Source organism: Lissotriton vulgaris, chromosome 3_1 (assembly GCF_964263255.1).
Source record: "Lissotriton vulgaris chromosome 3_1, aLisVul1.2, whole genome shotgun sequence".
In the NCBI taxonomy this organism is placed as follows: Eukaryota; Metazoa; Chordata; class Amphibia; order Caudata; family Salamandridae; genus Lissotriton; species Lissotriton vulgaris.
The window spans coordinates 1,080,504,955-1,080,649,133 of record NC_141689.1 but is presented as its reverse complement, the minus strand read 5'-3'; the positions used below and the strand labels follow the sequence as shown (position 1 = coordinate 1,080,649,133).

Below are 144,179 nucleotides of genomic sequence, written 5' to 3'. Positions count from 1 at the left end.
GCTGGCGCTGCCGCGGCTCATCTTCGTGAACCATCCTTGAAGGCCTGCTGGCGCTGCCGCGGCCCCTACTTGAGAACCCTCCAGCTCGAGGATTGAGAGCTATACGCCTGTACCGGACCGGTACCGAGACTGTCCCGCTACCCCTTTTCCCCCCAGAGACTAGAATTGAAGGAATCACCGTATCCTGGTCCTACTGTATCGTCCAGTATAACCTGCTTAAGAATACCGATAAAAGTGTGCAGAACCTATCTTTGTGTGGCGTCTATCTGTGGGAGGGTAGTTGCTCGTCCGTACGATATAAGGAGAGGGCCCTCGCCAGGAGGCCTCTCCCCCTTGCTCGGCCGACCCTCAGGGTCCCCGTCTAACAAATATTACTTGTTTATATTTCTTCATTACATCTTCTGAGGGGGCGCCTGTCTTTGGGTGTCTAGGGTACTCATCACTTGGCCAATCAACAGCATTTTTACATTCTGTCCACAAATCTACAGGAATCACATTGTCAAATAACCCATCTAAATCTTTTAAAAGACATTTTGAAACCTTCACAAATTTCTCGACTTGTCTGTACCATTCTACAGGCTTCTCTCGAAGTTTTGGGAAATCATTTGTGAATGACAAAATATCCTGTCGGGACCATGGGACATGTACATAACCTCCACCTGGTACCTCTCTCATGGGACACAACCTTTCCACTTTTTCTGCTTCTTTTAATACATATTCAGATGTAGTTTGTTTTAATCGAGCCTCTTCTTTTTTCTTTGCCCATCTAGTTTTCTATTTTTCTAGGTCACCCCATTTCTGCAATAATTATATAAGCTCCCTAATTTGTACTTTTCTACCCGACACATTCATATTTTCCAAGTCTTTGTCAGAAAATTCAGCTCGATATGGTTTCTGTAACACTTTAGATTTGCCAATGTCAATTCCCATAGTAGCTGCCCTATCCATTAATTTTTCATGAAACACTCTTGTATTTCTAGTAATGCTTTTGCATATGAACAACAACTCGTCCTCACTGAATGTATTTAACCTGTCTAATCCCACATTTCCAGACATCATTTCCTCTAATTCGACTCTTAATTTGAATATGTCCAATACCTTTGGCTGTGACTTTGGTTTCTCTATTTCTCGTGTCCATCTCTCTATTTCCTCTGGGGTTACTACTGTGGCACTTCTTGTACCTGAGGATGTCTCCATCTGTACTTCTCTAGAACTTATAGGAGTGGTTTTCCTGACTGAGTCACTCACTGGTTCTCTTATTGGTTAATCCATCAGGGAAATCACTGACTCACATTCACTTGCTTGATCATCAATTATGAAGGTTTTTTTTCTAGGCTGTACTACTGGTGTAGTTATTACGGTATTTTTAGGACTAGGTAGTTTATCTCCATACAGAGGAACAACTGGGCCAATGGTTACCAGAATTGTCAGGGCTTCAGGACTCGTATTCAATTGAGGAATTTTCTGAATTAACTCACTTCTTTGTTTATTTAATGCTTCTCGTTCCCTTTCCTGAAGTACCTTTTCTATTGAAGTCTCATGTACCACTTTTGGAATCAGAGGTGGTTTCAGGAATGGAGCACTTCGATTAACTGTGCTTGGCTCCTCATTATAAGGTGGTGGATTTTTCATTAATAAATCCTCCAAATAATCATCTTCCAATTCACCACTAGTCATTAAATGTTTTGTTTTCTCAGTCTTTTTACTTCCTGTAGGATCTTCTAAAGTAAATACAGGATATAATCCTTCCACTAACATGGACTGTCTCCATTGTTTCATTTGTTTGTCTCTTGTCTCTTTTGGAAATCCGGGTTAAAACTTACTCCAATTCCTGTCACTTTTGGGTCTATCTCATTCAAAAGCCTCAGTTTCCCATTCCTCTGATGCCTCATATTGTGTTAATCTAGGTCTGGGATCTAATTCATTCATACGAGTTCTCAAATTGTACAGTACTCTGCCATTAGACGTACCATTTTCTGGAAATGCTAAAACACCATAATCTTTTTTGTACTCCATCCAATGTTCTAACCACACACAAGTGTGATAGCCCCTTTCAACCATCATGTATAATGCAGGCGTATTTGGTGGTGGAATAATAATCCCTTCTCTTGTTTTAATTGCTTTATCTTTTTTGAAAAAATTCTTAATTCTTTTAATGCATGACATTTTTCTTTTCTCTCAGTACATGATATAAAGTCTTCCTCTTATACATTGTTCTTGTGCAAACCCTAAATATTTTCTATTGGGTCTACCTCCTATAATCGAACCTATATGCCACATATATTTTAAGCACAAATCATTAGGATACTCTCAATTTGTTTACTAACATACTTCCAATACCAGCGCGTCTTTTATTTTTCAGTGACCATTCAAAATTTTGAATTCAAAATAAATCCAACCAATAGTTGCGCGTCTTTTCTTGTGAGACTAGTTCTCACGCTCCTGTACTCCCCCTCCTTTACAATTACTATCTCAGCTACACACCCGCTGTCTCAACCAATACCAGCGCAGCTCTGAATGACGTCAGTGCAGCTCCGCGACTGACTCCCTCCTTTGCACAGTAATACAAAACTTAATTTATTTCACTTTTAATGCAGATTTTATTATTCAACAACGTAAAAACATTTGCCACTGTGCCCGAGTGACTAATTCAAAGAAAAGATCATTTCATTCACAGTGAGTAAATCCCTTCCGCTTACTCTTCACACACTACAAGTAGATCCCTTCCGTCTACCCTTCACGCAAGCATTAGGGAACCTGCTACTCTTCTGGACTTATCCTCTCTAGGATATTTTAAGGCCAGAGTTCCACCAGCGAACCCCTTTGCTATCAATCAAGCTCAGAAGAACCTGCTACTCCTTCAGTGTGACCCTTTCTAGGTGATATCACACAAAAAGTTTTGCTAGCGAACTCTTTGCTATCAATTATTCACACATTTATACCGAAAATTCCCTAAAATAGTGCTTCCGGTTCTACCTAACCATGCACTTACTTCCTACAGGCAAGTGACCTCACTGCAGTGTGGCTTCCATTTACCACCGCTATTCTGCCCCCGGGGCTTCCAGACAAAACATAAAATAGGTACAAACAAGTCTTGGTTAATACATAAATTCAATACAAGTCAATATTCATCAATACAGTCAATAGTCAAACTTAACTAACTACCTATCTTAACTAATCCCTAACCTTTCCTATGCTACAAAAATGAACTGACGGAGCACGTGGGTTAACCTGACCAGTTTACCATACTCACCTGGGCCCATAAACTCATGTTAACACCTTTGTTGAACAGGTTAACCTTTCAAGCACTCTACCAAGTTGTGTGTTTACCTACAAGGTCCTATACCATTGACTTACCAATTCTTGTCACCGGTACCTAGAGACCTATTGGATCAGGAAGTTAGCAAGAAAATAGGTAGCAAATAACATTTCCTGCATAAATTGACCACAAAATTGGGAAAAGTTTTAAACTCTTTATCTATTGAAATTTCATAAATGTCATAATCCTAGCTTTTGCAATGAGAAATCTTTCAATTAGTAAGATAATGATTAGAATAAAATGTTGCAGAGATTTCATAAGGCTGTTTAAACATTAAACAATAGGGAAGGTAAAGAGAAAGGAAACAATACAATAACAAACCCACATTCAATATTTACCTACAACGGTGTGTGAAGACCAACCCTGGCCATGGGCTGATTAAAGGACTGAAAGCCCAAAAAGGCAGGTGTCAGCAAGGTAAACAGGTGCAGGTCAGAATCAGGACAGATACAGCGAAATTGGATCAGGACAGGACCACCAACGGCTAAGACCAGCACCCGCAGTTAAAGTTGAAACGCCTGCATTACTCCCTCTCTGCAGCTAACAGCCAGAACCCGGTAAGAGTTATCAATCTCTCCGACAAAGTGCTTCGCCAGTACTTCAGCTCCCCAACCCCGATCTGGGTTTTGAACCTTCTGACAGAGGGCTCCGCCAGCACCTCTGCTCCCGATCACCTATTGAGTGTGTTGGGTCAGTGACAGATCAGCTATTTGGACAAGTCGGACAAATTAGCTAACTAAGCCTACCCTAGTTATACTATTTTCCAGGTCAGTGTACCACCCCCCAAGGTTGCAATTGTAAGAATCACCAATTTTGATTGGAGAAGAAGAGAGAGGTCATCACACCATACCAAAAATTAAACTTTTCTTGATGATATTAAAATTAACGTTCCCGCCCATAACTTTATTTTCCCATGCACTTATATTCCACCCGGCAACGAATGTATCAATCAGTAACAATAGCGTTCAGTATTCTAAAGTCCAGCTTCCTCTCCTGGGTTGAAAGTTCATGCTCCCAGGCACATCTTTTCGCAAGTTTGGACTTGGTTTCCATTCAATGCCAATGACTCTTGAGCTTTTGGAGTCTTGTGCGCATGTTCAAAATGGGTGCAGTGGGGTTTCATCAGGCCTGAAATGCTACATGTAAAAAAAGAAAGACAAACAGTTTTAGAACAAAGAATAAATAAATGTTATGTATACCACTTATCACTACTCTATTTCCATTATTCTATTTTAACTATTGCATTAGAAATTAGGCAGAACGAACAGCTTAGCAAAAGCAGCTATGCAAGCTTCTTGCACGTTAATAACACATAGCAGCCATCTTAGTTTTGGTGCGCAGAAGCAAAATAATTCCCTCCAAGCGAAAGATACGTCATGTCACGTGAGTATGACAGATGCATGCGCAGTAGAAAATCCCACGTAGCAGCAACCATCTTAGTGCAAGCAGATTATAGTTAGTAAAAGCACATTGACAAGCTTCCCCTGGATACTAATAACATTATGTGGTGCAATTACTAGCACACAAAACATGTTTATTATTACGTTATGAGTTATTAGAGAGGGTTGAGTACAAGCAAGTCGCTCTACGTGCAAATCCTTGCTTCATCACCATGATTGCTTTCACATGATAACTCATCACTGTGTTCACTCTCTGCGTGTTCCTGGGATGTCGCCTGAACATTATGTGCAAGGTCGAACAACAATGCCCCTTGCTATCTTTTTTCTGGCCAGACCTTAGCCCTTAGACAAAACATACCAATGCAGCTGTTGTTTTGACAGCATACTTGGTTTTTTAGTGGGAGACACGAATAGGTGATACACACTTGGAGAGGGACCTTTCCAGGGAAAAGAGCGACACATCACCTGTGATGTAGATCTTCCATCTATAGGCTGTGGTATGGGGTCGGCTGACAACGCCCAGAGATCTTCTGTTATATATAATAATACTTATTCTTAGCAAGGGAAGGGAGGTTAGGCACTATAGTCTCCATGTGTTTCTATGATGACATGTCCCTTCGGGATGTATGGACTAGCTGCTATGCTGACAATATTTGTACTATGCATTTTCCTGCTTGTGGTGGCACATCTACTGCATGTTAGGGCATGTTAGTTAAAATAAATATTTCATGTCTGTCAAATCTTATTGTGGACAAGTTCAAGAGAGAGAGTGAAAGGGTGACTCTTGCTACCACCTGAGAGATCTGGGAGTGTTTTGTTCTGGGGTGTCTAATTATTTTCTTCTCTGTGAGTGAGTAGGAGAGCAAGTGAGACACTATAGCTCGTCGGTCCTGGGTTCATGGGTACTAAGGTGATAGTCCCTATACACTTAGGTCCCATAATCCTGCGCATAGTTCTGTGTTTGTGCAGAATCCCTGCAACAACAGTAAGCCTAACAGTTAATGCTGAATACTCTCTGCCTGCCTTGGAAATCCCAGAAAAGGTTTGTCAACTGCAACATTAAAAATAGACATCTCTTGAACAGTGTGGTGATAAAGTCCTGATTACTTAGCGTACTCTTCATCACACTGAGTCCTGCTTTTCCTCATCTTAGTCCTAATGTAAGATGGTGACCCACCCACTGGCGTAACAAAACTTCCTGTGGCTTTCCTGCAAGGTACGTGGAGGGGCCCCCTCCGGGCTCAATCAAGAGCTCTCGGTCCAAAGTGCAGTGCTGAGGGGGCGCACTGGAGCTTGCCACCCCCACACTGCGGGGGCTGTGGGGGCCTGTGTTACGCCCCTGGATCCACCCAGGGAGACTGGCAGCTCAGAGCCCTAAATCATCCCAAATATTTATTAAGCTTCTCCTATTACTCTCAAAACATAAGGGGGCCAGCTTCCCCCAAGAATAGGTAACTTGATAACCTGCAGTTCGACTATGGGTTATATTTTGTTTTCTGTCATTCCTGAACATAACTGGTGGATATCAGTGGTTTTGCAAGTTTGAGCGTCAAATTTCACTTACTTTTTAACTTATGTTTCCAATGTATGTATATATAAATATTGCACTTCCAATGAGTCATCCTATCCTCATCGTCAAAATGTTCTGAAGGAAATAAGGGGGACACCTTCCAATGTCAACATAGATTTATTGTCAACAGCCCGGAGAGACGTGATCCCCTCCATTTACTCAAGCACCAACTGTCATAAGTGGAATACCGGTCTCCCCAGAGTACAACAGATCAGGTTCTAAATTCCACAAGCTTAATTTAAATGCCACAACCTTGAAGAACCACATTACTACGCATACATACTCTTAGAAGTCACTACATTATCGCTGTAAAAAAACTCACAAATTAGTTTTCTGCAGAGGCTTCGATGTTATATATATCAGAACTGTCTAGCAAAATCCTCATGAGCTACATTGGCATATAAAAAGCATATTGATGAATTTGTCAGGAGTCAAAAGGGTTACAAATGCTGTACATAAGAGTGTACCTTGTGTTGAAGCGATTTGTAAAATACGCACTCTTTTTTGATTCTCCATCCTTAAAGGATAAATTGTGGTATGTCCTTAGTAAGGTTGTCTGAAAATAAGTGTAGGGTCCAAAACTTGTTGATGATTTTTTTTAGTTCAGTTAATTCTCACAACCCCTGTTTTGTAATCACTTTTTAAAAAGTAAATGTGTAGTTCTTTATTGTCTAGTTAATAAAAACCATTACACAAACATATCAGTTTAAAAGTACAATGAACAGATTACATTGATGTTTAAGTCCAAGGGTGGCTCTAGTGTGCACTTGCAGTGCTTTCTTTCAGACAGCATACGGCTAACGTGGTCCTGAATTTAATACACTTGCAGTTCAAAAGCATATCATTGCCGTTCAGACTTTGTATTAAATCTTGACACAGCTCAAGTACAGAGACTATGTGTTGGACATTTATCTGCAAAGTCTACCATTTTGAAATTCCCAGATACTTCTGGGGTTAGGATGTTGGTGGGGAAGCAACTCAGACTGTATGCAATAAGTTTCAATTTAAGATGGAACAAAAAATTGGTTTTCTGATACAGTTGGGACCTTGGTCAGTCATAAGACGGTATCACTGACAAGCATGGTGTTTCTTATGCAAGGTTAGGTTGTCTTGTCAAAATGATAACAGTTTAACAAATATGTCCACTAATTAATTTTTACCCCGCCTGGAGTGTTGAAATTTGCCAGTAGTCCCATGCTCAGTGCTTTGTTAAAAAAAAACTTGCTAATGTTTACTTTTTTCTTTTCTGTTTCTGTTCAGATAAGGCTATTTAAGTTTTTTTGAGCTTATCGCAAATTCATGCTTAATTTTATAAAAGCACTCTTTTTAGTGAGTCAAAATTCTAACCATATCTGGGCCTGAAAAGTACTTTCTGTAGAACAAAATAGCTGCATATCTAGGCTACCTAGTATGAAATTAATCATCTTGGCATCTCTCCCACGAACAGGTTTATTTTATTTATTTATTTTACAGATTTGTAAAGCGCATGGCTGCCCGTAAGCGTCCTAGCGCTAGTGATAGAGTAACAAAGATGAGAGAGGGAAGCATTATGGGAACAGCCAGGTCTTGAGTGCCTTACGAAATGAGAGAAGATTGGGCTGGGCCCTAATGTCTGGGGGCAATGAGTTCCACAACTTGGAAGCATTATAAGCAAAGAGTCGACCTCCAGAGCTGGCCTTCTTTATTCTGGGTACAGATGCTAAATTGCAGTGTGAGGAACAGAGATTTCTATTGGTATTGTAGGGAGTGATAAGATCTTTAAAAATAGGTGGAGCCTTTCCCTGAAGAATTTCGTGTGTCGTGCATAGAGCCTTAAATTGTACTCTCTCCTGGATGGGCAGCCAGTGCAAGGCGTTCAGGGCTGGTTTGGCTGAACAGCGACGACGAGTTCCTGTGAGAAGGCGGGCGGCAGTATTTTGTACTGTCTGAAGTTTTGCTAGTACTTTTTGGGGGGCCCCCAGGTAGAGAGCGTTGCCGTAGTCTAGGCGGGACATCACGAGGCCCTGAATCAGGAGTTTTTGGGATTGTGCTGGGAGTAAGGGCAGGATTTTTCTGGTGGTCCGTAAAAGGCCGTGGCACACGCCGGCCGTTTTCCTTGCTTGGGTGGAGAAGGTGAGACCTTCGTCCAACCAGATTCCTAGACTCTTGTTTTCCTGTTTAGGGTTAGGTGGTGTGCCCATACAGGGGGGCCACAGGGACTCGGGTTGGAAGTGTGACTGATTGCCTAGAACCATTATCTCTGTCTTGTCACTATTGAGTTTAGGATATGAGATGTTCATCCATTTAGTGATGTCACTAAGACATTTATAGAGATTGGTGTAAGATTGGTCTTGCTGACTTAGGGAAACCACCAATTGGGTATCGTCAGCGAAGGTCAAAAGCTTGATCCCGAATGGGGTGATGATTTTTTCAAAGAGGGACATGTATACGTTAAAAAGGGTCGGGCTCAGGGATGACCCCTGAGGGACCCCGCAATGAATGGCAGTGGGATTGGAGATGAAATTACCATCTGCTACCTGGAAGGATCTATCGTTCAGAAAGGATTCCAGCCAGGATAGGGCCGTCCCTGTGATTCCAAGGTCCCTAAGCCTGTGGACCAATATCGAGTGGTTGACGGTGTCGAAGGCTGCGCTCAGGTCCAGGAGGATCACTGCCACTGATCCTCCTGAGTCGATGATCTTTCTTGCCTCTTCAACAACCGCCAACATCGCGGTCTCTGTGCTCTGGCCAGGCCTAAATCCCGTCTGAGAGGGATCCAGAAGGCCATTGGTTTCGAGGTATTCAGAGAGTTGGTGGTTGACACATTTTTCGGCTATCTTACTGATACCTGGGACCAGGGAAATCGGCCGAAAATTGCTTAGCTCTAGTGGATCTAAATGCGGTTTCTTAATTAGGGCTTTGACAATTGCTTTTTTCCAGCTAGGTGGAACGACACCATGGAGAAGCGAGGTGTTAATCAGGGTTGCCAAATAAGGAAGAATGGTAGGAGCAATTGATTTTAAGATGTCAAAGGGTGCGGGGTCAGCTGGAGATCCACTTTTGATTGAGTGTAATATTGGGGAGAGAGTGTCTATTGTCATGGGGACGAAATGAGTCAATTGATGTACTGCTGTTTGGGGAATGGAACTAGGCGGGTTACCAAGGGGGAGAACGTCGGATGTTTGTGACGGGAGGGAGTTGAGAATGTTTTTAATCTTAGAATCAAGTTCGTTACACCGGTTAGCCGAGGGCTCCACCGGAGGGGGAGGGTCCGGTGCTTTAAGAAGTTTTTTAGCGATTTGAAAAGTCTCCCTGGATGAGTTGGCAGATGATTTGATTTTTTCTTCGAAATAGTTGGCTTGGGCGATTTTGAGTGCCTTTTTATAATTAAGAATAGTATGTTTATATTCTATCTTTTTGATGGGATCGAAGTTTTTTCTCCAGTCTCTTTCCGATTTTTTACAGATTTTTTTCGGAAGACGCATTTCCTGGGTGAACCATGGGGAGGTAATTTTACCTCGGGGTTTACAGGTAGATCTTTTAGGTAGGGTTTTATCCAATGTCTCTCCGATCCATTTAGAGAACTTGGAGTCAGCTTGAACGGGGTTGGAGACAAGTATAGGAGGGGAACACTCTAGATTTAGCTTCCATTTTTCTCGGTCTAGTGTGGCCCAGGGGCGAGTGGACTTGTTAGGTAGAGGTTTAGGGTGTGTAGTGTTGTATAGCCCCCAGTTCAGTGATATTAGAAAATGGTCAGACCATGGTAACGGGATGTGATCTAAGTTTGTGAGATCATCAATGTTGGAAAAAATAGGATCCAACAGGTGACCCAATGAGTGGGTGGGTTGTCTACTTTGTAGCTTAAGCTGGAGGGTTTCCAGGTCTGCTATTAAATCAGAGGCTAGTTTGTCTTCACCTTTGTCGAAATGGATATTGAGATCCCCCAGGATCATAAAAGTGGAGTGGGTGGCAGCCAGTGTGCAGGTGTGTTCCATGAGTGATTCACTGAACTGTCCTATGGGTCCTGGCGGGCGGTAGATAAGAAGTCCTGACAAAGATCTACATGGGGAGATTTGAATAGAAAATAGGAAATTTTCACAGTCTAGGAGGGGGCTGCCTTGTAAACGGCAGGATAGATGGTCTTTATAAATTATGGCGATTCCTCCTCCCTTCCCTTTAGATCGGTCTACATGTTTGATTAAGAAGCCAGGAGGAAGGGACTTAACGATGTCCGGGTCGGAGTCTGGTCCCAGCCATGTTTCTGTTAGAAAAAGAACATCTAGCTGAAGATTTTCAAGAGTGTGATAAATTTCTATTGAATGTTTGGGGAGTGATCTGCAGTTAACCTGGGCCATGCGCATTAAGATGGGAGTAGTTTGTGGAGGCTCAGTTGGCGTAAATTTGTACGGGCAGTAAAGGCAGTGATTGGAGGAATTATCCCCAAGCACGGAGTGTAAACAAGGGCCCGTTATGTCTCTTTTCAAGTGTAGCAGTGCATCTCTCGAGTATCTGTGTGTGGGGTGAAGAGCATTCTCTACAGTGTCTGGCTCTGAGCTCTGCCTAGCGCCGACGAGCTCAGACGGGCTTACCTCTGGCGCACCTCCGGCGCGCCATCGTCGCGCCATCGTCGCGCCCGCTGCGCTCGTCCACTGCGCAGCCGAGATGGGAGGTGCATTTTGTAGTGGAGGGCCTAATCGCCCTAAACACTAGCCCGCTGATCTTACGGTACGCCCAATATGGCATCTAAAGTGAATTTGGTCCTGCCTAGTCCCGCGTTCCAGGGGCCCTCACTCGGCCGCTGAGAACAGCGCGGACTCTGTGGGTGAACAAGGAGAAAGGTAGAGCAAGGCGCTATGTTTAAAAATACAAATGCAAATACAGAAACTGCGATTTTTAAAATTTACACACAGATTTAGATTCACGATCTACTGGCGGTGCTAGCTAACACACACAATAGATTTATGATCAACTAAAATGGTGCAAAATGAAATAAAGGACATAAGGCCAATAGGTGGCGCTGGACGGTGATGGCCGCCTTCGTGTAGAGTTCCTGCCGAGCCAGGAGTAAAGTCATACAACATCCTCATCCTGCCTGGCACGATCGGCCGTAAAACGCCACAAATGCATGCCTGAAGACGCGCTGCTGCCGTGGGCGACCTTCGAGCCCCTAAGGTGCCACGCCGCGCCAAAAATCGTCAGAGAAGCCCTCCGTACGGCAGGGACAGGTTAGAGGGCGGAGCACCAGGACGGCCGGCTGATCTACGTGAGGCCTGGGAGGAGTAGGCCGGCCGACCGGAGGAAACACCGTGAGCCTGCTCTGCTTGAAAAAAGCCGACAGTAACCTCTACTGGGCTCTGCATGTCACCTGCCCTCTGAAGCCTTGGAATTAATCAGTGCGAGGCCAGCGCTGCCTAACCAACGTGCAAAACCATCGCCGGAGGCCCTGCTGGGGAGGGGGAACTGCGACTGGGCCAGACAAGATTCCCTGCCCGTAAACTAGGCCTGGAGCACCACCGACAGCCGGTGCTGGCAGCGGGAGGACGGAACGAGGTGAGGGGCCGCAATTTTCACCCGCAGGCCGAGTGAGCATAAATCGTGTGGAATGACAGTTTGCCCAAGTGTTCGAAACACATTCAACTTTATGCCAGAACCCATGTACGTGACATTTTACCTTTAATTGAAGTGAATCACGTTTCAGCATCAAATCTTCCACAACACTGCCACCTTGTGGAGGTTTACTTTATTTCCAAATTTAAAAGTGTATATGAGCTCGTTTAAGAAGCAATTATTCTGTGTTTCTACATGTTAGCAGTTTGAGGAACTGTCTGTTTCAGAAATAAAAAGGGACGGTACAGTGGTGGCTCAAAGACAAATGTCATGTAACAGGAAGAGGATTGTTTATTCCACTTACAGTACCTAGAACCCAGAACAAAGGAGGCATAATATCCTTGAAATAAAACTACGATCAGGTTAACAGTTCTTGGAGAGTCTGCGGAATAAAAGAAGAAATTAACTTTGAGTCTATATTTTAAAAAATATTACATTATCGGAAGTCCAGAAGCAGTATTGAGCTAGTGACTGCTTGTTTCAATTATTTGACAGCGGGCCCAGGAGAAGTTTTGTCAACATATCCGGAGGAGCACACGCCATAAGCGCTACTTGCCCTGGATTAATAAGGCACAGTGGCGATAGAGACTGCGAGGGACTTGCTCCATATCACCATTGTAAGTAGTGGCGTCGCTACACTCTCTTAAGGCGCAATACTACTCTGCTGGAAACTGTGAGCCCCTTCAAGTGGAAACACTTCGCAGTGGGGAGGAGATAGGCGACGCTCCGGAAGGTGGCACAGTTGCGCCGTCTGCTATTTCCGCACATATCCCTGCCATCCTTTAACATTGAACACACGCTTATGCGGATAGGAGGACGCTGGTAAAGCTACACGCTGCTGGAGGGGTAGGAAACACCCGGGTATGCTTAGTGGGAAGCCTCAGCTACTCTGATCCTGCCATCCGGTCTCCAGAGGCTGGATTGTGATCCCTCACCTTCCCCTTGCTTGCAATCGCTTGCTATCGCCGTCTTCGCTCGCCAGCCGATCTAGGTGCTGGGGCGATTGACGGCCGCCATCTTGAGGTAGGCAGGTCAGCGCTCTAGTCGCTGGCTGCCTCCTACCCTCCTCACTACCTATAAATGTGTATTCCCTACAGACGGCGCAGCGGGCTGGCGCAGCGGGCGCGCCGAAAGCGCGCCGAAGTCGAGCCAAAGTCCAGCCCGTCTGCGCCCGTCCGCGCTGGGCCCGTGCTGAGTGCCAAAACCCCTGGTTCAGCGACCAGATTGGTCTACTCGTCCTCATCCCTCTCTTTACTTCGGTCACCAAGCAGTGATTGCTGTGTTACTTATGACCCACTTTCAATCACCGATGTATCCTGCCAATTATCTTGTTCACACTGCTCATTTCGGACACACATTGTCAACTCCAAAATTAAGGCCCTGACTACTCCGCCCCCTCCTACCACCACTTTTCACTTAGCACTTATCAATGCCCGTTCCATGTGCAAACATAGGCAAGAAATTGCAGACCTAATAACAGATGCCCACTTGGACGTCCTGTTTATCACCGAAACCTGGACGGATGGTGCCTCGGACCCCGATTTGGTTATAGCAGTCCCTAGTGGGTTCACCATACATAGACAGGACAGAGTAGGCCAGCGGGGAGGTGGGGTAGCAATTATTGTCAGGGACTACCTCCCAATCAGGACCACACCGATACCATCCACATGTTGCGAAGCCCTACTATTTAGTATTTAGCTCACACCCCTCTTCAATTTTAAAGGCGTACTGGTATACCGCCCACCTGGAGCACGTGCCCCATTTTTATTCAGCCTAGGGTCTATATTGGAATCCATAGCCCTTGAAGATCACTTTGCAGTGTTAGGCGATTTTAATTTCCACCTTGAATCAAGTAGTGACACAGACACTGCATGCCTCTTAGCGGACATGGAAACACTAGGTCTGTATCAACGTATTTCTGCCCCTACCCATGACGCTGGTCACACTCTTGACGGCATTTTTACTAATCTTGAGTCGCTACATATTGCAGATGTCCTCCCCCTGGCATGGACCGATCACCACGCCATTTTAAGTCATTTAGCTATCCCCGATGCCTCTAAGAGGAGGGCTGTTAACAATAGCCCCAAACAGGTGAGAGCATGGAAGGACATAAAGGCGGGGACATTGAACTCATTCCTGGCTAGAACATCGCCATTGCTGTCAGATGACCCCACCGTTGCCATAAATCAGTTCAATACCTGGATCAATCAGGCCACACTTGAGCTAGCGCCCGTAAAATCTATCTCCCAGAATCGAGCCTCCACCAGTGCTCCCTGGTTCTCGGATGAACTCAAAAAACAGAAACAATTAAATAAACAAAGAGAAAGACTTTGGCGGAAGCGCTATGACCCAGAAAGTAAATCATTATATAAAGACTCACTTGCCCGGTACAAACAGATGATCGCAGAGGCGAAAAGAGCCTATTATGCCGCACAAATTGAGACTGCCAAAAACTCGTGCAAAGAGTTATTCGACATCACTAAACGCTTGTCGGGTGGCACGCACGACCTCACACCACCTCCCTCACAACATCTTTGCGACGCCTTATCTGATTTTTTCTTCAAAAAAGTTAACGACATCTATCAGGCTTTTTCTCTAAACACGGACTCTACACCACTATCCTTGTCCTCCACCTCACGGGATAACACACTGACCGCTTTGTCGAGCTCACTATGGATCAGACAAGGAGTATTATTTCAAGAATCAAATCAGGTTCTGCATTAGACCCGTGTCCGCTCAAAGTTCTTATGCCAGTTATGGACACGTTGATACCGGTTATTACTCATGTTTGCAAGACTATGTTTAGCTCCGGAATTTTCCCGGCTTCTCTGAAACATACGTTGGTCAAACCCCTCTTAAAGAAAGCTAATTTGAATAAAGATGACCTGAAAAACTATCGTCAGATAGCCAGTCTTCCTTTCCTGGCTAAGGTAATAGAAAAAGCCATGAATCAGCAACTGTCGGAATTTGTGGAGCAGCACCAGTTGCTCGACAACACCCAGTTCGGATTCCGCAAATGTCATGGCACGGAAACTACCCTTCTAAAGGCTGCGGATGACATCAGAGCCATACGAGACCAGGGGGGGACAGCACTCCTGGTACTGCTGGATCTTTCGGCGGCCTTCGACACGGTCGACCACAAGATCTTAGTCGACCGTGTCGAACGACTGGGGGTCCAGAAAACTGCTCTGGACCTGCTTGTATCGTTTCTGGCCAATAGATCACAAGCAGTATCTCTAGGAGGTCGATGAAGAGAAAGAATATATCTATCTCGGAAGGGTTCTTTCCAAAAATCTAACAAATACTATGCATATAGAAAAGTTAACGAAAAAATCTGACTTGCACGCAGGAGCACTAACGAGACTATACAACGCCACGGGGAGCAGGCATTTTTCCTCACTATTAAAAATATACAGGGCTAAAATACCAGCGGTTCTGTCTTACGCCACAGAACACATTCCAATTCAACAATGGGGCTTCATGGACCGTCAGGAAGGAAAAATCCTGAAAAAAATAATGAAGGTCCCGAAAGCTACTCCAGTTCAGGTCCTAAGGCTGGAATTTGGAATTACTAGCGCTTTTGCCACTGCTGTGGCAAACATAATTAGATGGGCCTACCAGCTACTCCATGCCGCGGAGGGAACTCTACGTTTTTTGATACAAAAAGAGACTTTCGGCACAGATATGGTTAAACAAACTTTCTCAGCGAACATGTCAGTGGCATTTCAAATGGCTGAAATCTCAACAGAAATCCTGCAGACTTGGTCCGCGTCACAACTAAAACTCTTTCTTAAATGTTTTACACCTAGGGTTAGTTATGATTTGGACTCCGCTCATATCTGCAGGCTAAAAACATTCAAGCCTTTTACTACCATCATAGAGTATAAACGTTTACAGCCATATATCTCCTTTTGTCTCTCACATAATGCAAGGAGGGTAATTTTTATGCATCGGGCTGGGATCTTACCTGTACAAGTTTATAAATCAAAATGGTTACCCGGAGATCAATCCAACTTGTGTTTGCTATGTCTAGGGGGTGAGCAGACTGTGGAGCACTTACTGTTTGTTTGCCCTAACTCTAAAGTGGTAGCAGCTCGCGCTCAGTATTTATCATCGATTTACAGATCCTGCAGGTTAACAAAGGAAAAAGAAATTTTAGCAACGGTTATAAATCCCCCAAATGAATTTGTATGTTATAATTTGTATAAATTTTTTAAATCCATGTTAACTTTATATTAGTTTTCTATGTACGTATCGTATGTATAGTTTACTTTTATCTATGTTATATTTGTGGTCCTCGGTAGAGTACCAACACAAATAAAATCTTTTTGACTTTGACTTTGACTCAGTATCTCTAGGACCCTACCAATCATCGAAGGTGTCTCTGCCGTGTGGGGTCCCTCAAGGCTCATCCCTGAGTCCGACACTATTTAATATCTACGTGTCGGACCTTGCAAATGTCATCAAAGCATTTGGGATGAGCCTGACCTCCTACGCCGATGACACCCAATTGGTACTGGCTATCAAAGGGGACGGGGAGGAAGTGGCCAATCGATTCACGAGAGGAATGATGGCAATAGGTGACTGGATGGCCACAAATTGTCCGAAACTCAATTCAGAAAAAACTGAAGTGGTCATCTTCGGTCACCTCTCCCCGGGCTGGTCACCTGTCTGGTGGCCACCATCTTTCGGTCCCCCGCCGAGTCCAGCTAGCAAAGTGAGAAATCTAGGCGTCATCTTCGATGCTGGCCTCAATTTTATGGCACATGCGAATAAAACTGCGGCTTCAGCTCATATGAAATTGAGAATGATTAGGAAAATACTACCTTTCCTACCGAACACGGCCGGGAAAACACTGGTCAGCTCACAAGTCCTGTCCTCCTTGGACTATTGTAACGCTCTATTCTTAAATGCCCAAGTCCGAGTGACAAATAAGATGCAGTCAATCCAAAATGCAGCCGCACGAATGCTGGCTGGGATCCCCAAGTTCGCACCAGTTACAAACATCATTAGGGATCTCCATTGGCTCCCGATACGCAGCCGTATCAAATTCAAATTGCTGTGTATTGTTTACAAGTCACTCAATAATCAAGGTCCCCACTTTCTCAAACAGAATCTTCTCCATCATGTCCCAACCCGATCTCTTCGTTCCTCTATTCAGAACCTCTTGGCTGTGCCTCGCACTAGAACAGTCACCTGGGGCGACAGGCGTTTCCTGGTTGCCGCCCCTAGACTCTGGAACACCCTTCCTGCACATATCCGAGCAAGTCCCTCCCTGTTCACATTCCGCAAACAGCTAAAGACGTGGTTATTTGACCAATAGCCTTGTATATCTTCTTTACCCCAGTTGCTGATCCATCCCTTAATTAGCGCCGAGACGCCCACGGGTATTCGCCGCGCTCTACAAATGTCAATAAATAAATAAATAAATAAGGTACAAAATGCTTCCTGACTTCCGGCTTCTGCCTCAGGAGTGTATGACTATCACAGTTGTGAGAGGATTTGGGGCTCTATATGTAGTGGAGGGCCTAATCGCCCTAAACACTAACCCGCTGATCCTACGGTACGCCCAATATGGCGTCTAAAGTGAATTCGGTCCTGCCTAGTCCCGCGATCCAGGGGCCCTCACTCGGCTGCAGAGAACAGCGCGGACTCTGTGGGCGAACAAGGAGAAAGGTAGGGCAAGGCGCTATGTTTAAAAATACAAATGCAAATACAGAAACCACGATTTTTAAAATTTACACACAGATTTAGATTCAGGATCTACTGGCGGTGCTAGCTAACACACACACTAGATTTATGATCAACTAAAATGGTGCAAAATGAAATAAAGGACATAAGGTACAAAATGCTTCCTGACTCCCGGCTTCCGCCTCAGGAGTGTATGACTATCATGTTGAGATCCTTATGTTATGGTGAGGAACATTTTCCCATTCAGGACTTTTTGGATAGGTTCTAATCATATATTGTTTTGTTTTCTATGCAAGACCCAAAGGCAAAGGTGAGGCTTCTTACCTTGTTCTCAATGATTGAAAGTGGGCTTTAAATTACAATGTCTGTAAAAAATGACACAATCAATCAATCAAGTAATTTGTAAAGCTCACTACATACCTATGAGGGTTTCAAGGCGCTGGTGGGGGGGGGGGGGTTGCTGCTGCTATTGGTCGAAGAGCCAGGCCTTTAGTTGTCTCTTGAAGGTCACCAGGTCTTCGGTTTGTCGTAGGTAGAGGGGGAGGGTGTTCCAGGTCCTGGCGGCAAGATGGGAGAAGGATCGGCGTCCGGAAGTAGTTCTACAGATGCGCTGGGACGTGGCCAGGGCGTGGTCAGCAGAGCGGAGTTTCCTGTTGAGTACGTAGAAGGAGAGCCGATTGTTGAGGTAGGCTGGACCGGTCTTGTGTAGTGCCTAGTGTGCGTGGATCAGGAGCTTGAAGGAGATTCTCCTGTCGACGGGAGCCAGTGCAGGTTCATCAGGTGGGGGTGATGTGGTTGCGGTGTGGTACATCGAGGATCAGGTGTCCAGAGGCGTTCTGGATTATCTGCAGTCTGTTGATGAGCTTGGACGAGGCTCCAGTGTAGAGGGCGTTTCCGTAGTCGAGTCTGCTGCTGACTAGGGCCTGGGTGACTGTTTTCCTTGTGTTTGTCAGGAGCCACCTGTAGATCTTGCGGAGCATGCGGAGGGTGTTGAAGCAGGTGGAGGAGACTGCGTTGACTTGTTTGGTCATGGTGAGTTTCGAGTCGAGGATGACTCCCAGGTTGCGTGCGTGGTCGGAGGGCCGGGGGGTCCCCAGAGACATGGGCCACCATGAGTCTTCCCATGCTTAGGGGTTGGACCAGAGGATGAAGATCTCCGTCTTGTTTGTGTTCAGTTTAAGGCAGCTATCCTCTATCCAGTCTGCGACGGTCTCATTCCCTGGTGGAGGTTGGATTTGGCGGTGAGAGGGTCCTTGGTGAGGGAGAGGATCAGCTGAGTATCGTCAGCGTAGGAGATTATGTTGAGGTGGTGTTGTCGAGCGATGCGTGCTAGTGGTGCCATGTAGACGTTGAACAGTGTCGTGCTGAGGGAAGATCCTTGAGGGACGCCGCAGATGATCTCGGCATCGGACCTGAACGGGGGGAGGCGGACTCTCTGAGTTCTGCTGGAGAGGAAGGAGGTGGTCCAGTCCAAGGCTTTCTCCCGGATCCCTGCGTCTTGTAGTCGCGTACATAGTGTGTGGTGGCAGACGGTGTTGAAGGCAGCGGAAAGATTCAGGAGGATGAGGACCGCCGTCTCGCCGTTGTCTAGAAGGATTCTGATGTCGTCTGTAGGGGCGATAAGGGTGGTCTCGGTGCTGTGGTTGCTGCGGAATCCTGATTGGGATGGGTCCAGGATGCTGTGGTCTTCGAGGTGAAGGGTGAGCTGGGTTTTAACTATCTTCTCGATGACCTTTGCTGGGAACGGAAGCAGGGAGATGGTTTGTAAGTTCTTGGGGTCACTCAGATCCGCCTTGGGTTTCTTGATTAGGGCGTTGATCTCTGCGTGCTTCCAGTTCTCAGGGAAGGTGGCGGTCTCGAAGAATAGGTTGATGATTTTTTGTTGGTGGAGTGCGATGGGGTTTCTGGCTTTGTTGAAGATGTGGTGCGGGAGAGGGTCGGACGAGGATCCGGAGTGGATTGTTCCCATGGTCTTGATTGTGTCCTCGATGCTCACGTTGGCCCAGGTTGTCAGGGTGTCGTGGGCGGTGGGGTGCGGTGGGTCCGGTGCGGCGAGGTTTGCAGGGGTCCTCCGGGGTTTGAAACTGTCATGGATGTCGGTGATTTTCCGGTGAAAGAAGGTGGCGAGGGAGTCGCACAGGGCTTGCGATGGTGGGATGTTGTAGGCACTGGAGCTGGGGTTGGAGAGTTCCTTCACGATGGTGAAGAGCTCCTTGCTGTTGTGTGCATTGTTGTCAAGGTGGTCTGTGAGGGAGGTTCTTTTGGCGGTCCTGATGAGGTGGTGGTGGTTATGGATGGCGTCTTTGTGGGCAGCGCGGCTGTCTGGCGTCTTGTCGCTGTGCCATATGTTCTCCAGTTTTCGGCAGGTACGTTTTGAGTCGAGGAGTTCCGGGGTGAACCTGCCGACTCTTTTGCTGGTGTCTCTGCTGGTGTTTTTTTTAATAGCGGGACTACGGTGTTGGCCCAGTCGTTCATCCAGCGTTCGAGGGTGAGTGCACCCTTATCGGGATTGGTGGGGTTAGTCGGAGGGTTGAGTGCGAGGCTTGTCTGTAGTTGTTCTTGGGTGACTTTGCCCCAGCAGCGGCGGGGGGTCTGTAGTGTGCTTCGTGTGTGAGGGGTTTTCGGAAGGAGAAGTGGATGCAGTGGTGGTCTGTCCAGGTGAGTTTGGAGGCATGGCTGAAGGTGACGTGGGGGCTTGAGGAGAAGATGTCATCTAGCGTGTGTCTGGCGATGTGGGTCCGTGTCGTGACGAGCTGTTTCAGTCCGAGGTTGGTGAGGTTGTCAATCAGGGTGGAGGAGTTGTTGTTGTTGTTGTTCTCCAGGTGATAGTTCAGGTCTCCGAGGAGGATGTAGTCGGTGGAGATCAGTGATGGAGTCGCAGAATTGAGGCCGGGGTCCTGGCGGTCTGTAGATGAGGGTGCCTCTTAGGGTGGTCTTGGGGTCCGTGCGGATCTGGAAGTGCATGTGTTCGGCGGTGCTGAGGGTGTCGTTGGTGTTAGTTGAGACCCTGATGGTGTTCTTGTGGACGTTGGTGCGGTCTCTGCGGGTGATCTTGTACCCATCTGGGATGGCTATGGCGATGTTTGGCGAGGAGGCTTCGTTCATCCAGGTCTCTGTCAGGAAGGCGACGTCCGGTGATGCGGTGTCAAGTAGGTCCCAGAGTTCGACGGCGTGTTTGTGTGCGGAACGGGTGTTGATCAGGATGCATCTAAGCTGGTTGGGTTCCGTCGTGGCAGGCGTCTTGGCCCTTTCGCGGCAGGAGAAGCTGCAGTTCTGGCAGGTGAAGGGACCGTGGGTGTGCTCCGGGCAGCCTTGCAGCAGATGTGGGTCCTTCTTGGGTTTCGAGCGATGAGGGTGTTGGCATTGTAGCGGAGGTGGCGGTCCTTGTGGCTGCTGTGGGGGCCAGGGGTTCTGGTGCTGGGCGTGGTCCAGGCACGGACGGGCGCAGACGGGCTTGCCTTAGGCGCGCCCTTGGCCGCCATATATGGGGAGGTGGGGAGGAAGGAGCAGCTGGGAGGCGGGAGGCGAGGGACGGGTGGAGCGAATGGGCACAGAGGGGGCGGGGCCGCAGAGGAGGCAGCGGCGGGGACGGGGAAAGGATACCGGCGTGGGGCATGGACTCGAGGAGGGTGCACAGAAGTACAAAAAAAGAACAAAATCAGAGGGGCACAGAGGCACAGAAGTCAGTGGTACAGAATATAAAGGGCCACAGAGGTTGGCGAGGGGTACAGAAATCAGAAGGGGTACAGAAGCAAGGCAGCAAGCGGGCTGGCAGGGGGGCACAGAAAAGGAGCGGGCAGACAGGCAACGCAAGCAACAGGCACAGCGGAAACAAACCTTAGTCCACCACTGGCCACCAGGGATGAGGCGCAGGTGGAAGCCTGCAGGTGGTGGAGGGCCTCGATATTACCGGCGGCAGCAGAGACAGCGGAGGTGCAGGCGGAGCTGCAGCGGGGGGGCCACCTATATATGTCTTAGACTGGGCAATATTTTCCTCTAAATACCACCTGCCAGCTTCTTTTTTTTGGGTGTAAAGCAAAATACATCACTGCCATCTTTTTGAGATTTAGTTCTAAATCATTTTTCTTAATATAAGTGGCTTGGGCTGTTAATAACCTCTGAAGACCAATTGGAGTGTGTGACTCAATAGTACAAGATCATTCTCTTATAGGAGGTTGGTTAGTGTTTGCTTGGCTAATTGGAGGGTGGAATACAACTTAATTAAGTGCATGGTTTATGTCAGACCTGTATATTATTTTATATTTATTTCTAAAGCACGACATTCATCCGTAAGGATATCACGGCGCTAAGGCTAGCACATCCAAAATGAAGGGGTTCCAGGGAGGGGTTTGTCGAATTCTAAATGAAAGCACAGGATGCAGGCGAAGGTTGTAGCAGTGACCAGGTTTATTTGACAAAGTCACAAACATAAGCGGCCCCAGCGACCCCAGCCACGCTCACCTTAGAATCTTCACCGCTGTGACATTCTAAGTTATGTCACTAGCGGTGCGTTCCAATGCAAGCGCAGGGGTGAAGGTAGAAGGTATGACATGGCTTCCCCGGAACAGAAGATACCACACATCCCCCTCCTTTACACAACACAAGAACACGACATGTATAAAAAACCAAATGAACACTACTGTACATTACTTAGTAACATATTGCTCCAGGTATTTTGGGCGACAAACCACCCTGTGGCTAGCCCTGCAGAAAGAGTTGGATTCACTATGGCCCCCTGGGTGACTACGCACACCTTCTCCGTTTGCATCACATCGTTGTCTTCATCATCCTCCTCGCCTACATCCACTTCCTTCTTCATTTTCCCTTACGAGGCATGAGAGACAGTCGGCTGCAAGGTTCCTTGCTCCCGGTACATATTCGACGTCGAAGGTGTACTCCTGAAGATTTACGACCCAGCACCTGATTCTACTCAAAATCGCGTCGAGTCCCTTCCTGTTGAATACTTCGACCGACGGCTTGTGGTCTGTTCTCACATTGAACTTTGTTCCCCAGACAAAATCTCGGAATTTGTTTATTGCCCAATGTACTGCTAGGGCCTCCTTCTCTATCACCGAGTAGTTGACCTGAGGCTTTCGAAGGGATCGTGACGCGAAAGCTATCGTTTCTTCTCCTCTCTCCACCACCTGCGTGAGAACTGCTCCCAGTCCTTTTGAAATCGCATCCATGGTCAACACCGTCTTCCTCCTCGGTATGAATGATCTGAGACTTGGGGCTTCAGCTAGTGCTTTTTTTACGTCTTCAAATTCTTTCTGACATTCTTCGCTCCAACTGAATATCACGCCTTTCTTGAGTAACAGGCGTATGGCATAAGTTCTACCAGCAAAATTCCGCACAAACTTGCTGTAGAACTCCAGCATTCCCATAAATGATTTTATCTCTTCTTTGTTCTTTGGTGGAACCAGACTGATTATGGTGTTTTGGAGTTCGGCCTTAGGACGAATTCCGACTGTTGTTACTTTGTGCCCCAAGAAGCCTATCTCTTCACAGCCAATCTTGCACTTCTCTTTCTTCACCGTGAGACCCTGCTCTCTGAATCTCTCCAACACCTCAACCTGATTTCGTGTTGCCTACTGTCTACGCCAAAAATCAGCACATCGTCTTGGTAGCACAAGACACTCGGAATGCCTCTAAGTATACTGCTCATGATCCTCTGAAATACTGCTTCCGCCGAGACCAGTCCGAACGGCATTCACTTAAACTTGTAGGCTCCCATGGGTGTGACGAACGCCGTTAGTTCTTGCGAGTCTTCATGAAGCTTGACTTGAAAGTAGGCTGAGGTTAAATCCAGCGTAGAAAATACTTTTGCTCCCTCCAACATGCTCATCATTTGCGAGATATTCAGGAGTGGGAACTTGTCGACTATGACCTCTCTGTTCAAAGCCCTGAGATCGATGCATAATCGAACTGATCCATCCCTTTTCCTTGCTGCGACAATCGGCACAAGCCACTCTGTTGCCTCCACTGGTTCGATGACCCTTAAGTTGCACAACTTCTCCAATTCCTCCCTCACGGCCTCTTGAATAGCTACTGGAAGGTTTCTGACTTTTGCTAGCACTGGCACTTCATTCTCCCTCAGTCTTATCTTGTGGGAATAATTTTTTAGGCATCCTAGTTCCCCACTAAATACTTCCTTGAAGTCTTCTTCTATCTTCCCCAGCGTCTCTCCTACTTCTTGCACTAGTATCTGTGGACTTTTGTTGGGGTCGAGATATATGCCTAGTTCTTTTTGAGCTTGCACCCCAGTATGTTGTCCCCCTCTTTAGATACGTAAATCTTTACGACCGTCAGTCTGTCTTTGTAGCCTACAGTGCCCCAAAAGTACCCTTTCATGTTTATAGGTTGCCCTCCATAACCTCCCGGTCTTACATCCATTTTCTTCAACGTCAACTTCAGTTTTTCCACCTTCTCAAACTCTTTTGCATTTATTATCGTTATCTTGGAACATGCGTCAAACATTGCCTCTACTCCTGTCTCTTCCACCCTTATCGTGTCTTTGGGATTGCTAACTTGTTCGCCTTGTACTTGCAACACAATTTGGTTGCACACCCGTGTGGTACTGTATTTGCCCAGGGGCGGTGGGTGACATTTGAAAGTGGTGGGGCGCAAAGTGATTTGCATACAGCACCGTAGCGAGCGAGCGAGCCCGAACCCCAAAAGGGGGGTTTGGGGGGGAAATTTTTGAAAAAAAAGAAAAATCATGCATTTTCAAGCAAATTTGAGAAAGCAGGAAGGTTAATAAAGCAATTGTGAAAGTGCAGTTATTACATTAATAGATGGCATAACATAGGTAGCTGCTTATTCAGTATAACCACAGAGCTTCATACATTCTGTCCGACCTATTATGCTCAGGTGCTGAATTCAGACTATAAGACTTTAAATAAATACCAGCTTGAAATACCATGTTTTATGCCGTCCTGAACAGTCCCGTCCTGCCGTCCTTAGCAGTGCCCACCATATATAGTGCCCAGTAACCACCTAATGTCCCAGGTCCAAAAGAAAAGGTCTCACTATCTACTACCGCCGTGTTCGAGTTGTATTGAAATATGTAGGCAGCTTCAAAATCAATATTGGTAGCATGCGCTATTAAAAAAATAAAACACTTTCACAAAATACCTAAGAAGGTGTACAATTCACAGGGACTGGGCAGACACAATCACTATGCGTGGCAATTTGGGTATATTTTTGTTGTCACTATTGTACAGTTATAAAATATGTTAGTGGGTCAGTGGGACTTTCTGTGAACAAAAGTAGCACTCATACAGAAAAACTTGGAGACCCTTCATCTAGAAGCTCTCATATCATGGGAATAGCTGTGTATAAAGGTAAGATTCAGAAGGCAAGGAAAGTTTACTTCTCTGAATGTGCTCCCTCTGACCCCAGTCCATCGAAAGAACTGTTAGATATTATCACAGAACTAGCCCCATTGATCCATGCACCTCGATTCCACCTTGTCGCCAGTCAATTTTAAGGGAAAGATCATAACAATTTGCAACAACTTTTTAAAGGAAAAAATCTCATTATCCATAAAATGGCAGTTTAGATCCATGAAAATGATTTAACAGCCTTGACCCTTTGACCAAATTACGAAAACTCAGGTAATAGACATCTTTTTAACAAAGTTGTCCCTCTGGTTCCTCTTATGACCTATGACCTGCAGGCTGCATGAAACTGCTTTGGTGTTACATGAAAGAAGAGCTATTGTCTCTTTCTAATCGTGCACTCGGTCAGGTTTGTCTCAGATGCCTGGGAACAGGCCCTGGTGAAAGCCTGCCTTGCCCCAAGGGTTTCAGTAATGTTCAACCATGCGCCTCTCTTTTACCGTAATTAGGTAAAGACTTTACCGTAAAGTGCTAGAAAAAGTTAGTAACCGAGATTTACAACCAGGACTCACTCGTCAAACTCACACGTGGTTGTGGAAAGGTCACACACCACAAGGCCCTACAGCCCACTGCCCCCTGTACTGTAACAAGTGTCAACGAGGAAACAGGAGACAGCCTATTGGTAAACTCATCTGTGACAATTGCATGTGGCGAATGCGGTGTTACACAAACCAAATAATATGCCTCCTAAAAAACAATTTAGCTTCAATGGTTGAGTGACCAAGATCTATCTCTCTCACATAGGCCACTGTATGGGTTTGCCGTGCCTAATACAAAAGTCCGTTTCCCACCCACACACTTGCACGCTCCACATGTTTGGGGATATCGGCGTCTTTTTGAAGTCTCAGTTCCGCGTTGCTGGAAAGTCACACACACCGCATGAAGCCTAAACGCTGTGCAGACTCCACCAGAGAGCGAAAAACAGGTTAGTAAGAGGCTTCCTAGTGACACTGTTTGTGCATATTTTTCTCGAGTCTCTAGCAGGCAAACTGCATTGCAATGCCTGACGATTTAACAGAAAACACTTCCTGCTGGCAGAGAGCGCACAGTGCACATGACAGCAGGCTCGGCGAAGCTCCATGACATGAGGCGAGGGCAGAGCAGCTACAGCGTCCTCAAACATGCTAAAACAATCAGAAATGTGGAAAAAACCCTTCCACGGCTCCCGATTCTCAAGATGGAGACGGCAAATATAAGTGGGGCACGCGCGAGGGAATACCTCCTGAAGGAGTTTGTTCAACATCTTTTACCGTCATCATTAAAATCACAGAGGAGAGGGTTACCTTGGGAAACAGGACAGCATCAGCAACAGCACGGTAAGTGCTAGTGTGTGTGGCCCCGACACCGGGGCTCTTGCCGGGGTCTGCTTGCTAGTTGCTTCTCCTCCTGCCCGGGGTCTCGCGCCACTGTGCCCCCTCCCACCCACCCACGCGCGGCAGCCAATCCTGGCGCAGCATGCAGCACCAGGATGGGCTAGGGGGCACACTCTGTACTCGCCCTGGGCAGCCTTTCAAACCCGGCCGGCTGAAGCCGCACTCCTGGCTCCTTCTCTATGTCTCAAGTGTTTTGCTGGCATCGGCGCATGCGCGGGCAAGTCTCAGCCCGGCAATCTCATGCGTACAGTGCTGGCCTGCTGCAGACTGTCACTCAAGCAGCTGCAGCAGACCAGCAGCCCCGCCCCCCCCACCTCCTGCGCACTCCGACCGTCCGCACCTTTACCATTGACGTCGCATGATGATCCGTGTCACTCCCGCTGTTGAATAGAATTACTGAATTAGTGGTAGCTTTAACTTAAGCTTAGCTGCTGTGCCACGGTGCGTCCAGGGCTTAGTGGGGCTACGCCCCTACGCCCCAATGGACGCACCGCGGCTGTATTTGCCTTGCCTCCTGTAAGTGTGACTGCTCCTGTAGCATTGCCTGAAATGTCCTTTCTTTCCACACTTGTTACATGTCGATCTCAAAGCAGGACAATCTTTGTCGCTTGCCATGTGCCCTTGCTTACCACACCTGTAACAGTTTCCTTTGAAACTCCAACTCCCTTTTGTCTCCTTCTGCTCTTTTTTCTGTTCCTTTACTGCCAACACACAGTCATTTTCCGCTGTCACCTCACTCACTTTAACCTTGCTTTAACTGTCTTGCTTTATTTCACTTACACATTGCATCATATGCTCTACTTGTTTAGCCACGATGAGCACCTCCCCTAAAGGCAGGTCATCTTTTAACCACAACTCTTCTCCACCCGCTCAATTTTGCATGTCAACACAAACTGGTCCCTGATCCTCTCCTCACACGCTCCCCAAAACTTGCAGGTGGCCGCCAGCTTGCGCAACTCTGAGACAAATTTCTCTATAATTTCCCCTTCTGTTTGCCCTCTCTTGGCGAAGTGGTATCGCTCCATAATGGTGCTTGTTTTGGGAAGGTAATGTAAGTCTAATTTCTTAAGACTTATTTCATATTCATTTAACCCCCTCGCCTCATTAGCATTCAACTCTGGAAGGTGTTCCAACACTTCCTGTCCTACCGCCACCATGTAGTGCATCAACAAGGATACCTTTCCTTCTAGGCCTAAGTTTGGTCCACACACAACAGCATAGTTCTGGAAGACCTTCTTTCATTTGTTCCACTTAAGGGCTGGCTCCCCTGGACTGGATAAGAAGAACGGAGGGGGTGTGACATCCTGCATGGCCCACCTTTGACTTATAGGATACCCCTTGTACAACCACCAACAAATTGCAGATAGAATTCCACCTGAATAGTATTTTCCCCTAGGGGTATAGTGCACTAAAATCACACAGGTACTATCCTAAGGAAACTGCACCAGATCGGAAACCCCAGACAATCAAGCTTAGTCCTGAGCCCCCCTTCTCTGGAAACCAGTTCATCACATGTAATGGCAGATATGAACCATTTCTCCCTGGAGCCTACTAGATGGCAGTAAATATTGCCTGACAGAGTCTTCCTCTCGTCAAATTTGTTACTTCCACTCTTTCACCACAGTTCCTCTTCCCTTTGGATGACAGGAACTGCCAGCAGTCAGTGAAACCACGTCCCCAGCTTCCTCGGGCTGCCTTTACTGAGTGTGTTTTTTTTCTTCGCTTCACACCGCCTCACCACGCGCACTGGAGCCGCACAATCACCGTTCCCTATGCTGGCTTCCTGAGCGAGGCTTCACACAGGCTCCGGTCGGGCACCTTGTACTGCCGAGATTTACTTGAGGAGTTGCCTATGGAGCCAAACAGTCTCTGCTCAATCCGGACGCAGCGTCCGATGACAGCCCCCACCGTCTGCTCCTCACTCGCGCTTCATATCAGACGCTGCCAATGCCCTTACTTCAATCTGCGCGGCGGCACAGATTACCTCAGCAGCAGGAGCGCTGTCGTCCGCTCAGGCTTCAACAAACACCCCAAGAGTACACCCACCAGGAGCTTGCCGGTGTACTCCCTGCGACCCATAGGCGATGGCTGTCCCGAGTCAAGGTCCCGATCCGCGGCAGTGGCTATTTGCTTGGGTGTTAGCCTTAAGTTCTGCACCTGCCCACAACTCCACAGATCAAGCGGAGGAGAGTCTGAACCTCCTACAGCCAGCAATGACAGTCCCAGGTACTGATAACAGCGTTTCTCCTCCAGGTAGTTTTTTTTCCGCTACTTAGCTTCTGGTGGGTTCAGGAAGATGCTGCTGAATTCTATGGCCGCCTATTCAGCCTCGGGGCTACCTCTCAGCATGTTGAGGACGCTCCTGCCATTCCTCTGTGCCAGTATCCCGTCCTCATCGCCAGTGTCAAATTCTAAATGAAAGCACAGGACGCAGGCGCAGATTGTAGCAGTGACCAGGTTTATTTGACAAAGTCACAAACATAAGCGACCCCAGCCACAGATGTCTCTCTCGCTCACTCTAGCGTTTTCCTGCCAGGGTGCTCACCTTAGAATCTTCACCACTCTGACATTCTAAGATATGTCACTAGCTGTGCGTTCCAATGCAAGCGCAGGGGTGAAGGTAGAAGGTATGACATGGCTTCCCCAGGAACGGAAGATACCACAGGGTTCCTAGGTGAAGAGTCAGTCTTTGGGAAAAGATGCTTTTTTAGATTCTTCCTAAATGCCATGTAGTTGTCTGTAGGTTGAAGATCAAGAGGAAGTTTGTTCCAAAGTGTTGCAGCAAGATGAGAGAAGGAACAGCCCCTCACTCTGGATTTCCTGATACATTTGACTACTGCCCGCACCTTATGGCGTGGTCTCAGATTTCAAGTGGGTGTATAGAATTCAACTCTGTCTTGGAGAGTTCTGGGTGCAAGATGATGTAAGACCTTATATGCATGACTCAGCAGCTTAAATTTGGCCCTTTGTCTGACTGGGAGCCAATGGAGAATCCTCATACACTCAGATGCTGAGCTGTACTTGCTCTTGTTGCATACCAATTTTGCAGCCAGCTGTAGTCGGGAGAAAAGATAGTCCGCCATGCCAACAAAAAGAGTGTTCCCATAGTCCATCCTACTCATTGGACAAGGGTTCTCCTACACTCTCTAGGGATCCATTGGAAGAATCTTTTCAACAAATTAAGTGTCGCAAAGCTCTTCCCACAGAGTTGACTTACATGATCCTGCTTGGTAAGTGCACTGTCAACAAGGTTGCCCAGATTGTTTGCAACTTGTTTGGGGGCGGGGGCATTGCCCAATGAAGATGGACAGCATTTTGCATTCCAAACTGATTGTGCTTCTCCGAAAAGAAGAATCTCCGACTTGTCTGCATTTAGCTTCAGACAGTGGTCAGACATCCAGGCTGCCATTTCTGAAAGACAGCTTGTAAGCCTGATTTTTGTGTCATTGTGCCAATCAAGAGCGATCATCAGTTGGGTATCATCTGCATAGGAGCAAATACTGATGCCTCCTCTTTTGCTGATTTTAGCTAGTGAGGACACGTAAACATTAAAGAGGGTAGGGCTCATGGAAGCTCCCTGTGGTATGCCATATTTGATTGGTACTGGGGTTGAGGAAAAGGCACCCAACTGTATGGTTTGTGTTCGGTTGTTTAGAAAGGAACAAAGCCACTGAAGGGCTTTAGAATGTACATCTTTCTCATACAAGGTTTCCAGCAGGCGAGTGTGTGGGACGGTATCGAAAGCCGCCGACAAGTCTAGCAGGATCATGGCGGCAGCTCTGCCCCAGTCGACCATACACCTGATGTTGTCTAATACTGCCAGAAGAGTTGTCTCAGTGCTATTATTAGCTCTAAAGCCGGTTTGCGTGAGGTCCAGGAGTTCGTTAGACTCGAGGTAGTTGATTAGTTCTGTGTGTGTGTGTGGCTGGGTGTGTGTGTGTGTGTGTGTGTGTGTGGCTCTGTGTGTGTGTGTGGCTGTGTGTGTGTGTGGCTCTGTGTGTGTGTGGCTCTGTGTGTGTGTGGCTCTGTGTGTGTGGCTCTGTGTGTGTGGGGCTCTGTGTGTCGGGCGGCTCTGTGTGTCGGGCAGCTCTGTGTGTCGGGCGGCTCTGTGTGTGTGTGGGTGGCTCTGTGTGTGTGTGGGTGGCTCTGTGTGTGTGGGTGGGTGGCTCTGTGTGTGGGTGGGTGGCTCTGTGTGTGGGTGGGTGGCTCTGTGTGTGGGTGGGTGGCTCTGTGTGGGTGGCTCTATGTGAATGACTCTGTGTGGGTGGCTCTGTATGTGTGTGTGGGTGGCTTTGTGTGTGTGGCTCTGTGTGGGTGTGGCTGTGTGTGTGTGGCTCTGTGTGTGTGGGGCTCTGTGTGTCGGGCGGCTCTGTGTGTCGGGCGGCTCTGTGTGTGTGTGGCTGGCTCTGTGTGTGTGTGGGTGTGGGTGGCTCTGTGTGTGTGTGGGTGGGTGGCTCTGTGTGTGGGTGGGTGGCTCTGTGTGTGGGTGGGTGGCTCTGTGTGTGGGTGGGTGGCTCTGTGTGGGTGGCTCTATGTGAATGACTCTGTGTGGGTGGCTCTGTATGTGTGTGTGGGTGGCTTTGTGTGTGTGGCTCTGTGTGGTTGCAAATGCAATAGGTCTCGCATTTGCGAGCGATTAAGCTATTGGCATTGTAACATAAATAAAAATAATGTCATGAGCAATGCCAATAGCTCTAACTTTAAGAATGGCGAGACCATTGCATTGTAAATGCTTGTTTTTGTTGTTATTTGATGAGGCTGAGGAGGGTGAAGGTGGATTTATTTTGTTATCTGCGTTTTTGTACATCTCCAGCGAGTGTCCTAATAACTATTTGTGACGTATTTTGTTCTTAAGTTTAGTTAATGGGGCAATTGCCATCCCCAGGCACCCAAACTTATAATTATGTTTGTAGCCTTCTGATGAGAAATTGGTCTACCAACTTTGCCTTGCAATTTGTTTGTTGAATATTTGTTCATATGTTGATGTTTTGAAGGCAGTAACTGTATAATATTAACTTTGGCTTGCGTCAAGATTATTATCCCACTGATATGAGGTTGCATTGCTTTTTTCAGTCATCTCCTCCTTGAATAACCAACGTTTGCTCTATGGGACACGGATTAGCCTTGCAGCTTTATGGCAGTAAGTGTCTTCACCACAAATCACTTCTTCCCTTTAATTGTTTACACTTTATGACCCTATTTTATCCTCGCCTCACTATTCCATGAAGTAGTTTTCTTATTGTGCATAACATTGTGCTATTAGAAAACCAAACTCTGATTTTATTCCACCCTATGAAGAATAAACAGAGAACCAGAATACTCTAATGTTGCATTTTAGAATTAGCCAGGAAAGAACTTACCCATCATGCCTTTAACAGTCTAAGTCTGGAATGCCACATGGAGAGCGGTTGGCAGCAGGCCCAGCGTCTTTAGGGGCATCATGCTGTGGAAGATTCACTCCACCTCGCCTCCTCATCCTTTATGGAGAAAGAAAAGGGCCCTGTTGAGCTTGAGTACTGTTTCGGTATGAAGATGAATGTTTCTTTTCTGTTTTTGGTTGCGTCTGCTTCAAGTCCCCAAAGGTCACGGGCTACAAGCCGCACCAGCCACTGCCACTTCCCTGGCTTGGGGTCAAAGCTACACTCAACACTACGCCTTGAATGTGTTTGTCTCTTCTCCCCTGAAGTCACATCCCTATACCCTGGGTGCTGGACTGCTCCAAGACAACTACCTATTCAATGGAGGGAGCTCCATACAGTCCTGGGGTGGAGGTGAACAGGAATGAGCTCAAGCCTTCCGGTAACCCATAAGGCCACTCACAGGACTGACCACTTCACACAATGGATGAGTGGGATGGAGACTCCATGAGCTGCTTCTAAAGCACTGGATTTCTAGGCGTCCCAGCCTCTACAGTCTACAGTCTGAGGATACATCGAGGTTATAATCAAGTTGATATCCCTGTCTGTACTGAAGAATATATTTTCAGGGTTGAGAACTATATGGCCAAGATAAAGATATAACTTGGCACAAATAAGTCAGAGTGTGTGAATATTAAAACAAAATGGTGCCTTATAGTGTGTGGATTGGATTTTTTTCATTTATTAGAGTTAGATCTCTGTATTATGTATAGAGAAGCATGTACATGTTTTTGTAAGATTTGTAAATAACATGGAATAATTTTTCTGAAAATTGGTTTTGGAAATAATATTGTCATAACGGGGGACAGTATAGAGGAAAAACATTGCACATAAAAGTAATGAGTAAAAAAGATGATCCAAATGATTCCAGTTGTAGGAAGGTGGAGTATTATGTGGTGAAGCTGGTTAGACTTTACCATGCAATACTGTCAAAACCCCAAAGATGATCCTTAAATTCACACTAATAAATCCTTAGGTCAGTCTTGGTAGTGTGGCAAAGAGCAGTCAGACTTTACTAGAGGAACATGTGTTAAGCATTTCAGATTACCAACATGGACGACAACTAATTGACATGACTCGAAGGAAATCTGACTCTAATTTATAAAAATAAAGCCGATTTTTATATTAATTTAGTCACTAAAATGAATGTGATCACATACATATAACCGGAGTTATGGACCTTAGAAGCCAACATAAATCACAGCAATTCAAAACTGCAGGGGCCCGATGTAGGTCACCAAATACCGGTCGGTAACGGCCGAATTCGGCCGTTACCGACCGGTATTTGGTGATTGAGATGTAGGGGGCTAAATTTTACAGAATCGGTAAATTTACCGATTAGGTAAATTTACCGATTCTGTAAAATACCGAATCAGTAAGTTTACCGATTCGGAATATTCCTGATGTAGGTAGCACTGTTTCCAGTGCTACAGGCCTTTCAGAATCGGTATTTTACCACCCAATCCAATTGGGTGGTAAAATACCGAATCCAGGTGTGCATGCACATGTGTGCATGCACACCTATGCCATGTGACAGACAGACATGCCCTTAGGGCATGTCTGTGTGCCACATGGCACACATGCCTGTATTTGGGGTGCTAGAGGGTCTCAAAGTGACACCCCCTGCACCCTTGCTGGAATCGGTATTTACCGAATCGGTAAATACCGATTCGGTAATGCCATTGATTCCTATGGGCTTTACCGAATCGGTATTTACAGAATCGGTAAATACCGAATCTTAACGATTCGGTATTTACCGATTCTGTATTACCTACACCCCCCCCCCCCCCCTCTATTTTACCACTTCTTAAATACCGATTTGGTATCATTCGGTATTTAAGAAGTGGTAAAATAAAATGATCTACATCGGGCCCCAGATCTTTTGCATTGTGGTCAATGGGAAAAAGTGGTAGTAACAATCGGGCACTTGCAGGTCAAGTTGCATGCAACCCCAGGAAAGTAAAGGTGATGCAGGCCTCAGCACCAAGCCACGACAGTCAGTTTAATTTTACCTGGCCCATGGAGCCTGGGTGCAGAGTTGTCCTAGCTGTCCCTGGTGCTGAATGAGTGCTGTGGAAGAGCTGATTTTACCACTTACACAATGCTGCATGCAACAATGGGGCTGCTGCTGATGTTGGATGAATGTTGGAGGGATTTCCCTCTAGGTGCAGCGTCGAGTTCAGGGGTCAGTTGCCTTACTGGCAACCAACAAGCCTTTGTCAGCAGTAAGTACAGTCCGTTGGTCCAGGGGAACACGGCAGCTGCATGTAGCTTTGTGGAAGGCAGGACTTCAGTTCCCACAATGCAATAGACCATCTAGATTTAGGCGATCCTTTGGAGGACCAGAAGGCCAATGATTCTTCGGATCTGGAGTGTTGTTTTAGCTGCAGTTTGCAAGGGCCTAGTGCCACTAATCCAGGGGCGTCTGACGTTGCTTCTGGCTCTCATAGGAGTCAATCCGAGAGAATATTGTATAATCCATTATTGACATTGTTTTTGCCATCTCAGCTCAGTGCTAGTATTGTTTGAAACATTCCATTTTGAGAACAAGTCCAATCAGTCTTACTGAGGATAAAGGTGAGCACATGTCCTTGAATACTAATCATTTGGATCGATGCGTCCCTAAACTGATTAATCAATCAGCATGAAAGGGCCCTGGTGCGCTACCAATTTATTGAATGGGTGAAGAACATTCACAATCGCCAAACCAGTAGTCAATTGGGATTTCAAAGACTATGCAATGCATTGATGTATGTACATTTGGACAGAGAAAGCAGAAGGGTGAGGACTAATTGGAGTTGTTCTCAAAATGGAACATTTCAAACTACTGTAGCAGAGCCAAGATGACAAGTTACAACTATGACAATAATGGATTAGACAATATTCTCACTGAATCAACATGCACTAAAGACCTGCATAAATCTATGCTAATTACAATATATGCTGAACAATTGCGTTAATTGCCGTGTGCAGATTGGACTGCATTTCCCATAATAGTTGTTAAATATAAATTGACATATTTGAAAAAAGCACAGTCACTGTGGACGAAACTGAGAGAGTTGAAACGCATCAGTGATGTTTGAAGAGATGTGGATTAATTTTGTCAAATAAATATCTGGAATTGACAAGTTTCCCAGGATTGCAGTGTCTCTTTGTAGTAATAATTACCTTGGTGAGAGAGCGGTCAATCCCCAACACCTGAACTAGCAGTAAGAGTTAAGCAGTACCGTGTGGCTGGGCCACTTGCGCAAGCCTAGTAGGTCTTCCCAAAGTAACCAAACGTATTTCTAATCATGTGGTGCTCAAAGGAAGAGAGGGGCCACCAACGCTCCCACAGTGGCTGGGAAAGCCCAGTCTAAACAATGTATGAATAGTCCTAAGCAAACCACTCCAATAATAGTCAAATACAACAAATTAAATCAATTCAATTCTTCTTGATTTCAGGTCGATTTATTCTTTTGATCCATATTCTCCAGTAGTCTCTTTTGGCCAAATACACCTGTATTCGGTGGAAGAAGAAGAGCCCCATCACAGGTACACACAGCAACAGTTACTCTTGTTTGGGACCCGGTGTAGTTGAGGATTTTAAGATTTTTATGGAAGCCGGTCAACATTGAAACACGGCGGTTGAAGATCTTGATTATATAGTTGTGATTCACTGGGTAGTGCGTGTCAGAGTCCTGATACTGCACAACGTGATTATTGATTGACACATCGATTTTTGGTCAGAGTGGACCTCTGAAATCATACACGATTTAAGGAGGTGTTAAACAGCTGAATCATATTGTTATAGGCACTGATGAAGTTGTAAGGGTATTTTCCTACTGCTACGAAATGCATTGGTGTATGGCTAAAGAGGAAAAGAACACGGATCACTGAAATAATATCGAGGGACAAAATATCGACTTGCAAAAATATCGTGGAAAAAATATCGACAGACAAAATATCGAGTTTGTATCTACAAACAGGTAAGTACAAAAATATTGAGTAGTAAATATCGTTTACATAAATATAGTTTTACAAAATATCGACTTTATTAAAAACAGTGTTAAATTAAATTAATATTAAAATTTATTACTAACATATACTTAAAAATACTTAATTTAACTTATAATAATTATATAATAAATAAAATTAATAAAATAAAATATTTACAATCATATTTGTTAAAACATATATATATATATTAACATACTATAATTAAATAAGATACTATTATATCACCGTACAATAGCAGAAGTGTAAAAAATACTATTCCCACTCCAAAGAGTGCAAGCGTAGGGAAAGCATTGGATAGCGTAGGGGTTAAAATTACTATTCCCAATCCAGTGAGTGCAACAGTAGGGAAAGGGTTGGATAGCTTAGGGGTATAAATTACTATTCCCACTCCAGTGGGTGCAACAGTAGGGAAAGCAATGGATAGCGTAGGGGTTAAAATTACTATTCCCACTCCAAAGAGTGCAACAGTAGGGAAAGCGTTGGATAGCGTAGGGGTAAAAATTACTATTCCCACTCCAGTGGGTGCAACAGTAGGGAAAGCGTTGGATAGCGTAGGGGTAAAAATTACTATTCCCACTCCAGTGGGTGCAACAGTAGGGAAAGCGTTGGATAGCGTAGGGGTTAAAATTACTATTCCCACTCCAGTGGGTGCAACAGTAGGGAAAGCGTTGGATAGCGTAGGGGTTAAAATTACTATTCCCACTCCAGTGGGTGCAACAGTAGGGAAAAAGTTGGATAGCGTAGGGGTTAAAATTACTATTCCCACTCCAGAGAATAGAACTTTAGGGAAAGTAAATACTTCATAAATAAATATGAAATGTATTATTGAATATATATGAATAATTATTTAAAAATAAATAATATTTGTATAAAATTTAATAATTAATATATATAATTTACTAATTAACACTAATTAATTCTAATGATCACCTATTAATACTAATCAATAAAATATTTACTAATTAATTATTTAATAATGAAAAATTATTTATCAATTATTTGAAATTAAATTAATATAAATTAATATAAATAAATGTAATTAATTAATTATTTATTATTTAATCACTTCCCACCCAATTCCCCTATAAACTCACAACCCGCTACAAAAATGATTTAGTAAAATTTACATAATTACCAATTATTCAATTAATTATAATTAATTACCAATTAAAATTTAATTAATTAACTATTATAAATTAATTAACTATTAATTTAAACTTACTATCAATAAATACATTTATATATTTAATTAATTATAATTAAAATACTTCCCACCCTATTCCCCTATAAACCCACAACCCGCTACAGAATTAAATTACGCAATATTATAACAACACAAATCATTAATAAAAATTAATTATAACATAAATACACACTTTTCACACATATTATACCATAAAAATACACTATAAAAAATGTAATATTATTAAAAAAATGATATTTTTACTATCTATATTTTTAACAGTCGATATTATATCACTTACCTTAAAATCGATATTTTGGTCAACTATATTCTGTCCTGTCGATATTTTGTCCAGTCTATATTTAAAAGTCGATATTATGTCCAGTCGATATTTTTGAGTCGATATTATGTCTGTGCACCAAAGAACACACAAAGGAGAAAGACTTCATTTGTCCTTGGAGTGCTATTTCATGTTCAAAATTGTTCAATATTATTTCTTTAATTGCAAAAAGCGTGTGCTTGAAACTGTGTAAATTGTTTTGTTTCAATCTTTGATTGATAATTTGGAAGCAGGGTGTATCTCCCCACTTGGAGAGCACCGCCATAAGAATTGAGTAGGAAAACTGATAACTGAGTGTGAATTCCATACGAGTGCCTGGCACCAGTACACCCATCACAGTGGTATACACTTGCGCCATGGTCCAAGGGTGATTGCATTGTTGGGGTGATTGTTTTTGTGCTGAAAGGGGCACCTTTCTGCACAAAAACAATCACTCAGAGGGGTTTTCCTCTATCTATATGTGCTGCAGAATGTATCACACTTAGAAAGAGGAAATAAACGAGGAGACATAAGGATATGTCTCCTCGTTTCGCCTCCCTAACGCCTCCACTGCTGGGGTGGCATTAGAATCTGATACATTCCCAGGTTTATGATTCCTCGTAAATCTGGTAATGCTTCAGATTCCATGTGTGTTGTATGGGAACACCCACACCAACAGGCATGGAACATGCTTTTCACATAGTGTGCTGCGTGAAAGGGACACATTTTGACAAGACCATGAAAATGCGGGCAAAGTGGCTTAGTGTGGCCTTGTAAATATGCTGTGGCACATTGCGCCACCAGAGCGTCAAATAAGTGCGGCTCCGGGGGCCCAAAGTGCTGAGGTGCAAAAGTGCCACTAGGGGCCTTGTAAAAAAGGCCCATTTTGCTCTAACTAGAGCTACATCTCACATGATGTGAACAGCAACTGCTCGAGTTTGGTTCGTTGACTCTGCGCAGTGCTCCCACAATAGGATTTTCCCCTGATCGAACGTAATATTACGCGGCATAATAGTATACTTTTATGCATTTCAACTAACGAGCTTAATGCGAAAATGACTTGATATTATACTGGTGAGAAAATTTTAACATGGGCTAGTCTCAATTTACTGATACATTTTCTTGCGAGTCACAATGAGGGCTGAACACGAATTAACCGGCTATATGTTTACAAATCACCAAATAGAATACCTCCTACAACATTGTGTCACAAAAGAAAATGAATTCTCCCTTCATATAACATTTTGCTGCACTGCTGTTTACTTTAACAGGGCTTTTGAAGCTGCCGACGTTTTTGTTCCCTGTTTAAACCGGGATCAGTGAGCTGCAGTTGAAGCCCCAACCTGTCCTTGCTCGTCTCTCTGTGGTTCTTTCTTCATGCAAATGCGCGCGAGGTGCGGCGCGCGGCGGCGGCGCAGGTGCCTCACTCAGGCGCTCTCCTGTGCAGCAATGGGCGCTCTCCATAAGGGGCCTCGCGCTTGGAAAACAAAGGACTGCGGACCGTCGGCTTCATTTTACTGTCGCGTACTTTCATTCTGGCTCGTGGCCCTGGTACAGCAAGGTAAGGTTTATATTGTTATTTTCTACGTCAGGGTTTACAGTTCGCACACGTACCCTTCTGTAGTCATCTGTGGATTAAGTTTAAGCTTGGCTAAAAGCTAATTTGTGCTTGGTGTTAACATTCTGAAATATATTTATAAGCAGATAGTTTTCTTTGATATGGCATGTCGCTGATTTTTCGAGTGAGAGAAGGATACTCTTTTGAATGTGCAGTCAAGATACTATGATCAACGGCTGATTGTGCAAATACCGAGTTATGCATTTAAGCAGTGGCGCAGTGGCGCAGCGAAACTTGAGCCCCCACCCCTTGCAAAGTGCATACATGTCTGAAATGTATCTTACATCTGCAATAAGATATGAGATACATTTCAGGCAAAAGGAAAAAAGGAGTGTGCCAACATGGGCATTGTAATGCTGGTGTGACGTAGCAACCCGGGGAATAAAGGGTCACCAGGGGCGGCTCTAGGCTCATGGTGGCCCTGGGCAGGGAGCGTAGGTAGGGGTCCCCGGAAGAGGGGGTCTGGGTGGGGCGGAGCGTGGAGGCCAGTGAAGAGGGGGGGTCAGGGTGTTTGGAAGTGGAACAGAGCTGGAGCTCGCCAAATCCCTGCCAGGGGCCACCACGCAAATATGTATCCATCCTCAGAGGATTATTATATTAAGGATATTGTTTGAATATCTTTATTCGGTAAAATTTGTTCACCATAAAAGAATACATATACACAATAAATATACAATTCCCCCGGGGGAATTGTATATTTATTGTGTATATGTATTCTTTTATGGTGAACAAATTTTACCGAATAAAGATATTCAAACAATATTAAGGATATATATTGGTGTGGTGGCCCCTGAGGTTTGGTGGCCCTGTGCAGGTGCACAGCTTGAACATGCCTAAGGCCGGCCCTGGGGTCACTTTGGGGGGATGGGCAAGGCTCTGCTTGTCTTGCACCGAGCTGAGCCAGAACCAGGCATGCGGCTAGAGCCAGACCAGGCAGGCGGCTCGAGCCAAACCAGGCATGGGCCTCGAGGCCAGGCTAGAGCTTGCAAGGGTTCGTGCACATCCCGGTGAGCAGTCATCAAACAGTAAAGCCTAAGCACAAGGGGTTAATTTGTTCACTGCCATGATATTTTCCTGCATAAACTTACTTCTGTATGAAGGTCGGACTGGCCATTCTGTCACTCTGGCAGATCCCCAGTAGGGAATATCCCCTAGGAGCCTACTTTCTGAGCAGGACAGTCTGTCATGTCCCAGTGACCCCATTTAACGCAAGGCCTCCTGCAGTGTGGTTTGCACATTTCTGTCAGTGCAGCTTTTGGCTTTCAGTGCAGCCTTCTCTGGGAATGTTAAATTAGGCTCTAGGCCTCGCCTACTACTATTTGTGCATGTCAACTGTAAAGTAGCAAGCACCATCATTTTATTCTCAGAAAAGTGCGGTCTAGAACTTTTAATATTAGGGTCACTGACGCTTCACACATCCTTCGAAGCCCTGAGTGGGAGTTTACTGGTGCCAGTCTTCCTCTACCCTCTCTTTCTACTTTTACTGCTTCTACCACCCCACACCCTTCGCTCCAATTGCCAAGAATGAGCAGTGAACATTAATTTATCAAGTTCTTTAAGTAGAAAAGTAAAACTATTTGCATTGTTTTTCCTCCATCTAAGCATCCACGATACATATCTCATGAAAAAACCCCACTCAGCTACTTTTTCTCATTAAACATATGCTTTATATGTGCATAATTACAGTGGCGTATAGTCTGGGCCGTAGAAGCTGCTAAGTAATGGTTTAGCCTTCCAGAATGTCTGCTTGGCAAGCACTGCTCACTCCTGCCAAAGGTGCATTACCTACACATTGCTTCGAGGTATTCATCCCAAAGAGTATATCATAGGATGAACTTATGAACGATTCATGTAAATAGAAACCTGCAGCGTTAACAATATTTTTTCTTGACTTAGTCCATATTTTAGTAAAGCACAGTACAAAATATATTTGTTTTGTACAGTTTTGCATTGTATATGGAACTATAAGGGAACTGTGTGAGAATGTAGCTCCTTTTAACACTGCAAGTCAGCAGGGTATTTTTGGGGCAGGATTTTCCGAGCAACAGGATAAATGACGATCTGCTGTTGAGGCCTTCTGTTTCCTCTAGGTACAAATCTCTGTCAGAAAGCTCTGGGACCTCATGTTACCACCACAGTACACACCAAGTATATATATATATATATATATATATATATATATATATATATATATATATATATATATATATATATCATCAGCCATTGGCTGTTGGCATTTTTTACTAGTTGCCACTAGCTAGGTAGGCTGTCCATAAACCATGCATTTTGTAAAGGGCTTTAAGTGGTCCCCTGTGGTAACCTCTCCACTGCTCCCTAGATTATTCTGGCCCCCCTTGTTGTCTCTGCTTCCTGGGCATTGTGTCTGCTGCTGGCTGCTAGTTGTGCTTTGGCTTCCCCAATTCTTGTTGAATTGTATCACAAGCACTGACAAAGTCAATAGCCTTTTCTAGCTATATGGAATAAAGAAAAAACATTCCAGAATGGCCACTGTGCATACATGCACGTGGCCCTTGCGGGGGCGGTACGTGCTGCACTTTAACAAAACATCACAGTGAGTTTAAAGGACTCCATCTAAGTCACACCAAACTGTCCTCATGAACAGACGTGTCAGTAATTTTTTTCCTTTTTCAGTATCTCTCAACATGTCTAGCTGCTGCTGCTCGTGTTTGTTTCTTGTAAATAAAATCTTTTATACCCTGCATGTTTTCCAAGAGGTACAGCACAACCAAATTCGAACTATTACAATATCCTGTGCATTTCAAGACTGTATACAAAATAGAGCTGTAATATCAATGTGATGAAATAGCAAATATCCAATTATAGCAAGACAAGATGACGCTATCGCACATCGAGACAGTCAGTTGAAATATTGAAGTTAATTCAACCGCTTGCCTTCGGTGGGTTTTCGAATATCCTAGTCCTCTCTCTTAGCACGCTGCTGATCTTTTGACATGTTGATTCTCGACGTGTCTCAGGTATCTTCACTTGATGTACTTATATATATTGGGCACTGTATGATTTTGCTGTGTCCATTCTTTTTAATAATTATTTTTAATATTTCTTACACAAACAGCCTAAGCTTCATCTAATTATTTTGGCTGACCGTGATCTCTATTGATATGTTTCTTTAATTTTCACATTTTAGCTTTTCTATTCACCTGGCCATTGAGTTGGACAGCTAATGTACACTATGGATCTTGTTTCCACAGCTACATTCTCTCTGGCACATCTATTGTTTGGTGACCGTTTCTTCTTTTTCTCTTCTTAAGTTCTTGGGGGTGCATTATGTTGAGTCATAATGTTTCTGATTACATTGTTAATGTATTTAGTTAAATGTATATTATTTGTTTCTACAGCCTTGAGAAAGTCTGAAATACCAACTTTGTACAGACGAAACAGGTGTCGGCTGCTTCACCCGCTTGAATTTGAATACGAAAATAAAGAAAACTACACGTACCAATACTTCGATCGGGTCATCTTGTCTTGCTATAGTTGGATATTTGCTATTTCATCACATTGATATTACAGCTCTATTTTGTATACAGTCTTGAAATGCACAGGATATTGTAATAGTTCGAATTGGTTGTGCTGTACTGACTATTTAAAAAAGTTTTGTACCGGCAGGTCTCTTAGATCTGCTTTAGTCACTTCTTGTAGTGAGTGACATTAGTCTCCTTAGCACCCGCGCTGGATTTACAGCAATTTACTTATTAGTGTGCCCCCAACTATCAGGTCCTTTTACATATGCTTATGTTTTGATGTGCGGCCACTCCCCTACAGGGGACACCACTACTACCTTGGTTTAATATGTTTTCCAAGAGGCGTTATGTTAGCCCGTTAGCAGCAACATGCTCCTATTTGCATCTAAAAGGTTATCTCTGCCCTCTTACCCACTGGACTGTCTAACCACTATTGCCTACAAGAAAAAAGACACAGAGTCAGGCGCTAAATTAAATTTTGCATTTCACCGGACTTCCAAGTGGCATGACAAATACCATCAGCCGTTCCTAGCTTTTCAGCCAACAGCAAGTTGCATTTTGGGGCTTGTAGTTTGCTTTTAAGATTCTCATTATGGACTCAAAATTCCAGCATACTTAGTGTTGTTGGCTAAAATTATCTGAAGGTGATATACATGACATGGATACATTTGTCAACTATGTATAAACATTTTTACAAAGCCCTCTAGTACATTTAAAAAACTGCAAGTTTTACACATAAAAACAAAATAATCTCAGCTCACATATTTTGTAAGGTTTCCCTCCTTCACTCACATAATGCATCAAAACAAGTATTAACAATGTGAGTCGTTTTTTTCTTTTGTTTTATGGAAAGTTTTATACTGAGCTTCGCAACACAGTAAAGGCACAACATTGACAGCAGCAGAACAACCAAACACAAAAAATAGGTAAAGGTCAATTTAAAGTAACAGAAGGAATATCAAATGATTCTGTCCCACAAACAAGACTGATACAACAAAAGGAGCGAACACACTAAAGAGGGAGACACGGGTGTTAAAAGATTGCTTTAAGACTTTCTTTTTTTGTTCTCCCATTATTAAACTGTCAGACCTATATTAAAAGAAAGTGTCTATTTAAGAGGCAGCAGGCTAACTAGTACATAATCTTTGCTATTTACCTAGCGTCTGGCCAACTGATCTCTACTGTTTAACTGGCCGCAGGGATGATGTAGAATTTGACTGGCAGTCACATACATAGTATTAAGAAGGTCTTAATTTAGCCGGCCATGAAGAAAAAGTGACTCCAGGCAATGATAGGGTGGTGGCCATCTTGCAATGGAGATGCAACACGCATGAAGCATTTGAAAGTAAGTGCATATAGAAATCTACAAGTTTGTATAAAGGTAAATGCATGGATTAAGCTAAGCTGTTTGTAGATTAAAAAACAGAAAAATCAATTTTGAATAGAAACGTTTATGTTACTTTAATATTCAAATGAGAAATGCAGGAATCAAACTTGTCTTTTGGAAACTGTAGATTATGGCACACAGATATTTTGCACTGCAGTCTAAAAGTATTTGGCTGTCTGCAAAGATTAATGAATGTGGTTTTAAAGCATATTACATACATGTTTTAATCACTAATGAAATTACAGAGTTTTATTAATGTTTTCAATCCTCCTTTTGATGATTTTTGAGGGTTAGGATGTTTTGGGCTTCTTATGGAAGGCCTTGTGCAACCTTTATGCTTCTTTTTAAGGGGGAAGGGTGTGCTTGCATAGTATTAAAAAAATGACAGTCAACCAGCAGCACCAAAGAGGGAAAGCAGAGAGATAGCATGGTTCTGGCCTCTCATGGAGGGATACCTACAGTAGACAATTAGTTCTTGGGGGGGGGGGGGACAATACTTTGGGACACTTGCAGGAGTTAATGAGAATAAGACGCAGTAATAGGACGTATGTGGAATGGGGGAAAGTGAAAGGCAACAGAAAGGTAAGTAATGACTCTGGGTAGTTCACTCAACTGCCTGCTGAATAAACACTTTTTTATACTATCCACCCAGCAGAGTTGGTTTTAGACATAGACACATTGACATTTTAGTCATCCACACAATGTTGTTTATGAATGGTAATTTAGATTTTTAACACTCTAAGCAGTGTTATAAGTGGGCAAGGTTACATCCCTACTGAGCCCTCATTTCTATCCTTGACAGTGCTGTATCGTATGAAGTAATCTGGAATGAAAAATAAATCTGAGTGGCAGGCTTGGAGGTTGTATCTGACTAAAGATTTTGTGGAGGGGTCTGGGAAGGAAATGGTAGGGCCATTAGGAGGAGAATGAGGACAAGTAGGAAAATAAGTGCAAGAAGGTGCACTACCAGGAAGGCTAGAACAACCAGAGCCACGAGGATCAAGTCAAGAAGAACCAGGCCCAGAGAGACCTAATCCATGAGGACCATGGTTACCTATGCCAGAGGGGACCAGGAACAATTATATGAGTAGGAACAGGAGAAGGAAAACAGGACTAGGGGTCAAGTACCAGGATGAGAAAGATCAAGAGGGCCATGACGATTTGAAACAGGGATCTAGACCCACTAGACAAGAGCCCAAAGGAAAAGAAGGACTAGGGGTAAGAGAAACAGAAGGCCCTGGACCATAACAACAAGGAAGGGTAAGCCCTAAGAAGAGGTATACCCAGGTGCAAAGTCAAAATAGGACCAGTACGAGGAGACCAATGGAAAGAAGGATCAGGCACAGAAGGGCCAAAACCACAGAGATCAGATCAAGGAGATCGAAGATGCCTGAAGCCAATGGATCAGGATCGAGAAGACCAAAACTGGAAAGGACTAGGGCTATCGGGACTAGGATCTATAGATCATAATGACCAGGATGTATGTATGGGACCAGAAAGTCCACGCTCAGTGGGACTAGGATCAGAAAGTCTATGAGGGTCAGACTCCCAGGGAACCAGGATGACAAGGTCGACATGAACCACAATAACAGTAGGTGGACCAGTGCCACAGGGATGAGGACTATGATCGAAGGGATCATGGTCAGATAGACATTTACATCGTAGAACAGGCAAACCAGGAGATAAGGTGGACTAGTAGTACTGGGATGGATCACGAGGACTGGGGGACTAGGGGACAAGGGAAACCAAGAAAAGTGGGACGAGCACCAGAAGACTTGATGCCAGAAGACCAGAGAAAGGACATCCAGTACCTAGACCAGGACAACATGGACCAGGGGGACCAGGATCAAAAGGATTAGGATCAGGTAAACCAGGGGACTAGATGAAACAGGAGAACAGGATGAGGAGGACTGTCGGATGTGAATTAGGATGAGGAGGTTGAAAATGTCAAGGAATGGGAACCTGCGAATCAGGAGATCCAGAGGACTTGGGGCAGGTGTACATGGAATTGATGACCTGAGAGACCTGGACCTGGAAGTACAGGGCCAGGATGTTCTTAGACTAGCATGAACTGGAGGGCAAGGAACATCAGAACTAGGAACACCTAGGATGATCTGTGACCGAGAAAGTTATTGCAAAACCACGTGGGCAAGGAGCAGGAGGGCGAGGAAGATCAAGGTCAGATTGAAGAGGACTATGAAGATCAGGACCTTGAGGGCAATTGGCAGTAAGTTCAGGATACTAGGACAAGCAGGACAGGGAATATGAGGACCAGGAGACAGTACCATGGGCACCCATAAGACCAGAGTAAGAGCACTAGGTAAACTAAATGGATCTTGATCTGGAGGACAGAAAACAAGGCTAAGAGGGTCATGAAGATCAGGATTTAGGGAGTTAACACTCTGTTTTCCAAATAGGGCAGAGCAATCATTACAAGTAGCAGGGACAGGGTGAGGTGGATCAGATGTAAGAAGGCCGATCAGAATCTGGAAGTTTAAACAGACTAGACTATGGTGGTCATGAGGTCCAGGATTAAAATGACCTGACTCAGGAGGACCAGAGCAAGGAGAATGGGGATCAAGAGAACCTAGATCAGGGGCTGGAGTACCAGTTGGACTAAATGGACAAGAAACAGATTCAGAACAAGCTAAACTGGGAGGCCAAAGTCTAAGAGTTCCAGAGCACAAGAAGCAAGATGGACCAGGACTACCAGTACCAGGATTATGAGGTTGATGGTGAGGAGAACCAGGACAAGGTGATAGGATCAAGATGACCAAAAGGAACAGGGGCAGATGGGGCAAGGCTGAGTGAACCAAGTAAGGCGATGATGGCCAAAAGGCAAAGTTTATGATAAGCCTAATGGTACAAGAAAGTTCAGACCAAAACTAGGATAGCAGATGGGTTAGGTCCAGAAGAAATCCTGATTAACCCAAACTATAAGGAGCAGGTCCAAGAGGATCAGGGACAATGGGCACAGAATCTCAAAAAGGAAAATGACTATGAAAGATAAAAATAGGATGAACTTACCCATGAATGCAAGGTAGCTGAGACCAGGGGCACAGACAACCAGAGTCAGAATGAAAATTTCTAAGAGGGCCAGAAAGCAAAGGAGTACGGTGGGCAGGAAGATCAGGGCAAAAAGGTTCACAACCTTGAGTATCAGGACCAAGAGTACCAAGGTAAGGAGAAAAAGAGGATCAGGACTAGGATGATCACAGCTTGGAGATTCAGGCCATAGGCCTAGGAACAGGTTGGTCAGGAAAATGAGCAACAGGATGTTCATGCCCAGGAGGACCGGATAAACGAAGTCCATGATAAGTTTGTATAGAAGCAAGAGGGCAAGGAACAGGAAGACCAAGTACAGGACCAGGAGGACCAGAGTCATGAAGACCAGATCCAGACCAATAAGACTGGGGGGTCATAATGAACAAGGAGAGTGAGGGGTTAGTGCCAAGAATACCAGGAGGACCAAGACCATAGCAAGGAGGATTGGAAGGAACAGCATCAAGAGGACCAGGAACAGACCTAGGAGTGCCAGGTGGACCATGTCCATAGGATCAGGGTCTAGAGCACCATGTGGCACAGAAATGCCAGGACCTGGAGGTAGCAGGACCAGGGTAAGGCAGACCATAAGGACCAGAACAACCAGAACAAGAAAGACTAAGGGGAATGGATTGGATGTCCTGGAGGACCAGGACCAACATCATGAGCCTCAGGACACACAAACAAAGTGAACCAGGGCCAAGGGGACCCAGACCATTGAGTGCATTGCCAGAATGAGCAGTGGGACACGGGTCAGGGCCAGGAATACAAGGATGATTCAACCCAGGAATACAAGGGTTAAGAGGGCAAGTCCTAAGAAGGCTAGAGCCAGGAACTGATGTACTAGGATTCAGATGAGCAGTGTGAGTAGGATCAAAAGAACCAGGGCAAATGTACGATGTTCTAGAGGAGCAGAAAAGACAAGGAAAGAGCTAGCAGAATGGGGCCTGAAAGGTTCAGGATGTCCAGGAGGACCAGAACCAAGAGGATTAGGTATACAAAGACCCAAACATGGAGGACCAGAAACAAAAGGATCACATTCTAGTGGGAACAGAACCAGAAAGAGAACACAGACTGTGAGGACCAGGAATAGGAAGACCATTACTAGGCAAACCCGATTGAGGGTGAGTAAGACTAGGAGAATAGGAATGAAGAATCAAGAAGAAATGGCCCGGCAAACAAACAAGTAGGACAAGAGCTAAGAGGACCAGGGCAAAGAGGACCAGTGGGACCACAATGAAAGTGAAAAGGAATCTCAATCACAGAGGCACAGGAGTATCGGGACCTGGCATACCACCACACAAGCAAGACCAGGTCAAGGAGTAAACTAAGACCAGAAAAAAGAAGACCAAGTTGACAGGAGCCATGATGGCCAAGCCGAGTGGCTAAGAATAGGATGACCTAATCAAGATCTTGCAGGAGAAAGTAGGCAAGGTAGTCCAGGATGACAACAAGCAGGAGGACCAGGGCCAAGAGTATTATGACATTAAGGAAGGGATCCCGGGTAACTAGTCAAGTCCGGAGTAGGTGGACTAGACCCGTTAAGCCCAGGGACCAGATGGGGGAGGAGTATGTTGACTAGAGAGATCAGAATAAGCAGGACCAGGTATATGGCTAGGAGGACCAGAGAGGTCAGAACCAAGGTGAAAGGACCTGAATTTCCAAGTACAGCAGGAAGACTAGGAACTGGGGTATTGGGACCAGGTTGGCAAGGCTCAGAGGAACCAGGATAACATGAGCCAGGAGGACCAATGGGACCTGACCAGAACCAAAATGACCAAGCCCAACCAAGACCTAACAAGGATGACTAGGAACAGCGGACACAGTACTAGGTGGACCAGAAGGACCAAAGCAAGGAGAATCCGAATTACGCAAACCAGGAAGACTGGAATGCCAGCCCTAGGAGAACCAGGACAACAGGTCTGGGGGACAAGAAAGGCTAATAAGGATGAGCTAGGGGCACGGCCAGGAAGACCAGGGTCAAGAAGCTTATAACAAGGAGCACCAGATTCAGGAAACCAGTTCCAGGGTGACCAGACCTAGCTAGACAAGTGCTGGGATGAGGATCAGAAGAACCAAAACATCCCAGAAAAGGAGGTCTTGGAACAGGGCTGGGAGGACGATAATGCCTAAAGGCACAGAAGGACCTGGAAGAGAAGGAAGAAGACTGGGAGAAGGAGGACACCTATGTGAGTCTAGGCCACATGTAATTGGATATCCCTTTTGTAAATGATTCTTATTCATCCTTCTTAAGCTGCCAGCCCCTAGAAACCCCCACCTGCTCAGCCCATCAATAGAACTGGTAAGTATTTGCTAAAAAATCAGAACATGTAAAGTACATAAAAAGCTGGGGCTGTTACACTCTGACTTCTGAGTGATAGAATACACCTTCTGATGCTGGCAGAGTAGTCTGAGGGTGGATCTGAGAGCATAGGGACTGCAACTTGGCAGAGGAGTTCAAAGGCGGATTGATGAAAATGAGTGTGCTCTGTGAATTATGGCCAAAAGGTTTTGAGAAATTCAGATGGCTGGTGTCAGGAAAATGGTAAATAGATAACAAAGGAGTCAGAGGGCTATGGCAATCAGCAAAGGGGATCTCAGATTCCTAAGAAGGCTCTGATAAGCAGAAGAGGGAGTGATGAAGGCTTCAGATAGATCGTCTCAGGTGGCCCAAACAGAGATTCTATGTGACCCTCAGATTTCTGCACTGATATTCTATGTATGTGCATGTGCTGCGGGTATGTAGCAAGTCCCTAGTAGTAAGACTCCCTGTGTGATAAAAGTCTAAGTGCGTGACCCTGTGGGATGCATTTTGCATGACGTGATGGAGAGTAGATACAGCTTCTCTACACAGTGAAAACTGTCCCGAGCACAACACCTTATGTATCACAAAGAAGTCCAATCAATCTTCTTTATCCACGATGATATTATTCTTGATGTTCGATAAAATCTTCTCTCAATCTTACAGATCCTTCTTCAGATTACATTTACTTATAGCCAACACGTGTTTCATCAGTTCTGATGCCTCCGCATCTCTGACTTCAGCAGGGCTAATAGAATATCCATTCAATCTATAGTCACAAAGGCCACTGTAGTTCAAAGTTGAAGCTTGTAATTCGAGAAAAGTATTTAACGTCAGTTTCTTGAAGTCCTCATTCAGGGCAAGAGAAGTAACCAAAATTAGTAATCTGTTACCTGAGCAGCAGAGAGTGCTCCCCACCCGATTCCACAGTGGGTGTATATTGACTCCATCCGTGTGGATTGAGGGTGGAGATCGAGAACTGAAGTGAGGGAGAATGGACAGAATGCTACCCAAAGAAATTATGTGAGGTCCTTTTTAGACAATGTCTGCAGATTTGTTCTTCCTGTTTGATGACCTATGGTAGATGGTAGAAGTAAGGGGTAGGGCATTGGTTTCTCTTGGTAAATGTGTCAACATTTCTAAGCAGGGCTGGCCTTTTGTCTGTGCCTAATGACTGCTTAGGAAGGATGGTACTGAGAATGTAGGCTTCATTGTGTCCTTGTATGGATACTTCTGCTTGGAGACAGCACTGTCACTACTGCTGCCAGAGACATGACCTTTCACAAAGGCTGTGTCTGAGCTTCAGCCAGAAAATGACATTTGAAAAAGAATCACCCCAGATCAGTTCTGAAACTTCAATAGTGGATCCACATCCCCTGCCTGGAAAATGAGTAAAACTCTGAAATGGTCGATCCTTAAGTCACAAGAATGCCGGTAACAAAATGTCCCGGTTTATTCAGTGTATTATTTCTTACAATGTGTATTATCAAGGCAGTTGATAATGTGTGTGAGTTTCTTTTCTTCTGTGTCTTTAATGAGTACATGTCTTTCTCAGATTTACTGGGAAAATTAATTCATATTCCGATAACATTCAGTTCAAATTATTTTAGTGGTATTCCTTTGATGTGGCTCCTTGGCTGAATATTTCCTCTGATGGCCCAATAGAGTAGTGGCAGTCGAAAGAAAGACTTTATACCATCTACCCTGTTTAAAATAAATTTGGCTGTAAGGGACAGGAATAATGCCCACGTCACCCTGGGAGAAAACTTCCATTGTGTGGGACTATTAGTATTTTCGTTTTCAAAACCAAACTCCCTCTTTGAAAACAAAAAATGTTTAGAAGTGCCCAGCCGTCATGCCTGATGGTACTTTGTGCATACACAGAAACCACCAGGACAGCAATTTCTGTCAATGTAGAGGGTTATCCAGAGGGCCAGTTGACAACTCTAAATTTGGCAGGAGGCGATCGCTCAGGATGGCAGAGGTATTTGTAACTACAATTGATGTCGCAACCTCCACAACGGAATTGGGGCCCTCTCTGGAGATGGGGCCAATGTCATAAGCAGGGGGACTATGGCCAGAAATGGACCTGTCCAAATATTCGGTCCTGGACAGCATTGGAGCTATAGAAATGGAACAGAAATACCTATCCAGCTGTGTATGTAAGTCGTAAAGGTGGGAATATTAGGAGTAGGCTCGTTGGTGCATATTATGTAACCTCCAGATGTCCAACAGGTTCCATCCTATGGCCCATCCCCTGAGGCCCTTAGCCGTGTTGGCAGCGAGCGTACCTCGTAAAGGGGGGTAGATCTATCCCAATCGATATCACACATACTGTTAAAATCCCCTCCCAATATCAAGCTCTCGTGTGCCAGACCCGCCAGTATTCCAGAGAACCGTTCCAAGAAGGGAATCTGTTCACGATTAGGAGCGTAACACTGCCTATCGTTATGTCCCTGCCTTTCAGCTTATCTGTGATCACAACAAACCTCCTGTCTGCACTATTAATTTTCGGGAAAGCTGAAAGGGGACCCCCTGACGAATCCACACAAGCACTCCCCTTGCAAATGCTGAGTAAGTAGTTGCATATAATTGTCCTCTCCATCTACGCTTCAGTCTAACCACTTCTGCCTCCGTGAGGTGGGTCTCCTGCAGTAACACCCTACGTCTAATGTAATTCAATATGCTGTAACGTTTTGAGGGTGAGCTCATTCCCCTAATATTCCATGTGAGGAGCTTGAACCCCTCAGCCCAATCCATCCGGCGCAACATCGATTGTTTCCACATCCCCCCACAACCTCTTCCCGCCCACCAGCCCAAATGATTGTTACAGACCTCCTGGTGTATAACAACAAACTCAACCTTCCGACTCCCATGCCCAGGAGCGGACTGACAACGGTCAGCTGCCCAAACTTGCAAAAATATTGCTTATTACTAACCTACAATAGGTCGTTAAGGTCCCAGGCTACAAGCAAAAGGACCTACAGGGGAGCGCAACTACTCTCTCTGATATGTCACCAAATTAGTAATTCAAGCATGACGTCACAGCCATGAATGGCCGTTCCATCCCGTGCCCGTCGGCTACCCCCAGGCCAACCCTCCTCACCCCCTCACTCCTAAGCAAAGGAATCATACATTTATAACTGTGAACATGATCAATTAACCCAATCAGATAGCTAAAGAAAGTGCAAAGGGGAGAGAAGGAAGCAAAAATATTGCCAGTCACTTATCCAAAGACCCCGTCCGCCGTCTGAGGGGTCCCTTTTGGCATGTCCACTCTACCATTGTGAGAAGTGTCTGTGTCTGATACATCAGTTCCATTGTTAGAGACGGAACCTCTCTCCAGCAATGAACCCCTACCCTGCAGCATAACCGCCACAGCTTGCAGGGCGTTCACTCTCTCTGCCGCCATCCGAAACAGGCTAGGCTTTTTAGTAACTCTTCTTCATTGGTGCCTCCATAGTCTTCTACCCGGTTCTCTAGTTCCAGACATTTGTTTCCAGTCTTGTGGCTTAGGCTGACCTTCTGTTTTATAGGCTTCAACCAACTCCCACACGGACTTAGGGTCATCACAAAAATGCGTTTGCCTCTCCAGCATTATCTTCAGCCGGCTGGAAACATTAGAGAGTACTGGATTTCCTCTTATCGAAGGGCTCGCTTGACTTCCAAGAAAAAAGTGCTGGTCTCTGTACTTCTAATGTGTAATCCGGAAACAGGGACACTTTATTGTTCTCCACAGTATATGGTCCATCAGACCGCGCCTTTTGCAGCAATAAATCCCTATCTTTAAAATAGAGCAATCTGGCCACCAGGGGCTGCGTCGGTCTCCCCGGTGCTGGCGGTGCCGCAGGAACTTGATGAGCTGTTTCCAAAGTATAGAACTGAAAGAGTCCTTCTGGTGCCACCACTTCCCGAAGCCACACCTCCAGGTAGGAGACTATATCCTGGCCGTCCACTCCTTCCGGCAAACCTAAAACTCTCGCATTATTCTGCTGTTTTGTCTGTCCACATCTTCCACTCTTCGCTCCAGGACTCCAACCCTGCCAGAAAGTTTGCTGATCTTTGTGGACAATACCTGCTGCGCAGGAGCAAGGACTCAGAGGGTCATTTCTGAGTGTTTCACTGTGTCTGCCAGCTTGGCGGGTTCCGCCCGCAACAAGCCCAGGCATAAGACTCCTGGTATGAATGGCCTGCCCATCTAGTTTTATGCCACTTATGCGGAAACACTGGTGCCCAAATTAACCGACTTATATAAGACAATTTGGGATATGGGCACACTGCCTCTCACTACCGCACAGGCACTGGTTATATCACTGCCTAAGCCAGGTAGAGACCATACGGACATGGCCAACTATCGCCCGCTATCACTGCTTCAAACCGAGTATTAAATACTAAGCAAAGTGCTGGCCAATAGGCTACAACCATTCCTCTCACACTTGATACACGTGGACCAGACAGGGTTCCTGCCAGCATGTAGCACTTCCCTGAATATTAGGAAACTACATGATTTCATGTCAGAAGCGCCAAAGCAATTCCCTCACGCAGGCTGTCTTTCCCTAGACCTCAAGCAGGCATTCAACTCGCTCCACTGGGAATATATGCACAGGGCATTACCGCACTTTGGGATACCTGAGGGGTTTATGAAATGGCTGCGACTGCTATACACAGCTCCGACAGCGAGGGCAAGGACGGGCAGGCACATCTTGAGCGAATACATGATACACAGAGGGACGCGACAGGGTTGCCCGTCATCGCCCCTGATTTTTATATTGGTGCTAAAACCCCTTGCGATAGCAGTGAGGCAGACCCTCCCACATATGGGAATAACACTCAGATACACCACCCACCTTTATTCGGCATATGCAGATGACATTATTGTCTATCTTCGTGATTCACGCCAACCCTTAGCCCCAATTTATGATCTGTTTAGGCGATTTGAGACCCTGTCCGGCCTAGCTGTTAACATTACCAAATCACAAGCATTCTTCTTTGTGGATAGCGATAATGACACGGAAGTGGAGTTTGGGGATACTACCCTACAGGTCGCTCGAACCACATTTAAATACTTAAGTATTGAAGTATATAGAACCCAAGTCGATATGCTGGAGGGTAACCTCGATAGAACGGTTCGATCACTGCGATCCAGCGTTGCTTTTTGGACCCCACTGCCCTTATCCATTATGGGAAGAGTTGCAATAACAAAGATGGTAGTTCTACCACGACTGCTTTATTATTTTACGAATTTGCCCATAGCGATGCCATTATCCACTTTTAGAACACTGAACACGATGATTGTGGATCTAATCTGGGGTACGGGACGAAGACGCATTAGCCTGAAAAAGCTTCAAGTAGGAACTAGTGGGGGGGACTGGGAGTCCCAGACAGCGGGCGTATTACTACGTCTGCCAGCTACAATGGTTATCATATTGGGTGGCAGGGCGTTACCTACATGAAATAGGATACACGGATACGGACATGAACAACGGTGCTCTGCAAGCTCTCTTCCTGCCAGGACACAAAGCACCGAGAGATCTGCCTATACTGTTAGATACCGCGCTTACGTGCTTGAAGGCGGTGCTCAAATATGCCAAGGTGACCTCCACGTATGCGAGCAACATACCATTGCTGGGCATCCCGCTTACCGATGGTATACTCAATAAACGCAAGATAACACCGTGGGCAGAGTCTGGTGTCACCACAGTGGCGGACTTTTTTTGCCATGAGATCCTACTGGACCATGACACGTTTATACATGAGACGGGTGCCCCGCAAAACTTATTTATGACACATGCTGCACTGCTGCAATACATTAAGAAACATTGGGCGCCACATGGACAGGAGCCCGACCAAAATGAGGTGGTAAAGATGGTACACTACATGGGGGGGGAAGCCGCCTAATCCGCTGGATATACCATGGGATCAGCACACATACTAGGCTACCCTTAGATCCCCTGCGTGAGATCTGGGTGGAGGAGATAGGCCGGAACTGTCAGATAAAGAATGGGCAGTGATCCTGGAACACCCCAGGAAGATGTCCCGGAACTCGAGATTTAAATTTATTCAAACCATGATACTACACCGTGCCTATCTGACTCCAGAAAAGCTGGATAAAATGTTCCCACAGACACAACACCTCTGCTCTAGATGCCACATAGCGGGGTGGGACTCCTGCATATGTTATGGACATGCCCTAAACTGCTGGATTATTGGGTCAGGATCAGAGAGGTCACAGGAATGGCAGCTCACCTAGCGGTGCGTGATACGGTGGAGGAATGCCTGCTAGGACTACACAAGCACAGGTCCAAGCACAAGGTACAATACCGATTCATAGACCTGGCACTGCTCCTAGCTCTTAGGAATATTACGATGCGTTGGAAGTCTAGTAAGCCTCCTGAGGTACACAGATAGCATACGGACATGTTTTAAAGTGGGGTAGTGCAGAGGGCGCAGCGCTGCGAAGAGAAGAGGCGCGAGGACTGCGAAAGACGCCAATAGCGCTGGAATGGGAGGCTATGTTGGAGGAACTCAAGGCCACAGAGGCTGATATGTCAATTTAAAAGTATCCATGTCTGGGTGGCCACTACCACCAATTGTCCATACCTTGTTAGATAATGAACTGCTAAGTTGTGTTATACCTTACCATATTGGATTAAGAGGTTGATGGGGGTGTACATGTATCAATGCTGCTGCTACGTCTGGAATGTGACCACTGTTTATAGGGCGGGGGGGAGTTACAAGGGAGATTTTTGATAATTTCCATAATAAGATGATAGATATCTGTCCTGTCAGTGGAAAATGCACCAATGATTATGTGAAAGACATGCTATCAACCTTATATGACCATTATACATGACTGTATACAGTACTTAAAAATCAATAAAATATGTTTTTAAAAAAAAAAACACCACAAAAACAAGCCCAGGCCCACCGCCACTGTACTAATGTCCTGGTGCACTGTTGCCTTAGTGTCAGCGATAGCCTCTAGAATCATGTTCAAAGGTTGCTGCACCGGTATCTCCAGAGGTTCACCACCCATGTCTTTAAGAGCAGAGTCAGTTGCACTATCATCTTGTTCTGGAGGGGGACCCAATTGCTTACCTCTAGGCTTCCCAATTTTTAGAGTGGTATGCTCTGTGACACCAGATCGAATGTGCCCCACTCTAGGTGGATGAGGGGCCTCCACCAGCACTTCCACTCCACTCCACTAAGTAGGGTATGTTCTCTGCTTACCAACTCTGTGTCGCCGTGAGGACCTCTTTGTTTTCGTCCACAGGACTGGCTGTGTTTATGATCCCCAGGCTCGTCTGTCTTAGGCCGTCTTCAAGGTCCAGCCCCATCAGGATCCGGGTCTCCTCACCGCAATGCTACAGAGTGCCTCCTCTGTTGACATTCATCTTATGTTTCCTCCCAGTTCTATCGAACTGCCTATGGTCTATGTTCTTCAACTGTTCAACAATTCAGGGTCCGGGAGGGCACAGCGAGTCTCAGGCCCCTGTCCACATCCCTTTCCCAGGGTAATCTGTATGCTGCTGCTTCCTCATTGTGAGCATAATGCCTGCGGGAGATCTGAGGTGAGAGGGTCTCCCTGCACCAGCAATAACTTTGCGGTGTTCCGCAGCCGGTGGCCAGAGACCCCCAGCACTCCAGTGGTGCGGTCCACTGTCAGGTGACCAGCCTCTTCACATCACCAGTAATAACTCTCAATGGTGTGGTTTCCGCAGAGATCAGTAAGGCCAAAGGCTCCAGCAGTTCCACCCTGCCCCCGGGAACAGTCTGTTAAACTCATCTCTCAGCAGGAATTTGTCCAGAATAGAGGGCACTCACAGTCACAGCCCAACAAGGGCCTCACGTCATCTTCCCCGTTCTCTGCCCACCTCAGCTCCTGAGTTTCAGCAATGAGGGGGCCCCAATTCAACACCAGGGAGCACTCCTCACCCACTCGCTATTGTTCTCTGTCCGGGGCCTCACAGCTCTCCCAGCGGCAAGGGGCACCAGAGCCGATTCAGTGCAACAGGCAGGGCTCGAGTCGGGGTACCACGCGGTGGACGGCGTACCGCCACATATTTTACCGGGAGCTCGATAACTGGTGCAAATGGAGCCACGCATTTACTCTTTGGCCTCTCTGGGGCGAGATCTCGCCCCATAGAGGCCAAATAATGAGTGTGTGGCTCCACTTGCTAAGGGGAGAGCGAGTGGAGGCAATGAGTCTGATGGTGCAATCCACCTTTCGTGACGTCACCTACTGTTGTGACGTTAGCGTCCCCCCACTTCTTTTTTTAGGACTTGTGCCCTGGCAACAGGGTCTCTCAGTCTCCCAGGCCACGTTGGCGAACTCCTCTCTTCGGGCGTGGGTGCCGCTGGAAATCACTTTTACCTCCGCCAACCTCCAGTCCGCCGTTGGGGTTCAGACAGGCAGAGCGAGACGTCCCCAGGAGCCAACAGCCCAGAACGGCAGACCCCGGAGCAGGAGGGCAGTCCCGGTAAGCCCTCGGCGCTCACCTCACAAAGTTCCAACTCGCTCTCCGCCAGGCCCAGGGCCCGGCCTGCCTGTGCGACCCCACGTCTCAGATGCGGACTCGTCCCCGCCAGGCCACCCATTCCTCTCTCCATTGCTACACTGATACACCATTCCTGGGGGCCGGTCTCCGATTCCTCTGGCAGTGGGTCTGGCTCCAAGGTCCGCCAGCCAGACCATGCTGCTCCATTCAGGGTTCGGCACTCTCTACACGCCCAGAACACCGTTTCATATGTGGGCTGCCATTTTCTTACAGCCCCTTCAACTTGAATCAGGCCGGCAGGAATCCCCCAGGCGTCCTACAGCTCCAAAGGGACAGCCCCAATTCCTCCAGGGTCTCCCACAGGTCGGGTCACCTCAGGATCGCACCCGGCAAGGGCGGAGTCAACGATATTCAGGATAATGTGGCTGTCTGGAGCGGAGCTCACACGTCCGCCATCAATGGTGCCGTAGCCACGCCCCTACTGCAACACTTACATGATGCTGTCAGTCTGTTGGACACAGCCAGCATTGGCATCCTCTTCTTTAAAAAAAATGCTGATTATGGTGGGGAGCTTTAGAATAAACAAATAAATCTGAAATCCTGAAACTCAGGCGCTTCATAAAGACTGTGGAAGAGATGAAAAGTAAATCTACCTTTAGATGGGCAGGTAAAAATGATAAGATACCTAGTACTTAACCTACCTACCGTACTGACCAACATGTTCTCAGTTAACTGTACCCCTTTACAAAGAGGAATCTAGATAGAACTCTCAAGGGAGCTCATGGTGGCACTGAGAAACAGGGGAGGCGGGGATCGAATGTTAGCAGTTAGATCCCTTTTTGACCTTTTGACCCGAAGCAATCGAGTCCCAAAACTGTTTATGCTAATATTATATTTGAATGTTAATACGAACCTGAGATTCCATAGAAAGTAAGTTTGGGAATGACCTGGTGACACTGGGCTCTGAACCCCACAAATTGACTAGGAGCAACAGAATTATCTGAGTTTGAACAATATGTGCAAAAATTAACAGCAACTATGCAGGCATCTACACCCCCCCCACCCAAATCTGAGACGAGTAACATACTTTAGATGGTTATCATAGGAACCCTCTGGGGCCCTCTTTTAATGCTCCCTGAGTTAGAGGTTACAGCCTCAAGCGGCAAACACCCTTCTCCCACGTAGCCCCCCCCCCATTCAAAGGTTGGTACCCTGAGACTGGCTATCACGCTCAGGGCCTGTAATACGAGGTTGACAATTTATCTGACAGTCCAGTGCATCTAACGTTAATGCAAGGTCCATATTAAGAGTGACACTCTTGATCTGTGCAATGTAGTGGTTTCTGTGGTCCAGGACTCCCATCTTCTACCTCTCAGTCGGCAAGGCAGAAACTCCTGTGCAGAAATGGACTTTCCAAAATCATTGTCAGAGAAATTTCTTGACAGAATATGTAACCCACGGGCCACTTGACTCTCCACTGTGGCACGCACACCCCTCCTACCCCTTAGTTTTCTTCTGGGTCGCTGTCGGGCAGTCGGGCAGCATTGGTATTTGCAACCTCAAGTTTATCTGCTTGGGCCCATCCAGTCTTCTTGTGGTCTCCCCTATGACTTCCTAGACACTCTGGTGCTCACACATATGTCAGACTCCCTCCTAAGTTTCTTGAGATCAGTGAGACTGAAGTTCACTAGATGTTGGTACATCTGTTTAAAACCTCTAAGGATGTGTTCCTTCCTTATCAGATTATGCAGCTCATCAGATATAGCTACTTCCCTGCCCTTATCCCAGGCTTCGAGTTCCATCAGCCAGATATTTACAACATTTTCCATAACCTCATAGACACTTTGATGGTGTCCCTGAACTCTCTTAATATTTCTCAGGGATCACCCCAAACCTGTTCAACAGAATTTGCCTCATATCTACTTACTATTTGCATGGTGTCTGATTTCGCTGTAGAACTCCCCCCCCCCCTCCCTTTAGATAACCTCACTAACAGTATGGTTCCCCATTTCTTCTTTTCAACCTCATACCTTCACAGAGCTTATGTAAAAGAAATACATCTCTTTTCTGAGTCTTTATCAAACAAATAGATGGTTCCATCTGTTGGTATGTGAGGTTTAAACCTTCACGATTCTGATGCCTTATTCACCACGCTTTTAATGCCGCCATGGGTATTGGTTGGAGGAACATGGAGTCTCCCCACATGGCATCTTCCCTGGCTCTGTTCAGAAGCCAGTAAGATTTTTTCTACTCTAAGGGTAGTTTCATATTTTCCAGAACAATCCTCCGCCTTCTCCTGCACTTCTTCCTCTAGATCCCCTTGTTTGTGTCTTGTTTACATTGTCTCCTCTAGAAACACTGTGCTTCTCTGGCTTCCTTCTACTCACCTGGAACGCTCTTTCCAGACACAACACCTGCGACTGACAGGATTGACGGAACTGATGAAGTGCATCTTAAAAAATATTATGTGGATCGCAAAGCTCAAATTGAACCAATCAAGAGTGGAAAAAATGGGCATTAAAAACCGCAAGAACCTTTTTTTGTTTTATAGGCTGGCAAGTGACTTATTTCCTGACTCATTAAGCATGTGAGGTAGCTGTTGTCCTATTCCGCCCACTGTACAACAATGTAATATCCTTCATTATTGGTTCATAAAAGACCCCCTCCCCATACTAGGAATCTAGCTAATTTTGGGCAAAGTACAGTATCATTTTGAAAACCTGGGCATACCCTCGTGTTTCTAATACAAAGCAGCAGTTTTCCCCAGAAAAGTGTGCTAAGAGTTTAAGCAGCATCAAAACAATGTTGACGTTAAGAAACAATTCAATAAAACAATCCAATGCAATTCCAATACTAATTTGGTAAAGGGAGAAAATGTATTGACATGCAATAGCACACAATTGTCACATTTGTAGTAAAGGAACTCAAATCTATCAAACAAATTTACAGAAAAAATTGAATGCTAGTCCATTTGCATTACCAAAAGAAGCCGCTGGAGGGCCCTCTTGCAGAGAAAACAAAAAGATGCAAGCGTAACTCTTAAAGAACTGGAACACAGGGATAGAACCGCTTACATTTCATGCTGGTACACAGTGCTTTAAATGGGAAAAAATAAGTGCAGGTACTCATTAAAATAAGTTAGAGGTGTGGCAAATGGGCGGGGTTAGGGGTGGGGTTAAGGGCAAGATATGATGATACATAGTGACTTCTGAACCAGTTGTAGCATGTATCAAAACGCATGAGAAATGCGTTTATGTAAACAAATCAGGTTAATCATTACACAAAATGAAAGCCAAACAGGATATGTTAACATTTCCTTGTTTTTTAATATTTGCTGCTTCTTAATGCCATAGATTATTTATTGTTCTTTGGCACAGTATTTAAGGGCATATTATTAAGGAACAGCGTTATGATTATCGCCACTTTAGCGGCAGAACACTGCCGCTAAAGCTGCGATAATGTGCTTGATAATATGCCCTTGTGAATTCCCATAGAAGCCCATGTTCTGGTGTGAACCTGGGCTTCTATGGGAATTCTCTACGGCATATTATCAAGCCCATTATCGCCGTTTTAGCTGCTGTTTTCTACCGCTAAAGTGGCGATAATTATAACGCCATGCTTGATAATATGCCCCTGTATATTCCCAAGCGTGCACACACACAGAGAACGAAACAAGCTGAGATGAACACAAAAGCATTCCACCCATTCCCTTTAAAATATCTCCTGAGTGTCCTGATTCTCACCCCGATTTTCTCTCTTTCCTCTCACACAAAAATAGGCACACACAGGTCGGCAAGCACACAGACATATAAATATGTTTGTTTAAACAATTATTATAGTTAACAAGAAATGCACAGGATTTTTGACTGTACACAAATTTGTGTTAAAATACCATTTCATAGCTCATTCGTGATTTCAGAACTCAACATGTGGTATTTTTATGTGAAAAAAGTGTCAATCCTAAATTCATCTGTCACCTCACTTCTATAGATTTATCCCTCCCCCTTCCTTCTATGGTCATCTTAACTTACCCCTCAAACAATTCCATTTGCCAGTTGTCCTGGAGCTCATTCCTGGAGTGCTGCAGTGTTCCCTGCTGTTCATTTCTCTATGGGAAAGGCCAGTATTTAATTTGTAAAGAAATAAGTGCCAGGGCTCATAGTTTTATGTCAGAATCTCTTTTCCAGCGCTGCCGAATACGAGGTTGACATTTGTTTCATCTACCACCAGAAACTCTCTCCCTCTTCATCTCCGTTTTGCTACTTTTCACTCCTACTTTTTTTCTTTGTCTCTATTTTCTAGTTGTTACCTTCTTGCATCTTTACCCATTTGTACCTTTCTCTCTCTCGTTCTGACCCAATCCCTAAAAATAAGTGCTATTGTGCGTCACCTTCAAACACCAGCTCAAATTAAGCACTGGAGATAGGATTTGTGGTGGTAGTGTGGGCCTAGATGTTGGCTCTCTGGGCCTGTCTTGAATGTTAAAAAAGACACGCACATATTTGTTACCGGAGCTAAGTTGGCAATATTTAGTTACTGAAAGGCTTCTCTCTTTCTGTGTAGCCGAGCATGTTCAACAAGGCCCGTTACAGGAGGAGGCAGAAACGGGCAATCACTGGCAGCTTCACAGTGAAGTGCATCCCAGGGGTCCCATCCAGCCCACCTACGGCAAAAAAGTGCCTACGAGGCTGTCCCAGCAATTAGATCTATGCAATGGCAGGTCACCACTGCACAAGACGGCAGGCGCTAAGCACACAGGCTAGCGTAATGTACACATTTTCATGCTACCGTAATGTACACATTTTCGTGTGTTTGTCACGTTCCTTCATCGTCCTGGGTTTGCTGTTTCCAAGCTTGCCTCGACCCAGCTGAGTCACGAGCCAGCCCCTAGCAATATTTATACCCAATTAGAGGCTCGGGCAGGGTGCAGGCCTTTTGACAAAAGGGTAAAAGTGAAAGCAGCTCGGAAGATGAATTAGGAAAATACAGCAAACCTGCTGTGTGCATTCCTCTTTTAAAAATGATCTGCACCACAGCTCCCCGTATAAAAGATAGCCATAGTGCCCGCCCTCAAAAATAAGTGCCGGTGCTGAGCACCGGCAACTACAGGCACAAATTAAGCACTGAAAGGGCTAATTTACACCCATGGAGCCAGTACCCAGGTCAGTCATGTTGTCATACAATGGCAGTGATTAGTGTTAGATTGGCACACAAAGGAAAACAGCCTCTGTGCTGAACAAAAAGATGAAAAGAAACGGCTTTGGGGAAGGTAGAGTATTGTGTCGCTGCCGCTCACTTTAGCACGGCCAGTGCATTTCCCTAAATGGGACAGGATTACTGAAGGAAAGGTGTTGGGGGCAATAACACTTTAAGGCTAATAGCCGTTTCGCACCTGATCGACAGTGCAGGGTCTGCCTAGACCCTGTCCTGTTGATCACAGCATGACCGCAAGCAAGCCCTCTCAGACCCCTGCAGTCTGGGGCCATTCAAGTGGGCGCTGCTGGAATCTCCAGCAGCGACTCTGCAAAAGGGCACTGAGGGGCTCAGTGATTTGCAAGCTCCTCCGAAGCTGAACAGTGTCTGCCCTGAGCTGAGAACATACCTAACCGGAGCCTGCTGTGCTCTCGATGAGGGTACCGGTACTCTTCCCTGATCCAAGAAAAGTGCCGGTACTGAGGGCCTGAAAATTCGGAAGTGCCGGTACTCAGTACCGGTGAGTACCGGCCCATTTAAAGCACTGCTGGTACACTCAAAAGCCTCCACTCTTTTTGCTGCTCTTCTGGAAACTACAGCCATGAGTCTCGGGGCGACGGGGAAGGGAAGACCAACTTCCCTACTACTGCGTCCTGCTACAGCCAAGTGTTGGAATTTTTTCAGTAGATGAAAATTGTCTTTCTTGTACAGCGCCTAATTAACTGGGGGGTGGGGGGGGGGGGCAATTATGGACCAGGCCACATTTTAGCAATAGAAGGCGAGTTCAACGATTTACTCGAGCAAAGGCTAATGGGCTCTAGCAAAGCCCAGTTGAATCCACTCCCAAATGGTCAGATGGTTCTTCCAAAGAGAGGTTCATTATTTAGCCTTTTCTGTTGTTACTGCTACTGCTACAAGAGATTAGCTGTTTTGACCCATTAAATTACTTTCAAACCGAGGATAAAAGGAGAAGCAGCACCTCCTCAGTCTTTCTTCAGACAGGAAGCAGGCCGCTCCTCTTTCTCTTCTTTTGGCCTGTCCCAAGCTCAGTTGTTTTATGATGAACTTATATAAGGACACTTTTCCTATCTAGTCATAAGAAAATTACCAGGTTCAAACCCGCCTACAGTTTTGGCTTGCCTATTCTTCTAAGATATCCCAGGAATCTTTGGGTTTTTCGAAATTAAGACTCCATGGTCCACATTGTGGAGCTCAGAATTCACATCCAGGGGCTATGCTTTGGAGCTAGGTGATGTGGCTCAGTGTACTAAAGCGCCCACTGCAGGGGCCTGTAGTTAACCTCATGGTCACAGGTTCAAATTCTGGTGTGTCCCCTCAGCCTTTCATCCATCTGAAGGCAATAAAATAAGTACCAATGATTTGGGTATCAATAACAACCGTTATTCAGCGGCAAGATGCCTACGGGTGAACCTGCACTTTACAAATACATATGCTATGTTATCATATTTACAAAGCGTCAGGGGGTGTGTTGCAGAGAGGTGTAAAAAGGGGCATGGCCTCAGACCACCTCTCTGCAACGCAGCTCCCTGGCGCATACTGGAGGTACCTGGTGGGCTAGTTGGCCCCCAGGGAACCTCAGTATACAAGGGGAATTAATTTCCCAACTTACAACGTGCCAGGGGGCGTGATTGCAGAGTGCAGCAGGAAGGGGGCAGGGCCTCCGGCACAATGCTGGCTTTTTTTTCCAGATGGGGGCTGTGTGGCCCACCTTCTTTGCCCATTTTAGGGGCCTTGGGGACCCCATCCCCCAGGGCCTGACCCCTATTTTTTTTCCCTAAAATCTAAACGGGAAAGGGCCTCGTGGGCCCACCTCCGGTGGCCAGTTTCAGCCCTGGGGACGCCATTCCCTGGGGCCGGCCTTTACTTTTTTTGTCCTTTTTTTGTATTATTGGGGAAGGGGGCTGGCCACTTCTGGCCCCATGGACACCATCCCCCAGGGCCTCACCGCTCCGTTGGGGACCGTGGGGGGAGCTCCAATGCCCCTACGGTCCCGTCGGTTCCCCGCATCCTGCAGGAGCCGGCATTGCTTTTCCACAAGGGGTGCTGCTGACATGCAGCTCTCCTTCTGGAAAAGCGATTCTGCTTTGCTTCATTGAAGCGAGAGCAGGGAAACCTGCTCTCACTTCAATGAAGAAAAAACACAAGTACCTGCGAGGGTTTTGTTTGTTTATGTTCTCAGAACTCAGACTTCACAGATCTATCGCGTTATTTGTCTGATCCAACGTGATTTGGAGTCTGTATGATTAATTATAAGAACTACAACTATTTGCCAAATTATTAATTCACTGACAAACGTGTAAAATTTAAAAGAACTAATAGCAACACGGGTAAGATTTCATATCCAAAAAATTATTCTTTATATCTTTGTACATAAAATAAAGGGTACAGATCAAAAAGATTCAATCATTAAGACAAATGAGCAAAGGAATGGAGAAATCTCCTGATGAACATTTGAATAGTACAAGTCCAATCAAAATTATTGAAAACCAAACACTCCTATTAAATAATAGTGAGGATCAAATACAAAATTATTTGAGACTGTAGAGATGGACTTGATGGTCGACGTTTCGGTCTTCTTATTCAATTTTTAAAGCCATCTTCAGGACTATGTCAATTATAATGTGCCGATGAACCCTTAATCGGTGTAGAAAAGTGTCCAAAGATAGAAATGATTTCTGACGGAAACCAAATTTGCTGTAAATGAGCGATTTTTGGCGAAGCTCAAATTTGCTTCTTGCTGTGTATTTGAAACACGAATTTGAAGGCGAAAAAATGTTGCTTTGGCCAAGACTTCCTCTTTGGACACAATTTCTTTCAACTGCAAACCAATCTTATGCCAGCGCACAGCGTTCTTAAATCAGCTCTCGAAGCACTCGTATCTTCACTATCCTTCTAGCATCAGACAGCAATCGCTAGAAGGATAGTGAAGATCCGAGTGCTTCGAGAGCTGATTTAAGAACGCCGTGCGCCGGCATAAGATTGGTTTGCAGATGAAAGAAATTGTGTCCAAAGAGGAAGTCTTGTCCAAACCAACATTTTTTCGCCTTCAAATTTGTGAAGGGGTTTGAATTTGCTGAGTTGCCTTATTCATTTTTTGTTGCCTGATTGTGTCGTACTTCCTCGCAAAGGTGAAAATTCGCCCTCTTTCGTAATCTATCTTGGCACGATCAAATTTGAAGATTTTGCGCGCCTTGATCATTTCCTCATGTTTTTTCAGGCGCATCCTAATTTCATCTCTACCTTTGGCGGTTGCATCTTTTTGTTCCAGTGTGTCAAGCTCCTCATTGATGCGATCTATTTCCTTTTGCGTGTTAATTCTGTCAATCTCCGCATATTTAATCAATGTGACTACCAGTCGCATTGATGTCTCCAAGTTACTCATAGCCCATTCTTTGAGCATGTCAGGGTTGGGCTGCTCAAAACTGAGCGCCAGCATTATCCTCAGTCCGCGTGGGACGCGGCCTGCTTCGCGATATTTTTGCAGTGACTTGGCTACCCACCACTTTGTAATCTCTGTGCGCATCAGCTTCTCCAGCAACTTGAGCTTAGTTTTGTAGTTGTCATTGCTTAAGCCAGCATCAGGCCCGGACTGGCCATAGCGGGCACCTAGCCAGCATGCACATCCGTTTTCCTCATCTGGCTTAGTACATTGGGTAAGTTATCAAATAAAGCTTCCGCTGTTGCTTCCCTCTCTCGCAGCGCTTTGTTTGACATGATGTGAGTGTCTTGGTGAAACCCAATTCACAACCTGAAATACGCCAAATGCTGCTCGTATACTCACCACCGGGTGTCAGTTATGTTAGTCTCACACACCGACACACACACGCACGCACACCCAAAAACACACACACACCCTGCCTGCCAGACCAGCACTTTCGAGTGGCATTGCTTTTGGACCTTTTGGGGGACATCTGATGCACGGAACCGGATGGAGCTATTGTAGGAGAATGAGGCAGTGTGGCTAACAGTGCCTGCACTTGATATCTGCTCTTTATCTGATATGGATGCTCTTGTCAGTGCAGGTCTACATATAGTTCATTTTATGGAATATGAGCATTTCATACTTGGCCTTTGATGCTTTCTCTTTATTTATAATATTGCACCAGCAGAGCTTGATGGTAGGAATTTGATCTTAGGAGTTCAACCGTTCAGTGGAGTCCCTAAAAGATTATCGCCAGCTGCAGTTAGCCATGTAACTTCAGTTACTTCAAGCAAAGATATGATTTAAGCTCTTGAGGTTCCCAAAGGTTTCCTGAACAGCACCTAAAGTCATCAGATACAGGGCCCGGAGATTTCAGGAAAGGAAAATGCCCAATGTGCTTAAACTAATGAAAAATAGGACAGTCCTAATCACATACACTGGTTTGACTAATTGCAGCTGGGAGGTGTGGAAACCACAGTCTGGATGGAGCTTTGCACAGTAAAGTATAGGGGTAAAATAAAAGGTTATTTAACACCTTAACTGCTGAGCCTTCAAACCCTCATTCCCCCTGTGTTGAGCCCTTTTTGAATAATTGGGATAGTTTGTGTTTGGGGTTCCATAACTTTCCCCCCACATCATATATCCAGCCCAAATGTGCATCCTTTTTTCCAACCATCTAGGGATTCTAAAGGTACCCAGGTTTGTAGATTCCCCTGAAAAGGACCAAGAAAATGTGGGAAATATAGCTACATTTTGAGTTTTGGGGGGAAAATTTGCTCTGATTAAAGTGTGTTTTTCCGCTAAAAATTGCATATACAAACGGTTTGCTGTACTAAAGTTAATCTTATTCCCATATTTTAGGAACATGCAGAGATGACTAAACAAACAATTCTTTTTTACCACAGTTTTGGCATTTTTCAAAGAGGTAGCCAATTTTTCCAACTTTTTTTGCTATCACCCTACTTCACGTTTGTGGTGGAAAAAAGTTGTGAAACCCATGTGTGATCAATGAAAGCTATAGACTTCTGAAAAGTAGACAAACTTCCAAATTCAGAAAGGGGTCATATGTGTACATACCTCAAGGTTTTCCCCAAAAAATTAACCCTTGAAATAATAAAAACAAGTAGGGAAAATGGCCATTTGTGTTCAAGTTTTTATCAGTAACTTTTTGTCACGATTGCCAATTTATAAAAGCAATAACCCAATACATCTTCCAGACCCTTTACGTTGAGGGAATATATAAGGTTTGTAGGCTCTCCAAGAACCTGAGGTACTTAGTGCCAACAACTGAGCTGCACCATACAATGTTTTTTCATTGTATATTGAGTACAGACCAATTCATATGGTGAAATATGTAGGGTGAAAAATGGGTATCAAGGAAACCTATGTATCCCTGGCATGCACACAAGATATGGAGTTTAGGAGCAGTGGTTAAACGTAACATGAATACATCACATTTTTCTACTCAAAAGAGACCATTTTTATTGCAAAGTGGGTAGCTGTGGATTTTGGGACCTAGCTGAGCCGTCACCTCGGGAAACCTAGCAAACTTGCACATTTTTGAAAAACAGACACCTGGGGGAATCCAGGGTAGGGTGACTTGCGTGGCTCTCACCAGCTTCTATTTACTCAGAATCCCTTGCAAACCTCAACCTGTGACAAAAAAACTAATTTTTCCCATATTTCTGTGATAGAAAGTCCTGAAATCTGCGGGGAGCCACAAACTTCTTTCCACCCAGCATTCTTCTAACTCTTGCAATAAAAGTGGTACCTGACTTGTGTGAGTAGGCCTGGTGCCCGCGACAGGAAACGGCCCAAAACGCAACATGGATACATCACATTTTTCCACTCAAAATTGATCTTTTTTTGAAAGTTGGGTAGCTGTGGATTTTGTGACCCTAACTCAGCGGGCCCTTAGGAAGTCCTAGCAAGCTTGAACATTTTTGAAAATCAAACACCTGGGCGAATGGTGACTTGTATCACTATCACAAGCTTTGTTTCCCACAGTCCCTTGCAATGATCAAATAATGACTAACAAACACATTTTCCTCGCATTTCTGTGATGGAAGGTTCTGGAATCTGCGAGGAACAACAAACATCGTTCCACCCAGCATTCTCTTAAGTCTCCCAATAAAAATGGTACCTTACCTATGTGGCTAGGCCTAGCGTCGGTGACAGGAAATGACCCAAAATGCAAAATGGATACCTCACATTTTTCCACTCAAAACTGACCCTTTTTTGGCAAAATGAGTAGCTGTGGATTGTGGGCCTTAGCTCAGCTAGTACCTAGGGAAACCTAGCAAACTTGTACATTTTTCAAAACTAGACCTGAGGAAATCCAATGCAGGAGACTTGTGTGGCTTTTATCTGTTTTTTTTTACCCTGAATCCCTTGCAAACCTCAAACTTTGGCTATAAAAACACATTTTCCTCACATTTCTGTGATGGAAAGATCTTGAATCTCCTGGGAGCCATAATTTTCCTTCTACCCAGCATTCCCCCAGGATTCTTGATAAAAATGGTACCTCAATTGTGTCGTGTGCATGCAACAGGAAATGGCCCAAAAAGTATAATGGATGCAACACATTTTTCCACTCAAAACTGACCCTTTTATGCAAAGTGGGCCGCTATGGATTTTGTGCCCTAGCTCAGCGAAACTTAGGGAAACCTAGCAAACTTGCACATTTTTGAAAACTAGACAACCAGGATAGTGTAGGGGTGTGTGACTTGCATGGCCCTCACTGGATAATTTTAACCAGACACCCCTGTAAATGTCAAACTGTGGTAAAACAAACACACATTTTCCTCACATTTCTGTGACAGAAACTTATGGAATCTGTGGGGAGCCACATATTTATTACCATCCTCCGTTCCCATATGTCCTCTGATAAGTATGGTACCCCATTTTTGTGGGTGGGCCAAAAGACCAGAACACTAAAGGCCATAAAGTGCTATGTTGAGAGATAAGCAATAGGGGTAACTGCTGTATTTGGGGCCATACTATAGCACCACCCATGCAAACGTATGAACCACCAACATGTATGAAAAGTAGATACTCAGGGGATTCAATGGCAGTGTGTCTTGTATGAATCTCACTAGGTTTCCTTACCCACAATGCACTGCTAACCCCAAACTTTGGGTAAAATCATGCATTTCCATACAACCATACAACTCCTACAACCCAGCATTCACGTGACAGGAATGGATCAAACCAAGGTCAATGGGTGTTCCACTGTGTCATTTACATTGACCCAGGGTTGATGCTTTCCTGTCGCAGTCATTGGCCGAGCCACACAAATGGGGTAGCATTTTATTGGGACAAGTAAGAAAATTCTGGGTGGTGGGAATTATGTGGATTCCACCTGATTCCAGAAGTTTCCATCACAGAAAACAAAATAAAGTTTCTGATTGTAGGTAAATAGAGTGGTTGTATGAACATGCAAGAAAACAATTTGAACAATAAATATGTTCAATGAACTATTTCAGTAGAAATTTGTATTATTTTCAGTACATGATTCAATCAAATGGTTTTCAGGGCATTGCAGGAAAGAAAATGTCATGGGATCATTGCAAAGCACACCACACTGGACTCTCTCTGGTGTCTAGCTATCAGAAATTGTTGTGTAGTTCCTATAAATCTCGATAGGATCTGCAAGTTTTAGACAACTAAGGGATTGGTGTCCAGGCTGATTTCAGACACCCCCACAGGATATGTTAACTGTAGACCAGCTAGCTCACAGTGCCACTATATGCCCAACAACCTTACCAAGGAGGGAATAGTTTCTGGCAACTATCGAACATGACAACCCTGACCCCTCAGGGATCGTGAAAACAGTACTGTACTTTTTGCTCTGTCACTTGTGCTCACTTTGTCTCAGACAGATACACAGAATAAACGGTGAGGACGTTTTCAGTAAGCATTTATTGAACCAGCGTCAATCTAGCGTAAAATACGTGTGCTGCAACAACCATAAGACAGAGGCAGATATGGGCTTACAAGCACCAAGAGAGTAAATAAAAGGTAGAATTCTATCATAGTGCTAAAACGGAGAATATATGCAGGCATATAAATGCATGACAGTAATAATGAGTATTCCTACGATGCAAAACCTAACGAGATGTACCTAAGTGTAACTAGCATGTACGTAGGTGTATTGCCAAGAATCCCCCTAGGAAAGAGCCAACCCCATTACCTTATGTGAGAGAGTGAAGGACCCTATCTTGGTCTTGAGATGAACACCCCACAAGGTATGTCAGACCACTGCATGCTGGAGTGTCTGCGTACAGGGACTTCAGCATCTAGTGTCAGCATGGAAGTTTCTTCCTCCTTTGTTTACCCAGCAAAGATGTGGTGCTTATATACCCAAAAGCTACCCTCAGGGATTACACCAAGATGTGTCATGGTACTGTGGGCATGTCGGCCGAGGATGACGATAGTGGTGACCCTTATACAGCGTTATTATGCAGACAATGGTAATCCTGATGTGATACTGAGAATCATCATGCATAATAAATTAGGCTAGTTTTCAGAGAAAAAAACACAACATTTATGCAGCACCTAACTAGGTAAAAGGCCAGCGCCAGAACCGTTATGTAGAACAATGGTAGGACAAATGTAGGAAAAAGGTTGTGCAACTACCTAGGCCTATATTGGGGTACATAACAAAATGTGTGGGTCAGGTAGTTTTCACCAGATGGTGGCCTACCCAAGCCCAAAAAATACAGCCTTCAACCAAGGCAAGTGAGACGATATTGAGATTTAGCCAAAGTCCCTGGCCTATATGTAATAACAACTCTTGGAGTACCTCCTTGCCCAAACCTGTGGTTGAGAGCTTTGGAATGCTAGTGGACAGAGATCTCATCTTTGAGGCTCATGCCAAATCAGTGGCAGGCAAATATTTCAGATTGCTATGTGGCCTAAAGCCAATACTGGTTCTTGTTGATTCTCAAACCCGGCAGCTGATCACCCAGTCTTCCATTATGGCTAGATTGGATTATTCAAATGTGCTACTTCAGGGATCCAACAAATCTGTGATCAAAAGGCTTCAACGCTTCTAGAATGCTGCTTCCCGTGCTCTGTTTGCGCTTCCTAAACACTGCCATGTTTCTAATCTCCTCTGACAGCTACATTGGTTATCCGTGGAACAGAGAATACACTTCAAAGCCTTGTGTATCATTCACAAGATCCTCTCAGGCACCAGAGCGGGAGTCCTGAGCTATATGTGCTCACATTATGTACCCACACACGTGTTGCGCTCTGCAGATCTGCACTTGGCCAGAGTCCCTCGGATACGGAGAGCCAGAACAGGTGGCTGCTCGTTCAAAGCAGTGGCACCCGCTCTTTGGAATTCCTTACCCCTTCCTATCTGGAGCACCCCTGATCATTGGACCTTTAGAAGGATGGTGAAGACCTGGCTTTTCTCCAACCACTAATTTCTCTTTGACTCTCCCCTCTATTTTGACAGTCAGCGCTGGGACCCCCTGTTGTTGTGGCAGCCATGCACCCTATAAATACTATAACATAACATAACAACACCCAAACGAATCAAATGTCCTCTTGCTTGTCTGTGGGATGGGATGCTATAATCTGTAGGAGAGCAGAAAGACTGTTGTGGCTTTAGGGGTGATGGTGGGGCCTGATATCGGGATGGGCCAGACCCACTCCATTATTTTATAAAAACAATATTCTTGCTTTCTGCCCCTGGTAGAAATTAAGACAAACTCACTCTTTGTCCTTGCAGGAGGCCAAAATACTGGTCTTTCCCTTTGGGGTGGGAGTATGGTCTAATGTCAGAGTGCGACAGCCACACCCCTTTCTTCTGCCACAAAAGCAAAATGGCTGGTGTTCAGTGGACTTTCGACCCCCAGAAACCTCCCCAGTTGTTACAAATTGACTATCTGCCCCAGGGTCGGGGGCAAAATGTGTCTATTACTGTCTCTGGGGTGGGGGTATGCCTCGATGCTAGAGTAGTGCGTCACCTTTTTTTATTTGTTTTGTCACCATTTTATATTTCCAGGTAAATATTGGGCTTTCCAACCCCCACAATGATAAACTGAGGCCATAACCCATGTGTGCCCTTGGGGGCGGGAGCGGGTGTGGTAGGAAGACTGGTTTGTCCCTTTTGGGGTGGAGGTGGCAACAATGCCAGAGTGAATGCCTGTGTCCCTTTCAATTGCCCCAAATGAAAAATGCCCTGTGCCTAATGGCCATTATATCCCCCCAGGGCCGATTTGGACGCAACTTCCCCAATTGGGATGAACTACCTAACCCTCCCGGGGCCAGTGCAGAAATAAACTATTGCCCCTTCTGGTGAGCGGGTATGGCTCAAAGCCTAGGTAGGCCACGCCCTCCTTTTTTATGTTTTGGCAATATTTCGAATTCCCTTGTGTGTAGTGTACTTTATGACCCCCACATGGTCATACTGGGGGCAAACTGCTTGTGTACCCCTGGGGAGGGGGGTCTAGGAAGACTGGTAAGTCCCTTTTGGGGTTGGCAGGTGGGCTATGCCAGAGTGAATACCTGCGCCTCTTTCTTTTGCCCAAAATGCCTGGTGTCCTGGTGTACAGTGGGGTTTCAGCACTCCTGGGGCAGATTTGGGGCCACCTCCCCAATTGGGACAAACTTCCTATCTACCCTCAGGGTGACCGAAAAACTGTCTGCATTGTTGTTGGACTGGGGACACGGCCATAGTGGTCAGTATGTATGTGTGTGTGCGTTGCAGAGAGGTGTAAAAAAGGGTGTGGCCTCATTACACCTAACTGCAATACAGCCCACTGGCGCATACTGGAGGTTCCAGGTGGGCTTGTTGGCCCCCAGGGACCCCCAGTATGCAAGGGGAATTAGTTTCCCCTCTGAACACGCGCCCGGGGGCTGCGTTGCAGAGAGGTGTAAAAACAAAAATGGGGCAGGGTAGAAACACCCCCTAGGGCTGCTCAGGTGGTCCCACAAAGATATTAACATTTTTAAACGTTATCCGCTAATAGAATTAGTATTTAGAAAATCTTGGAAAATTATTGAAAAAAACCAAAGGTTTCACGCCTGATATAGTTAGGAATTAGCATTTAGAAAACCTTGGAAAGTTATTGAAAAAAAACATAGGTTTCAGGCCTTATATAGTTAGGAATTAGCATATAAAAAACCTTTGAAATTCACTGAAAAAAACATAGGTTTCAGGCCTTATATAGTTAGGAATTAGCATTTAAAAAAACCATTGAAATTGCTCCTATATAGTTAGTTGTACTAACTATATTTCGCGCACCCGCAATCCACTGCTGATGATGTCACATATTACAGTTACAACAAGGGGTGGTGAGGGACAGAGTCTCTGAATTAAGCAGAAAGCTCTCACCCAGTCAAGAGATCAGGGCTAGATCCAACACCGTTTTTTAGCTCACTGCACCATCCCAGTTTCAGAACCTGGCTGTATGTCACATATTACATCATTCATGACATGGTCAGTGACATCACTGATGACATCTCAAATGACATCAATAATTAATTCCCCAACTTACAACTTGCCAGGGTGCGCGTTTGCACAATGGTGAAGGAAGTGGGCGGGGCATGAGATGATATGTCTGCAAACACGCCCTGGGGCGCGTTTTAAGTTGGGGAATTAATTCCTGGGGGCCCCACAAGCAGGCTTAGGGGTCAGGGTGTTTCTACTCTGACCCCTTTTCGTGTTTTGCGCATTTGTTTTTCTCTTTTCTTGTGCCTCGGTTCTATCGAGGCACCAGATGGCTGCCAACATCTCCTGGTTTGGAGTGTTGACAGCCAATTAGCTTAAAGCTCGTGGTCAGTAGGGTACGCGGATTCTGCACGGCCCTAGATATCACTATTTTTAAAATGTGATTTTCTCAGCAACTACTGAACGGATTTACACCATTTAACAAAAAGAGTTCTTTCTGAACCAAGGGCTACCTTTTTGCCAAATTTGGTTTTGGAGTTCGGGCTGTTTGCACACTTGGCATGTCAGGCCACCCCCCCCCCCCCCACCCCCCCACCTACCGTGTACCACTGTGCAAAAGCGCCCCCTGGCGCTTTGTAAATTGGGGGATTCATTCTCCTTGAGCACCTGAGGGTCCCTTGGGGCCAACTAGCCCACCAGGTACCTCCAGTATGCACCAGGGAGCTGCGTTGCAGAGAGGTGTTCAGAAGCCACGGCCCTTTTTACACCTCTCTGCAACGTTGCTCCTTGGCGCATACTGGAGGTATCTGGTGGGCTAGTTGGCCCCCAGGGAGCCCCAGTATTCAAGGGGAATTAATTCTCCCACCTACAACGAGCCAAGGGGTGCGTCTGCTGAGTGCTGCACTTAGGGGGCATGGCCTCCGCCGTAATGCCGGCTTATTTATTTATTTCTAGGCGGGGTGTGTGGCCCCCCTCTTTTTAAATTATTTGGGGCCTTGGGGACCCCATCCCAGGGCCTGCTTTAAAAAAAATAAACAGGAAGGCGGCCAAGCCGCACCCCTCCCTAGGCCAATTTCAGCCTCGGGGACCCCATCTCTCAGGGCATGGCCACATTTAGATTTTTTTTTTAATACTTTTTAAAGAAGGGGTCCTGCGTAGACCCCCTCCTAAGGCCTCAAGTGGCCCCGGGGACCCCATCCCCCGGGGTTGGGCCTCATATAAAAAATGTTTTTTTTATATTTATTGATGGAGGGGGGTCACGTGGCACCCCTCCTAGGCCAATCATGGCCCCGGGGACCCCATCCCTCGGGGCCTTTCCTCACTGTTGGGAACCGTGGGGGGAGCCCCAATGCCCCCACGGTCCCGCTTGGCTCCCTGCCTACTGCGAGAGCCAGCATTGCTTCTCCACGAGGGAAGCTGCTAACATGCAGCTCCCCTTGTGGAAAAGCAATGTGGTTTGGATTTTGTAAGGGAGAGCAGGAAACCTGCTCTCGCTTACAAAATCTAAACCACAAATTGCTATGACAGAGCGGGAGCTGCACGGCTCCCGCCCTATCATAGCAAACAGCAGTGTCCTGGGGATGGGCACCCCAGGACACTGCAGGAGCCGGCCCTGAGGGGTGGCGGTCTCCAGGTCCATCAAGGGCTCAAAAGCACCTGGGAGGTGGTGGTCTCGGGGCTCGGGTCAGTAATGGACCCCTGAATTTACATGCTTAGTGCCCCGGGGAGGTGGCGGTCCCCGGGGCATGTGGGGGGGCTTGAGCCCCCAGACAGGTTACTTTATATTCATTTTAAAGCCCCGGGGTGGCGGTTCCCGTGGCAGAGGGGCCATATGACACTCTCAAATATTTAATAAAAGCCCTAGGTGTTGGTGGTCCCAGGGGCTTGGGTGAGCCTTGGAGGCCCACCACACATTTAAAAATTAGCCCCGGGGTGGTGGTCCCCAGGGCTGGGGGGGGGGGGGCTCAGTGCTCACGGAAACTCATAAATCAACCCCCGGGGAGGTGAAGGTGTGGAGGTATTGGGGCCCCCCACACATTTTTTCAGTGCCCTCCCGTGGCCAATTTCGGACCGGGGACCCCATCCCCCAGGGCATGGCCACATTTTGATTTTTTTAATACTTTTTAAAGGAGGCGGCTGCATAGATCCCATCCTAAGGCCTCAAGTGGGCCCGAGGCTGGTCCTCATTAAAAAATTAAAAAAAATATTTATTGATGGAGGGGGCCACTCATGGCCCCGGGGACCCCATCCCCCGGGGCCCGGCCTTATCGTTGGGGGCTGTGGGGGGATCCCCAATCCTCTCACGGTCATGCTGGCTCCCCGCCTCCTACATGAGCCAGCACTGCTTCTCCACAAGGGAAGCTGCTTACATGCAGCTCCCCTTGTGGAAAAGCAATGTGGTTTGGATTTTGTAAGGGAGAGCAGGAAACCTGCTCTCGCATAGAAAATCCAAACCACAGTTTGCTATGAAAGGGCGGGAGCCGCAGACTCCCACCCACCCTGTCATAGCAAACAGCAGTGTCCCGGGGTGGGCCCCTTGGGACACTGCAGGAGCCGGCCCTGAGGCGTGGCGGTCACCAGGTCCATCAAGGGTTCCAAAGCCCCTGGGAGGTGGTGGTCCCTGGGGCTCGGGGGTCTGTAACGGACCCCCAAATTCACATCTTTAGAGCCCCTGGGAGGTGGTGGTCCCCGGGGCATGTGGGGGGCTTGAGCCCCCCACACAGGTTACTTTATATTCATTTTAAAGCCCCGGAGGTGGCGGTCCCCGTGGCAGTGGGGGCCGTGTGACCCCCGCAAAAAAATAATAAAAGCCCCAGGGGTTGGCATCCATGGGGCTTGGGGGAGCCTTGGCGGCCCCCTGACATTTCTTTCAGTGCCCCCGGGTTCTGGCCTACCCGGGGGCTTCAATACAACAAAGTGCGGGAGCCCGCGCATAGTTTTTGTTTTTTTCGTCCGGATTTGCTTACCCAGCGCGAATTCTGACAATTATTTTTTTTTAATGCTTTTTTTGGCCCTTGGGGTCCTTATGGGAACCCCTGAGCAGGCCTAGGGGGTCAGGATGTTTCTACCCTGCCCCCTTTTCTTCATTTTAGACTTTATTTTACTGTTTTCTTGTGACTCGGTTCTACGGAGTCATAAGATGGCTGCCAACACTTCCTGGTTTGGAGTGTTGACAGCCAATTTGAATAAAGCTTGTGGTCGGGAGGGTGCGCAGATCCACTGTGCCTCTAGATATCAATATTTGTATTTTTGTAATCTCTCAGTAACTACTGAACGGATTTACACCATTTTTAAAAAGATCGCTTTCTGAACCAAGCGCTACCTTTTTAGCAAATTTGGTGTAATTCCGTTCAGCAATTCGGGCTGTAGCCTTGGCTAAAGTTTTCTACAGAAAATTGATTTTTTGACTCTTATTTTTTGAATTTCTCAAAAATTATTGAACGGATTTACACCATTTAAAAAAAAGGTTGCTTTCTGAAAACAATCGCTACCTTTATGCAAAATTTGGTGTAATTCCGTTCAGTAGTGCGGGCTGTAGCCCTGGCTAAAGTTTCCAATGGAAATTAAGATGGAGAAAATACTTTTTGAGACTCCACTTTTTTCTTAGCCCCCACTTGACGGATCATCCCCAGACTTTCAGGATAGGAGCTGACCTGGACAGACTTTTTGTTTGGGAGAATTTCGCAACGATATGTCAAACAACGCCAAAGTTATTAGCAAATCAAAAAATGCTCTTCCTATGGACACTAGGTTCTAAATATAACTACCTACTGGCGTCTTTTTGCCCTCAGGGGCATATTGGGGATAATCACCAGGGGGGCAGACAATTTGTCACCACATTCTTTTGAGTGGGGGCATAGACATGCCGATGGTGGGCTGCCCCCAGTGCTATATTTTCCTTTTATAATATTGCCTGGTGTCTAGAGGGCTTTCTGCCCCCGCAGTAGTGCAGCTTGGGGGTAATCACCCCATCCATCCTGGGGGGTGGGCAGAAAGACTGCCTTGTTGTTGCGGTGGGGGCATGGCCATTCTCATGGTGTACAACTTCACCCCTATATTTTATAAATAAAATATTTCCTTTGTGTCTAGTGAGCTTTCTACCCCTACAGGGGGAGGGGAGGGGAAAATCCCCACCCTCTGTGTTCTGGGGAAGGGAGGGCAGAAAGACTGATTCCATGTTTATTTGGGGTGGGCCATGGCAATGGACTATATTTGTTTAAAAAAATTATCTAGTGTCTAGTGGGCTTCTGGGAGTAGGTAGATTGGGGGTATTCACACCCATACATTCCCCAGTGGAACATCAGGCTGCCTGCCTTTTTTGTTATGTGGGTGCATGGCCATCCCCATTGTGGACAGTCCCTACCGCTATATAGTTCTTGATAAAATAACCTGTTGTCTATTTGTGGATAATTATCCCCTTCTACCACCAAGGGGGCAAAAGGAGAGTTGCCATATATATTAGGGCTGGGGGCATGGCCATGTCCTAATAAGCAGCCCTCCCTATATTTTTATTTTTAAACACCCTTGGTGTCTAATGGGCCTTCTGAAGATCAAGGGTAAGTGCACCCATGCACCTCTCAGGTAGCACAGAAAGACTTCTCTTTTTTGGTGGGGGCATAGCCATGCTCATTGTGAACAGCCCCCAATGCTGTATTTTTATTTGAAATAACAACCTGGTGTCTAGTAGGCCTTCTGTCCCCCAGCAAGGATGGGGGGGGGGAGATTGGGGGTAATCACCCTCATCAACATACACAGGAAGAGCAGACGTAACTGCTTTTTTTGGGTGGGGTCATGTGGGCAGGCCATTGTGGGCAGCGTCCACCTCTATAATTTTATTTTAATAATAACCTGGTGTCTAGTGTGCTTTCTGCCCCCTCAGTGATGCAGATTGGGGATAATCATCCCCGTTCACCCCCTGGGGGGGCAGCAAGAATATTATATGCTTGGGTAGGGACATGGCCATGGCCTGGCGGCCAACCCTATATTTTTATAGAAAACAAATCCCTGGTGTCTGGACTTTCTGCCCCCCGCGAGGCCGATCTGGAGTAATTACCCCTATATGCCACAGAGGGGGTGGGTGGGCAGAAAAACTGAACATTTGGAGGGGGTTAGGGGTGCACAAGCCCTTGCCTAAAGGTCCATTCCCCCATCCCTGGTGTCTATTTGTTGGATCGCTGCTTTAGGATCCCTCGCCTGTAGTAACCTCCAAGCAGAGACCACTGGGCAAAGGTATCATTGGAAAGGGGAGTTTCTCCCTTACCACAGGAGAAGAAGTGCCTGAGGGGGGCTGAGGTATTGCCCCTAGCCCTGATTCAGTGAAAGTAAAATGAGACCATGGGTTTGTTTTACTTTGACTTTTCGAAGTAAGGTCAATGTGCCCTGCATGCTTATCATCATTACAAACATAAAAAACACAAAGCTCAGGCTGCTCAGTAAGCTCTTCACGAGCAGCCAGAGCTACAGAAGAAGGAAAAGAAACACTCTAGTGCTGACCACCCATGGGGCTTTTCCAACCCCCCCCCAGTGTCAGCCAGTGGCCCACAGCCGCATTGGGGAGAGGGGGTGGGTGTTGATTATTGGCCAACACCCACACACAAAGGTTTAACTTGAAAATAAATATTAAAATAGTTTCAAATATTAATGAAAACTAATTTTATATATTTATTTTAAATGTAGAACAAAATTAAAACAGTTATTAAGCACTTTAACCTGATTTTGAAATAAATATTTAATTAATGGAAATATATTAAAATAAAATCTTAAACTATATTCCCCTAAAGAAAACAGATTATGCTTTAATAATTATTAAAAGTGATCAATGTAAATGATTAAAATTAGTTTAGTTCTGTTTCAGTAAACATTATTGCTCCATTCATTGTTAAATTCAAAATAGGATATTTAAATATTTTAACATTTAATAATAAATATGTAAAAATGTTATATATATTTTAATGTTAAATTATATATATATTTATATGTTTAACTATTTTTAAAATGTTAATATAATTTAACATAATATTATTTCCTTTGGGGTTTTAGTTTAATTCCCTTTCTCCAATATTTTCTATGAGGGGCGTTGCAGTACCTTTAAGTGGCCACATGTGGTGCTGGACTTACTACTGTTTTGAAAAAAGATTTGTTAGGAGTAACTTATAGTTGGATCATGGGAATAGCCAAAATTTGTAAACTTACTCAATAGTGTATATCACTCAGGGCCCAATTCACAAAGGTAAACTTAGACCAGAAGTCTAAGTTTAGACCTGATCTTTAAGAGCCCAATTCACAATGGTAAACTTAGACTTCAGCTATAAGTCTACTTTTGTGATTTGGGTTTTAGACTTCAGGTCTAAATTGACTTTTATGAATTGGGCCCTTAGACTTCAGGTCTAAACTTAGTCTTCAGATCTAAGTTTACCTTTGTGAATTGGGCACTCAGAAATGTATGTTACTTTTTTTAATCAGACCCATTATGTCCTAATTTTTGCTTACAAAAAGATCCCAATCAAAGTTAGAAGTTAATAACAGAAAATGTACACCCAAAGGGGCCACAGAAGAGGGACGAGCTACTTAAGGAACAACACACCGCCTTGAATATGTCAGGAGCTGAGTACCAAGAAGCAACAATCATTACTCGCTAAGAACTTTGTCAAGGATTTGGAACATTTAAGCTTTGTGACACTAAAGGGGTGCTTCCCGGGAGACCAGCCCCCGGCGGCAACATATCACAGTGCAAAGTCAAGCACGCTGATAGATTACACTTTTGTATCTTTATCATTCTTCAGTATGATCACAGGCTTCCAGGTAGGGACCCAAGATCAAAGTGACCATCTGCCACAGGAAATCTCTACAAGAATATCTAGAGCACGACCAGATCAGTCTGTTGAGGACCCTGAGTCCATATACACGGACAGCTTCAGGAGGATTACATTCAAAACCAATCATCCAGAAGAACTACTGGCCTCAGCAAAGTCAGTATGGGAACAATGGGAAGAGACTGACATAAATGTGATAACGCACTGGGAACAATTCATTAAAACACTAGGAGTAATGCACATGGCAAGCGCTCTTCCAGCTTCAATGACAACTAGTTTATTAGTCCATTGAGAGAACCCTTTTTCTATTACTAAAACTCCAAATCTCCGCAAGCTTAAGAAAGCAATAAATAAAACATTACGCAGGCTTCGGCGTAAAGGGCAGGATCCTATCATACAAAGGGAGTTATTGCAACTAAAAGTGAAAAAGAAAAAAACAATCTGGCAGGCAAAAAGGGAATCGGATGAAAACCTGTTGGCTAGACTATTATACGGCTCAAAGTCAAACAACAGCGCAAGATTTTGGCTCACAATAAATCGCCTAGCCAACCCGAATGTTCAAATAATTAATGAACACCTGACAGAGGAAGCTTGGGCCTACCACCTGCTCCATAATTTTAATTCAGTACAGAAGCAGAGCTCCTGCAATATCCTTGAGGCATCCCCTTTCAATCTAAATGTCCCACCAGAAAACGATCATCTTTCATTCACAACTCTCCAGATTAAGAACAGAATAGCGAAAGGCAAGCGGGAGGGCGCCCTAGGCCCCAACTGGATTCCACCAATCCTATTAAAAAAGGACGCAGAATACTGGGCTTCTATATTCCTTCCGCTGTATGGCGAAATTGCAGGAGAAGACATCATCTCAGACTTCTGGAGGGGGTCAATCATATCCCCAATATACAAGAAAGTTGACAAGAACTCAGCAAATAGCTACAGGCTTGTGGCTTTAATTGATATTGAAGCGAAATATTATGCTGGCCTCCTTCTGGAAGATCTTATTGCCTGGACCGACGCACAATCAAATATACTGATCAACCAAACAAACTTTTGCAAGGGTATGGGAACAACTACAACTATACTTGCCCTGTCCCTAGTGGTAGATGGGGCCAAATTAGTAAACTCCCCTCTATTCATGTATTTTATCGACTATTTGTCAGCGTTCAATAAAATCGACAGGAGCAAACTTTCGCACAAACTCAAGGATAAGAAAATACCATCTGCTCCTAAACCAGTTAATACTTCTTCACACAAACACGTGGGTCCAAGTTAAGCTAGGAGATGAAAAGTTCCTGTCCAGGAAAATCCCAACAACTATGGAGCTCAAACAGGGGTGCGCCCTGGCACTGACGCTTTTCAACTTGTTTATGTCAAGGATTTGGAACATTTAACAGATGGGAGGCCTCCTACTCTCCAACTTCCTGTATGCAGATGACCTTGTGCTGGTTAGTCGAACCCCCATTGACCTACAACCCTTATCAGACACAACCAGTCAATATTCAGCAACCAATGTTCTAACCATCAACCATGACAAAACGAAGGTAATGAGGATACATCCAAAAAAGGAACCTCCAATTACTGCTAGCATTTGGCAGACTCATCAATAGGAGTAGTCATCCAATACTTAGGAGTGATAATATATAATAAAGGCACATTCAACTTACAAAAAGAAGCCATCAAAAGAAGAGGCAACTCTATTGCAGTAGCCATAAAATCTATTAAACATAAAACTGCCGGCCCAAGCCTTATACCACTGCTACAAGTCTGGCAAGCAAAGCTCATTCCGGCAATCACTTATGGGAGCGAGTGCCTGAGGGGAACAAACACGGCTATTCTAGATAACACTGTCTCAAGAGCGGCCAGAATGATATTTAATCTACCTAAGTATGTCTCACCAGCCCAAATAAGGCTAGAATTCAGCCTAAAAAGCCACATACGTTCTCGAGGACCGGTTTGAAGGGCTGATTTGCAGCTGCACAACGTCTCATAGTGAAGTGCGCATATTAGAGGTGTATGGTGTTTAAGTACAGAACAGTTCGAAGCGAGGATACTAGACTTGAGTGCAGTCCAACGCATGTGGGATGGAATTATCACCACATGACAAATCACCACCATTGACTGTAAAGCCTTGAAAAATTTGTGGGACGATTTCTCAGTCTTTGTGACAAAACACGTGTTAGCTGTTTAAGAACATTATGAAATAACTGAAAGAAAAGAATAAAAGACAGAGAAGATTTTAAAAAACAGTGTTGATAATTTGTGTAGACTTGCATTGTTATTCAACATTACTTTACAGACCTGTGCTGAGGATTTTGCTAATTTCTGTGTTGGCTTTGGCCACAATTTTTGATGGAGGTTGGTGGTTCTCCTCACCTTACAGCACCCTAGCTAGATACTGGACAGAACGGATATATCTGCGATTGTTCCTAAGTGGCTCCGTCAGACCTAGCACTATACCACTGATCTATAGAACTAAAGCCAAGAAATAGCCCGCAAAGGAGCTTATGTCAAGAGCTGGTACAGGATTAAAAAGGCCGAAGCAGGAACACTGAACTCCCATTTATGGAACAAAATACAGCTGAAGAGGAATTGCACAGCTATGAGCTATTTGACAGCATCAATAGATCATCTGGACTTGAGGACCTCTGGCCGGCCCATGGACTTATCATTGTTTTACACAAATTGTAAATAAGACAGTGAAAAGACTATCCCTAGTAGAAGATAAGGTGGCACTCACAGAAAGAGCCCAAGGATGGTTTGTTGTGCACAGCTACTCTAAATACTCTCCGCAACCTTACCTAGGCGTGGGTTTCAAAAGGAGGAAGAATAAAAAAAATACTTTCATTTTCGATTGGGCATTTTACCATCATTGCCGCACCTTCCCCCTTGGAAACGATCTTTGGGTCAGACAATATGCTGCTTATGTAAGGAAGTCAATGTGTAGGCAAGGGGATAAGAACTTATAGACAAGCTGTGAAGGCATGCCTCGGAGGTGGAGATGTTCAGCTAGTGTGCTGCTTTGTTCAATTAATGAAAGCATCAGGGGCAAAAGCTCTGTCATCAAGTGAACGGTATGCTTTCTCACTGCATCCAAAAGATTCTTAAAGTGTCACTTTACAGCGAATATAACATATTCAGGTCTCCCCCCACCGGATGACACATGCTCCAGCATAACCGTCGACAGTAATCCGCCATTGCCGCTGTTTATAAATCAACTGATCATCGTACAGGTACCCTCCCACTGAGACCTGAGCATTGTCTTTTTTAAACTTTTTGTCTTCTTGATCATTACCCCCTTCCCAAACGTTTTAGGTTCCAAAAAAGGACAGTAACAGTAAATCACTCGGTAAACTGTTTGTATACTGAAAGGGTTAAAGATGTTACCAATTTACAGTACTTGACAACAATTACTGATTACTGCTCCATTCATGTTAGCTCAATGAACAAATGTTTTTTTTTTAATTTGTCCTAAATTATGAACTGCTGCTACATCTTTTTCATGCTTAAATTTTAAAGGTTTTAATTGACCAAACAATAAACTATTACTTACACCCGAGGGGGCGATATTTCTTTATATTTTAAATGTGACATTTATACCTTAAGAGTAGAGGTGCATCTGAGGCCATTCGTGAGTGTCTAGATGCCGGTGGGAGAGTAGCATTAGTAATGCTCGACCTATTGGCAGCATTTGTCATGGTCCCGCACTCACTGCTGGTCGCCCGGCTCACTGACATTGGTCTCTCAGTCACTACCTGGGGCTGGCTGAGGTCCTTCCTTGAAGGGCGGGTTCAACAGGTCTGGCTGCCGCCGGCCGCTTCAGTCCCGCAGCCAGTCACCACAGGTGTCCCTCAGGGGTCTTCCCTTAGCCCCCTTCTTTTTAATATCTACGTTACTCCTCTGGTCTATCTGGCCGAGGACTTGGGGGCTAAGGTGATAGCCTACGCAGACGACACCCAGCTCCTCTTTACCTGGTTAAGGGAGGAGGATTCTGTATCCTTTGTTCAGCACTGCTTGTCTTCGGTTTTTGAGTGGCTTGCGCCACTCAACTCAAATGTAAGGAAGACAAGTCAGAGATCCCCCTTCATGGTAATTTTCCTCCTGGCTTCAGAGACACGATCTGACCTCCTGGGTTCCCCTTACCAATTTCCAAAGGAAAACTCGCAAAGATCCTGGGAGTGTGGTTTGAGGATAACCTTTCCATTTCACCATGGTAAAGAAGCTCTGAGGCAGCTGCTTTGACCTCCTTAAAAGATTAAGGAGCTTTCTTCCTCTCCTCCCTAGGCCTGCTAAAGAAACAGTGATCCATGCCTTGATCCTTTCCTGATTGGACTACGCCAACGCTTTGTCTGTGGGCATCCCAGGATAGTCTTTGAACAGACTCCAGGACATTAAGAATGCAGCCTCTAGGCTTCTTCTAGGAATTTCCAAGAGGAGTAGCGTGTACGAATATTTCCGCTCGCTCCACTGGCTTCCCTGGTTATGAGCCTTTGAGCCCTCCATGGTCATGGTCCTGCCTATTTGCAGAAGCAGTTTTCTTTCTATGTCCCGCTGAGACAACTACGCTCATCAGCTCTTCTCTTAGCTAAAGTGTCCCGCTTCATTCACCACAAGATGGGCGGCTGCTCCCTGGCCGTCAAGGCTGCCCAGGCTTGGAATGCCCTTCTGTTTCCATTGCGCAATACCCAAGACCCGTTAGCCTGACAGTTAGGTGACTCCTCTTGGACTCGCGCAGGGACACCTCGGAGTAGTTGTGTGCGTTATAAGAGTATAAAACATAACATAACGCAGTTAGCATGTATGCATCCAACTAGACCACTAAACATTGGTTAACTGTTTTGGATATAGCAGACTAGTAATAATGACTTAGAACTGTATAAATAAAGTATGGCTTATTCATAAAATAGCATTTGCTACTGCTATAATTGTGTAAAGGTGTTTTTCCAGTATAAAAAAATGTGTAGCACAGTATTTCTAATTTGATATTTCTTTTTCCAAAATGTGTTTCTCTAAATAATAAATGTGAGGTAGCCCTGAGGAAGTAATTGTCTGAAAGGATTTAAAAGCCTCTCTCTAACCTGAAAAAATAATGCAGTTGCATTGGGATACTTTAGAGTAGTTACTTGTAATACAACAAAAATCATTTATTTTTCTAGACAACTGGTAAATCTAGAAATAGTATTTTCCTATGTCCAAGAGTCCTACAGTGCAAGTAAAAGAAAGATGGGAGAAGGAGAAAGGAAGAACTTCTAAGTGTTCCCTAAGTAAAAGCTGCTTTTTTGTCAATAAGGAGAATTAAAATAAAATGATATGTCTTTACTGCCTCCTTGCATAAGGGAGCTCAGAGTGTGTGGGGTTTGCAAGGTTGGAGAATCACAAGAAGGGTGCTCGGTATGCAGTAGGACTACTATCTTCTAAAAAGAAGTTTGTAATCATAAAAAATGGTCCCTTTGGCTCTGCTCAATAGAATTGGAGTTACTTTGTGTTATGGTTGTCCTTTCTGGGATGTAGCTGCCTATGCATCTAGCCAGAAAATCATATAATTCAAGTAGTGCTGAAAAGTAGCAGGATTGCACCGGATCCTGTTCCAGCAGCTATTTCCCAGATGCACCTGGGATCTTGCAAACCCAGGGAAACATGCTGAATTTGCCCAGGTGTCATTTTCTGTCACCGGGACATAATACAGCAGCACCCTTACATTGTGTGCATTCTATTCAGTGCAGTAGCAGCAGGCAGGAGGGAGCTTTCTTATTTTCACCTCCAGCCAGGCACAAACAACAAGGGCCAACTTAAAAGGCCATCAGCCCTTCTTTTGTTCAAGTATCATCTTGGCTGTGAATTATCTAGAGTCTGATACATAGATGGCATCTCTTTGTACTGTCTGACACCTGGTTGATCTCTGCTTCACATTGCTTCTGATCACAGCGTTATCTTGCAATCCGCTATCGCTATGTGCTGCTCTTTCAAAACCTGGTTGTATCTGCTTTTACCGTTATCACTCCCTAGTATGTGTTGCTTTAGTTTGCGCAGTCGTGCTGTATCTCTTTTTATGGCCTTACATGCAGGTTCTTGGACAACGATATGTAGATTTCTCAGTGTAGCTTTTGTTATCTTCAAATGCTACACATTGACAGGAGTTGCACTTTGTCTCCACATATGCCAAACACCGATTCTGCACTTTGACTGATACACGCATGGCACACACGAGCAGTTTGCTGGACCACTGCAAACTCTCTGGTAGAGGACTGTCGATGTTCAGGTTACTTATCCATTATTTAATCACCAGTTGTGGCATCCTTTCCAGCTAGGGTACCCGCCTGTGACTATGCCATACACGGAGCTTAGTATTACATGCCTTTATTTGTCTACGTGTAACCGTGAGCTCAACATTCCAAACCTGCATTCACTTCACTACGGTGTACCACCTACGTCCCAGTTCTACGGAGTTCATCAGGAGACAAAAGAATTCCATTATTGCTAACTCACAAGACAGTACACAACCTATGAACTGGAAGAAACAAAATGATTTCAGTATCAAAAACAGTAACCCTCTTACCTATCAACATAAAATACAAATCTGTGATCTGTATATTACACAGTGTGCTTTGTAGCAGGCATAATAACTCTCTCCGCTATATTATGAGTCAAAAGTGAGATTGTACAAAACACAGAACTCTTCCATAACTGTATTAACCACCAGAATAATCTTACCGCTATTTTAATCCCCTCAAAACTGCTGAGCACACAAAGACTTCTACAGTAGATTGCTTAACCCTGCAAGATATTTTAAAATGCATCCCTTTGTGAACAATTATTAGGCAACATTAGATTTACTGTCAAATTTGTCCTTGTTGCAAATTTTGTTACAGCAGACTTTATTTCGAATAAATGTTTAAGATAACTGTCAGACTCTACTTTGCAAGCTCCACCCCTCATTACTCCCCCTGTTTTCTCTGCCATACCTTGATCCCCAATTTATGTGGCAACAGAATAATGTTTTCTCAATTTCAGTACTATAATCTAGGATTAAGGATGTATTGGGCTACTTTCCACATGAGAATCAATAGGACAGGGAAAGCTCTATTTACATTAAATGAGTCAATGAGGTAGGATTTAGAAACGTCTGAAGTAATGTCTCTTAAATGTCAACCTCTTGTCCCAGAGACTCCTAGAAAGTTAGACAGGTGTTTTAATCATCAGTCATTCACAACTGGCCTATTTGTCAGTTGTTTAGGCTTTTGCAGAATTAAAATCTCTCAAGAGGTAGCTTTCTTTACAGAGCTTCAACAAATTTTCCTATTCTTGTAAGGGTGGGACAAACAGTGGGGCCCTCAGGATATATTCACCTTTCCTGTACTGTGATGTTTGATTGCTTTCACAATGAAGTAATTTTCTATTGGTGGGACTCATTGTTTGCTATCTAGGCATATGTATACATCTTTATTTGATCTGCTTTTGCTTTTGAATGCACATTTCTAAATATGTCAATTTACATGAGAAAAACAATAAAACTGAACAAACAACTGATGTGTTTATTTTTTTGATTAGGAGTAAATTCCAATTCCGTTGGTGCCATGGACAACAGAAAATTTCAAATTATACATATACAGAATACAAAATTACCAGACACCAAGTGTGGTATTAAAAGTAAGTAAAAAAATTAAGTCTATGGCTTACCCATTTCATACATTACAGAATGTTTGTGCTTTCAGGATAATTAGGATTGCCACCTTTCACAAAGAAAAGTACTAGCCATTTGTTTCTGTTTTAAGATTCTGCAAAGACTGGGGCATGATACAAAAGAGTCCATATTCACTGTTAACATGACCTTTCTGTCTTTGTTCACCTTAATTTTCAGTGAGCAATCATTAGTACCAAATCTCAGGAAGGTAGTCGGCTGGATTGTTTTGTTCAAGAAAATAATTTCCCTAGGTATAATGCATACTCAAAGTACATCTTCTTTGCCATGAATCTGCCAACATTTTGTTTCCCAAATGCTTTTCTCATCACCATTTTCATTCCAATACTCATATCCTTGGCTGGCCAAGTTTTGACTAAATTCATTTGAATAAATCAGCCTGTTAGTGGTCATTATAGTCTCCTGGCTTTATTGTCGATTTTGTGAAACATAAAAGACTGAAGGATGTGACCTATAAGGAAATGCCTTTAAGAAATGTAGCTGACTATTAGGAGGAAGAGCTACATAATATTCTGATTGTGTATCATTGTATATTTCCCTAGGATAGCATGTTTTATGTATTTAATAGTGTGCATCATAATGATAACAATACATTTCTTTGTAATTGACCAAATTCAGATAAGGATCTTCATCGTTTCAAGTGCATATGTCTGTAAATCAGACAACATTCAATTTATAGTCTCTGTATCTTAGTCATCTGAAACAGAAACAGGAATGACGATATCATTCATTGAAACCTTCAAAACATATGGGGATTGCAGTGTCTCAGTTGGTCCCACTATTTAATAGAGAACCTTCTCCTAAGCTTTGCCCTCTGCACACAATACCCTCTCAAGTTTTCAGCATAGAGATTTCCTCTAGCTCTGTGGGATGAAAGATGTGGCTGCAGTTCATCAACTACATGTTGTGCAATTCTTCTTTCTAGAACATAACGTCCATTTAGTAGCAGTAGAACAGTGATCACTTTTGCTAGCCCTAATGGGTGGTCTATAAAATGGTTCAAAAGCTTGCTTGTTGTGGATCTTTTCATGAACTAAATCCCCTACTTTAGGGATCCATTTGTCAGCAATGGTCACAGCCTTCTCTTCACTGGTGGTGGCTTCAGAATGTTTCACATTAGACAGCTTGGTCTCTGACCAGTTGGATACTCTTTAACACATTCAAACATTTTTCCAGGTCAAGTTTTTCTTCATCTGCCACCTTCCCAAGATTACCTAGGCCAGGCACATACTTAAAAACTCTGAAGAGATCCTCATATGGAGTGTATCCCCTCGATACTCATCTAGGAGAGTTATTTAGTGCTCCCTGGACTCCATACAGATTATGGTATCAACTAAGGCTTGAACTTAGTGCCCTAGCGGTCAAGGCTTGTTTAACCATGCTCACAATGGGTTGCCGAATTGCAGACGAACTCCCAGTACAAACATGGTATCCCTGTAAGTCTTGGAGACGAATGCAGGACCATTATCTCTGTGAAATGAATATACTATTTCCATTGCTACGATACACTGAAAACCCTTTGCCATCAATGACCCACTCACATTTCTCTGTGGCCACACCCATAGGAATCAAGAACATAAATCAGTGGCTACTAATATGTATTTTTATTGGTTAACAGAATTTATTGAGATGGTATTGTACAAATAAATTATCCTGCATGGGATGTTGGATACGGATCTATGACAGAATATCGACTACAAAAATATCGACCTACAAGAATATCGAGTCAACAATATCGAGGGCAAAAATATCGACATCCTATCTACAACATGGTAAGTACAAAAATATCGAAAAAATAATATCGTTGTAAAAAATATCGATGTTAAAAATATCGATTTTTTTTTAATATATATAAATGTAAAAGTAAGTATATAACACTAATAAATAAAATATACATATTTAAAAGTATCTAATAATGTTTAAAATTAATAAATAAAAATATATACAGTAAAGATATAATATATATGTACTGAACAATAAGTATTAATAATTAATTTACTAAAAATACCCCTTTACCCAAAAACTGAAAACTGACCCTGAACCCTAAAAATACCCCATTACCCAAGAACTGAAAACTGACCCTGAACCCTAAAAATACCCCTTTACCCATGAACTGAAAACTGACCCTGAACCCTAAAAATACCCCTTTACCCATGAACTGAAAACTGACCCTGAACCCTAAAAATACCCCTTTCCCCATGAACTGAAAACTGACCCTGAACCCTAAAAATACCCCTTTCCCCATGAACTGAAAACTGACCCTGAACCCTAAAAATACCCCTTTACCCATGAACTGAAAACTGACCCTGAACCCTAAAAATACCCCTTTACCCATGAACTGAAAACTGACCCTGAACCCTAAAAATACCCCTTTACCCAAAAACTGAAAACTGACCCTGAACCCTAAAAATACCCCTTTACCCATGAACTGAAAACTGACCCTGAACACTAAAAATACCCCTTTACCCAAAAACAGAAAACTGACCCTGAACCCTAAAAATACCCCTTTACCCAAAAACCCAAAAATGACCCTGAACCCTAAAAATACTCCTTAACCCAAAGGTAAATAATATTATTTAATTAGCAATTAATAATTAATTAACAATAACAATAAAGTAAATATATTAGCACATAAGCTGTAATTAATATAATTTAATAATTAATATCATTTTCCCCAATTAATTAATTAACAGTAACTAAAAATTATATATATAAATAAATTACTCTAATAATGTAATTAACTAACTAATATTATTTAATTACCAATTAATTACTAATTTAAAATATGTACCAAATTATATTAATTAATTAACTAATTAATATTAATTATTTGCCAATTAATTAGTTATAAATATTTAAAAACATATATTAATTAATTAATTATTATTAAATTACTCCCCACCCTATTCCCCTATAAACCCACATCCCGCTACAGAAAATATATATCAATTAATCAATTAATTATTTCCCAATTAATCAATATTAATTAGCAAATAATTATAATTAATTAATTAATCCTACTAATTATTAATCAACTTACCATAATTAAATTACTTCCCACCCTATTCCCCTATAAACCAACAACCCGCTCCGGTACTAAAACATCAAATTTCCTTATAAATTTCTATATTATTATAGAAAATGTATACACATATAATAGTAATTATTTTAAATACTTAAATTAAACATATAACACATACATAATAAAAAACTATAAAATAATACAAATATCGATATTAGTGTCATCGAAATTATTAACATCGATATATATGCTATCGATATTACTAACTTCGATATTACTTACATCGATATTAAGTATTTCGATATTACTTACCTTGGGTCGATATTCTGTCCTACGATATTCTTGCCTTCGATATTATGCTCCTTCGATATTACAGACTCGATATTATGGTAAGTCGATATTTCCAACTCGATATTTTGACTGTCTACCGTTGGATACAGGGAGGGGATTTGGCAAGGGTCTCTGTACAGTAGAGCATTTAATCTGTTGAAAAATGTTACACTTCTTGACGTAGTCTCTAGTTTCATTTACACAAACAAGGCCGCTAGTAGCATTGCTGTAGCATAGCTACAGTTGCATTAACTCCAGCATGGGAACATGCAAGTACTTCATGTGCTTCCTTGATTAGTTCTAATCTTTTCAGCTTATTAGGTATTATCCGGTCTCCCACTCCCGGTAGAGTGACTACGGGAGTCTTGTCTGAATTAAGGGTGCAGGAATAGTTAGGAGGAAATCCTGCAGGAGACTTTCTACCCTGTTCTTGGTATGGATGCCTGTTTAAATATCTGTGTTGATCTACCTTTGAGACCTGGTGAAGGCTGCTATTGCACAATTGTAAATTGCATCTTTGGCATCTAAATCAGCCACATAGTTCCCTTTAGCATGAAATCCATCATGCTGATGACTGAAAGTGTGCCTCACCAACAATAGAAGGGGGCTCCCCGTAGGGTTTCTTAGAGATATAGGCAGGCCAAGGGGGAAGAACAACTGTATAGAGAAAAATAGAAGGTACCCTGCCAAATATTTATAGAGGTCCCAGCTAGAGGATCCTACTGTGATAAAGTGAGGGGGTGGTTAGCCCAGAGGCTGAGGCTGCACAGGACAAAACTAAGTCATTCCAAACAAACTCAACAACATGTTTTGAAAAAATACATATTTTTTTATTTTTCTTTTCTTAAATATATTCAAAAGACATACATGTATAAATTAAATAGTCAGTGATATTTCGCAAAACACATAGGCAAAATTCTTTTCAGGATTAAGATCTGCCCACACTTCAAACAAACTACCACACTCATTCACACAGGGATTTTCCTAACTACGATAGAGACATTCAACTCTCATTCATCCATTCTTATAGTCCTGGCGTAGACAACAATAGATCTTAAGTAAGTTGCCTAAGACGGGGGGTTCAACCAGGAAGATGGTATTAATACGGGTCCTGATGTATTTGGAACGGGTTGCCGTATTCCTGGGACAACGTGCCGACGCGCGTTTCGGTGGAAAGCCAATATGGCCGCACCTTCGTCAGGGCCAAGGTAGTATGCTGGGCAGGGGTAAGGAGTAAAAATCTGGAAGTAAAAAGGTCATGCCTTAGTTCCGCATTTTTGATATACACACACAAAAAAGACATATTTCATCATTTCATTTTACTTGAATTTCTATCACTCTACAGAGCAATTATAAGGCGAGTTGATTCGATACATGTCAGGATGACATTTTTGACACTGTGCAGTAACAGACCACCTGAAGACACTCCCCAAGCTAGAATTCCCTGTTTCGTGGAATCCAAAGAAGGCATACAGATAGCCTTAGCCAAATGAATAGTAGAATTTATATTACAACATCGTACAACATCATACACTTTTTTTCTATAATCTCACATACTCAGTTTCATCCACCTAAGACCTCTTGTTTCAGCAAGACAGTTTTTCATTTATATTTTTAATCAACGAAGGTTGCTGATAGGAAAAGACGGGAATTTTTTCCAACAGAAGGGTAACTAGATCATATTATCTACCTAGAACAGATTATAACTATTTAGAACATGATATTATACCAGATGGTTTACTTTCATAGACGTTACCTGTTTATTTTATTGGGGACGCCTACGGAGTAAGGGCCACCTTCACCATTTTAGGAGGGAGTAAGTTCCAGTTATTACCTTAATGAAGAGGTACATTGGGTTACTATTTGCAATCAAAGGTTAATTGATCTTTCTCACATACTCATTAAGAAAATATTCATTTACCAAGGTTTAAGGAATCCACTCGTGATCCCTCCTGTAGCAGGAGTGATCCCTCCTGTAGCAGGAGTGATCCCTCCTGTAGCAGGAGGGATCACGAGTGGATTCCTTAAACCTTGGTAAATGAATATTTTCTTAATGAGTATGTGAGAAAGATCAATTAACCTTTGATTGCAAATAGTAACCCAATGTACCTCTTCATTAAGGTAATAACTGGAACTTACTCCCTCCTAAAATGGTGAAGGTGGCCCTTACTCCGTAGGCGTCCCCAATAAAATAAACAGGTAACGTCTATGAAAGTAAACCATCTGGTATAATATCATGTTCTAAATAGTTATAATCTGTTCTAGGTAGATAATATGATCTAGTTACCCTTCTGTTGGAAAAAATTCCCGTCTTTTCCTATCAGCAACCTTCGTTGATTAAAAATATAAATGAAAAACTGTCTTGCTGAAACAAGAGGTCTTAGGTGGATGAAACTGAGTATGTGAGATTATAGAAAAAAAGTGTATGATGTTGTACGATGTTGTAATATAAATTCTACTATTCATTTGGCTAAGGCTATCTGTATGCCTTCTTTGGATTCCACGAAACAGGGAATTCTAGCTTGGGGAGTGTCTTCAGGTGGTCTGTTACTGCACAGTGTCAAAAATGTCATCCTGACATGTATCGAATCAACTCGCCTTATAATTGCTCTGTAGAGTGATAGAAATTCAAGTAAAATGAAATGATGAAATATGTCTTTTTTGTGTGTGTATATCAAAAATGCGGAACTAAGGCATGACCTTTTTACTTCCAGATTTTTACTCCTTACCCCTGCCCAGCATACTACCTTGGCCCTGACGAAGGTGCGGCCATATTGGCTTTCCACCGAAACGCGCGTCGGCACGTTGTCCCAGGAATACGGCAACCCGTTCCAAATACATCAGGACCCGTATTAATACCATCTTCCTGGTTGAACCCCCCGTCTTAGGCAACTTACTTAAGATCTATTGTTGTCTACGCCAGGACTATAAGAATGGATGAATGAGAGTTGAATGTCTCTATCGTAGTTAGGAAAATCCCTGTGTGAATGAGTGTGGTAGTTTGTTTGAAGTGTGGGCAGATCTTAATCCTGAAAAGAATTTTGCCTATGTGTTTTGCGAAATATCACTGACTATTTAATTTATACATGTATGTCTTTTGAATATATTTAAGAAAAGAAAAATAAAAAAATATGTATTTTTTCAAAACATGTTGTTGAGTTTGTTTGGAATGACTTAGTTTTGTCCTGTGCAGCCTCAGCCTCTGGGCTAACCACCCCCTCACTTTATCACAGTAGGATCCTCTAGCTGGGACCTCTATAAATATTTGGCAGGGTACCTTCTATTTTTCTCTATACAGTTGAAAGTGTGCCTCACACCTACCAACCGAAGCTTATCTTGTAAGACAATTAACCTTCCCCAGAGTTGTTAATTTATAATAGACTTTCCCTTTAAATACTGGAATCCATTCAAGCCCCAGTGTTGCAAATCTGCATTGTACCCATGCAGACAGAAGGATTAATCTAACGCTATGAGTGTAGGAACAGATGGATTCGCTTTTTGTAATGCAAGTAACAGGACATGAAGTTCTGCATGTTGTGCAGTGCTGTCACATAAGATCTTAGTGTGGGTGTGCTGCAGACGTAATCCAACATTTTTCACTCCACCTTGCACTCCCGCACAGGCTGCGGAGTACTTACGTTTTGTTTCTACCGCTGGTGGAGCAGAGCTATCTGATTAGAATGCACTCTGATAAGACTCAATGGGTAAGGCTTTAGGAGTTAAAGGAATATGTTGTTCATATTGGACAAACGCCTGTGTACGAAGAGTGGGATCATACTGAAACTTTATATCCACTGCACTTAAGAAGAAGCCCACTGCACCCACCTCCGGAGTAGGATGTGCAAATTGAGAATGCTTGCCTTGATGACTGCCTCTAGTGCCGGTACCAGGGAAACCACAATAATTTTCTTTCCCTTCACCAATGGGTACTCCTTCAAGATAGCCATTTGCATTGCTGCAAGAATTGTTTTCAATGGAAGCAAAATGTGCTTCAGATGTGTAATACAAGTGAAACTTGTTTGCTATATGAACAGTCTGTCTCTCACATAGCTATAACCTGAATGGCTTGTTATGACTCACTGAACTAGGTTGGTCTTACTGTCCCTAGTTGGTAAATATTTTGTCTCTAGCATGTCTGCATGCAGAGCACGCAAGATATCAATGTGTCAGTTTGCCCACTGTCTTGCTGAAAGAAATCAAGTCATACAAGGGCTTCACCCCTCAGCATAGTACGGCAAGTAACTTCGCCCAAAGTTAAGGAATCCCAGCAGGGATTGCAACCTCTTCAGTGTGTTAGGAGACTGCAAGGTAGCACACTTCTGAAGAACATCAGAAGCCAGACCCTTACCATCATTGGATAACTCATATCCAAGGAAGGTAGGTAATGTTTGATCTTTAAAGTTAATGCTGTAACTGTGTGATGGTAATACTTATAAGAAGCTGGCTATAGGGAGTACAGGGGTCCCTTACAAGTATACTTGGATTTGCTTTGACAATCCGAAGGTGCTCTATTTCTGGTAGTATGGTCGACCAGCCTTAGGTTTATCGAAGAGGAGTGTCACACAGTCAAAGAGTCAGGTATGCCTTCGCCTGTAATATAATGCAACCTGCATTAGGGCTAAAAGGCCTGCTATAGGGGTGACATACATATATTCCATGCAGTGACTTTATCACAGCACACAGTGTGTCATGTCATGTTTTCACTCATGATTTGCACCGTGACACGCAGTCTGCAATGGCAGGCTGAATGCAAATGGTATGGAGATCCCCTAGGGTGGGATAATACATGCTGCACCCTTAAGTCCCTAGTATGCCCTAGGTGCCAGGGCATACCAGGGACTTACAGTGGTGCCAAAGTCTGTGCCAATTGCATTACAATTAGACCATTTTAACTTGTTTTATAGGAAAGTGCACTGGTTTCTGGGGCCTAGTTAGCAGGCTACAGTGCAGTGTCAGATTTAAAAACCAGCATCTAATAGTCACAAACAGAGCAAAAAGTGGGGGGACAACTGCAACATAATTCTAGTTTCCTACAATAATGTTACAACTTTGTCCACCCTAGTTAGTTGTACGTCCTAGTCATCATCAGTAAGAAAGATATCATCAATGTATGACAATACCTCGGAATCTCCAATGAGGCTTGCAGAGAATAAGACAGGACTTTTCTTGTAGCTGATAGGCAGGCCCCTTAATGAAAACTGTACCCTGTTAAAACTAAAGGGGATTATGGACTCGCCTTCTGCTGCTATGCTTTGACTGAAAAACCCATTAGATATGGCCAGAGTTGTTTTGCTTTTTTTCCAGCTCAGGTCCATCAGTGAACCTGTGCTATATGTATTTTGCTATTTTGCAATCCATATGTTCTTGAACTTGTGTTAAATTCCTATACCCTAAAACTATCCTGTAGGACCCATCTGGTTTGTACACAGGAAAAAGAGGAGTATTCATTGGCGAAAGATAAGTGCTATTATGTCCTGATATTGCAACTGATCAAAAATACTTTAAATACCACACTTTGCTTCTGGCTTTAACAGGTATTGAGCTTGTGCTTGAGGATCATTGCATGAGGGAATGACGTGGAACAGAATCTTAATGCCACCCTGCATGGTTTCTGTATTGGGCCGGAGCCTGTCTTACAGGCCATTCACTGGTGTAAATTTCCCTGATGTCTACAGGTACTGTGGGAACAAAAGTTATTCTGATTACTTCCGACCCCCAGGGAGCTTCCCTTATAAAGACTGGAGGACAATCTTCCTCAGCTAATATGATGTGATTAGAAAGTCACTCTTGTTGGCTTGTTCACCCCATTTTTCGTGCTGAATGGAACTGGTGGTAGCTGACTCTGAGTGCATCCTGGGCTGTGCTAGTCAGGCCCAGTGCCACTACTATGTTAAACACACACATATACATTGAGGTACACGTATAATTGGCATGACCTACCCTATGAGTCCCTAGTAGACAATGGGGCCAGGGGATGAAAACTACCTATAACTCCCTAGTGTATAATAGGGCATGGCAGTTTAGAGGCCATCAGCCTTTGTTGCACTTGCATGTGTGCACTGCTGAGAGCCTGAGGTAATTTCAAAAGTAGCCCTGTGTTGCAGCACTGTTTTTAAAAGTAACATTCACTGCAAACTTGAATTTGGTGGTATGGGCTCTTTCAAAGTGATAACCTGCCTTATTGTTACAGTGTGGGTACACCCAAGGTCTCCCCTAGGTGTTCCAGGGCTGGGTGTCATGTAACGATCATCAGGGTCTCTATAAAAGAAGTTTTATAAACCCTGGTGCATGAAAGATGCCCATTTTATTTTCCCCATTGTAGGAAATTCACTACAAATGTAACTTTGGTGCTGTGGACACTGTGAAAGAATAATCAAAATCATTTTTGCATATTAGGAACCTCCCAGGTCTCCACTAGGTGTTCCGGGGGGTGTCCTGTAATTATGATCTAGGGCTTCATAAAAGAGGTTTTTTAAACCCTGGTGAGGAAGAAATTGTACAATTCATTTTTCCCCTTGAAGATAGTTGGCCTCATAGGCTTACATTGCAATATGTTATGGACACATAACTATTGCTAGGAGAGTACTAAATATCATTCAAAGACTGAACAAAATAGTATTGATAAATCCAGCAACATGGCATTGTGGAATTTATGATAATTTGTACAGACAAGAAGTTATGAGACTTTCTTTTCTGTAATCCAAAATCCAGCATTTAGCTCTCTTCCCTGCTTGGTCAGCCCTGAGTGGATTAGCTGTGCTGCCTTGATTAGGTGATAAGTGGCCTGGCCGGGCAGAGACTATCTGATGGAGAGAGCTCTGTGGGGCACAGGAATGCCAGAGCACGGGGTTGGGCCACAAAGCATCAGCTTCAAAGGAAGAACAGGTCAAGCAAGTCTGTCAGCCAGGGTCACCCCATCTCCCTTGGGGCAGTGTTGGCAAAGGTAAATGAAGAAGGCCTTGAACAGAATGGTATTTATAAATCCAGCAACTTCGCATTATTACATTTATCATAGCTCGTACAGAAAATAAGTTATAAGACTTTTTCTGTAATCCAAAATCCAGCCTCTAGCACTTTCCCTGATTGGTCAGCTCTGAGAGGATTAGCTGACTGCAATGATTAGGAGATAAGTGGCCGTGCTGAGCAGAGGCTATCTCATGGAAAAAGCTCTTTTGGGCACAGGAATGCCAGCGCCGGTGGTTGGGCCATAAAGCATGAGCTTCAAAGAAAGAACAGGTCAAGGAAGCCAGTCAACCAGGGCCACCTCCTCTCCCTGCCAGATAGGAGTCTTAAGGAAGGAATTCACAGATGTGAATGGGGTGGGGAGTTGGAAAGAAGCCATACTCTGAGTTTAGTTCAGTTATCTCTTGCTGCTCTGCTGACATTTCAGCCATGAGGTATTTTGCGAGAATAGTGCTTTATGAGGCTAGACTATACCATACGTTGGAGGAAGTTGTCATGCTTTGGGGTGTTGACCTGCACCTCATTGGACAGGGGTGCTCCCATGTTTGTTGCCAGAGACCACTGGATAAATATGTGAGAGGGGCAGAGTCTTTCAGTTCTGCTGCTTCAAACTACAAGAAGAAACAGGATTGTCCTGCTGGAATACTGATATGTACGCAAGGGCCTGCTTGGTGAAGACTGCGCCTTGTTGCACTATCTGGGACTATAACTCTGAGGACTTTGCCTTGCTTCACGAAGTAGTAAGGAGTAGACTACCGGCAGCTACAGGTTCATAGAGCTTAACTGACCATTTCTCTAGCCAGAGTTTCCCTCCTGGAGTGTCTCCAGTGGAGTTTTGAGGGGTTGACCAAGTATATTATGGGAAGTGAAGTCAAGGCCTGCCAAGGACAGTCGAAGAGATTCCAGACCCTTGAAGTTGTGTTTTGGACACTTGAAACCCACCACAGGACCTTCTGGAAGGATCTCCAGAAGTTTGGGAAAGTATGGAAAACTTTTTGGAAAAAGCTTCAGGAGGTTACCAACCTGAGCTCGAGAGCCAAGTGCAACCCGCCCAGGAGTTTCGTCCCGCTGAAGAGTTCTGGAGGTCTGACTTTCAGAATTTGACTGGCAGGTCCCTGAAAGTCAAGCCAGTGAACCCTCACCAAATGTGGACTGGTGGAGAGCAGCAAGGAACCTCGGCGTAAAAGTTTCTAAGTCTATTGATTTGACATCTCACAGTGCATTCTGAATTTTGCCCTTAATGAATTGTGCTTCTTTTACATGACTGTAATGAGCAATAATTAAATTATGTGAGACTTCTGTTTACTGTGTTTGGTGGGGGGTTCTGGGATTTTTCTCTGGGTGTTTATTATCTTGTTTCTATGTAACAGGGATGAAGTATAATATTAATAATATATATATATATATATATATATATATATATTCACTGAAAAAAACCATAGGTTTCACACCAGTTATAGTTAGGAATTAGCATTTAAAAAACCTATTAAATTCACTGAAAAAACCATAGGTTTCACACCAGTTATAGTTAGCTGGAAATTTTACTGATATAAAACCATTGAAATTCCCACGTTATAGTTAGTCGGACTCACTATAACTTGCGCGTGCAATGCACTGCTGATGACATCACATATTACATCACTCATGACATGGTCAGTGACATCACTCATGACACCATCCTTGTGACATAGTGACAGACCTCCTTTCACTATAATGTAACCCTTGAGACACATATTCAAAAATAGAAACTGAAATTTTTTAAAAAATGGAGATACCTATATCAGTTACAACAAGCAATTCAGTAATTCCACTATCTATATACACATCCACTCATTCACCAACAGTTCTATATAGTCACTCATACATATACTCACTCATCATATGAAGTGATACACCTATACATCCTGTTACACACCGACATTCATCCAAAAGTTACTCACACACATATTCACACGTGCAAATAAACTATTGGACATCCATTTATTTGAATATAGAGTTATACACACACTTCCACCTTACTTCTATTGAAAATTACACATATTTATTCTCTTAAACAATCACTTATAGAAACACATACTTATTTAAAAAGGAAATCTTACAATCTCTTACTCTCACATATACTCACTTATATACATCAATATTCATATATACTAGATTAAAACATATGTAGTTACTGATAAAGACACTAGTGAGACAGTCATTCACTCACTAACAAACACATATAGACACTCATCCACCCATACAGTCCTGTACATATGCTGTCTTCAAAACACATACAAACAAAGAGTCAGTCACTCATGCATCTATGTGCTAAGTAATACCCCCACCAAACCATATAGACACTCATACTGATACTAATAATAATATCAAATAACCCATATACATACGCATGTTGCTACTTATCAACACATGTAGCCACTTATACACAAAGTGAAACACTAATATATGTATTTAAATTTTTAAACATAACTCACTAATATTTATTTTTCAGAAAGACACATATTCACTGGATGGTGTCATCAGTGATGTCATGAGTGATGTCACTGACCATGTCATGAGTGATGTAATATGTGATGTCATCAGCAGTGCATTGCACGCGCAAGTTATAGTGAGTCCAACTAACTATAACGTGGGAATTTCAATGGTTTTATATCAGTAAAATTTCCAGCTAACTATAACTGGTGTGAAACCTATGGTTTTTTCAGTGAATTTAATAGGTTTTTTAAATGCTAATTCCTAACTATAACTGGTGTGAAACCTATGTTTTTTTTCAGTGAATTTCAAAGGTTTTTTTAATGCTAATTCCTAACTATAAGTTTCACTTTATAAATAAGACTGTTAGCACTCTAGTTGTTCTTTTTAACACTCTGGTACATTCTGTCATTGGGCTACAGTTGGGCTACATCTAGTTGAATTTTGGGCTACATTTACAATTTTTGATCTCTGGTGGCCATCTTTGGGCTACATTGGGCTACTTTGGGCTACATTTGGGCTACATTTTGGCTCTAACATATATTAAGCCCAATGTAGCACAATACATATTTTTATAAAGTTAATTTTTTTACAAACCACTTCAGAATAGGACAACCTGTCCCTACAATTTTCCCATTTTTTTTTTTTTAATTTTTGGGGGGAGCGCTCCCAGAGCGCGCCCCGGAGTGCGCCCCGAAAAGCGTATTTCTGAAAAGCGCCCCCGGGCGCGCTCCGAGGAGCGTCTCGTGAGCGCCAATATCGCAAACGAAAACATGATTGTGACGTTCGCGTAGCCGCGACCGCGTGATACGCACGGCGTAAGCGCACCCGGAAGTACTCGCGCGAATACGATCGTGCAACGTAGGCGTCTGACACGCTTACGCGGCGCGCCTCTGGCCGCGCCCCGCGGCGCGTCGCGTAAGCGCGTCGGGTCATGTGACCAGAAAATAACACTTTTCATTGGTTCATAACAGTTTTGGTTTCATAATGATGAAGCCCATGGTCATGTGACCTGTAAATAACACTTTTCATTGGTTCAATAATTATTTTTTTCTAAATTTAGAGAAACCCACCCATTTCTCTCACTATTGATTTTCACTTGGAGAGAGCAAGAGGTGTTTTGTGAATTCTCTACTCATTAATTTTCCTGATCTACAGCAATGGCTGCAAGGGAGTCCTCCAGCAGTGATTCAGATGGATTTGTGCAAGAGGACCCTCCTCACCAGAAAACAAAGAACCACTTCATCTGGAAATTTTATGACATCCCTGAAGGACAAAAAAAAGTTAATGCAAGTAAAGTAACTTGTAAAATATGTGGAAGTATTTTATCCAGAGGCAATCCTCTAAAAAAATACAGCTTTGGAAATGCCAATTTAATTAGGCATGTCAAAAGAAGACACCCCAACAATTACTCCAGGGAGAGTGTCAGGGAGCTGGCAGAGAAGGCACGAAGAGATGGCAGCAGCACCTCCACTGGTGGAGCAACACCTTCAGGTTCAGCACGTGCAAGAATGGTCCCTAACATCCAGCCGGTATTTGCAGGAATAAAATGTTTATGCACAAACTGTGACGAACTACTCTGTTACGGGGAGCAGAGCGTTGAACTCATTGCAATAAAGAAACAGGAACACCAATGCTCTCCCCGTCCCTAAATTTTCTCATTTTTTTTGCTCCTGTTGAGCATTTTCTGAATCCCTGTTTTTGTTTTTCCCCTGAAAAAAAACCAAAAAAAATATAAAATCGTTTCAAAAAGTATAAAAAAAATATAAAACAACAAAAACAAAAAAAAAGTTCTTTTCAGAACTACCTCCAATTTATAAAAAAATGCTATTTTTTTTTAAAAAAAAGTGCCATTCTTTTTCTCAATCGTACGCTCACCGGTGCGCGTACCAGGCGCTCCCTCGGCGCAAATTTAAAAAAAAAATTTGGGGGGCCCTGTACGGCTTTTTTATGACCCCCACATCAAACCTAGGGGGTCAGGGGGGGTGTACCCTGCCCCCTTTTGCTCATTTCCCCCTTTGATTTTTACCACCTCAATCCTACCGAGGTACAAGATGGCGGCCGCTGCGGACTGTTTCGAATGTTTACAGACACCCGAGAGCCAATCAGCTTTCCATGCGCACCTCGCGTGTCGCGCCTGGAGCGCACTCCGGTGCGCGCACCTGTGCGCTGCTATAGATATATATATTTTTTTGAACCTAAATTACTCAAAATCCACTGGAGCACATATCTTGAGACATAGCAAAGGCACATCGGGCTACCAGTCCCTACAATTTTGCCAAATTTGGTGGAAATACATTCAGCCGTTCGGGCTAAAAGTGACATCGACCGCCCTATGGAAATTAACATGGGGAAAACGCGTTTTGGGACCCCCCTTTTATCTCGGCCCCCGCTTGACGAATCCCCCCCAAACTTTCAGGGAAGGACCGGACCGCCATGAGACCATTTTCCTGAAAATTTCAGGCAGATTCGTCAACCGGCGCCAAAGTTATTCAAAATAGAATGTTGAGATTTAACATTGAAAATTATCCTAACTATAACTACCTACTGGCGACCGCCAGTAGGTAATATATATATATATATATATATATATATATATATATATATATATATATATATATATATATATATATATATATAAGTTCTAGGTCCAAACGTAACATTTTGATCGATGCCTACCACGTGGGGTATCCGATCAGGGCTCCATTGCAGACGATCTCAAACTTTGACTTTGTTCCGGTCAAGTGTGACCAGATATCCAGAAGTGGCACTATTGGTTTCTAACAATGTAAAGGGTGGTCCTGCACACCAATGTAATCAAATGACTCTAAACTTAATTGTTCTAAATGTATTTTAAAACAAAATTATGCGTGCTATAGCGTGTGGGGGATTTAGCCCAAGATCCCTGAAAAATATAAGTCAATGAGAGACAGTGGAAACCACTGCCTATGTGATGCACTGCTAATGACACAAGATGTCTCTAGGAAAATTCAACACTCTTTACTAGTTGCAAGTTTTTGTATTTATAAATATTTCGTCAATGTTAAATCAACACGTTATCAAAAATCATGAATTGTTGTGCTTGACAGATTACAGAATTACATTTCATTCGCATCTTATACAAGCCATCTCATGATATTTTGAATCCTCATGGAATGTACATATACAAGAGTAAATTGTCAGACTGGGTTATTAACAACAATCCCAATGCATTTCGGGTTCGTCCGAACCCTCCTTCAGGGTAAATACAATACGTAAATAAGGAAAGTTTTTCCAAATCTTGATGTCCTCTTTACGGACCCACAACGCAAAGTTTAAAATGCCAATCAATAAAAGTAACATAAATTGACAATGGTCTGATGAAATCTTGTGTCAAAGGCTATTAGGATTTACACTCGAAAGGAAAAATAAAGCTAAAAGAATAAACAAACACATAAATAAGTGCAGTGGAACTACAGAGGATGGGAGGCTCAGAAAAAACCCTGTGTACTGCTTAACTAACCACGTGAATCAAAGTATAAATGTGCTTGTAAACAAACAACGTACATGAACTGACGCAATTTTCAACAGAATTTGAAGCCTCTCCCATGTGAATCATTTAAAAGAAAACCGAATACTGGATCCACTATGGATGTATATTTGTGCATCACGGTAGTGAATTGTTAAACGCCAATGATACCAAAAAAGGAGCGATGTTTAAACCATGCGTAAAAAAGCTTACCACAGCCGCATCACAACTAGTGCGAACCCTCGAGATGTGGTACAACTAGAAACAAGACATAAGCACTGAGCATTCATTTACTGCCCTGCAATAGCAACCATACAACTCTGTGTGCTGATGCACCGCCACTATTCATCTTACCCGTATGCAGGGTAAAGCCTTAGAAGGTAACACCGTTTCAAAATGACCCATAGAACTTGTAAAGTAGCTCTGTAACACAGTTGATATAATCCCTAGTTAATGTTCTGTCAATCTCATTGAACTACAACAAACGCCGGAATTATTCTCCAAACATCGCAAAACCCACTGGCTGCTCGACCCTCGTCGGGTATCACGTGTAACCGAGGACGTTAATCTCCTGCGTGTAAACGCACGTAGACTGTTCACTACCTTGCGTGATTGATTTAAAAGGCCAAACCCTTCGAGTGCCAGTGTCGCCAACGTTGCTTATCAAACCATGTGCAACTTTATTTGGGCTGTACCTCTGGACAGTTTAAGTCGATATGACAACCGAAGAAAAAACAAAAGTCACTTAATCCCTTATGCATAATGAATAATACCGAACTGTGAGAGTACATAATTAATAATGAATAATATTAAACAAACATGCCCGGTAACTACTAGTGTATGATGAGAATACAGTATTCCAGTCCTATCCGTACTCTTTCTATTACCTACAAAAATCTGCTATTCAGGGTCAGTGTTTAAAAAAAGTTCTGAGAATAGACAGATAGATAGTGCAAAGAGCCAGTGGTGACGCACTGTATTTTCAGCTGGTAGAGCGTAGTTTACTGCTTGCCACATGTTGTCCAATCAAAACCATCTGATGCGACAACTTCATTGGAAGGAGAGACTCCACCTACACTATAAATGAAAAAATCTGGTGCCTACAATACAAACTCCTTAACTCTAGACTTCCTAATATAAGGTGAAGATGAAAGAAAAAGGAGTGAAAATCCTCTACATAAATCAGCTATAGTTGACATCATCCATATAGTGCCCTTTCATAGAAAACATAACAATTCATAGCAGTCATTCAGTCCCCCTGGCTAAACCGTATCCAACGCCTTAATCCAGTATGTTTCTCTCTGTGTCAAAGATGTGTTTATGTAAACCCCTGGATGGGGATGGATTTTTTCTAAAATGGTAAACCTCAGTTGGGGAATGGTGTGTGCGGCACTTAACCAGCGTGCAACTAGAGGGAAAGTCGTGTTTTGATCCGAATTCTACTTTTGTGTTCTACTATTCGTGTCTTAATTTTGCGACTGGTTCTGCCTACGTACACTGATCCACAGGGACATTTGATGGCATAAATGACCCCCTCTGTATTGCAATCTGACGTATGATGCAATTTTATTTTTTGTCCTGTGTGAGGATGAGTGAAAGTGTCCCCCAGAATGACGTTCCCACACTGCCCACAATTATAACATTTCTTCATACCTCTCTACACCTGGTTGGTAGTAATCGTGGTTGTTTTTAGGAATTCACGTAAGTTCTTTGATCTGCCAATAAAGGTACACCCTGAAATAACCCTGCGAATTCTGGTTCTTGATCTATGATTTCCCACCTCTTTTGATGGCTTTAATCTGTGTTGCTTGAGCTGATTATTTTAATACAAACACTTGTCTTTTCCCTGTTGCTTTTTGAGATGTCTTAAGTAAGTTTTCTCATTTTCTTAAAGAAACTTTGCGTTCAGCTTCCACCAGTATGTCATCAGGGTAACCTCTGACCTTATACTTCTCAATTGCTCTTTAATCAAAGTTTCACAAGTGATTTCATCTGAGGTTATATGTTTAATTCTTGTCAATTGAGACACAGGTAAGTGTTGTTTAATCGAATACCATAAAGATAAGAGGATCCCCAGAGGGCTGATCTTTCGTTTGTGCACTTCTCTCGCATTTCTGTCAGACATTTTTATTGATGTCTTTGAAGACTTTATCCCAGTCTTCCTGGTCCATTTTACAGGATATTTCATCTTGTAGCTTTCCAATATCATGTGCCAATTCTGTGAGGATGGATGACATTTTCTCAATAATTAGAAGGATCAAGTCCAACAAACACTTATTCAATATTGCGTACCAGTCCGACATGAAGACCTTATTGCATTGAAATAACTTCGGTCTCAAGGCAATCCTCAGCCCTCTGGGGATCCTCTTATCTTTATGGTATTCGATTCGCCCATAATGAAGGGTTAGAAGCGGTGGAGTGGAGACTACTACAATCATCCATATCTGAAGACAAAGGGGTTTTTCTCCTTGAACTATTACATTTCGCACTTTATCACAGCTACTTCACTTGGCAAGAGAAATTTTATTTACAGAAAACTGGTACATCCATGGGTTTCCCAGAGCCCCATCATACGCAAATGCATTTATGGCGTACTTTCAACATCAGTACATCCTTACTACTGTTGGAAAAGTGTATGGAGGAATTGAACAGCCATAACCCCAGAATACAATTCACATATGACATTCAACATGACAAAATCCACTTTTTGGATATTGAGATTTGTAAAACCAATTCAGGTTTAGTGACGATGGTTTACACTAAACTAACAGATGTTAACAATGCACTACACTACACAAGTGCACACCCCTACTCTCTTAAACAACACTTACCTGTGTCTCAATTGACAAGAATTAAACATATAACCTCAGATGAAATCACTTGTGAAACTTTGATTAAAGAGCAATTGAGAAGTATACGGTCAGAGGTTACCCTGATGACATACTGGTGGAAGCTGAACGCAAAGTTTCTTTAAGAAAATGAGAAAACTTACTTAAGACATCTCAAAAAGCAACAGGGAAAAGACAAGTGTTTGTATTAAAATAATCAGCTCAAGCAACACAGATTAAAGCCATCAAAAGAGGTGGGAAATCATAGATCAAGAACCAGAATTCGCAGGGTTATTTCAGGGTGTACCTTTATTGGCAGATCAAAGAACTTACGTGAATTCCTAAAAACAACCACGATTACTACCAACCAGGTGTAGAGAAGTATGAAGAAATGTTATAATTGTGGGCAGTGTGGGAACGTCATTCTGGGGGACACTTTCACTCATCCTCACACAGGCTAAAAAGTTAAAATTGCATCATACATCAGATTACAATACAGAGGGTGTCATTTATGCCATCAAATGTCCTTGTGGATCAGTGTACGTAGGCAGAACCAGTTGCAAAATGAAGACACGAATAGTAGAACACAAAAGTAGAATTCTGAATCAAAACACGACTTCCGCTCTAGTTGCACACAGGTTAAGTGCCGCACACACCATTCCCCAATTGAGGTTTACCATTTTAGAAAAAAACCATCCCCATCCAGGTGTTGACATAAACACATTTTTGGCACAGAGAAAAACATACTGGATTAAGGCGTTGGATACAGGTTACCCAGGGGGACTCAATGACCATTATGAATTGTTATGTTTTCTATGAAAGGGCACTATATGGATGATGTCAAATATAGCTGATTTATGTACAGGATTTGCACTCCTTTTTCTTTCATCTTCATCATATATTAGGAAGTCTAGACTTAAGGAGTTTGTATTGTAGGCACCAGATTTTTTTCATTTATAGTGTAGGTGGAGTCACTCCTTTCAATGAAGTTGTCGCATCAGATGGTTTTGATTGGACAACATATGGCAAGCAGTAAACTACGCTCTACCAGCTGAAAATACAGTGCGTCACCACTGGCTCTTTGCACTATCTATCTGTCTAATTTCAGAACTTTTTTTAAACACTGACCATGAATAGCAGTTTTCGGTAGGTAATAGAAAGAGTACGCATAGGACTGGAAAACTGTAGTCTCATCATACACTAGTAGTTACCGGGCATGTTTGCTTAATATTATTCATTATTAATTGTGTACTCTCACAGTTCGGTATTATTCATTATGCATAAGGGATTAAGTGACTGTTGTTTTTTCTTCGGTTGTCATATTGACTTGGACTGTCCAGAGGTACAACCCAAATAAAGTTGCACACGGTTTGATAAGCAACGTTGGCGGCACTGGCACTTGAAGGGTTTGGCCCTTTTAATCAATCACGTACGGTAGATAACAGACTACGCTCATTTACACGCAGGCGATTAGCGTCCTCAGTTACACCGAAAACTGACGAGGGACGAGCAGCTGGTGAGTGTTGCGATGTTTGGAGAATAATTCCAGAGTTTGTTGCAGTTCAATAGGATTTACAGTGCATTACTAGGGATTATATCAACTGTTTTACAGAATTCCTTTACAAGTGCTATGGTCATTTTGAAATGGTGTTACCTTCTAAGGATTCACGCTGCATACGGGTAAGATGATAGTGGTGGTGCATCAGTACACAGAGTTGTATGGTTGCTATTACAGGGCGGTAAACTAATGCTCAGCGCTTTTGTCTTGTTTCTAGTTGTGCCACATCTCAAGGGTTTGCACTAGTTGTGATGCAGTTGTGGTAAGCCTATTTACGCATGGTTTAAACATTGCTCCTTTTTCTGAGTCACTGGCGTTTAACAATTCCCTACTGTGATGCACAAATATACATCCATAGTGGATCCAGTATTCGGTTTTCTTTTAAATGATTCACACAGGAGAGGCTTCTAATTCTGTTGAAAATTGCGTCAGTTCGTGTACGTCGTTTGTTTACAAGCACCTTTATACTTTGATTCATGTGGTTAGCTAAGCAGTACACAAGGGTTTTGTCAGAGCCTCCCGTCCTCTGTAATTCCGCTGCACTTATTTATGTGTTTGTCTATTCTTTACGCTTTATTTTTCCTTTCGAGTGCAAATCCTAATAGCCTTTATTCATCAGAACATCGTCAATTTATGTTAATTTTATTGATTAGTTTTTTTAACATTGCGTTGTAGGTCTGTAAAGAGAACATCAAGATTTGGAAAAACGTTCCTTATTTACGTATTGTATTTCCCCTGAAGAAGGATTCGGACGAACCTGAAATGCATTGGGATTGTTGTTAATAACCCAGTCTGACAATTTACTCTTGTATATGTACATTCCATCAGGATTCAAATTAATATGGAGATGGCTTGTAAAAGATGCAAATGAAATGTAATTTGGTAATCTGTCAAGCACAACAATTTATGATTTTTGATAACATGTTGATTTAACACTGATGAAATATTTATAAATACAAAACTTGCAACTAGTAAAAAGTGTTCCATTTTCCTAGAGACACCTTGTGTCATAAGCAGTGCATCACTATTGGTTTCTAAGCACTAGAATGTGTTTATTCTTTAAAAATTCTTATCTTCTGTTCCTTTATTGGATTTTCACGGTTGTGATGTCATTTTAAAGATAAAAATATTCCCCATTTTTATTAATTGGTAGGAGATTTTTATTGTGTGTTGTATCTACCTTATTCACTGTATTGGTGTTTTTAAATGCTTTACATGCTTGTGACCTAAGTTAAGCATTATTGCTTGGTGTCAGCTAGCAAGTGTTGATCACGGGACCCTGTTTAGGGCCCAGTATCATGTTGGTGGCCTTGTTGCTGGTGTTAGGTGCCTTCCTATCACTCCCTATAGCCCACCTTCCAACATATGTCATACTCCTCAGATAAATGTAACCATAAGACAGCTTTAACAGTGCGTGGTATATCCACTTCAATTTGTATTTCTAAATCCTAAAGCCTAACAGGAGTATTTAAATATTTAACTGGATGGAGTCTCAGCCCTTATGAAGTTAATATTGCAACCAGAAACCTTTGAAGCGTCTGATGTCCAATCACGACTTCTGATGCAAAGCGCTCTACTCCACGTTTGTTTTTAGCAGGAGAATAGATAGTTGGATTAGCATGTTTCTTAGTAAGTCATGGTACTTTCTTCTTCTTGATGGGAGTATTGGAGTCCAGTCCTTTCTCTTCCCTTTTAATGTTGACTTCAGCCTATCATCCTGTTTCACCTTTCCTGCTATACTCTTCCTTTCTTCTGTACTTATATTAACTCCCTCTCTCTGCTCATTTACCATTGGTGACCCGAAAGAACGTTGAGAGTTGATATCAGAATACTAATACTGTTCTGTTTTCGTAATTTTCTTGCTGTTATAACCACCCCTACCTGTTTCCTGGGATGTGGGAGATCCAGTCCATCTTTGCTTTCTACCTTTCTGTTTCTTTCTACCTTCTGTTGCAGATTTCTGGAACTCTAAATGTCACTTTTAGGTTTAAATGTGTTTTAACGTCTTGTGAACCTAAGGTATTATGACCACAGAGGTACAAACTTCTGCGATAATATTCAGCAGTTCCGATTCACAATCTGGAACTGGAACTGAATTTGCTTCCAATCTCTGGTGTATGGCCGGAACCGAAAGATCTCCTTTAATGCTGCTCAGGATGATTGAGTAAACTGTATAAAAGTTCCCCCTTAACATCATTTCTATGTCCAGAGCTGGTGCAGCTCCCTGCTTGTTCTGTACTTGCTTCAGTACCCCAGGGAAGTTGAAATTGAAATTGAAATTGAAATTGAAAGGCTCTTATATAGCGCATGGCTACTCGGAAGCATCCCAGCGCTTGATGTTAAATAGAAGGGTGATGCAGAAACTGAAAGATGGAAAAGGCTAATTTATGGCCTAGGAAACAATGCTGTTTTTAGCTGTTTTCGGAACACCAGCAGGCTGGGTTCTAAGCGAAGTGATAGCGGTAGGGCATTCCACAGCTTTGCTGCATTTCGGGAGAAAAGGCGGTCCCCAGATCGGGCTTTGTTGGTCCTGGGTGTTATAAGGAGATTTTGTTGGTTAGAGCGAAGGTGCCTGGATGGAATGTATGGTCTGATCATATCCTTCAGAATGGGGGGGGCGTTCCCATAGAGAGTTTTATGGACCAGACAGAGAGTTTTAAAATGGATTTGCTCTTTTATTGGGAGCCAATGTAAGGCCCTTAATGCGGGGGCTGCGGTGGTACGGCGGCTGGTTCCGGTGAGTAGCCTTGCTGCGGAATTTTGAGCTATCTGCAGTTGACGGATGACTGAGGTGGGGGCTCCTAAGTAGAGAGCATTCCCATAGTCCAGCCTCGATAAGATGAGGGACTGGACTATGGTTTTCTTCGCAGTTTCAGGTAGCTGGGGAAGAATTTTACGAATGGTTTTTATTAGTCCGAAGCACGTAGCCACTGTCTTTTTTGCCTGAGTTTTAAAAGAAAGCTCCGTGTCGAGCCAAAACCCAAGGCTTTTTATCTCCATTTTGGGGGTAGGTCCAGGTCCCATGCAGGAGGGCCACATAGAGGGGGTGTTAAAGGTGGCCTTTCTTCCGAGCAACATCAGCTCGGTTTTTCCTCCATTCAGTTTTAGATGGGAGGCATCCATCCATTCTGCGACTTCGCCCAGGCAGCTACAAAGATTGTTCTGAGGGGAGTCTGTCTGGGTGAGGGAGACTACTAGCTGGGTGTCATCAGCGTAGCTCACCAGTTGGATTCCGAAGGGGGCTACTATCTCTGCCAAGGGGGCCATGTACACATTAAACAGTGTGGGGCTAAGGGAGGAGCCCTGTGGTGCCCCACACTGTAATGGTATTGGGAGGGAGCAGTTGGTATCTGAGAAGACCTTGAAGAATCTATTGCTAAGAAAAGATTCAAGCCATTCAAGAGCTTTACCTGTGACTCCAATTCTTTCTAGACGGGCAAGAAGGACACAGTGATTAACCGTGTCAAAGGCGGCGCTGAGGTCCAGGAGGATAATGGCCGCGCTGCCACCTGCGTCCAGAATCCTCCTGGATACCTCAACCACCCTCAACAAAGCTGTTTCAGTTCCCTGTCCTTTTCGGAAACCTGTTTGTGTGGGGTGTAGCAGGTTTTGAGACTCCAAATAGGATGCCAGTGAAGGTGTGCCATGTGTGCTGCTGCAAATGCATGCAAATATGCTTCCCCAGGTGTTACATTCCTCTATGGGTGGCACCATGCCTAGAGGGAGGTACATAGTCAATATTCTATGTATGTCTTGGGATGTGGTGTGCGGATAGACTACTTTTAACTGGTTGGTCTTGCAATAAACCCAGAAGGCAATCTCTTCATGCTTCGCGGGCGCTTTTCCAATGATAGCATTAATAGTCTGTGAACTAATGGCGTGTACCTGTGCCTGAACTGCTGATCCCGCTGCAAATGTTTAGAGTTCTTGGTACATAGTACAAACTATACAAGTCTCTGGTATAAGGGGAATGTGTAATTTTAAACCCCTACCATGCCAGCGAGCTAAAACTGGCCACGTAGCCCCTTCATTGCACAGGGGTACTAGGTGGAAATTCCTGTATGTGTGTGGTCACTCATCAGCAAACCAATTCTGCTGGTAAGTTGAAGAGATTTCCAAATCTTAGTAAGCCCTATATTTTGCAGGTGGTGACAGTGGCGGCTCGTGAAATTTCAAAGTGGTGAGGCGCAAGACAAAACCATGAATTTGCTTGAGAGATAGTGCCGTGACTGAGCATATCTCTCCGCAGGGTGGTGCTAGGGGTCTCTTCCCGAGAGAAAATATATATATAAAATGGCACAAAACTGCCTTTTTTAGCATAGTTTTTAATAAAATGACCCAAAAGCAGTTGTTTTTACAGGAACATTCATACAATAATTGAGAAAAATCCTACTTGCCTCCCCAGAGGTGCAGATACCAGGAAAAATTACTTGAGATCTCCCTTATAAAACATTTGTAAAAATGTGTTCTTTTACCTCCATGTGCATGCAGATTTAAGTGGCATGTGATGAGAAGGGAGCTAGTCAGAAAGGCCTGGACTGCTCAATGCATTAGTGACCTGCACAAAGAGGCCAGAGCTGCCTAATGTGTAAGTGAGGTGAAAGTGAAAAATACTTTTAGGTTAGTCCTAAAGATTCAGGTCATATTTATTGCACTAATTACAGATATTGCCTTAACAAGCCTATGAATTACCACATTGCCAAAAACGACATACATTGCTATTCCAGTTTACTCATTGTTGCAAATTGCATGTACAAATGTGCAGCAGGTTAACTAATTCTCTTGAGCAATGCTGCATGGAGTCTAAGCTACGACCTTCAAGTTTTAGTGGATCCCTGGGGATGGCCCACTATCTTGCTGAGCTAGTTAGTATGTTATCCTTTGACCTGCATCTTGCACGCAGATTACTGCAGCATCTGATCTATGTTACCTGCATTTAATTTGTGACAAGCATATATGTTCACAGAACTCAGTTCATTCATTGACTGAATTCAGTGCTTAATTTATAAAAAGCCTAACTGAAGGTTGGCAACGTTTTTAATTGCAGTCCACTTCAAGTGTTGCCAAATGCCGAGGTTGCCCAATAAAAAGCTTTCATCCACCATCCTACCCTTCCAGTATCAATATCCCACTCTTGCTTTGGTTCCTTTTCTAGTCCTGATTTTTCCCCTTGACACTGTCTTCCTATATTTCGTGTCCTCCTTTCTCCATTTTCAACATTTTTCTATTTAGCTCTGGTCCATAATGTGTTGTATAATTAGCCCCATTCCAAAAACGAGTGCCAGTGCCCCCCACCTGCAACTACAGAACAAATTAAGTAGTGCCAATTACAGACCGTTTAGATGAAAAACGGTGTACACGCAATAAATCAATAGTTATTTTAAAAAAATGGAAGAAAAGCCCCAGCCAAGGAATACCACTCAACGAATTATGCACTCCATTTAATATGTTGAAATCACACTTTCACCCAAGTTTTCATTGTGAAATGTGCCAGATTGAATGTCAGACAAATCTTTCCCCTTAAAGTTCAGCTAGCGACTGGTGGCACCGTAAATAAGACGTTGAGCATTTTAAATGAAATCCTGCATGAAACATAATTATCTGAAATGATATAGTGGGGAAAAACACTTCCTTTCAGCGTTTTAAGTGAACGCCTCCGAAGGAACCGTGTGACAAATTTAAAAGAAAGGGGAAAGGGCTAAGAATATATGTGCAGGTCAGGATGCAGCTTTTGCAATAGAAAAGGCTGGACTCTGGAGACATGTTTGATTGCACTGGCTCTGAAAGATGACATTGGGGTTAATAATGGGGCAGAATGCAATCATTAATGTAATAAACGGAAAACAACATTTTACTGAGTGCTTTCTTATAGGGCAATGTTTCACATTATTGAAGTTATGGTTATACAGCTGAGAAGAAGACGCTTCTTAAATGCAGCCCTCATTTCCAGTATAATCCACATAGCCACCCCAATTCCCTTCTTTCGCTACGCAAATGCTCGTACCTGCGCTGCGAACGGGCTCCAGCCCCTCCCTTTGCCAGCCTCGTGTTCTCTGTGCTGCCTGACCTGCTCTTATCTTCAAAGGCCTCGGGGCCAACTCTCAAACTTGGGAAACACAATGTCAGGCCTACAGGAGCACTCTGGGCAGCTGGGAGCTCCCCGTGGACACGCCATTATCGCACTATAACCCCACCCTTTCCCAAGTCGTCACAGGCCGGCGTGGGGTCAGTGATGTTAGCTGACCCCAGCCCAGCCCAGCCTGTGACGTCTTGGGAAAGGGCGGAGTTATTGATTTATGGATCGATTAGTGATGCACAGCTCAGAAAGTACAGGGCTGATGCCCTATGCGCCCAGTGCAGCGTTAAAAACCGACGCTGCTGCAACGTCATATGGGGGTGGTTCCGCAAGGCTCTTAAATAGAATGCCAGGGCGGATGTAAGGTGAGCCCTTAGCCTAAATCACAACATAGGAAGTGACAAGCACACGTGCACCGGTGCATGTGTCTGATAAATGAGCATGGCCGCCTGCCCTAGCCTACGAGAGGGTCGAAGATTGTGCAGGAGAACAGTAAAAGTATTTAGTGCTGCCAGAATACTTCCTACTACGTGTAGACCCAATAATGTAAAAACAACGTGGAGGGTAATCACTATTAGCAATTACCATCCACAAAATAATGAAAATTGCAAGGACGTAGCCCCTCCACCCATAGAGAGCAGCTGCCACTGGGTGGTGATAATGCATTATAAGCCTGAAACTGCCTGGAAACAGCTTCTATAGCCTCAATCTGCAACCATGAGCAAAATGTCTCAAAGGCATACTCAGTGTGAGCAGCTATTACAAAAGTCCCCCCCTCCATATCAGGGAACCTTAATGCTTGAGATGCTGAGTAACTGATACCCTGTAATTGACTCATATCACAATTGGAGCCACCATGCAGATGAACAGATTCAAGTGAAATGTATTCAAAGAATTAGAAAACCCACAAAATGGGGAATACCCCTTTAGGAGTCAAGCTTGACAAACCTACAGCAATATGTGCTCCATTATTTTCTACAGGATGTAATCATGATTACTACGCATGTCTCCATAATGATATAATAATGGTTCAATCAATCAATCAATCAGTGACACTTGTATAGCGCGCTACCTACCCGTAGGGTCTCAAGGCGCTGGGGGGGGGGTGCCGCTACTGCTCGAACAGCCAGGTCTTAAGCTTCTTCCTGAAGGAGAGGTGGTCTTGGGTCAGGCGCAGGTCGGTTGGTTCATGTCTGTGTGCATATAAAAAATAAACAACTTAAGGATTTCCAATACATACAGGCCCAGCACTAGGTGCCAATGCTGTGTAAACTAAGTCTTTGGTTCAGATCTACAAGGTTTGTTTTCACACCCATGGGTGACACAAATGAACTTATTTCAATGCACCAACACTTGAATGTGAATGTCAGGTTTTTGTAGCTCTGCAGAACCCACACAATGCATAGTTGAAGCGCTGTCAATGTTTTTGGGTTTTTGGGATAGTAACAGATCCTAAACAGGGATTGAGGGACACCATGGTGATTAGTAAGAAACCCTTTTTATTCTTTCCAATACCACCCATGCAAATTGTGCTACGAAAAGAGCACTTTAACTAAGAAGTGCGTTTATTGCAACAGGGGCACTCTGTTGCTCAGCTCATCTAAAATAACCAAACAGAATGTGATTAAAACAGCACAAGTGCATGTTGATAAGAAATGTAATAAAATGAAAATTTCCACCCTGGCTAAAATGCCATCTAAAAACCTAACACCCTAAAAACCTACTTCTATGTGCTACTTTAGGAGCGCATGCGGTAGCATACCTAGCATCTAGAGTTTCGTAGGAAAAATAAGAATACTGCATACCTGTTTACAACCAAATGCTGCAATTATCAGGAGTTGGGTAGTCTGTGTTACCTGTGAAAGGCAAACATGCATTGCATCAGCTCCTCCCAGACTCGAGCTCAATATCAGCTTTCAGTACACAGTGCGCTATGGCAGAATCTTCTCAGGTAGTATCTTCCACGATAACCTGGGGCGAAAGACCTCTCCTGCCAAGTGGTCCAGTGGCAGTCCCTTTATACTAAATCTTAAGATGGAATTAATGGCATCACCTTTGTAATGTCTGGTATAACCAATGAGCATCATGATACTAGTCTAAGGTCCATTCTTAAAAAAAAAAAAGTAAAAATACAATACAGACTACACTGTTTTGTCGATTGTTCTTGTTTGACCTTGAAATTGAGACAACAAGGCACTTGTTCCAGAATGATGTTGCATCAGGTGTCTTGTAGATGTCTAGGTCTGAGTGACTTGACACTTTCACAGGTTTTTAGAAAGATAAGAACAGACGACATCTACGACAAAGGTATACATGTTGATGATTCTGCAAAAGTACAGAAATTAGAACTCGGCCTACTGGAGTAGGCCTTATAATCTTAACATCAAAGGACCATTATTATGTGAGGATCACCATGTTATTAGGGGGGCATTATTATGCCAGAAATTATTGCAGTTGTACCAGAGGTTGACCCCTTATTGGTGGGGGTCCAACAGATACCACATATTCCATCCCAGAATATAGGAATAACCGATAGACAGGGATACTATATATCAAAGAAGCAACCACATCAAGCGCACTCACATGCACACAGACCAGCGCACATGAATGTTCAAATACACACATACAGACAAGCAGACACATGCCCATACAGACACACAAGGCAGGTCATAATGTTCCACATCAAATAATCATCACCCCACAGCAAGCGAGGTGCATATCTTGTCTTATTCCAATCCCTTCTCTATTGTTCTCCTGAACCCCATTCCATATGTTGCAATCGGTCTCATAGTCTCACAACTAGCACTGGCATACTTCTTTCCTGGCCAAGTGTGCTATCACACACACACCACACACACACACACACACACGCGCACACACACACACACATGTGGGTTCCACACCTTATAGCCATCCACCCACTGCAGGTGAGGCACTTACCCATTCGTCTTAACACTTCACCCTTCTTTTCCCCTGCTTCAGAACCCAGCTTGCATCTGTTGTGACAAGGTCTGCATGTGTATGTCTGTATCTAAAAAAAACCAGAGGAATTACATATATATTGATAAAATGTACTGCTATTATTTATTTATAATATTTATATAGCACAAACATGACCCTGGTAGGTATCAGATCGCTTTACAATGATCAAGGCGGCATGTATAAAAATAATGACATCATCAAGGCAAGGCAAAGTATGGGAGAATCCACTAAAGAGAAAACCACAGGTACCAGGTGGAGCACAACCAGTAAACCAGAGTAAGAACATAGTCTGTGAGAAAGAAATATGTGTGTACGTATATGTGAATACGTTTTTTAACGTATATCTTCATCATTATAAAATATACGTTAAAAAATAGATATTACCCCAATACAACATGGCGCTTATAGTTTTGTCCGTGAATAACCATTTAAATATGGCGCCAGAGCACAACGCGAACCCGAAAGCCAGGAATCATACGAGGGAGCACAGCGGCGAAAAGACAGGTGAGCGCCAACATTGAGGGAAGTGGGGACGTTTTTATTTGTTAAACCGTTACTTAATTGAATTTTCGTTAACTTTACAGGTACACGTACTCGTGTATCCTGTCTATGGGATTTATTACCAACGCGGTGGATTTGTTCGACGTTATATGCAGTGAGGACTAAACGTGCAAGAAGTGAGGTGAGGAAACACATGTGTAATAACCGCTTTTAGTTGTCTAAAGACAGTACACATCTGATAACATAGCAGATGGATTGTACATTGGAATTGTTGAATTTTTACATGGTTTTCAACAATATTCATGAAGATGTTTAGGGTATAGTTGGATTTGCATAAACTAGTTTGATTGCATCATGGGTAAATATTTACTATATTTCTATAATTAAGTGAGACTGATTAGGACAGTATACCTCTATTCCAGGTAACTCCTTACTTGTCTTAAATTCGGAATACCATGACTTATTGACCATGGCAGGACTAGATAATGTCTAAGGTAATACTTTCTTCTTATGAGTTGTCTTACATGGTACGTTTGGGACTATTCTTTCTTTGCAAATACTTCCTTATCAATTAAGGTATATATTTATTTTACACTTGGGTGACTTATTGATTCACACTGGTAGTTTGGCAGCCTCTCTATTTGACTGTACTATACAACACATACCCTCTCGGTGATTTCGGTAAAGGATAACGAAGTAACCAGTGTCTTGACTGGTGGATTTATATAATATTTTAATTTTTTGGGTTGCAGCCCTGATGAAGTCTTTTGATGCAAAGATTAGCATCAGACGAAACACGTGTTGGCTGTGGCTGTATGGCAATTAAAGGATTGGCTTGAAGAAAATATCATTAAAGATATCGGAATACCGTGAAAACAGGATTTGTGGATTACTTCCTACAACGGATATATTTTGTTGCAAGAAAGACATTACTCCTGAACTTGAGTGGAACTGTTCTGCATACCTTTTTGGCAGATTAATGCTGTGTTATATATAATTGTGGAGCTCAGGGAGATACCTTTGTTATATTTTGAATAACTCTGGAATTCTGGGGTTTCTGGGGACTGTATGGTAACCTGTCCCCTTCTCCCTTAGAGTTCACTATATATATGAATCTTTTTGATATTGTTTCTTACCATTTGCTGTGCGCCTGACCTCTGGCCTGGTTGCCAATTTTTCGAGTTGATCTAATACAGTACCACAACCTAGCGGCTGACTTCAAGGTCAGTCGAACCACATTTCAGTAAGAAACGTTAAGTCAGGTTTATAAATGTCATAAACAGCGCAAAGTCCATGCTATGCTTTACTAAAGCAAACATTTAGAAATAACTTATTTGGCAATAAATGTCTTTTATTTGATTATCAAGCAAGGTTAATGTCTGCAATTGATAAACCATCTGATTTATGTCATAAAAGGTAAAACTGTTACCTCATTGCTACTTTGCACAGTGATATCCCCTGTCTCCTCGCCCTGGTCCACAGCGGCTGGTGCCGTTTCTGTGGAGGGGAGGCTGACCACTAATCTTCAGCTGACACCACTTTCTTCCTGGAGTGGGCGGAGCTACGTTGCTGCGTGCTCTCCTACATCAGCTGATGGGCCAGTGGACACGGCAGCGGGCACGCCTAAGGCAAGCCCATCTGTGCCCGTCTGTGTCCGGCCCATGTCCAGCACCAGCAGGTTCAACCCATTTTACAATAATTATTTAGGTCTAGGGAGCTACTTTATGAGATGCCTCCAGTAGGATGCGCTAGGCCAGCGCACTTGGACCCCAGCACATTGGAATAGGAGTTACATGGCCAGGAGCTGCGTTGTGAGTTATGCTCCTTCGCGTTTGACAGAACTGGGATCTTGTGAATCCCTTGTAAGAGCACTCACATGGTAGCACCTTCTATAACTCAGACCTCAACTACAGAGTCCAATATTAAAGCCTGTCTAATTAATTGCAGATCCCTTCCAAAACATGCAGATGATGTCTGGCTTACACTGGAATCAAACTCTTGGGATCTCATATTTCTTCCAGAAACATGGTTAAGAGATCGCTCTAACCCAGACATAATGCTGGCAATTCCAGAGGGCTATAAAATAACCACGGTAATCAGGATGACAATAGATTGGGGGGTGACTTGCTGTGATCATTAGAAAGAGCCGGGAGATATCACATAAAAGGATTGAACACACTGGACGGGTTGAAGCTATGTCTTTCAATATCAAATTCTCCCCCACCTTCTCTATTGCTGGTATACTAGTATATAGACCCCCTGACTGCATATCCACTGAGCTCTTGGAACTGTGCGATTTGATCGCAGATCTCTCATTGAGGCATTCAAACTTTATAGTCCTGGGCGACTTTAATGTCCATATGGACAATGAACGCTGCCCTCTGGCCTCCCAGCTGACCGATAACTTTAAGGAGTTAAACCTTCATCAAATAGTTTTTATGCCTACCCATGTGGCTGACCATATGTTAGATCTCGTTTTTACCAATATTCATACCCTAAAAACTGATGATCCTATCCCCCTCACATGGTCTTATCACAGCCTTATTCCTTCTAACTTGAAAACTACCATTTGTAAAAGTTCTGTGAGACCAGAATACGAAGACAGAAGAAACTGGAGGAAAGTCTCCCTTGAAGCAATGGCCCAGTACTATTAAACTCCCCTTTGCTGCTCACTGGAGAACCCAGCCGTGACACCCTCACTTTTAACCAATGAGTTACGTCGGCTCTAGCCAGAGTAGCCCATATTAAATCCATGAAACTGGCTAGAAATAAACCCTCTGCCCCCTGGTTTACAACTGAACTTCGCTTGGAGAAAAGCCACTGCAAGAAGCTTGAGTGGTTTGGTGGAAAACATAAAACGCAGAGGCTAAGAGTGCATACAGAGTAGCACTGAAAAAATTCACAGGCTAAAGCGTAACACCATCAGGGATTATGTTCCTAGTCAAATTAAATCATCTGACAACTCGGCCAAAGATTGTTTTTGGATTGTTCAGGGCTTCATTAAACCAGGGACTTTGACAGGCACCATAGCTCCCTCTTCTACCTTATGAGTAGAACTTTCTGTCTTTTCTCAGGAGAAAATCCAGACTATCTATTCTTCATTTCCCTTGACTGGGCTGTCAGCCTCACCACTCTCTACCCCACGCAACCCAGGTGTATGGTCTGAATTTCGCCCGTTTAGCCCTAAAAATTCCCTCATTAAATTGAATAAAACCAAATCCGGGTCTACAATTCACCCGTACCGGCTAGGTTTTTTAAACTGCTGGCCCCACTACGCAATCCCTCTCTAAACTTGCTTTGGAACTCGTCTCTGGCATCAGGCACCTGTAGTGTAGTTCCTATTTCACTAATAGGCTCTGCACATTGGAATAATATACACTATAGGTTTGGCATAGGACTGAGGTCAGGATGCCTCTATTGAGTATATTAAACTTAATTATTTTGTGTGCCAGCTAACTCAGAGGCCACTAGAAACTCATTGTAAACAAGAAGGGAGTCGTTTCTGGCAACCACATAAACATGACAACTTTGTTTCCCTTTAGAATCGGAACACGTCTCAGAATCGTACAAACAATAGATAACAGTTTCACTCAGCTAATCGTGCATGCTTAGTTTCTGCAGAGTTACACAGAAAGAGTAGACGGACGTTTCAATAAAAGTATTTATTGAACAGTCTTATTTCTTGTGTAAGAGATATGAGCTGTTACAATCATATGACAGTATGCGAGATATATTATGTACAGCGTAAACAGTAAAAAGAAATAATACTGCAATAGCATTTTCTTTTAGCTATGACACATATTCATATACATATACATAAATAACACAGGCTAAAATGCGAGTACTCATAGGATGCGTTCTCTAACTAGTTATACCCCTGTGTACCTAACCTAAGTGTAGTACAAGGTAAGAAGTAGGTGCTGCATTCTAAAGTATGGTAAGCTATAGTTTGTATGCTATAGTTTGTATGCCAAAAGTCCCTCTAGGTTCCAGTCAGCTCCATACCTTAGAATGAGAGAGGCAGGAATCTCTTTCCGGGTCTCAAACTCAAACACCCTGCACATGGAGTCCGAACACTGGAAGCTGGAGTCTCTGCGAGCAGGGATGACAGTGTCTTGTCAGTGCGTCAGGCTGGGAAACGGACTCCTCTAAGTTGAGGTCTCTTCCGAACTTCCCCTGGCAAGTCGACTCGAGCTGTGCCGCTGAGCCATGGTTTGCCATGGTAAGGGAAGGTATATTTATACCTGGAAGGTGCTTAGAAATGTTAGCATTGACGTAAAGTCGAGCAGAGGAAGACGTCATGAATGAGCCCATAGGGTATATCGGTAATTTATAGTAAATGAGTTCTTAGAGAAATCAATAATCCTAGGCTAGGGACACTCCCAATGGCTTAAGGTTCTGGTTTCTAAGAACTCGTTGTAATGTTGGGGTGGAAGGATGTAGGTGACCATGCCTGTATTTGGATACCATGGCTAATGCCTAAATAAGGACTGGGATCTTATGCCTATATAAGGGCAATGCAAATTGTGCCTATAAAAGGACATGTTTCAGGAAAACCTATATACGGACACCTAAAGCGGAATACAACACACCTACCCTTCCATCTGGAAAACAGCACTGGTTCAGCCAATTCTCAAGAAGGAAGACGCAGATCCTGCAGAACTGAAGAACTTTAGGCCAATCTCCCTCCTGCCAGCACCGGCCAAGATCCTTGAGTAGAAAGTGTAGAAACAACTATCAGAGTTCTTAGAGCCTAACAAACTGCTACATGACTCCCAGTCTGGCTTTAGATCAGGCTACAGCACAGAGACAGCTGTGCTTGAAGTCGCGGAACTGATAAGGGACACCCTAGATAAGGGCAGCTGTGCAATGCTAGTGCTGCTGGATTTATCCACAGCGTTTGACACGGTATCACATCAGATCCTACTAGAGAGGCTTACGCATCTGGGAGTGACGGGAACCACATTAGCCTGTTTCCATTCCTTTCTTGAAGGCCGGTCCCAGAAATTTCTTCTTTGCCCCTATATCTCCTCCCTCCGTCCTCTTGTTGGTGGAGTTCCTCAGGGCTTGGCTCTGAGCCCAACTCTTTTTAATGTTTACCTCGCACCCCTTGCCCCACTAGTCGAGCAGTACAGTGTAAGTGTTGTCTCATATGCTGATGACACTCAGCTTGTGTTCTCTTTTAGGGATCACCCCAAGACAGCATTCACCAACTTTAAACAATGTTTGGTTTACATTTCATCATGGATGACTGACTATTTCCAAAGGCTGAACACTGATAAAACGGAGGTCCTGTTTTTTAACTAGCCGTCCCCTCCACAAGCCCAACTTTGGTAGCCATCAGAACTTAATCCTCCCCCACTTCCAGTCTCTTCTGCCAGGCATCTGGGGTTCAAATTTGACTCCACCCTCTCATGCAAGGCCCAGATAGGTCAAGTCTCCTCGTCCTGTTTTGGGAAAATGAAGTCCCTGCGAAGATTCCTTCATTTCCTACCTATGGACTGCAGGAAGACAGTGCTTCATGCATTGATCACGTCCCAGCTGGACTATGCTAACAGCCTGTATTTGGGTCTCCCAGCCCACCTAATAAGAAACTTACAAACTATCCAGAATGCGACAGTCAGGCTCATCAGAAATGTGTCACTCTGCCACCACATTTCCTCCCAACTCTGCAGCCTGCACTGGTTGCGTGTCAAAAGGAGGATAGAATTTAAGGCACTGACTCTCGCCTATAAAGCAGCTAGGGACACTGGCCCTCCATACCTTAGGAAGAGACGCCGAAAATACCATCAGACGAGGGTCTTAAGGTCAAATCATTGAGAAGTGTTAGTCATCCCACGCGTTGCAAAAGCTAGGCTTGGCGGCCACTCGTTCCCTTGTCAGAACAACGTCTCTTTGGAACTCTATGCCTGAGCCCATTCGGAAAGCCAAGCCAAAAACTGAATTTAGGAAGAATCTGAAGACCTGGCTTTTTGTTCTCCTTCTATTAGCACTGGATGACCTGCCTTTCCTCCTGTCATACGCCTCTAGCTCTGGGACACCTCCGTTGGAGGTAGCCGTGAGCTTAATAAGCTACAATAATATTAATAATTGTCTGCCGCTATTTGTTAAGATGCAACACGAACAACATACCAGTTCATTTTATTATACAGCTGTTATTGCTTCATATTCCTCATATTGGATAGTTTATATATTCTAGTCACTCCGTTGACCCTATAAGCATGGTCCAAATGGTTTAGCAGGTGTATTTTTTCATTATTTAAAAAAAAATCCTTCCTTGCTTTAAAGTGCTCCTACAATTTCACTTCCCTTAATTGCCACGTCTTCACCAGTTGCAGTTTTGTTAGTTCTTCATCTAAATGAATTTATGTATAGTTGTGGTATTTGTGTAGCGCACACCAGCTGAAAGACGGTGGATAACTGTACACAGTTAAAGGCAGAGAGACATTTAACTGGTGATTGGAGGGATATCTGGTTTCTATGAGTGGAAAATAATGGACTGTTATTTCTTTGTGTTGTAGGTTTCTTTAAAGAGGTGTGTCTTCAGCTGTTTCCTAAATTGGAGCAGGTTTGGCACAGTCATGATTGATATTGGGATGTCATTCCAGGTCCTGGTTGCTTGGATGGAGAAGGCCAGTTGCTTTGTTTTTTTCCCATGTTTATACTTCTTCGTCTCCAGTCTGGTGGTTTCATGACTGCATGTTTGCTTCTCAGCCATCGTCTCTTAAAACTACATCTTCCTTAGTGACCTCAACTGTCACCTTGACGACCACAACATACCAACACCACCAACCTCCTCGAAAGCATGGGCAACATTGTCTTTACTTAACTGGTCACCAACCCCACTCACATCGCAGGACACACACTCAACCTCATCTTCACTGCCAGTGACAGAATCAAGCACAGCCCTGTCACCAAGTTCACCTGGACTGACCATGCCATGATCATTTCACCATCTCGGGAATCCCCTGCACTACCCCTCAGCCTTCCAGCTCTTCACACCACTGCTGGAACAAAGTCTCAGAGAGCCAATCGACCAATAGCCTCAACACTTTCCGCCTCACACCGCAACCAACCCAAAACAGGCAGTCAAAAAACTTTCCACCTAGATCACATACTGTGCCGACAGTCACCCCATGCAAACCCACTAAGCCCAAGAGGTCCCCAAGCAAGCGGCCTGTTACACTACTGAGCTACTAACTATGGAGTGCAGCTGCAAACAACGTGAAAGGAAATAGCCCACCAGCACAGAGCCCATGGACCAAACAACATTCAAAACAACCCTAAACAAATATCACCAACTCCTGAAAAAGATGCAAAGAAGTACCCTCGTCGAGCATCGAAGCAAATTCAAACCATGCAAAGAAACTCTTCAACATCGTCAGAGGGTTCTCCAGCCCCTCAGGTACTGAAAACACCATGACCCCGTTCACAGGAACTCAGTGACTCCCTAGTGGATTTCTTCCACGACAAGATGTCCTCCATCTACAGAATCTTCAAACCCCAACCCATCAACATCCTCAGCAATTACGCCCCCACAGACGAGAAACACAATGACCTGCCCAACACCTGGGACGAGCTCACCATGCAAGACACCACATCCATCAGGAACTCCGGCCACTCAGGAGCACCCATGGATCCCTACCTCCACCACATCTTTATCCTTGGGAGTAAGACGATCAGTAGCGAGCTCACTGCCATCTTTAATGCATCCATCATCATGACCACCTTCCCCTGAAGAATGAAAACACACAGATGTCAAGCCACTACTCAAGAAACCATCCACTCACCCCAACAAACTCAAGAAGTACCGCCCAATCGCCCAGCTCCCCTTTCCCACCAATGTCCTCAAGAAGGCCATCAACCACCAATTCACAGACCACCTGGAGAGCAACAATCTTCTGGACACTTCCAAAACCATATTCTGCACCAACCACAGCATCGAACTGCCCTGATTGCAGCCACAGATGGCATCATATCCCTCCTCGACCAAGGAAAAGTGGCGACCCTGATCCTCCTTGACCTCTCAGTGCGTTCCACACTGTATCACACCACACCCTGATCAAAAGACTTCACAACATTGGAATCCAAGGAGACTTCCTCAAAAGGATCGCCTCCTTCCTCATCAGAAGAACCAAGAGAATCCGCCATCCTCCCTTCACCTCTGAACCCAAGAACACCATCTGTGACATCCCTCAAGGTGCCTCCCTCAGCCCTACCCTGTTCAATGCCTACATGACTCCCTTGGTCAACATCATCAGAATGCATAGACTGAAAATCATTTCCCACACCGACGATACACAGCTCATCCTCTCACTATCAGAAGACCCCTCCGCCACACTGACCAACTTCCGTAGGTGCATGATGAGCATCTCCGACTGCCTACAACTCAACATAGACAAGACAGAAGTCCTTATCTTTAGGTACAACACCTCACCATGGAACGACACCTGGTGGCCCCCCAAACAAGGACCCTCACTCACCTCGACCGACCACGCCCGCAACCTTGGCATCATCTTGGACAGTAAGCTTACCATGAAAGGACAGATCAACAGTCTCATCTGCATGCTTACACACCCTTTGCATGCTCCACAAGATCTTCAAGTGATTCCCCATTGACATCAGACATACTGTCACACAAGCGTTGGTTACCAGCCGAATGGGCTACGGCAACGCACTCTCCGCAGAAATCACCTCGCACATCCACAAGAGACTGCAAACAATGCAGAGCACATTGGCCAGACGAATATGTGACGTTTTCCCGCGAACAATTACCCCGCATACCATCACTCCGCAATTATTATACCGCAAGTACACTCACCCCGCAAATTACCACAACGCAAACTTTTACAACGACTATGCCTTTACCACGCATGCCATTACAACGCAAAGGCATGCATGTTAAAGGTATACTCATTGTAAACGTTTTAAAGGTAAATGAGAGTACACTACCCTACCCTACCCTACACCCTAATGTAGTACCCCTGCACAACCCACCCTCGACACCTAGTCCATTCCCTACATTTACACTACCCAGCACGACCATAAACCCCTTTTCTTCCCTACACAAAAACTACAACACTACCTTAATACACTACCCCTGCACGACCCTACACTACACAAACGCCACATCACTGCCCTACACTATACAAACACTACCCTAAACCCTAAAACACTACCCTACACTACACAAACACTACAACACTACCCCAGCATGACCCTACACTACACAAACACCACAACACTACCCTAAACCCTAAAACACTACCCCAGCATGACCCTACACTACAACACTACCTTAATACACTACCCCTGCACGACCCTACACTACACAAACACCACATCACTGCCCTACACTATACAAACACTACCCTAAACCCTAAAACACTACCCTACACTACACAAACACTAAAACACTACCCCAGCATGACCCTACACCACACAAACACCACAACACTACCCTAAACCCTAAAACACTACCCCAGCATGACCCTACACTACACAAACACCACAACTACCCTAAAACACTAACATACACTACACAAACACTAAAACACTACCCTAAACCCTAATACACTACCCCCAACACAACCCTACACTACACAATCACTACAACAATTCCTTTAACCCTAAAACACTACCCTGCACGACCCCCCAGCACTGCCTTACACCCTAAAACACTACCCTACACTACCCTACACCCTACACTACACAATCACCACAACACTGCCCTAAACCCTATAACACTACCCCCAGCACGACCCTACACTACACAACCACCACAACACTACACTACACTACACAATCAGTACCCCAGAACGACCCCCCCACCCCTAAAAAAATTAACCCAAACCCCCTTACCTATCCCTCGTCGTGGTTCCTCTCTCCTCCTGGTTCCTTCTTCATGAAGTCTGGGTTTTTTTCACAACGTGTGTGCATTTACCATACATGCCTTTACAACGTAATTCGTTGTAAAGGCATGCGTGGTAAATGCACACGCGTTGTGAAAAAATGCGGAGTGATGGTATGCGGGGTCAAAGACCTCGCGGAGTAATGGTATGCGGAGTCAAAGTCCGCGGAAAAAAGTTTCGTAGTAAACGTGGATTACCTGGTCAGACATATCCTAGACCTTCCCAGACAGACCCACATCGCCCCCACCTCAAGAATGTCCACTGGCTCCCTATTCAGAAGAGATGCCAATTCAAGATGTTGATCCACACCTTCAAAGCCCTCTACTATCAGGCACCAGCATACATCACCCACCAACTGAACTTCCACCTTCCCTCCAGACACCTGTACTTCGTCTGCCTCGCTCACAGCCCGTGTCCGTCGCAGCAACAGTGGCGATTGCTCCTTCTCCAACCTCGCTGCTAAGTCCTCCCACTTCACCTTTGGACCTCATCATCTCTGCTGGAATTCAGAAAAGGACTCAAGACCTGACTGTTCAACTGAGCCCTATACAGCAGCACTCTCAGTGCCTGAATGCCCTCACAGGTGATTAAACGCGCTGTACAAATCCCATTCGATTTGAGATAGGCGGGGTGCTAGTCATAATGACTTTGTAATGAGTGCAGCGGTTTTGACAATTATGAAGGCTTGCTGTGGGACCCAGTGGAGTACTAGCGGGATAGTGGTGATGTAGTCATATTTGTAAACACCCTTGATGATGTACAATATGTCATGTAGGATGCTATTAAGGGAGGCAGTGTGGAGTCTGGGAAAGAAAGCCTCCATCCAATATTGAGAATGTTAGGCTTTTAGCAGCATTTTTTAAACCTCTTTCCACGACGAATAGTTATTCTTTCTGGTACTGGGCCAGCTTCAGTTTCTTTGCTATGTGTCTATTGAGGGAGATGTCAGTGTTTAGAATGAATCTTAGTGACTTGGCAGTGGATGAAACCTGGTGCTTGAATCAGTCCAGGTTTGTGTTTCAGCCCAAGTTTGGACTAGTTTTGCTTATTGTTGTTGACAAATAGTAGACGTTTGTTCTGGTAGGGTGAGATTCAGGTAGGTGCAGTTTACTCGGGACCTGATGAGGTACAGGAAGTGTTTGATACACTGAATACCTAGAGCGGCGGTGACTTTCATTAAAGTTGTGTGTTGTCGGCATTCTGGAGAATATTTTGCAATATTGTAATGTCTATAGCTCTTGGGACTCCTTCTTAGCCATCTGGGCACTTGTTTCTCACCTGCTCCTTATAGTGCATCCTATACCTAGAAATGTGTTGATTGAAATTCCGTCCTTTTATGTACTCTTCAAACAGCAAACCTGTCTGATCTTCTGGTACCCTCAGCCCATTCCAATTTCTTTTCCTGTGCTCTTACCTTTGCCTCGTTTATTATTTCCGAAATTTCACTCACGCACTGTACAATTGGAGAAGCGTAGTTGTATGCTTTATTTTTTGCTTCAGTTTCTCTTGTAATAGTTTCCATAGAGGTGCTTTATAATCAGGAGTAGCCTGCCCCCATGTGTATTCTGTGTGACTAACATAAGACAAAAAGGGTTTATGCACAAATAAGTCTTTCTTTATTCTACAATATATACCAGGTGTGTTAGAAAATGCAGCTGACAACTTTGAACATCATATTGACACCCAAGTACAACCTATCTTTAAATGTGTTTGTATTTGTGTTCCCATTGCATGTGGACAAGATACTGTTAGTTTAGCTTAGGGTCCATCCATTGTTCAGTTGATAGTTAGGCCTGGGAAGGAATGCAAAATGTCGCTTTTCATATATTCTCCACTGCAAAATATTTTAACAAATGCCCCCATCTACGCCATCATGAAACATCCTATAATTGCCACTCCATTTCAGGAGGCAACATCCTTTAAATTGCTGGGGAATGCCCATAAATGTAAGATTCACCAACTTTACAGCTTCAATCACAGAACAAATATGGAAGTCCCAGCATGGGTGCCTGTGAAATTCTGTTATTTCTGATTATGTGAAGTATATATATATATATATATATATATATATATATATATATATATATATATATATATATATATATATATATATATATATATATATATATTTTTTTTTTTTTTTTTTTTTTTTTTATTGCAAATTAAGGGGTATCAAGAATGCTCGATACATTATCGCCGCTTTTATCGGCAGGAAACTGCTGATAACGCGGCGATAATGGTCTTGATAATATGCTCCATGAAATTCAAATCGAAGCCCATGTTAGATGACTTCACATCTAACATGGGCTTCGATTAGAATTCCATAGAGCATATTATCAAGCCCATTATCGCCGCTTTATTGGCAGTTTCCTGCCGATAAAAGCGGCAAAAATGTATTGAGCTTTCTTGATAATATGCCCCTTAGTTTTTTGGGCACCTTTAAACTAACATGGGGACACACGAACAGTTAGGAAACAGCCTTTGGTGATTGTGACAGTTTGAAAATCATTCTGTGACTCGAAAAACAGTCGTAGTATCTTCAAATGCTGTTTAAAGTCAGGGCCACCAGTTGTTCCAATTATGAATGCAAATATAAAGTCTATTCATGTATAAAATTATAAACATATTCATTCTATTTCTATAGTAGGTCATATTTTTCCATGGTTCTTTGTTCTGAATTTGAAATACCAAAGGTAGATATATATTAGATACAACCTTCCTATAAGGTGTGCCATGTGACTACAATTTTGCATGCTAATTTGTTGTTTTGGATTTTTCTGCCATACCCAGAGTGCATCTTTCCACATTTGTAAATAGAGAATGGCAGCAAATATCCACATAGGCCTCATTTGCCTGTAGCTAACAGTAATAATAATCATAAAGCATTGTAATGGCAAATTCTAAGTAAGTAAAGTAAAGTAAGCGTAAGTACCAAATAAAACTAAACCAGCTTCAGCTGTAGCGTTGACATCATATGTGTAAGACTCTCATGCAACTGATCTTTCCAGAACTCCTCAAAATTCATAAACACTACAAACTAAGAGCTGGACGGTGAAGATCTCCTAACTGATAATGCAGTGTAACAAAAAGAAGATTTCCTACACGTTAAAGAGTATTGTAGCTTTTTTGTGAATTAGAAAGCGTACATTGCGTATCTTGCCTGGTTATCATAGAATATCACAGTGTTTGCCTTAAACATGACGTTTGAAAAATATAATTTACTTTTTTAGAAAAGAGAAGTGCAATTTCTCTTTTGATATTCATTTTAATTACAGAAATTTCTTCAAAGTACTGAGAAATTAAACAGAACTGTTACTGATTAAAACATTCTTTAAAGTGTCTCAGTACATCTTCAGTGTTGCTCATTCTGCTTACAATAATTCGAAGGTAATTGACACCATCAGCCCTATAAGATTAATTTCAAGTCATATCAGTTTAATTTCATTGTTTACTTCTTTAATAAAGAAAATTAAGTTAGCTAACCGGTACAGTGTAATTTTTCCAAATAGATTTCATTATGAAATTCAGAAATATCTTGCTAAGCCAATTAAAATGCGTGTCAAGATTTGCGAATTCTATTTTCTTACTTTCAGTCCCCAAATCCACATTGAAAACTGAATAAGGATTTGGATCATGTCTGAACCAGTAATATGTGATCCATATGTTGTCACAGAAATCAGGATATGTTAATTACCCAGATCTCAGAAAAATCTACCTGTTTTGGGTAACTTTATGCATATTTTACACAAGGCAGTGGTTGTACTTGCTTGGTAAAAAGGAAAGGAGATCTTTGAAAGATCACAAATCAGGTGGGCAAGCATCATAACATACCTTTTTTGTGGTCTGGCAAAGCAGAGAAGGGTGGAGTGCCATTTAAGGGGGAGGAAGAAAGTAAACTCGGACATACAGCGGAACGGAGGAACGTAATAATTACTTTTCTCGGTTCTTTCGTATGTCCGAGTTTACTCCCCCTCCACCCTGGTCCTCCCCTGCCCCACTCCACCGACTCGCAGCACGCCCTATGCGAGCCACCACTGCTTAAGTGGTCAAATCGAAAACAGGTGCCGGGTTGAATCAAGATATGCAGCACATCTTTGCCCTGAAGGGAGGATACACAAATGATGAGGAGATGAGGATGGTGTTCATCTGGGATTTAGAACTGACTTCGAATCTTACGTTTTTGCCCTCTCTTAGGTAAATTATATTATCCTATCAATATAGAAACTAATTGAGAGTGTCTTTTTAAAGGCAGCTGGAGACGCTACATAAAGTCAGCCTGTTCTGATTACTCTTGAGTTGAATTGTCCAGAACACATCTCAATGCAATTTTATCTGCAAGAGGATATTGGTGGAGCTTAGACTTCTGATGACTGTTTATAGCTCCCTAATGATCCTCTGCTATTCCCCAGTGTTGGGTGTCATCTGTCTACATACCAGTGAAAGTCTACCACATACCAAATATTTATTCAGATGTATGCACTCATGTCACATATAGACACTGACGTGTGAAGGACCCATTGAGAATACACATAAAGGCCCTGTCTGCAACTAATTCTCTGAAACATTTGGTGGTATACAGCATAGCTAAATATTGCAGATGTCTCAACAAGAATATTACAAACCAATATACAAAAATTTTCCAGCATGTCATTTATCTAGGACTGCTCATACACCTGTATTCGGAAGAGAGCACATATCACATTTGACTATAACAGTTCCCATTCTATTGCCATTGCAAATGTCACACTGGAGATCACAATGGGGTAGAATACCTCCTGCTCTACAGTATTGCACATCCATGGATGTGAAATAATTACTGGATAGAGGCATGGCTGGATAGAGGAACAGTGTTGGAGGTTAACTGCTAGTAGAAATTCACTAAATCTCAGGGTGATTTACAGTATTATTTTAACGTGCATTTAGGTTTTTTTGGGCGGAAGAGATTTCAATCCCTCCCCCAAATCAATTCCATCATGAACATTTTACTTTTGCTTTTTTCTTTTTCAACTAATTTCCACTTTTATCCTTTATATGTATCTTTTTCTTTGCACTTGGCCACTTGTTATAACTTTGTCTTAGTTGTGTTTTTTTGAATTTCCACTTTTTGTTTTTGTTTCACGTTGCTTGGTTTCTTCCTACCCCTTTTCCCACACGGTTTGCATCTCGACTCCTCGTTTTTCTTAGATGCTTGAATCAATTTGCATAGTTTACATAAAACCCTTAAGAGTCCGTTTCTCTTACATTGAAATACAGTACTCGATGAGTGTAAAACCAACAATTTTACATGGTGCCAATAGACTATTTCTTAGAGTTTGCTAGGCTTGCCCAAAGAGGACAATGCAAGACAAGTTCTATAGTTTTATTGCCACTTAAGCATTTGGTTAGATACTAGTTTCCCTGATATGAAAGGACAGTAGCATGTTTTTGATGCTACTTTTAGTAAACTATCTCCTTTACACATGATCAATTTGCTCCCTTTGATTTCAATACTCGTCCATTCTCGGGTCACCAATATTGCCCCACTATCAACGAATTTCATGTTGAGTCAATAAAACAGAAATTGCTGTTTTGTCGTAACTTTTGAAGCTACTAGAATTATCCTCAAATCACATAGTAACTCGCTGAACCCTATGCTACCAGGGATAATGCTCTGCCGATGAATAAACTGTATTTCATCAAATAAATTGCATCAGTATTGCCTTTAGTTCAGACCGAAAAAGTTTAAACATTTATGTGGGTTCTAAGACCACCATTTACAGATAATAACTTCACCAATGTGGTCTTGGCCATCCTGTGAATTCTTCGCAATGTACTGTTCTCCTCAACATGGAGTTTTTTGTACATGCTCTTATTTCATTGCTTCACAGGTTACTTTCCATTCATAGGACTTTTGTCGCTAATTTTATAGAGAGAACCTCTACATGCTTGGAAAAAACAATGCCCCCCTCCCATAGAATGAACCAATATGATGGCAAAATTATCTGCATGATACTTTCAGATTAGTATTTGAAGAAACCTTAAATCTGGGAAATCAAAGGGCCTTTGAATAACAAAATGGTTAGCTTTGACAATAAAAATGTAGATTCTTTAAAATCGGAAACCCTCAATATTAGAATTGTCTGTTTGGATTCTCAGCACCTAAGATGATATGGACAAGAAGTATGTATGTGACATCTTTAAGATATTTAAGAGGGACTTACTTGCTATGTTACATGTTTACCTGAAAAAGAAGACAGCGCCAGGACATTTACATTGATTATAAATTATAGACTTTTCGACAGTACAATCAACCATTTGCCCATCCTCTGGGTTTGTTCGGTGCGTTTAATGGGGTTCACCAGCAGATCATAAGAGAGCCAGGAGCTGACAGTTCAATGAAGTTCACTGTAGCACCAACCTTTTCATCTGCCGTACTGATGGCAGGGTGGCAGCCTACCAGCTCTTTCCTTTAAAATCTGTGAAGTCCTCCATTGATGAAATTATTGCTTTCCCCTCCCTCTCGTTGTGTGTATATATATGTGGGCTGTTTCACGTTTGTTGTGTGAATGTGAGGTAATATGCCTAGCGGATAACATGTCCTTCCTGTGGCTTGCCAATCTACGTTCTACTTCCCGTGGACATTAGCCACAGAAAACTAGTGAGCAGGTAGAATACATATGTAGTTCTTATACCCCTGCTTGCGTGTTTTGGATACCTATTTATGGTGAGACTCCCCTAAAAACGTATAGGGTGCACAAGGTCTACTTTCTGAAATGTGCACCAGAGGTGGCAGATGACTAATTCTACCATACAACTCCACCAAATGTTTCCAAAACCCACGGACCAAAGCCTTCACTTTTTGGCATGTGACTGAGTGGCTGAAACGATATTACACAGTAAGTAACTTTTTCGTCAGTTTCTCCAGTGCTTAATTTATTGAACACTGAGTGCTTGTGCTAAAGCTCTGCTAAGAAACCTTTGGCCTGGGCGATTAAATGTTGGCACACCAAGACAGAGGATGTGTAGTCTTTATTCCACCCCATGCCTCTTTAATGATCTAGCAAACAGTTCCTGCCCCTTTATCTAACTCTTTCAGGTTCCTACTTTCTCCCTTTATGAAGATTTCCCGTTATTCTCTTCCTCTGCCTTTCAGCTTCGTTTTTCTTTCTGTTGCTGTCATTAAATGTCAGATGTAGAAAAACAGGTGCCGGTCCCCAAAAATGTGTGCTGGTGGCCCCCACCAGCAACTTCCAGCTGAAATTAAGTATTGAGTTTCTTCCCCAACTGTAACTGAAAGCACTTCTGTAGACTGCAAAGATAGCCTTTAGGTATGTAGGAATACAAACTAAGCGTTAAACATGTAATGGAAAACATACCAGAGCTTTTTACCTATTTGGAACTTGAATCAATAGTATCTACATCAACACCATAAATAATAATTCCCACAAAACTAACTCTAAACTCCTGCATCATTGAACCCTAAAAACCCTTTCTACACATAAACTCCACCTATCCCTAAACCCTTAAAACCCAACACCACCCTAAACTCCACCCATTCCCGAACTTTAAAAATCCTTCTCCACTCCAAAACTTTATCCATTCCGGAACCTTAAAAACACTCACCAGCCTTGAACTCCATTTATCAATAAAACCTAAAACAATTCAACACTCCTTCACGCCACCCATCTCTGAGCCCTAAAAAACCCCCACAACTCCTAAACTCCACTCGTCCATTTACCCTAAAATACCCTCACCACCCAAAACTCCGTCCATGCCTGATCCCTATAAAACCTCTCACCACTCATAAACTCCACCCATCCCTGAACCCTAAAACCCCTTTATCATCCCTAAACTTAACCCATCACTGAACCTAAAAAAACCTCATTGCACTTATCCCCACCCAATTATCTTTTCTATAAAGTGTTTCCCTTAATTTTCGATTTTTTTAATTCCTTAAAATTGTCTTTCCTTAAAATTGTTTTTCCATGATTTGGTTTCCTTCAATACAGTTTCTCAGATTTTATTTTCACATGAATTCATGTACAACGTAGCAGACAGCCTGTCGGTGTGATAGAGGGACCGCCTCTTCTTGCAGGAAACAGCTCACCACCATTAAAGATTCCTGCCAGCTTAGCAGGGATCCTTTTGGAAAAAGTGTTTCAGCTTAAGTGCGGAATCCCTTTTCTCCAAACTATAACGCCAGGCAGGACACCCCGTCTTGGGAACTCGGTCAACATTATTTTTGTTTCTCAGACATAAATCTCCAAAGCATATGAATGTTTTTGAGAAACAAAAATGTAATAGCCTTGCCATGCAGAGAATTTTCTCTCTGTGTTTAAGTTGTATTGGTTATTTTCCCTTATTCTGGCTGCCAATATTCACATGTCTCCAAGCCAGAAAAAATCTAGGTCGAAAAATTGGGCAATCCATCTGATGTACTGATCTGGTAGCTGTTCTGTATTGATCCTCAGGTCATACGATTTCTCACTGATTTTAGCTGAGGCTGCAGATTCACAATCAAAGTGTTTCCCTACTTCTAAATGGCGTGGGAGAACAACAGATTATATTGGGATGTACAGCCTGCCGATTTATCATGGGGCTGCCAATCTGCCAACATCAAATGATCCCATAAGTCAAATATTTTATACCATTTTCCTTGCTCAAATAGTTTAAAGGCATTGCTCAGTGCAGGCTTAAGTTTTGTAGCAAATTTGAAAACGTGCACATTTTTATCTGCAGAGTTTCTTTAATTCCTCATATCTCAATAAAACCTTCAATTTCTTAAAAGTAGAATGCCCAGGAAGATGTTCTGGCTAAATAATATTTGACATTTGGAAAACAACTTCAGCTTTTGTGGGACCAGGTCTTCCCCCAGTGCTCCATAATGAGGATACCAGCCCCAACCAAACACCAGCTTATAAAGAAATTTGCCAGAAATGGTATTCCACTCCATGTGCCCTACCATGGATAGGACCAACCCTATAATCTGGAAGTGTCCTGCTTCTGAGCAATGGGAAAAGATGAAGTTTTTCTTGGAAAAGCACAGATCCCTGACCAGAAAGATTCAGAAGGATGTCTTGAGGGAGTGAGCAATACTGGAATTTGAGCAACTTGAAACGAAGTTGGTCATTATTCATCCAAAATGTATCATTATGAGGATTGAAAACCTGAAAGGAGTATTCCTTGACTGCATGGTTTGGTCAGCCGACTTCATCCCTGCTCCATGCCCGCTACCACTTTGTGGGAAGCCTTTATTGGCTGTCTTCCAGCCTTTCAGGATACTAAGTTTTTTTCCCCATTTTTCTAGGCTTAGGGCAGTGGCTTGTTGGATGGGGTCAGTTGCCTGATTGTGGAAAGAACCATTGTATCTTTCATCTAGCTGTTACGGTTCAGGAGATATCCTGATGGCCTTAACAGTTCCTCAGAACTAACTAATTTGGTGGATCGAGTTGGCAACCCAGACATTAGTGGGTGTTCAGACTAACTAAATATCTGGACTGCAACTGAATACTTTTGATATACAGGCCCTTGATGTTGCTGATACCCTCTTTGACATACTTTGGGTGCCAGCGCATTTTCATCAGACTTGAAATTTTGAGACCTGTTTGGCCCTAAACTGGCCTGTCTCCAAAGTTTGTATATTTCTTGGAAACTGACTACTGAATTTCATATTGCCCCATGCACTGAATACTGAGACACTTAAAATTTGTGAGCTGGCTCTTTGGTACCTAATCATTCCCTCGTAATGTAACTTGCCCATAGAACCAATTAATTTGTTTTTCCAGTTCTTTCACATATAGCCACTGCGATTGTGCTGCAGTCACGTATCTTGGGTACAGAAGGTGCTTAAAACTTCTATTTGTTCCATGGCCTTCGTTTTTTTAAATTAACAAATTTCAGTGGCATATTACCTCACTTCTATTTGTAAGACCACATATGTTTCAGTTATTTCGCTCTGATTGGACGTTAATTATGCTATTCTTCATCTCAGTTCCAAAACTCTCTAGCATCTCTTGGTGTAACCCTTGATTGCTCACCCTTGCGGCACCTGGACCCTTCCCAGTCCGGGTTCCGCAGCAACCACAGCACGAGACTACCCTCATCGCCGCCACAGATGACATCAAGTCCCTGCTGGACAGGACAACGAAGAAATGGCGGCCCTCATCCTCCTGGACCTGTCAGCTGCCTTCGACACGGTCTGTCACCACACACTACGAACTCGCCTCCACAACGCTGGGATCCAAGAGAAGGCCCTGGACTGGACCACCTGCTTCCTCTCCGGCAGAACACAGAACGTCCGCCTTCCCCCCTTCCGCTCTGAAGCCACCGAGATCATCTGCGGCGTACCACAGGGCTCATCCCTCAGCCCAACTCTGTTTAACATCTACATGGCACCGCTCACCCAGGTCGCCCATCGGCATGACCTCAACATCCTCTCCTACGCCGATGACACCCAGCTGATACTCTCCCTCACCAAGGACCCCCGCACCGCCAAAACCAACCTTCACAAAGGAATGAAGGCCATTGCTGAATGGATGAGGAACAGCCGACTGAAGCTGAACTCGGACAAGACGGAGGTCCTCATCCTCGGATCCAACCCTTCGGCCGGGGACGACTCCTGGTGGCCAACCGCACTGGGAACCGCTCCAACACCCACCGAGCACGCACGCAACCTAAGGGTCATCCTCGACTCCACCCTCTCCATGACTAAACAGGTCAACGCTGTCTCCTCCTCCTGCTTCAACACCCTCCGCATGCTCTGTAGGATCTACAAGTGGATCCCCAGTGAAACAAGAAGAACAGTCACCCAGGCCCTTGTCAGCAGTAGGTTGGACTATGGAAACGGCCATACTCATGAGATGGCTCCAACGCATCCAGAACGCCTCTGAACGCCTGATCCTCGACATCCCTCGCCGCAGCCACATCACACCCCACCTGAGAGACTTGCACGGGCTCCCGGTCAAAAAGAGGATAACCTTCAAGCTCCTCACCCTTGCACACAAGGCACTCCACAACACCGGACCAACGTACCTCAACAGACGACTTATCTTCTACACCCCCACCCGCCAGCTCCACTCCGCCGACCTCGCCCTCGCTATAGTCCCCCACTACCGAAGAGCAACCTCAGGCAGCAGATCGTTCTCCCACCTCGCCGCAAAGACCTGGAACACCCTCCCCATCCACCTACGGCAGACCCAAGAACTTCTGACCTTCAGAAAACTCCTCAAGACCTGGCTTTTCGAGCAGTAGTAGCATTCCCCACCCCAGCGCCTTGAGACCCTCACGGGTGAGTAGTGCGCTTTACAAATGATATGATTGATTGATTGATTGGAGAGTCAAGAGTAAAAACAGGATTTAAGTTGTAATCCAGTGGGAGAGCAGAAGTACTTGAGGTCATGTAACCCCTGTGGTAAACGCTAGTAGCCACCACATATACAGCCTATTAAACACTGATTTTCCCCACTGAAGAACCCTAGAAAATAACTTGACAGCAACCTGATACCTTCACAGGTGATTAGCCGAACTCTATGAATCCTGTTTGATTGATTGATATTTCTGCTGCAGCCTCTCAATTGTGCTCTAACGTTTGGGACACCAGTCAGCCATAATATCAATCATCATTTTTATTTGTTAGAATAGGGGACTTATGGTGGACGTGTCATCTCTGGTACTCAATGAGTGGTATTCCCCCAACAATATCCAGAATGGTGGAGCTTACCTCAACAAATGTGGGTACTGGCAACTTACATTTTCAGAGATACCTCAATGCACTGCGCAAACATCATCGATAGCAAGAACTTTCATTACAAGCTCTTTTGAGGATGGAATTTGGCAGATATACAATAAATAGAGCTTGTAGCCAAAAAAACTCTGCTATAGAGGTTTAGTTTGGTTTTCCAATGAGAGTTATAATTCAGGTAAAATCAGTAGCTGAGCTGTTGGACAAAGATTAGTGATGTAAAACAGTATGAACACACTATTCCTTTTTTAAATACTTATTTTTGTTGTTTTTTTCATGTTACCCAAAGACATATAACCAAGCCTATAATTAGGAAATAAAATCATATAGTTCTGCTTTAGCAGCATACAGATTATAGCTTTTAATGTCAAAGGTTACTCAAATGGAATATTTAGGGTGAAGAATGATGTCAGCTGCACAGTGAAGCTACTGACAAGCTTGCACATTTTGCAGGTTTCTCTAGATTTAAAGAAGTAGTGCAAAAGGGTCCAGATGTACGAAGCTATTTAGCAGTCATAAGACTTGTGATTCACTACGTCACAGCGTTCGCAAGGACTAAATGGCTTTATAGTATGCTCTAGTCTAAACCCTTTTTGGGATTCGGTATGTGCTTACTTTATAACAAAATGGGTTTATACATGCATACTGAATCGTATATTTAGGGTGTCTCTTCTAAACTGGAATTTGGAGTGCTATGTTTCAGTGGTTTGCAACCATAACGTCAGTCACAAACCATTGACAGGTTACTGACTCTTCAAAGGAGTTGGTAACCCACTCACAAAGGGGAAAGACTTTTGAGAATAAGTTTCTTTGTGAGTGGGTGGTGGTCCAGAGACCCCTGCAAACTCTAAAACAATCAAAAAAACAATTTTAATGCAGCCCTCTTTCCTTGAAGGAAAACTGCCTGATATTTAATAAAAACACATTATTTAAATGCATTCAAAGGCACAGCAGACCACAATACTTGTGATGGCTTCCAATTTAAGTAAGTCGCAATTTTAAGTCTCCTTCATAAACAGTAATGAGCTAGATCAATTGTGGCTTATTCAGAATGGTGATTCTGCGAACTGACCAAAAAGTACATAGGTCGGTTCACAAAAAAAGAATCGATTCACAAAAAGACGGTGTGTCTTTATATGTCTGGACTTAGATTTATACGGCTACTCTTTTAGAAACAAAGTAGCAGACTGGTGAAAATTGCAATCAGGTTTTGCTTATTAGGCCAAAATATTTAATAACATGAATACAATCTGACTGAGCATTGTAAAGTAGACAAATGCAAAGCTGGGAATAGTAACTCGTTGTTGGTTCTTAACAATATTTTTCTGTTTTACAGTATTAAGAAAAAGATCAATCCCCCATGACACATGGTTGACCGGCTTTGAGTCACCTGAAGTGAACTGCCAAATCATTGACCTTACCTCTCCAAAGCCCACGGTCATTGTTCATCCGACAACTAAAGCAGCTGTCAGGACCACAACCAAAGCAGCGACCACAAGGAGAAGAGCAACTGACATAAAAGTAATTCCCACAACTAAGAAGAAGCCTCAGGTAGCTGTGACTGAAGAGGAATCCAGGCTTCTCTACATGACTCCCTTTGTTCCTTTCAGAAGCTATATCCCGACTATCAGGTACCAGGAGGTCCCGTACTACACTCCTCAATACGGTTCATACTTCCCATTTTACCACAGTGGGTATTTTCCTTCATTGGGGCCAGATACCTACTACAATCTTATGTTCAGGAGCCCACAGAGCGATGGTTCCTCTGAAGAAGACGGTCGAAAGAAAAGAGAGACCTCAAACATGCTTAAAAGCAATCTGCCTCATAGTACTTCAAAGCATAACAAATTTGTTGAATACCTCTTGTCACGAAAAGAGGTTCTAATACAACAAGACAAGCTTGGGACTGCTACTCCAGATCCACACGACTTTCGACATCCATTCTATTCTCATTCATCCAGCCACAAAGTCCACATGGCAGGCACGCTTCTTAAACATGTCAGAGGGAAGAAGAAAGTAGAGTTTCGTATATAAAAATCTACCCGCCTATTTGGTAAACTGCCTCAAAGTAGACTTTGGAAAAAATTGAATTGCGATCGTCTCATGTGCGAGCTTTTTTTTGTCTGTGCCATTTTAAATGAAATGCTCTCCTTCCTTCTTAGTTGATAAACAAAAACAGCAGCTGTGTAACACAAATTAAGTTTAATGTGTGCGGCATGAATCTGTTATTAAGCCCCTTTCACTCTTGGGCATTTGTAAGCTTTCAGCTTAACCAGTGGGCATTTCTGGTTCTAGGCGAAGGATATAATAGTCTCCAGTTTTTGTTTTAAAAATAAACCTCTGCTTACAGAGGATTTAGAAAAAGAAGGACAAAATCAAGGGTGGAAATGACATTGTTAATAATGCAATCCAGCCTATAATTGATAATGACGAGCCTTTCCATATTTCAAGCTGATCAAACTGTTGCTAACTTCAAGACAGCGCAGCTATGTACCTCTTTGTCTGACCCTGGGATCCTGGGAAGTCCACCTGCTCCCAGAGAATACTATCTTCTGTTTAGATCGTCTAGAGGGAGTTAGTGGGACACATCTGTCAGAACGTTCCACTGTGTTTTAATTGTGTGTTCAATAGAATAGGTTAGCAGATCCTGTCCTGACATTGCTGAGAGAGGACCTTTCTCGAACTCTGCTGATGCTCCTTTCCAAGGGTGTGTCTATTTCCCTTGATCCTTAACATGGTTCTTCTGATGCTGACACCTTCCTCTTTGCACATCCCCTTGCCTCTTTCGATTTCTTATTTAGAATAGGGAAAATCCTTATGGAGCAAATTTATTTCTTATTCTGTGCTCTCTACGTCATTATGTTTTACATCTTTTTCTTTATAATATACAAATTCAGGTTGCATAACCTTATTGCTATATATGGCTTTTGGATACATTTGCTTACTAAATGATTGCTTTTTAACCTTTATTATATTTTGCTAATAAACCTTTATGATTTGTACATCATCCCCTCTGTTGTGTTTATGGAGCCCCATTTGTTTCACTGTCATTGAAATATGTTGCTGATGCTAGCTCCTTTCATATGCTTCCAGGCAACAACCAAAGGTCCATACTACCAGCAGAGGATCCTAAAGGATGACTATACTAAATTATTTAGGGACACAGAGATCCCCCAAAGCAGTGTTTTGAGTAAAATATTAAGTGCTGGTGCTAAGGCTGGTGTAACAGCAAATGTGTGACCTCCAGTGAAAGCACTGCAGGAACATTTTCTAGCCAGCAACCCCTGGTATTCAGCTGTGCATCACAAGCTGCTGGTGTCATGCCTGGATAAGTCAATGTTTCCAGTGAATGTTCTTGTGGGAACCAAAGAATGAACATCCTGCTAAGCAGTGGCAATTGAAAGTGGACTTGTGAACAGTCCCAACCTGGTTTTGGTGCCCATGGTAAAAAGGACTCAGAATTAAAAATACTAAGGGCCAGATGTATCAAGGCTGTTTGCAAATGCAAAAAATACCTTTTGCAATGTATGAAACTTATGGCATTCGCAATATGGGTAATCACAGTTTTTGTGATTACCTAAATTGCAAATGCAGTTAGGGAATCACAATTTGCGATTCCCTAAATGCAATGCATGAAGCAATCGCTAAATGCAAAT

The 144,179-nt window shown here is 43.6% G+C and overlaps 1 protein-coding gene across 1 annotated transcript; it reads left to right on the top strand.

Moving 5' to 3' along the window:
• Positions 1-38,706: 38,706 nt before the first annotated feature.
• Positions 38,707-142,883, top strand: LOC147727440 (uncharacterized). Its single transcript, XM_086963117.1, has 8 exons — positions 38,707-38,818; positions 44,276-44,294; positions 51,036-51,061; positions 53,309-53,335; positions 61,792-61,807; positions 67,204-67,217; positions 88,503-88,601; positions 141,860-142,883. Exons 1-8 carry the CDS (start codon positions 38,707-38,709, stop codon positions 142,555-142,557), a joined length of 1,011 nt encoding a protein of 336 aa, XP_086819243.1. The 3' UTR covers positions 142,558-142,883.
• The last annotated feature ends 1,296 nt before the right edge of the window (positions 142,884-144,179 follow it).

Excerpts from the sequence above, each read along its gene's own strand:
- LOC147727440 (XM_086963117.1), top strand. The coding sequence starts at position 38,707 with ATGGGCGCTCTCCATAAGGGGCCTCGCGCTTGGAAAACAAAGGACTGC. Across the intron at positions 51,062-53,308 it reads AGTTGACAACTCTAAATTTG|TTTTATGCCACTTATGCGGA; the intron begins GCAGGAGGCGAT and ends CTGCCCATCTAG. Across the intron at positions 88,602-141,859 it reads CACCAAGTGTGGTATTAAAA|TATTAAGAAAAAGATCAATC; the intron begins GTAAGTAAAAAA and ends TCTGTTTTACAG.